The 130,979-nt window shown below is 37.9% G+C and overlaps 7 protein-coding genes across 24 annotated transcripts; 4 read left to right on the top strand and 3 right to left on the bottom strand.

Moving 5' to 3' along the window:
• The first annotated feature begins 14,902 nt into the window (after positions 1-14,902).
• On the top strand, positions 14,903-20,917 carry LOC306992847 (uncharacterized protein). The gene is made up of 8 exons (XM_079602084.1): positions 14,903-14,942; positions 16,126-16,315; positions 16,853-17,143; positions 17,238-17,276; positions 17,368-17,619; positions 17,747-17,851; positions 18,095-18,331; positions 19,229-20,917. The coding sequence occupies exons 2-8, from the start codon at positions 16,282-16,284 to the stop codon at positions 20,575-20,577; spliced, it is 2,307 nt and encodes a 768-aa protein (XP_079458210.1). The 5' UTR covers positions 14,903-14,942; positions 16,126-16,281; the 3' UTR covers positions 20,578-20,917.
• A 723-nt stretch (positions 20,918-21,640) lies between these two features.
• On the bottom strand, positions 21,641-42,969 carry spice1 (spindle and centriole associated protein 1). Of its 3 annotated transcripts, XM_079602081.1 has the most exons (21): positions 42,794-42,969; positions 41,480-41,616; positions 40,862-40,899; positions 37,523-38,137; positions 29,215-29,328; positions 29,045-29,092; positions 28,817-28,963; positions 27,719-27,821; positions 27,520-27,638; positions 27,329-27,411; positions 27,120-27,223; positions 26,889-27,008; positions 25,963-26,231; positions 25,746-25,877; positions 25,539-25,662; positions 25,287-25,400; positions 24,346-24,692; positions 22,556-22,739; positions 22,392-22,473; positions 22,162-22,225; positions 21,641-22,040 (listed from the first exon to the last, which is right to left on the bottom strand). In XM_079602081.1, the coding sequence occupies exons 5-21, from the start codon at positions 29,305-29,307 to the stop codon at positions 21,987-21,989; spliced, it is 2,187 nt and encodes a 728-aa protein (XP_079458207.1). In that variant the 5' UTR covers positions 29,308-29,328; positions 37,523-38,137; positions 40,862-40,899; positions 41,480-41,616; positions 42,794-42,969; the 3' UTR covers positions 21,641-21,986. The 3 variants fall into 3 exon arrangements, with proteins under 3 accessions (XP_079458207.1, XP_079458208.1, XP_079458206.1); XM_079602082.1 differs by lacking the exons at positions 37,523-38,137; positions 40,862-40,899; positions 41,480-41,616; positions 42,794-42,969 and adding an exon at positions 31,058-32,158; XM_079602080.1 differs by lacking the exons at positions 37,523-38,137; positions 40,862-40,899; positions 41,480-41,616; positions 42,794-42,969 and adding an exon at positions 29,649-29,733.
• On the top strand, positions 31,062-39,276 carry shisa2b (shisa family member 2b). The gene is made up of 2 exons (XM_079602083.1): positions 31,062-31,816; positions 37,592-39,276. The coding sequence occupies exons 1-2, from the start codon at positions 31,513-31,515 to the stop codon at positions 38,170-38,172; spliced, it is 885 nt and encodes a 294-aa protein (XP_079458209.1). The 5' UTR covers positions 31,062-31,512; the 3' UTR covers positions 38,173-39,276.
• Positions 42,970-43,381: 412 nt separating the features above from the next.
• Positions 43,382-93,816, bottom strand: atp8a2 (ATPase phospholipid transporting 8A2). 10 transcript variants are annotated; one of them, XM_079602071.1, is made up of 38 exons: positions 93,542-93,747; positions 89,015-89,116; positions 82,670-82,814; positions 79,405-79,504; positions 78,632-78,730; positions 78,436-78,481; positions 77,918-77,958; positions 77,589-77,662; positions 77,331-77,400; positions 76,253-76,380; positions 76,051-76,162; positions 75,206-75,374; positions 74,927-75,054; positions 74,454-74,531; positions 74,277-74,365; positions 74,083-74,127; positions 73,885-73,960; positions 73,674-73,779; positions 73,124-73,206; positions 72,972-73,021; positions 72,807-72,876; positions 72,306-72,390; positions 72,079-72,218; positions 70,640-70,778; positions 69,575-69,639; positions 61,105-61,277; positions 58,154-58,337; positions 57,824-57,934; positions 55,795-55,869; positions 54,674-54,796; positions 54,070-54,148; positions 53,911-53,972; positions 52,212-52,268; positions 51,213-51,320; positions 48,823-48,911; positions 48,582-48,686; positions 46,022-46,113; positions 43,382-44,569 (listed from the first exon to the last, which is right to left on the bottom strand). In XM_079602071.1, exons 1-38 carry the CDS (start codon positions 93,582-93,584, stop codon positions 44,475-44,477), a joined length of 3,636 nt encoding a protein of 1,211 aa, XP_079458197.1. In that variant the 5' UTR covers positions 93,585-93,747; the 3' UTR covers positions 43,382-44,474. The 10 variants fall into 10 exon arrangements, with proteins under 10 accessions (XP_079458197.1, XP_079458195.1, XP_079458201.1 ...); XM_079602069.1 differs by having other exon boundaries at positions 82,670-82,847; positions 93,542-93,726; XM_079602075.1 differs by lacking the exon at positions 89,015-89,116 and having other exon boundaries at positions 93,542-93,816.
• A 570-nt stretch (positions 93,817-94,386) lies between these two features.
• On the bottom strand, positions 94,387-101,351 carry rnf6 (ring finger protein (C3H2C3 type) 6). Its single transcript, XM_079602575.1, has 4 exons — positions 101,260-101,351; positions 99,723-99,878; positions 99,351-99,464; positions 94,387-98,278 (listed from the first exon to the last, which is right to left on the bottom strand). Exons 2-4 carry the CDS (start codon positions 99,868-99,870, stop codon positions 96,450-96,452), a joined length of 2,091 nt encoding a protein of 696 aa, XP_079458701.1. The 5' UTR covers positions 99,871-99,878; positions 101,260-101,351; the 3' UTR covers positions 94,387-96,449.
• An 865-nt stretch (positions 101,352-102,216) lies between these two features.
• On the top strand, positions 102,217-114,603 carry cdk8 (cyclin dependent kinase 8). Of its 4 annotated transcripts, none has more exons than XM_079602504.1 (14): positions 102,232-102,374; positions 102,461-102,782; positions 105,667-105,742; positions 106,730-106,840; positions 106,940-107,080; positions 110,136-110,193; positions 110,282-110,413; positions 110,493-110,636; positions 111,913-111,982; positions 112,068-112,140; positions 112,377-112,474; positions 112,598-112,676; positions 112,825-112,986; positions 113,878-114,603. In XM_079602504.1, the coding sequence occupies exons 2-14, from the start codon at positions 102,655-102,657 to the stop codon at positions 114,001-114,003; spliced, it is 1,398 nt and encodes a 465-aa protein (XP_079458630.1). In that variant the 5' UTR covers positions 102,232-102,374; positions 102,461-102,654; the 3' UTR covers positions 114,004-114,603. The 4 variants fall into 4 exon arrangements, with proteins under 4 accessions (XP_079458627.1, XP_079458630.1, XP_079458629.1 ...); XM_079602502.1 differs by having other exon boundaries at positions 102,298-102,374; positions 112,598-112,685; XM_079602501.1 differs by having other exon boundaries at positions 102,217-102,782; positions 112,598-112,685.
• A 1,280-nt stretch (positions 114,604-115,883) lies between these two features.
• Positions 115,884-128,125, top strand: wasf3b (WASP family member 3b). 4 transcript variants are annotated; one of them, XM_079602066.1, is made up of 10 exons: positions 115,926-116,030; positions 116,716-116,908; positions 120,493-120,658; positions 123,067-123,201; positions 123,524-123,677; positions 124,973-125,090; positions 125,327-125,508; positions 125,584-125,838; positions 126,298-126,608; positions 127,556-128,125. In XM_079602066.1, exons 3-10 carry the CDS (start codon positions 120,526-120,528, stop codon positions 127,711-127,713), a joined length of 1,446 nt encoding a protein of 481 aa, XP_079458192.1. In that variant the 5' UTR covers positions 115,926-116,030; positions 116,716-116,908; positions 120,493-120,525; the 3' UTR covers positions 127,714-128,125. The 4 variants fall into 4 exon arrangements, with proteins under 4 accessions (XP_079458191.1, XP_079458193.1, XP_079458192.1 ...); XM_079602068.1 differs by having other exon boundaries at positions 115,936-115,994; XM_079602065.1 differs by lacking the exon at positions 116,716-116,908 and having other exon boundaries at positions 115,884-116,030.
• Positions 128,126-130,979: the final 2,854 nt, after the last annotated feature.

Genomic DNA, 130,979 nt, shown 5'->3' with positions numbered 1-130,979 from the left:
AAAAAACCCTCACAAAAATAATGTGCGGTCTCTGGAAAGCCAAAAGAGAACCACACACTCACATACACACTGACTCAAACTCTCTCTCTCTCCTTCCCTCATTCTCTCCCACTCTTTTTTTTGTGAACTCTCAAGCGCACACGCACACACACACACACACACACACACACACACACACACACACACACACACACACACACACACACACACACACACACACACACACACACACACACAACACACACACACACACACACACACACACACACACACACACACACACACACACACACACTCATTAATCTAGGCAGACTCAGGAAACTGCTCCACTGAGCTCAGTAGAGGCCCACAAATGGGGGGGTGGGGGGGATCAAAGCCAAGACAAGAGCAGCAGACTCACTGAAAAGAAACAGCACAAGGAGAAAATGAGAAGAAAAGAAGGTTTGGAAAAGGAAGAAAAGAGAAAAGAAAATGTTCCTTTGCTCCTCGAATCGAACACAAGGAGAGAGGATCTTAACCATCAAAACTTAATGAACTAACAGTATGTACGTGTGTGACAGAGGGAGCGAGTGTGTTTTTACATCCATAAGGTATGAATGAAACGGAGGCGGTGTGTGTGCTCTTGTGTCATCCTCTTGGAAATATGACTAAGCTCCATGTGTCCTCAATAAGGTTGGATTTGAACAAGACTGACTTTAGTTAAAAGCACACAGCAAAAAACATGTACATTGAATATAATAGGTGCTGTTAAATCGATTAATTGCGATTAATTGCATCTAACTTAACGTTTTTGTTAACATAATATATGTGTGTGTGTGTGTATGTATATTATTGTTTATATATTATATTTGTGTGTGTGTGCGTGTCTGTGTGTATAAACATACACACACACACATATACTGTATGTATATATACTGTATATATATGTGTATGTGTGTGTGTGTGTGTGTGTATATACACACATACACATACACACACACACACACACACAGACATACATGTATGTATAATATATAAATATATATATGCACGTATATTATGTAAACAAAAACTTTTGCGTTAGATGCGATTAATCGCAATTAATCAATTGGACAGCACTAATATATATAATATATATATATATGTGTGTGTGTGTGTGTGTGTGTCTCTCGCCTAAACACACACACACACACACACACACACACACACACACATATGTCGCATATACAGGCTAAATATATTATATAAATGTTTGTGTGTGAGCGCAAACACACAAGCACACGTTTGCATGTACATATTCATACACATCTCTTTTTCCCCTCTACTTCCACCAGACACACACTCACAGACACACACCCTCTCCTGGGAGCCCTTCAAGGAGGGTCGACAGTCCTTAAGAAAATATTCCCCAAAGCTCTAATTAGAAAAACGACGGTGCTCGTTAATAGTGCACACCCCCCCCCCCTTTCCCCCATCCAACCTGGAAAAAAAACACACGCACACACAAAACAAAACCCAGAGAAAATCCCGTGGAGCAGAAGGCCTGCTGTTCCAATGACTGGGCCTGGGTCAGAACTCTATTTACCTACCGCAGAACTACCCACCCGTTTCCCGCTCCCTCTCTCCTAATTTCTCTCGCTCTCTGCTTCTCACTTTTAACACACAAATACACACACATTCTTTCTTAATCTTTTTCGCTTGTCTCCCTCTGTATTACCCTGTCTCTCTCACTCGACGTTTTAGTGCCCCCCTAGTAACCTGAGCCCTCGGGCCCAGGAGCTGCATATGTTCCTGCTTAAGAGGCTTGGGCCCAAAAGTGAAACTCAACCCGTGCTGCTATGCCTCCCATTTCTCAAGACTTCATTAAAAATGAGAATAAAAAATGCTGGCGTCTTTTTTCCTACTCCCCTTTTCTTTCCCCCTTGCTCTCTCTGGGCCTAAAGAAGTTGTAGAGCAGAAAAAAGAAGAAGAAGAAGAAGAAGGAGAAAAAAAGGAGTCGAGAGACTAGCCAGGAGATTTTTGTGGCTTGTTTTATTTTCTTCCTGGTCCTGTGCCTGGATCCGTTGGAAAACAGAGAGTGAATGATCACAGCCAGACTGAATCAGACTGTGTCAGCTTATCTGTAGAGAGATATCTCAATGAATTAACATAGCGAGTCACTCCTTCCTTTCGTCGAAACCGATGCCTCCTTCTAGTGCTGTACCCCATAACCCAACCAACCATTACTTTGCCACAGAGGCTCTCATTAAATGTATATATAGTTATAGTACCAGTGCCGGAGATAGTTCAAGCTGTTTTTCACACACACAAAAAAACGTGTAATACTCCGATATGGAGTAAGAACAGCCTTCGTTTGCTGAGGTGGATGAACCGTGCCCAGCAGGGATGTTTCCGATTTCCCACGAGCGGATAAACATAGTTGACAGAACAGAGTCAGAAACATTGTGGCTCAAACATGTGTGTATATGTACAATATGTCCAGTCACAACTGGTCACTTTCAGCACAAAGATGCTTTAAACAGGTTACATACTAAATTAACACCAATAATTAGATCATGTGTTTGAGTTAGAGCTAAAACTTGGGCAATATCAGAGATGGTATAAGGACGTGACATGGCGTTTGTTGAAAAATGAAAGGAAGAAATCACAATTCTCAACAAAACTTAAAAGGAAATCCTGCCTTAAATTAAAAAAGAAAAAAAGAAAGAAAATCATCATGTTGGAAAAGGCATTTGCAACCCATATGGAATTTTGTTTTCTGGCCTAAATGTATTTCATATATGCTAAATATATGTTGTAAACAGTGTGCAAACTTGGGTTTTTAAACTAAAATCCATTTGGATTAAACCTTCAAATACCAATATATATATTACAACATTACTTGAAGGTGCAAGAAAATACATTTCCAATCAAGTGAATGCAAATTAAAAAAAATTCTTTAAATATATTTTGGACAATATAAATATACATTACTATTCAAAGGTTTGGGGTCAGATAGCTTTTTTATTATTATTTATTTATACTTTTATTTTATGCAAGTATTAAACTGATCAAAAGCGACAAAGGCATTTCTATGCTATAAATAGTTGTATGTTTCCACACACAAAAAAGCAGCACAACTGTTTTCAACTTTTATAATAATAAGAAATGTTTCTTGAGCAAATCAGCATATTCAAATGATTTCTGAAGGATCATGCGAAAATTCAGCATTGCAAAATAAATTACATTTTAAAATACAGAAAACAGTTATTTTAAATTGTAATAATATTCCACAATATTACAGTTTTTCTGTACATTTGTTCAAATAAATGCAGCCTTGCTGAGCAAAATATATATATAATTTTTTTTGAACGGGAGTATCTAGAATGAAAATATATAAAAATGGCAGAAAAATAACCAAGCACAAGTGCAAGTCATGTCGAAAACGTCAACTAGGGGACTGACTAGTCCTTTATCTATACCATGAATGAACCAAAATGGCCTTAATTTGGTGAGTGGATCTCCATGGTACTTCATGAAATCACACCTCAGTAGATCCAGAGCGGTCATCGTGGCTAACACTATCTGCATGTGTATCATTTTTTCTCACAGCCCCCTCCGCCTGCTTCTCTGTGGTGATGGCTCATTAGAATGTCTCACTTAGGCTGACAGTGTTATTTCTGTGTTTGTAGGCGCTCATGAGAGCCTCTTTCTGTGGTGTTCGTCTTGTCGGCTGCATGAGGGAGCAAGAGAGAGAGAGATGGAAAGGGGGAGAGGAGTAGAGTGACTTTCCAGATGTGCTTTTATGGGCCTGTTAAGGGTGGGGTAGGGGTTAGGGGTTGGGGGGTGTAGAGTCGGAGCCGATAAGGGAGTAGGAGCCAATTATGGTGCCATGTGTGTACATGTTTGTGTGTGTGTAAAGAAGTAGAACAGAAATTACTGGCATAACGCACTCCGTTTTATAGGTTCAGGTGTATGGAGCATCTGGAAGCAAAACTAGTAAAGAATGAGACATGCAAGCTCCTGCAAAGGTGTGCAATTGCCTTCATTAGTGGCACCTCAGATGCGTATGTGTGTATGGTTGATGGTTAATGTGACTATTGTGTTTTAACCTTAATTGAACAAACTTTGATGACCAGGGCCATAATCTGCACCCGGAGATTTCCGCACAATAGGAATCCCATTCCCAAAGTTCCACACATTCCATTGCATGTTTGCTTATTACATATTTTGTATTTCAGAAACCAATAAAAGTGTAGTAATCTCAGCTCCTTTTAAAGCTGGGGTGTTTTTTCATTGTTAGAAAACGTTCTCTTATCATGTTATAAGTAAGCCATTAGGCTGATTTCCCCAAAATGTGAGAACTGTCACTGTGGTGTTATTAAAACATTCCTCTGTTTGTTTAAGCATCCCAGACAGATAGTCCTTCCCCAAACTCACGTCATTGGTTGAGCCAGATGCCAGTCCGGCTGGCAGCAAGTTGTCAGGTGGACTGGGATCTGGCTCAGCCAATGACGTGAATTTGGGGAAGGACTATCTGTCTGGCCGACCAATGGCAGATAGAGGATTGTTAAGGAAAACCTTTTGGAAACAATCATTGTTTAAAAGTCCATTTGATGGTGCTAATGATACAGAAATTACACACATCAGCTAATTTTAAACATTTAAATAAGTTTTGCATAATTTACACAGCTTTACCCCCCAAATCAGCGAAGAAAATACGAATAAATGCAAGTTACTTTGTTTTCGGTAGACAGCTCTCCCGATGACAGATTTGTTAGAAATCAGGTGTTATGTGCGCTGTATGTAAATATGATGGTTATTGTAGTTGTAGACTAAATGTGAACAGGCATTTACTCATCTCACTTGCATAAAAATACATTCAGTATTCCTCAAAATTAATAAAAACTGTGAAATGCAACTCAGAATATTACGCAAACCGACAATAATTGAATATGTTAAATGAAACACTTTATTAAACTCACTTTATTAACAAATGTCTCTGCTTTTGACCATAAACATGTACTTTTTTTTGTTTTTATTGCTAAATTAAGATTGTGGAACTTTCATCTCCTGCGTTCTATTCTTCTGCAATCCAGCAGAAGGCTTATTCACTTCAATTTTGGTGTGAAAGAGCCTTTACATTTGCCCAAAATATAACTTTTCTTTATTTGTTATTAAAAATCAAACAAGCAAGCCCAGCTCAGGTGAGGAAAAAGTAACACAAATGTCACTTAATTAGTACGGAATTAGTTATTGTTTAGGGAGTAACGCAATATTGTAATGCATTACTAACTTTCCCCAACACTGACCATGAACGTGCATGAACACATAATCGCATGAATCAATCACATCGTGTGAATGCGTGTCTGATCTTTAACAAACCTGCATATGTTTACCGTATGTGTGCAGGTACATTAATGTTTGATCTTCAGATCTGTGAGGGGGTATGAAATAGTGCTTTGGTCTGTGAAGAATTAGCTTTAGGCATCCATGAAAGAGCACGCACACATGGCAATAGACAAGCATTAAACAACCATGAGAATGTGCATCAGCGAGGCCTGCAGCTTGTTAGTTACGATCGTTAATAGTTGCGCGTTTTACTGGCAATGCCTTCAAAGCCCTGCCACGTCGATTTATCCAGATCTCACCTGCTCTCAGCTCCGGCCGACGAGGAAGAGGAGAAAGATCAAGGAATCCCCCGCGAGCACATGCCACCTTCGGCCCTGACTTTGACACTGAGAAGTATGTGACCCTTTCCCTTTCTCCCCTAAACCCTGAGAGCCGGCTGAGTGTTGCATCAGAACCAGATGTGTCCGCATGAGTGTAAGTATGCATCTGTGGATTAGACCGTTGGGCCGACGGGGCCGGAGTGACCCCCCGTGACCCCCGAGCCCGCAGCCATGCCGACAGGAAGGGCTCGCAATTGGCTTCAGCTGTGACCCGCCTCCTCCGAGCTCATTAAGACAAACTGTTTTTAAAGTCTATATGGCTTACGCTATCATCGGCGCTAACACTCTGCAGCTGAGAGAGTCGGGGGTGGATGGGGAGGAAGAGAGAACTGAGGTAGTGAAAGGCGAGAAACAGCAGTGAAGAAAAAACTAAAAAAGTGTAAAGAAGGAAGAACTGGGCTAAAGTAAAGGGAGGAAAATCTGTGTCAGTTCTAAATATGCAACACTAGTCAATCTAAAACATTAGTACTGTGTCTGTCTAACCTTATCTAGATGGATATTAAAATAAATAATTTATTTATAGGGAGCAATATTACAATAATCGTTACCTGATCATCAAAAACTGTTTATTTTCCAGTGCGTTCTGGGTAACCACACATGCCACAGTACGGTATTTGTAGGCTGTAAATGCCTGGATTGTACAATGTTTATGGTGCATTTTCAAGTATGCATCTGTAAATGCTTATTATGCAAAAGAAGAGGAGGAACTTGTGACTGTTCAGCTTTTTAAAAATACAGTACATGAATAAAAATACATGAAAATGTGTAATATTGTGAAATATTGTTACAATTTAAAACTTTTTTCTATTTTAATGTTTTCAAAATGTAATTTATTCCTGTGATGACAATGATTTTCAGCATTATTACTCCAGTCTTCAGTCTCAGTGTCACATGATCCTTCAGAAATCCTTCTAATATACTGATTTGGTAATCATTTGACATATCAATGATGAAAACGGATGTCCTGATTAATATTTTTTGTGGAAACCTTAATAATTCTATTCAGGATTCTATGATGAATAGAAAGTTTAAAATAACTATTTTGTTACATTAGAAATGTCTTCATTGTCACTTGGTATCAATATGCATACTTGCTTTAACAATTCTTACTGATTTCAAACTTTTGAATGGTGGTATATGTGTGTGTATACATTTGTATACATATATAAACAGTGTTGGGGGAAAGTTACTTTTAAAAGTAATGCGTTACAATATTGCGTTACTTAGTTACTTTTGTGGAATGTAATGTTATGTTACTTTTGCATACATTTTTCTCACCTAGGCTGGGCTTGCTTGTTTGTTTGTTTTTAATCACATACACAAAAAAAGTTCTGTATTTGGCAAATTTGAAGGCCATTTTGCACCAAAAGTAAAATTAATAATGAGTAACTTCCGTTATTATTTGAAAAAGTAATGCAATACTTAGTTAGGCTACTTGAAAAAAGTAATCGGATTACATAACTCAAGTTACTTGTAATGAGGCACCCCAACATTGTGTGTGTGTGTGTGTGTGTGTGTGTGTGTGTGTGTGTGTGTGTGTGTGTGTGTGTGTGTGTGTGTGTGTGTGTGTGTGTGTGTGTGTGTGTGTGTTTGTGCGTGCGTGTAAAACAGCCACAGGACCCAGCGTTAACATTATCAAACATAAGTTACATATTTAAGAAAACAAGTTTTGGTTTTCATTGGAACATTTTCCAGAGTCTAGTTGTGAGGAATCAATGAGAGCGAGTATGTGTGTTTGAGTGCATACTCCTGCCATCACTCCTTTTCTGCTCTGCCATCGCTGGTTTTTGCCACAAGTTCTCTCTTTCATATGCCTGTCCGTTCATTTTTTCATCCTTTCCACTCGTCCTTCTCTTTCTCTTTCATCCAGGATGAGAAGCAGCTCCCCTCTGAGCTTATAGAGTGTGTTTTTGGCAGTTGTGTCCAATTCGTGTATGCGTGTTTGTGAACGCAAAAAAGAAAAGGAGAAAAAGAGAGAAAGACAGAGAGTTCTGAGGAGAAGAGCCTGCTGTGCTAGATTAATACTGGACGCTCGGAGGGGGGCTTCCCCCATTCATTACTGACTGATGCCCATACCAAATTGATTTATGGAAGCGGCCCTTAATCAATTATGTGTGGAGAGAGAGAAAAGAGAGAAGAATGCAGGGAGAGGGCAATAAGAGAGCACAGAGAGGTAAGATAAAATAAGAGAGGTGAGGAAAAACGGGGCAGGGAGGTGTTGATGTAGTTTGCCCCTGGAGTGCACCATGGTGGGTGAACTAAGCGGTGTGGTTTAGAGCTGGTTAGCTACATTGTGCGGTTGCGATGTGTTGCTGTTTGTGAGGGGATGTTATTTTTTAGAGGAGGTTTGGAGTGTTGTGTTGAGTTTGCTCTATATAGTGGTTTGCAGTAACTGGCTATATAAACAGAGTTGAGGATTACACGTTTCACTCCTGAAATATGTGTTTGTGCGTCAAGTGCTCAAGGAAGCCAGTGTTGGGATGTCACAGGAAGCACTTGAAGCTACAGGTTTGAATGGTGTATTTGATGAAGCTCTGTTTACAGTTCGACAATTTTACAATGTAAACTAAGTTTTTACATCTTTTGAAGGAAATGCGAGTGACTCACCTCACAAAATTCTGGGGCGTCGAGGGTGTGTTCTGTTGCTATGCTGTGTTGCTAGGGTGGTCTGTGAGGTTACTGGCCTGAGTCAAAAGAGCTGATGATCCGATAGGGCACACATATGTGCTCTGTAGAGGGGAAAAATTTTGAAATGAAAAAAAAAGTTCAATTTTGTACAACAAAAGTGTTTGCCTTACAAAAGTTGCAAAACTGTATTGCGATGAAGAGATATGAATGATTTGTAGCGCACAACTACCAGTGCTGGGTAGAAACTGATTACATGTAATCTGGATTATGTGATCAGATCCCTAAAATTAAGTAGGCCTACTTGTAATTAGATTGTTACGTTTTAAAATACTACAGACCACAGTTACCTTTTTATTGATTGATTACATATTCTTCTCAAAATGGCAGTACATTCTTAATAATGCATTGATTCACCCTACTACTTATACTACCCTACTACTTTCTTTTTTATAAAAGTCTCCTGCTTATATCTGTTGAGATGTTCTTCCAGGTTTGTGGAATTGTAGACCACCCACTAGTCATGTGACTATCACTGAAAACTGAGACGCACGTGGCATTTGATCACTGTTTACAGAAACTTTGTGTTTTCAAAAGTGTTTTCTCAACATTGCATCTAATCAGCTCCTGGTGAACACATTAATTATTATTTGAATTATCACCCATTGAACATTGTAACCATGTTTTACTCTCTATGGAAGTATTTTTGTCTTTCAAACACATTAAAATGTACACATTAATTTCATTATTTACATGAATTAAGTCATTTCATATTTACATACAATGCAGGCCTAACCTCTTTGACATAATATATTTACTTCAAGTAGCCCCAGAGACTTGAAGTGAATAAGTTCAGTCAATAATAAAATTAGGTCCATAATAATAAAAATAAGAATAAAGTGTTTTATTTTGATTGTTTATTTTTTAAATATTATTTTTAATTTTTAATTTTTATGATTTAATTAATAGCTTTTCATTAAACTTAATTAAAAAACCTGCAGGTCCATCACAAACCTCAGTTTGGGAACCCCTGACGTATTGTAATATTTAATGCACTTCACTTCACGCTTTGTATTTTTATATCAATATGGTACAAGATTATTCTCAAATAAATGTGATAGGCTAAACGTGTAAGGTTAAAAGTAATCAAAAAGTAGTGTAAAAATATAATGGATTACAACTACAATTTTTGTCATGTAATCTGGAATCAGTAACCAACTACAATTTGTAGTTGTGTTTTTTGTAGACATTTGTCTATGTGGTCACTAGCTGTGATTGCCTTTGCATCATGGGAATTTTCTGTGACATCAAACACCATATACAGAGATTTACTGTATTTTCTTTTTAAATTTATATTATTTCTATATTTACCATAATGGCCTCTTTGGAGCCAATGCATCGTTTTCTTCATTCTAATCACTTAGAAAAAGAATCGCACACCTCATGCACACCACAAGTTGCATGCTTTTAGTTGTCTTTCATCTCTGTAATGCATGCGCATGACAAGTTAAATGCTAAAGTTGAATACATAGAGTTATGCGTTTGTTAAAATCCCCCACCAAAGTATGTTTAATTGTAATAGTGATGCTCACAATCAGAAGACTTTACAAAGCTCTTGTCAAGCTAGCTGTGTTGTGCATAATATGATATAGTTATAGGGTGTGTGTGTCCACATTTGTGTGACAGACAGAAGAGTGGAGTGTATGGAGTGTTTTAAAAAGCTCTTGTCATGCTGCTTCTATTGTCTGCTGGAGAGGGCAAGGGTGTGTGTGAGGAGGGGGCCGTTCACGCTGTGAGCCCGTTTCTCCGGCCTGTCAGAACTCTATCCGAGACTCAGCCGGAACTAATCAACTCCAATGGGCCTCCCCACTACCCACAATGCACCGTGCCTCGCTGGGGGCCGGTCGGTGGGAACAGTAGGAACGAGCATAAAAACCCCTCCTTCCTCTCACACACTCCTGGTCTACACCCCCTTTTCGCTGGCCCGCACGGCACACAACACTCCCACTGTCTCTCAGTGCTGTAATAATAAACACTTGCAATAATATTTTCACAGCAAGCAAAAGCCGGCCTCAGATCACAGCTCCGCACAGCTGCGGCGGACACTTGCCTGGACACACACGCAAATTCATGCACTCCTCTCACACACACAATCAGATATGTGGGAGTAAACTGTACGACATATGCTTCTGGGTACAAACATTACACAATTCAAGCGTCTCTGTTTGGTTTATGATATCTATAACGCACAAGCTACACTACTGAACACAATTTGTTTGTTCATGCATTAAGATGGTTTACAAGACTTATTAATATAAAGAAATCATTACATACTAACTTTATACAACAGATTTTTACAAGGCCACAGTTCACTTGGTGGCTTCTGATTGGTCAATTCAGAGTATCTGAACTGCTAAAACTTTTGATGTTGTATACAAACACCTTCAGGACAGAACATTCAAGAGCATCTACACAGAACTTCACATGTAACAAACAAGAGGAAAAAGTACAATTATAAATAAACACAATTTAAAATATAATATCAAAATCAAATTCAGTACTACTGATAAACGCCAAAAATATAGCAACAAAACAATGACTTGAAACACCTGTTGACCAAGTTCTGTAACATCAAGAACTATCTTCAGACGGAAAGATATAGGCCTACTTCATTTGAATTTGATCAGAACTGTGAAATACTACTATTCAAAAGTTTGGGGTAAGTAATTTTCTAAAAGACATTAATGCTTTTTTTTTTCTCAGCAAGGGTGCATTCAATTTCTCAAAAGTAAAGACATTCATAGTATTAAAAAAATTCTATTTCCAATATTGACTGAAGACTACAGTAATGATGCTGAAAATTCAACTTTGCCATCACAGGAATAAATTACATAAACATTTTTTTTTCTTTTAAATTGTAATAATACTTAACAATATTAAACGCAGCCTTGCTAAACATAAGAAACATCTATCAATAACATTTAAAATCTTAATGATTACAAACTTTTGAACAGTAGTGTATAAAACAGTTAGCAAAATGATGTTTGAAATGGTAATAGATTAAATATACAGCAACTATCCGAAAGTATTATTTACATTTGGAACTGAAGACTGGAATTAAATGCAAACTCGTGACTTTGACGTTGTTAGCGCCATTCTCTACTGTTTGTGATAAAGTAATGCTTATATCATACCAACTACACAAATACAAACGATAAAGATAATAAGGGAACTATAAAACAAACTTAAGGTGAGAGCATGAAAAAACGGAGCAAAATTCCCCTTATAAATCACATGCACAACTATGATTTTCCAAAAAGCACAACAGAGTTTCTACCGCCCTCTTCTGGCGACTGACATTAACTTAATATTCAGACTGTCGCCATCATGATGGGAATAAGAGTATTGACAGAAAGACAGAGGGAAGTGAGAGTCGAAGAGATCAACTAAAATAAAATAAAATAAAATCTCGATTAATTCTCACAAACTATACATTATAGCCAAGTCCGTAAATGTTTCCTTGTACACATTAGCATTACCATGAAATATGCTAATATTGACAAATCAGGCAAATGTCAAAGACATCTGCTCCTCCAAGCTCGTATGAGTGACCAAACCTTCCATCAGAGTTTCCTGTGTGTCACTCTTGCCACAGAGGATATTGCGTCAAGTGCTGCTGATGAAAGAGAAAATGTGAGGGAAGTGAGAGGGTGTTGTGGCTCTTCATGAAGGTGAAGTGGGTGTAGATTTAAATGTGTTAAAGAAGAACCAGTCAGCCCCATCCCCCCCTACTCATTATAAGAGCTCCTCATTGTTTTAAACAAGTGTGCCGATGAATACGTGGGTATGTGAACATGAATGAATGTGTATTTAACCCTGCGTGGTTTTGAGTGTTTGAAAATGGGAGGTGAAGGGTGTTACTGAGGCCCCAAGTTTAGGAATTCATGCGTTTTCAAGAGTGAGAAAGTATAAAGACTAAAATGTGTTGACTTTACCATTTCATTAGGAGCTCACTTGTTTTTTAGGATGAATAAAAATGATTTAATATTGCTAATAATAATTAATCAGTTATTATAATGAATTGTAAACACACTTATGTGTGCATATGTTCATTTATATGGACTGCAATGTTTTTTCAGTGTTCATAAGTGTATGTGTGTGAGTGGAGGTTGGGGGTGAAGCAGACCTATTGACTCCTGAATGGATGAAATAAAGACCAGCACATGGGAATGAGCTCTTGGCTCTTGGTGGGAACGGAGCATTGAGATGCACTGGTGTGGGATTAATCCTCCATTCAGCCTCTCCTCCACTCGACCGTTCTTGCCACAATGGGCCCCACCCTGTGTATGAAGGGTTTCCGTGACGACCCCTAACCTGCCATTTTGCACTGCTATTCCCAACCACTTTATGAGAGCACACAGTTACTTTGTTCAATATTTACTCCTCCTCATATCCCTCAGATACCCCCTCCCTTCCAAAAACCACTTGGACATATTACATTGGGTAGTGATCAGTGAAGTGCCCCCCTGGTATAAGGCGCAGTGGAAGCTGTGGGATATTGATATTAAGTTGGAAGCGGAAATGGATTCGTTCCTAAAGCACAACATGTATTCAATCAAAATTCTGCAATCATTACCTGACATTTCCATTCAAACTGATTAAAAGAGAGTAGAGAACTCCTCTCAATCACCACAAGGAGCCTAATGTCACATCCCATGGACGCCGCCTTTTTTTTCCACATGTAAAAAGTGTTTCGCCATAATTTACAACACTGGGGCAGGAACCCCATAGACCACATGGGAAGCGCCCCCTGCTGGCCTCATCTCTTCCTGCAGTCTTCTTCACTGCTGGCATGCTTAGCTTCGGTAACCAATCGAGAGCTGCAAGGAAGTGTGGTTTTAGTATTATTTAGCTATATTATTATAGAATTTATTAACATTTTGAATTAGCATTTATATGTTATTTTCAGCTGAAATTTTTGTAAGCTTATTTTGGGGGGGTTAAAAATTGGGGTTTTAGGCTATTAAGTTATTTTTATTTCAGTTTTAGTAATTCTAGCACTTCAACTTATTATTTTCATTTAGTTGCCAAGGCAACATTTCTTGTTTATTTATATTTTATTTCAGCTTCATTTTCTATATTACTGAATCTTTTTTTAAATAGGTTTAGTTAACAATACCTAACATAACTTGTTGATCACCTAATGCTGTAAGGTGATAGTTGCTGATTAAAAAGCAAAATAGTTATATTAAATATAAAAATATACACAAATATTTTTGTATTGGTAAATTGCTTCATGTGTTTTAAACGTTATAGCCTACATTTATACAATGTATTCATTGCAATATTATTTGGCCAATATTATTTGTTTGTAGGCTTATATTTTTGCAGATGAATGAATTTTGTTTCATAAATAATGTTTTACAGTTTACATAGAATAGGCGATAACATCTTATTCCATTGTTTCAACTTACAGTGTTACAATGCCCCGGCTGCAACAAATGTGTTTATAGTGAACTGTATTTTATTCCTAGGCAATAACAGATTATATAAACTAAAGTTATAAATTAAAGTTAAAGAGTCACATATAATTAAAGGTCCCATGACATGAAATTTTCACTTTCTGAGGTTTTTTAACATTAATATGAGTTCCCCTAGCCTGTATATGGTCCCCCAGTGGCTAGAAATTCCAATCGGTGTAAACCGAGCTTTGGCTATCTTTCTCTGCCTTTGAGAAAATGAAATCTCAGACGGGCTGATCTTGAATCTTCCCCGTATGACGTCATACAGGGGAAAGGTTACCTCCCCTTTCTCTGCTTTGCCCGCCCAGAGAATTTGGCCCGCCCATGAGAAAATGAGCTACGCGAGCGCGATATTGGTTTTTCCTCAGAGACATCATGGTTTGCAAACGAGCGAAGCATGGCAGTTGCTCAGTGTTTGGATGTACAAATGAACATAAAAGTATTTTTTAGTTCCTTCATCCGAGCCTCTGAAGACACAATGGGTTAATTTAATTTTCTCTGGAAATGCGCCGACACAACTTCCCAAAGTTTTGTATGGTCAAAACATTTCAAGACAACTGTTTCCTCAGCTTGGGCCAAAACAGAGCTGGCCTCGATGAACGTGCATTTTCTGATGCCACGCCCCCTCCACTCACTCGGACTAACAGTCAGCATTCGGTGACAGGCGCTATGGCAGCTGTCACAGTAGGAGACATTTCACAGGAGGCAATGGACTTGCACGTGGCCGCCATGTTTGATTTTCGAACAGCGAGTGTGCGGTTAGACACTTCCGGTTTCGCATTACACCCGATGCAGGGAGCCGGAGAAAGCCGAAAATGACCTCTTATCGTTGTTTATAGAATCAATATTATAATTTAAGAAAACTAAATGACCTTCCACCAGTAGACAACCGGAAACAAGGGATGGACAATAAACCAAGTTCAGCTAATCTAGGGGACAGGGCAGGGCAGTAAGAGTAAAGTAGATCAGACAGATATGGGGGTGCAAGACCATTTAATGCCTTAAACGTGAGAAGCAATATACCTTAAAGTGAATTCGTGAGGCCACGGGTAGCCAGTGAAAATCATGAAGCAGAGGAGTAATGTGAGCAGAACGCCTGGTGGAGGTGAGAACTCTTGAAGTTTTGAACATACCGTAATCTTGCAATACGTTTTTTGCAGACCAAGAAATAGAGCATTGCAAAAATCCAGACGTTATGTGATTAATGCATGAATTAAGGTTTCAGCATCAGCTAAAGTGAGAGAAGATCATAGACGTGCATTATTATGAAGATGGAAAAAAAGAGTTTTTAACAAGAGAAGAATATGAGAGCCAAAATATAGAGTTGAGTCGATCAAGACACCAAGGTTACGAATAGATGACGAAGGCTTAACATGAACTCCATCAATATCAAAGGACAGGTAAGATAAGATATAAGATGAGCTCTCCGTGAAGAAGCAGACACAAAAATTGTTCTTCAGTGAATGGAAAACCAATCCTCAAGCATTGGTTGCTGCAGATGTCCTTGTACTGCTTCTGGCCCATTTTCCTAAGATGCCCTGTTCAAAGATGTGGATGAAGGCAGCTACAAAAAGGAAATATATCCCAATTCACTCTCATCTGCTCAATGCTCATCACGGCAACATCGTATGTGATGGGAATAGATCTAAATACTTTAAAAAACTTCTCACGAATAGTTAATCTCGATAGCTGTAATAGTAAAAACGTATAATAGCTGTAGTAAAAGTATTCGAGAGAGTTTCACATGTAATACGTAGCTATTTCATATGCAAGCAGGTCAGCCAATCACAGCAGTGGCCGGTTGAATCTCACAACAGACACGCCCCTTCACACAGAGCCTTCAAATCAGAGGCTAAAATCAGACTAGGAAAAATGCCTTTTATTTGACTATTTTTTATCTAAAAAAAAAAAACATACTAACATTATAAGGCCAACTCAGGAAACATTATAAAACAATAAAATAACTCCATGTCATGGGACCTTTAAATTCAACGTTTCAGTCCTGAGACTGTAATCTTAAAATCAGACTCTCCACTCAAAACCCCCACGTTCATTAAGGATTCATTTTCAAATTAATCTTTAATGAACGTGGGAGCTGAGATTTTAACTGTTGATTGTGAATATAAAACTTTGTTGACTGACTTGATTCAAACTTGAAGCTGTCACTGGCTCACCACTTCCAGGAAGTGGTACACTGAGGAACTCTTCGATGCACTTCATGAAAACCGTTGGCGTTTAGCCGATGTATTGATTAAACTATAAGTAAACCATTTTTTTTTTTTACATAGCGAGTGCGTTTGTCATCGTCGATTCTTCTGTCTCAGCGCGTCAGGATTCTATCAACTCAACTGACATGGATACATCGCGTGGAATATGAAAGTGAAACATTTGAATGAACTTCTTAGTTTGAAGATGAGTTTTAACTATGCCCATAAAATATTGTGATGTCTTCCTCGCCTGAGAGACCCCACAGTTCGGGTAAGTTACATGTTGATATTATCTATCTATCTATCTATCTATCTATCTATCTATCTATCTATCTATCTATCTATCTATCTATCTATCTATCTATTTATCTATCTATCTCTGTCCCTACTCCGAACATTTTATATAAATTGTATTTAAACTGTATTTTAATCTTATTTAATTATTTTCGGAGAGTGATTATAAAATTATTATTCATTAAATTATCATATAAAGTTATTTCAAATAGTCATTTATTTCATAAATCATCATTATTTGATCGATCCCCTGCTGATTTAGTTAAGTTTGCCCACTTACAAAGAAATGAAGGGTCTATCATATTTATGGTAGGTTAGTTTTAACGGATAGAGACAGAATATTAACCAAAAATCCAGAAAAACACATTATATTTAAGGTTGTAAATTGATTAGGATTTGATCAAATGAAATAAGTAGCCTATTTGATGATCCCCAAGCAAAACATGCCGTAGTATTTCCCCCACTATATATACTGTATATATAAATGGCTCATCTTACCCCCCTCTCCCTACAGGACCAGAGGAGAAGCCAGCTATGAAGGCAAGGCTCCTGTCTTCACAGATGCTTCTGGTGGATGCCCTGTATCACCTGGGTCCTCTGCTAGACTGTGTTATATCTGTAGGGCTGCTCTCTAGAGAAAACTGTTATGAAATTGATGCTGAGCGAACGCCGCCCAACAAAGCCCGAAAACTTCTAGAGATTGTTGACGCTCAGATGGACGAAAACGGTGCCTCTAGATTCATGGAGTGTCTGAGGAAATGCAAGAGACATTACCCGCGTCTACGAACCTGGTTGACAGAAGAAGGTATGCTATATCATGCATAAAGTTGCACTCTGTCTTAAAGCGCAAATGCAGTAGCGTGATGTAAATACTGAAACGTTTTGTGCTCTCATATTAGATCAGTCCCAAACAACAGTTGTTCAGCAAAGTCCAACAGGTAGGCCGTTACATATTCTGAGCATTTTCTCTTTTACTAAATGTTCATGTAAATGTCTCCCAGCCCTCACCATTGTCACGTCTCCACGCAGAACGTCATCTACAGGCTCTGCTTAGTGTTCTGAGCTCACGCTTGGGCTGCTCTGTTCTTCCGGTCTCCTACGATCTCTTCTCCAAAGGCATTCTGACTCAGTTGGAGTTGGAGAATATCGAAGCCATACCTATCCCAACCCAGCAAGCAAAAACCCTGCTGTCCATCTGCCTGAAGAAAGGAGAAAAAGCATGCAAGAGCTTTTACACAGCGCTACAAAATGAGGACAAACAGCTAGCCGAGGAACTTAATGGTCAGTATTAAAATTATTATTATTATTGTGCCACATAAAAAGTAATAAGCATCTGTTAGAATTCTTAATGTTATTTCATCTAGAAAAATCAGTCACCTGTTTTAAAATTTTCTTTTGCATTTTTCAGTGAATAGTTTGGTGGAAGACCTTGATAAAGAGTCTGAAGGCAACAGTGTGCAAATAGCAGTGGAGGAAACCAGAGGTCAATTGAGGGCAGCTTTACCTCTGTCAGGTGATTCATATTTCAACATTACTCATTTTATTGAAAAATATGAGAGATTGACTTGTGGTAAGAAATATACTGAATATGGCGTGTAAATTTGCTCAGAGGTAACCAAAATTTGGTTTGGTTTCCAAAATCAATGGCGTACACAGCTGGGGTGAAATTGGACGGAGGTCCCCCCACACCCCTATCGCATTCCAGTGTAACGAATGCCGAACTGACGTTGTCCATGTCTGGTCTTGTTTCCATCAGGAGGCCTGCAGCAGGTCATGGCTCAGCTGGGCTTGACTGTGGGGGATGAGATTAGGTTTAATGTCTGTGAGGTTGGTGTGGCGGTGGGTTTGCCTCGTCGGACGGTCAGAGAATACCTTCTCGAAGGCGTCGCAATAGAAGACTCAGCCCAGCTTGAAGCTCTAGTGTCCCTGTACATGGAGAAGACGCAGGACGCGGGCAGATTACTGAGCAGAGTGGCGGAACTCAGCCCTCAGTGTAAGTCATGGCCAATCCAATCCAGAGATCCATCTTGGGCTCGAACTCAGATTCTGTTTGATCCATAATTCTTTGGTGTTAATCTTATTTTAAAGGCATAATTCACCTAAAATTTAAATTCTATCATTTATTCACCCTCATGTCGTTCCAAACCTGTATGACTTTCTTTCTTCTGTGGATTATAAAAGAAGATATTTGGAGAAATGTGTTTATACAAGGGAAGTCAATGGTCACCAAAACTGTTTGGTTACCAACATTCTTCAAAATATGTTCTTTTGTGTTCCACAGAAGAAAGTACTTAAATTCTGTCATCATTGTCTCATCCTCATGTGGTTCCAAACCTGTGTGACTTTTAGAGTGCATCTTTTACCAAACCAGATACAAAGTATTTTCTTCTTCTTCCTTTACTGTTTCCAACAGACAAGTCTTTCTCTAAATTAAAAAAAGATTTTATCTTTAGAAAGGTCTAGTGATTATGGGTCAATGACATGACACATTTTTTTTTTGTCTGGATCATTTACATGCAATACATATGATTTGAATATGCCTCTTATGATTAATTTCTAATAAATAAATAAAAAGGGTATAGTCACAAATGTCAACTGTCCTGATATGAGGTCTCATTAAAGAAACCTTGAGAAGAAACCTTAAGTAGGTTGGCATAATCTTTTATAATTTTTTCAGAAAATATAATAATTACATACTATAATAAAATATATACATATAAACCTTGAGAAATATATTTAATTTTTTTTAAAATAATGATTAACATGTGCATGTATTGTTACTTTTTTTTATTTGATAGTTACACCACACGACAATACATTTAATCTTTTATTGAAAATGGCTTAAAAGTTTTTCATAACTACATGAAACCAACATAAATGTCATCTGTAGGGGTCCAGCTCTCTGAGAGGGGGTGTCTGCTGTTAAGGCTGCTGCAAAAGGCTGAGACTCTCCTCCGCAGTGGGATCCACAGTCACCTGCACAGCTGGGACCACCTGCACGATCAGGACCACTTACGCAGCTGGGACCATTTGTGTCCTGGTGACTGCACGGATCAGCGCACGGTGTGGGCCATATTCAGTTTTCTGGTGTGGGACTGCATGGCAGAGGTTCTTGAGGAGCCCGAGGCGAAGCCTAGCGGAGGCATAATAGGCATGATCGAGCAGCTGAGCGCCAGCGGCAGAGTGGAGGCTGCTTTGCTGCAGGAAGTGGAGCAGTGCTGGACTGAAGGAGACGCTGAGAGTCTGCTGCAAAGCGTGAGAGTCCTCGCTCAGGTGCTACGAGACCTGCATCCCCTCCAGGAAGGCCTCCAGCTGTCCTCTTCCGTCGAGGGGCTGTTTTCCTGCAGGCCCAGCCGGCTTCACCGGGTCACTTCCTTCCAGGGCGTCTCTGCACGGGTCATCCGTAAAGCTCTTAGCAGCATGGTTCCATCCATCTCAGACCAGGATGCAACCCCTCTAGGTAGACAGTATATGGAGGCTTGTGTTCGTATCGCACGTGTCCTAGAAGTGGTGCAGCCCACACGAACCACCATTGACTTTTCAAACGCCTCCATTGCTACAGTCACTCAACACGTGCGTTTTGTCTTGTCAAATCCTGCTTTTAACTCCGAAGCCTTTGACGCTGGAGTCCGACATCGCTTGCTTTCTGTGCTGGAGTTTAATCCTGCGCAGCTGGGCCTGGGCTCTCTCATGCAGCTGCACCAGGAGACCCTATCCGAATTGCAAAGCTACTTACAACTCGGAGAGCAACACAACTTCCAGTTCATTCTGGAATCGGTACGGATAATCGGCCCCGCAAAGCTGTTTTCTGTTAACAGGGTTCACGGGCCTGTCGCCATCGATAATGGGATGGAGGAGGTCTTGCGTTTTATCACATCAGAACCCACTTCCTTCCTGGTACGGCTGCATTGCCTCTGCTATGAAGAGGAGAGAGGACGTTTTAAGGTGTGCACGCCACGCTGCGCATGCATGTATCTGCTCAAGGCAGAGGGGCTGCGCGACATGCAGTGGTGCGGTGGCAACGTTCTGGTCGAGGTAGGTGGGAAAGTGTGGGTCAGAGAGGGAGAGAGTGGCAGCTGGGATGAGCTACAGGCGCTGGCTCAGAGACACTCCGCTCAGCTCAGGGATGAAGGCTGCTGCTTTAAAGTCAAGACCGACGGTTTAGAGTGCGAGGTCAAATTCATATATAGAAGTGGAAGGCTGTGGGCTGTGCCACAAAGGGACTGTGATGTAGACTAAAAATACGGGTAGCTGACATGTTTGACATGCTAAACTTCATTTAGTATTTGAAAGAATATTTCTCAACATTTATACTCATTTTATGACCTTGTATTAAAGATTACATGGAATATTTGTACTTTAAAAAATTATATATATTTTTAAAGGTGGTTAAAAGCTGTGAAAAACACTTTCTATCTTACATACAGTATAAAAAGAATAGGTAAATGGCTTGTAAATTTGAAACTAAAATCATATTGTTTAAAGCATATTAAAGGAGAACTCTGGTCAATTTTAACATTGAGCTCAATTAATAAAAATTATGTTATATCAGCCAGCGCACATACCTGTATTTAATTCCTGTGTTTATCCTGTCAAAGTAGTCGATTGTCGAGTTCACGCGCGTGATCTAAATAACTAAACCTATGCGCGTGAACTCGACAATCGACTACTTTGGACTTCGACCGAAAACAGGAATTAAATACAGGTATTTGCGCTGGCTGAAATAACATAATTTTTATTCATATCTTTCACATCTACTGCAGTCAGATTCACTCGTGTTCACTCTGAAGGAATCACTCAACATGGCTGGGCACTTGTATGACACATCAAGGATGATAAGAGAAATAAAAGCAGGTTTAAAATTAGACCCCATTCAAGTCAATAGGGTGCAAATTTTAAAAAGAGGATAACACGGTGTAGGCAACACCGATTTTTGTCGTTGTTCTATGTATTGACAGCACTCCAAATTTACTAAAAATTGAGCTCAATGTTAAAATTGACCGGAGTTCTCCTTTAAGGTATTTCTAACTGCATATAAAATCAACTCTTCCCATTGTAAGGTGGTTTATATGGTGCTATGCTACTGAAAATCAATCAATAATCAGGTAAGAAAAAATTATAGAAAACTTTAGTTTTGTTTCCATACCAGTGTTACAAACTAAAAGTTGCTTGAATATTCAATGAAATTCTGAAATGTCGATTCCTATTGGTTTTGTTACATTTTTGACCGCTTTGCTTTTTGTAATGTCCTCAAAATCAGAAAAATAATGCCTATAAAATGTGAAATACAAAACCAACAATAAAGCATTTAATTATCTAAAATTTATTGTGGCATTGTGCACTTATTTAAAAACAATAAAAACAAAGCATTAAATAAAGTTAAAAAGTCAGTCAAGATTGTCTACATGCATACTGATATTGAAAATACTTCATATAAAAAAAGACTGAAGTCATCTAGTGTTTATTTATCTATCTGATGACACAAACACCTGTTACCTTGTGCAAGTTCCTATGCATAGGCAGGCCCACAATGCATCACAGAATCTTAACGCGAGCATTACACGGGTGCAGCCAGGATGTGATTAAAACCAAACTAGGGATGTCAAATTTATTTGGAATGCTATTATGCATAGACGATATTCCTCAAGTCACTTGATATGAGATGACAAAGCAAACCACCCCTCTCTTTTAAGCTTTTCCACCTGTCAGAAATAAAAGACAAGTTTCCAAGCATGAATATATAAAATGAATAACTTGTTATTGATAGAAAACAACTACATATAGATGGTTATATGTGCATAAAAAAATATATCTCATACATACTTGATTCTCAATGCTCTGGATTTCCACACTATCTAAACTTTGTGGTGAGCCTCTTCCCGCTGACCTAAGAAACGAGCATTAGATATGTCACTTAGCTTGGTGTAAAAAGCAACACACCAATTTGGAATTTGCCTTGTAATTATACAGGTACAGTTAAACCGCTTTTCAGAGTCCAAGTTGAATACATCAAATCTTACAATCAAATCTGCTCTTTGCTTTTCATAACTCACCTTCGACTGCTTGCACTGGGTTGTGGTGAATGGCTTCTGTCAGGAAGTGTTACAAATTGCTCTGGAGTAAACCCCCTAAGAACTGTAAGACATCAATAGCCATCATATATATCTCATTTTGAAGGTTGAGGGATGATGTAAGCATAATTTAAAGACACACACACCTGTATGAGTGCTGCTGGAGTGAGGAGGTACTGGGGAAATGGCAGGGGAAACTCTGAGGGAGGTGCTCTGCTTCTGTTGTTCAATGAGTTCTAGTAGTCTAGCTCTTGCTTCGGCACTTTGACGGTTCAGCTCCTGCAGTTTTTGTTCTATCTCCATTGTTGAGGCTCTCTCTACACAAACAGACTGAACAAAAAAAGATGTCAATGTAAGAAACTACCACTTTCAAACTCACTTTGTACTATGGAAGCTCTATCCACCTCAAGAGTAATTGTGAAAAGGTTTAGAATAAAGCAATAAGCCCCAAGAAGTATTGCTTTTATAAAATGGTTACTACATATTCCTAGCAAGATTTCCTAAAATAAACACACAGCAACAACAACAACAAAAATTCTTCCAAGCAACATGGTTCTTCAGTAATGTTTTAGAATGAGGTCATATATATATATATATATATTAGTATAAATATGCAATTGTGGACATTGCGACTATTGCTCTTAATTGTGCCTTCATATCTCCACAATTATGAAAAGTAAATTGAGATAAAATGGTACAATTATGAGAAATCTTGGCAAATGTGTTTTGGTAAATTATTCAAAAGTGACAGTAAAAGGCATTTATAATGTTAAAAAAAAGATTTCAATTTCAAATAAATGCTGTTTAAACTTTAAATTCAAAGAATCCTTGATGAATTAATGCATCACTGTTTCCACAAAAATATTAAGAAGCACAAATGTTTAAAATAATAGTAACAAAGCACTTTCTGGAGCTAAATCAGCAAGTTAGAATAATTTCTAAAGGATCATGTGACACTGAAAACTGGATTCATAATGCTGGAAACAGGGCAACATTTTTTAATTCTTTAAATTGTTATACTATTTTTCAATATTACTGTCTTTACTGTATTTTTGATCAAATAAATGCACCCTTGGTGAGCATTAAGCCGCGTTTCCACCGTGGGAACTTTCCCCAGGAACTAGGAACTTTGGGCTGGTACTCGGTGTGTTTACACCGCAGGAACCAGGGTCTAAATGAAGTTCCAGGTAAATATTTCCCCCTCAGAAAGTCCCTGCTGGCGAGGTAGTACTTTTTCAAAGTTCAGGAACTTTCGGGGGTGGGACTTGTGCGCTGAACGTGCTGATTGGTTGTGTTCACGCCGCATATTGACTGGAGGACTCCACGCAGCATTCTATTTTAACCGGCATTTTTAAAAATCTATTGCGGTTCGTGGCTTCATGCATTAAGAGTTGTCTGTCTGCAAATATGGAATTTAATTATAAAAAAACACTGGACCGACGACGAGGTACAGGCTTTATTACGCGTATTTGTGTAACAGGAAATTTTCTGCGCGTTCGTCCCAGCCATCTCACGGTCAATGTCCGCAATACATCACAAACAACTGCAGCACAGTTTGAATCTCCTCCATACTTGTTATAAATGTGGCGCTCAAAACTGATTAATGTGCGTCGCAGACTGGGAGGAGCCGTCGCGCGCAGTTTATAATCTTCCCGGTACTTTAGACCGCGGTGTAAACGCAGAAAGCAACCGGTCTGGGGCAAAAAAAGTTCCTGGGAAAAAAGTTCCTGGGACAAATTGTTCCGGGTAATTTCGGTGGAAACGCGGCTTTAGAGACTTCTTTCAAAAACATTTGTAAAAATCTTATTGACCACAAACTTTTGAACAGTTGTGTCACAATTGTGAGATGTAAAGGCACAATTATGAGAAACAAAATTGAGAGATAATTAACATGAAAAAAAGACACCTTACACCAATTCCACAATATGCAACTAACCTGCTGTGTGTGCTGTGGCTCAGTAGAGGGCGACACTTGTCTAACCACAGAATTTGTTGAGGACAGCCGGTCTGCGCTGTGCTCCCTTGATACTGAAGCTCCAGTAGGAGACGGACGGTGCTGCCCCAACTGGGCCCGGATCGCTGCGTTCTGACGGGTCAGTTCGGCGATCTCCCCTAGCATGGCGTCCTGTGAGAGATCGTCCAGCAGAGTAGTGGGCCGTGGTAGGCTGGCAAAGGAGGAAGGAGAGATGGAGATGTCGAAGTCCTCAAGTGAACCCTGGCTTCCTGTAGCTGAATAGGAGCCACTGTAGGGAAGTGAGGTTGCGTGTGAATGTGGACGACACACTGGGAGAAGTAAGAAAAAATACTGGTGAGTCATACTCACATTCATGAGTCGTTAAACTTAAACTTTCAAAAAAGAGAAAAAGTGAGTGACTTCCTAAGACCCAAATACATATGGTTTTAACCTTAAAACTCTTGCTGCTTAATCATTAAAATGTCATAGTTGATAAAGTTATAGAAAGCACACCTGCACAACACGCCTGTCTTTTTCCCCCTGAAAAAAATAGTTATTTTGCTCATGCAAACCCACCACCATCATGCTAAGGTGATTGAGTGGTTTCTCAAGTCATTTTTCTTTTTCTGATTTTTTTTTTAACCTAGTAGCAAATTCATCACTAAGGAGTATTTTTCAAGGGGGTTGCTAGGGGATTCAGAATGGTTGCTAGGTGGGCACTGCTGAAATTGTTCAAATTCTTATGTATGGAACCTCTTTTCAAAGTCAAAATGGGGATTTTTGTGGGGATTCCATAATGTTAAGTTTGAACTGTAAGAATAAGTATGAACAAAAGAATAGTGATGTTTTCGTTGGTTTTAAGCCCTAAACACTAGTTGGTGTAAATTGACAGAAAGAGGGATCTTTGTGCACTTCAGACTGACCAGCGGGAGGCAGACCATCTCTTTGGCGAGGAGGAGAGAGCAGAACAGCTGCGGAGACAAAGTCCTGTTGTTGTAGATCCTTTTCAGTACAGCCAGACTCCAGATTGCTGCTTTCTATAGAACACAACATACTCCTCATAAATCACTGTTCAGATACATACTCAAGATAACCAATCCGGATCAAATAATAATCGATGGTAAGATACTTCAAAACAGTGCCTGATAGGTTGATCTACAGTTTGTGATACTTACTTTGAGCTGTGTTGTCTGTGATTTGAACTGTTGTGTGTGGTTCAGCAGAATCTGGTCTTCCCACCACCAGGACTACAGCATCTAGACGCTGCTCTAGTTCAGATATCTGCTGTTGCAGCCTCGTCTGTATGGAAGCAACAAGAAGCAATGGCATCTGAACGGACAAACCAGCAAATAATATCTGGATAATAAAGACAAATAGTTCACCTGCAGGGTGGCGCTCTCTTCCCTCAGTGTTAGTGACTCCACAGTCAGGGCGTCAATAAGAGCCCTCTGCTCCTTCACCTCTTCCTCTAGCTGCCTTCTCTCCTCTGCCTCTCTCAGAGCCTCCTCTTCTCTCTGTGTGCAAGTGATGTCAATGAGGAATTGACTCGACTGAACGATTTCAAAACAACTTTTGGATTTCTCTTGTGTGTGGCCTCACTTTTCTGATATGTCTGGCTAGACGTCCAAGTGTTGCCACTAGAGCCACAGAGAAGCCGGTGAGGCCCTGTCTCTCTTGCTGCGGTCTGGCTTCCGAGCTCATGGGCCTCTGGTGGTCTAGAGAGTCCAGCTCAGTCTCCACTTGCTCAAGCATACTCTGCAGAAGCTCCATACTGGACTGGTTTCCTGACAGAGAGCTCAACCCTGAACCATTCAGGACAGAAGTATGCCCTGAGCGCCCCCTATTGGCTTGAACTGACTTTCTCTTCACTGAAAAAACAAACAAACAAATAAACGAGGTTTATCTGGATGAAATGCAGTTATTGCCATTTAATCTAGAATGTTTAACTGTAGAATTGTATATATAATAATAACAATAATATTTAATATACCGTACATTAATATAAAACAGTTAACATAAAAGTTCATATTTAAATTAGAATATTCAAATTACGTGAATGTGTATATAGCCTATGTGTATGTTTACACACACACACACACACACACACACACACACACACACACATACACACACACAAAAGTTTGGGGTCTTTAAACATTTTTTTTTTAAGTTTCTTTCAGTGATATTGTTAATTATTACAAATCTTTAAAAAAAATTAAAATATTTTATACATTTCTATTTTGCTGATAAAATACAGAATTCATGCTCAAGAAACTTTTTTATTATAACCAATATTAAAAACAGCTGTGCTGCTTAATATTAATATTATGCAAACACTGATACATTTTTCAGAGATATATGAAATCTTTTGTATCATAAAAGTCTTTACTGTGACTTTTGAGCAATATGATGCATCCTTTCTGAATAAAATGATTAAAAACACCCCCAAACCGTTGAATGGTAGTATAGTACCGTTCAAATGATCTTATATACTTAAAAAATAGTGTCTGATAACAGTGTCCTACCTGGTTGAGAGGAAACAGGCTCTGGGTTCAGAACCTGGTTGACTAGTGAGGTAGACTGGTTTACATCAGGATGAGTCTGTCTGGCTTTTACACGCTGTACAGCCACTGTGGCATTGAGGGCTGGGCAAAAGGAGCATAGATGTTTAAAATAAAACAACAAAGATCAACATGACATCAAGGTGACATCACATCTAACCTGAAATTATATAAAGTGGCTCATGTCTTCATTACCTGCCTGATCTTCTCGGACTCCAGTATTACATGGTGTCTGGGGTAGGTCTTGCTCCGGGTGGTCTGAACCCCATGGAAAGGACTTTGATTTCTGATTTCTCTTCCTGAAAACAAGCATCAAAAGAAAAAAGAAAAAAAAAGGCACGTTAAAGACAATCAAAACAGCATTAGAAGTTGTTTATCGAGGAGATATGAACAGTCCTTCACACCTGTGCATCATAGAGCTGAGGTGCACCGAGGAATCATGGACTTCATCATGATCCTCTTCACACTCCTCCAAATCATTCAGGGCCTAGAAAATATTTTTTTAAATCAAGTACTCTAATTTTAATCGAGGAATCATAACAGCCCTAGTTTGATTACAGAGTAAAAGCTGTAGGCGGTGCTTGTGCGGCAGTACCTGCTGATCCATCATAGACTGGCTGAGTAATGACAGCTGGGTTGGAGGATCAGGTCTTCGATGAACAGGAAGCTCAGAGTCAGACTCACAGTCAGGTGCCACGGTAATGGTGGGGAAGCCTAGAACAAAAATGTATGAGCTTGTATATGTACATAATACTTGTTTGATCAGATAATGGCACATCACAAGAATGGACTACCTGTACGTCGACGGGGTGCATCACCAAACAGGTCTTTCACCACAGCCAAAGCTCTGTCTGATCGTGCAATGACATCCTGCAACTGACACTGATCTGAAAACACCTAAACAAATAGATTTTCGTAATCTTTTTGTGATCTGATATGTAAAATGGTGGAAACAAAATGTTAGTATGAGCTTTGTTTTAACCCTGACATATGAAATAATGGACAGAATTTTTTTTTTTTTAATGGATATATATAGATTTTTATAAGTTTGCATGTGTGTTTTTGTTGGGTATCATATCTGATACATCAGGCTTTTATGTGGAGTTCATACTAGAGTATGAAAAAATTTTTGTTTTATTCAGAGGCCAAACTAGAAAAAAAGTTTGGTGCAGTTGCTGATATTTACAGTATATGCCCAAAAAGTAAAATTTTATTTAACTCCATATCTCCCAATAATATGTCTTAAATGATGATAATTAAATTATTTGTTTTATGATCAAAGCTCTGTATGTTGTATTGTGGGGGAAAAACATATAATGCAATGCAACGATGATTGAGAGATTAATACAATAAACTGAGAGTAGAAATAAACATTCATCAAAAAAGCCTGATGAATAATTTTTGATACTCATGTTTTAACATGATTTTTTTGTATGGATGGATGGATAATTAAGTAAACCGAAGTTGCTTCAGTCCAGTAAGTGTTCATCTTGAATTATTACGAACAACGAACATAGGCTACAAGTTATTCTTACATTTAGTTTATAAAAATCACTAAAGATTTCCCATCAAAAAGACAACAACTTGAAGGTGGACGTTTTTACAATTATAATAAAAAGGCCTTTTAGTTTTAAACCAAAAACTGTCAATAAGACTTAGAGAAGGCATGTAGTAGATAGATTGTGTCCATGAGTTTTTTCAGTCATGTTTTCATCATTCCATCGATAACTTATAGAAATAAAAATTCAATAAGTATAGAATAGAAATCTAATAGGAATCTGCATGTAAAATATGATACAGTATATAGGGCTAAAACATGTTACATTTCTTTCCTGCTGTTGTTAGTGTAGTTATAAGATTAATTCTGCGAGCGGTCAGTGACCCATACGCACCTCTCTGATGATGTTGAGTCGGGCTCTATCAAGTCCTGGAGGGCTGGAGGGATGGTTTTTCCTCCGTCTGCGAGCGAGAGCTTTTTCTCTTAATTCCCACTGTGCCACAACTTTATTCTGAGATCTGTGCATCTCATGACGTCGGGCCTGAGAGGAGATCAATGTAAGGATAAAAGATATATTAATAAATGCATAAGAAAAACATACATGCTTTAACAGTAAACTTACCAGTTCCTCCGGTGTGGCTTTATGCAATGAAAGATCATTGACTGTGTCCTAAAAGAAAAGGAAAAGAGAGAAATTAAAAGGCACCACTTCCAAAAAAAAAGAAAGAAGAAGAAGAAGAAGAAGAAGAAGGAGGGTTTAAACGTGTAACTGGTTGCATGAAGTTTTCTCACCACCCATTCTTTCTTTGGTGCAGACACCTTCTTGGTTCGCACTGGTCTTTTACCCACACCATATAAAGGACGGTTCATTCGCACTAAAGACATCTCACAGTAACAGACAGTCACCTATTGAAACAAAACATATTATACGCCGTGTTTACCTAATGATAAAGTCTGCACTTGAACAGGAATAGTTTTCTGTATGTGCAGAACAGTGAGCGTTATGGAAATTATTGTTATTATTTAAAAAAAACCCAGTATCTTTACGAATTATGAAGCTTATCTATTCATTATTTGCCACATACATGCTAAAAATTCAAACACATCCTGGCTAACTGCTAACGTTAGCTAATCGTGCTATAATGAATTACCGACACAGGTTGGCTTGGTACTGATATACTTATTTTAACTAAAACTGACAGAAATTTAACGGACAAAGATTTTACCGTTTGTTTTCGTTGGTGTTGTAGTAACAGGATAGAGGAAGCGGGAAATCGGGACACATTTAAAAGCACCGCTACAACACAGTTTAAAATAAAAGTCCCCGTGCTCTATGGCTATAAAATAACATAGGTTAATTTTGTTTCTTAAAGACTAGAATATTTATAAATAAATAAATAAAATAAAGGTAAGGAAATACCATAAGAAGCTAAATATAGATAGGTTAAATGTTGTCTTTGTTTGATCCGTTTTAATATTTTATTACTTTCCTGAAATACTTCATATTTGTCCACCAGAGTGCGCTGTCGCCTTAAAATTCCCATTGTTTCAAATGACATATTTAGCTCTGCAAGCTTGCCACTTGTGTAGAAGTTTCGAAGAACACGGTCTTCTTGTGTTTTAATAGAAATTAAAATAAATGTTTTTTATCAGTCACATATTCTTCAAAATATATTATTTTGTGTTCAGCAGAAAAAATAAATTCATACAGGTTTGGAGCAACTTGAGGGGCAGTAAACCTATGAGAGAATTTTCATATTTGGGTGAACTACCCCGCTTTGTTCAAATGTAAAGAACATGTAATGAGCTATTAGGCTATAAATAAATATATGAATGTGCCATCCTTATTTCTCTTTATTTATGATAAAAAAGATTGCATTAGCCTACTGTTGATAATTTATCTGAGTATTATTTGTGTTAATATATTAATAAATATATTTTATTATTTCTTATATTTATTTTTCCTGTCCGTTTGCTGTATATAGCCTATACATTTTTCATTATGTCGGTTTATGCAACATGTTCGTTGTACATTACTTATTATTTGTTTTAATATATTATTATTTTCTCCCCCGTCTGCTGTTGATAGTATCCTTTTATTCACAGAAAGCGATCTTTTAGTTCTAATTGCGGGCCCTAATGGATGTGAGCCACCGGCGAGCTAAATGCATTACAATACGGCGTTTCCGTCTCTTTTGTGCTGAGGGAGATCCCCACGGGCACCGCTAAACACCCATCGCACAGAAGCCGCTCCTCAAACGCCCAGGGGCCCCCGCCAACATACAATGACACTTGTTTGCACTGTGCAACTGGCGGAGAAGCAAAAAGTCAGAGTTCTAATCTAAGGCACGGCTCTGCGCATGCGCCGGTTGACGGGTAGCAGCAGCTACCCTCTGGATGAAGGAGAGTTGTCAGTGGGTCACTCTCAGTCTATCAATTCCTCACTATGCTGTCCTGCTTGAGATATTGACAGCTGACTACGAGCAGTTGAGTGCACTCTTAAATATTATTGAGCTGGACCTCCCCAAACTTAACTGAAAACAGCATGATATGGATTAATATGGAAAAACTTCCTTGACTGGGAAGAAAAAAAGATTTCGTGAGAACACATTGAAGAATCGAGCGTATGGATTACAAGTGAAGTCAGTGCTGGTTGCTCCGTCTCTCAGGGGAAGACATTTGAGAAGTGGCGACAGGAAGATCCGTCCAGAGCGGGATTGATGCAAAGTTTGTCTGAAGTCCTGGAGGTTTCTTACAGGAATATGGGATATTCTGAATTTATGGTTTATGTGCACAAAACCCCATTGGTTATGGCTGTTATGCGTTTTCATATGTGTCGTCTCTACATTCAATCCGAAACAAAGCTACTGGAAGTCTTGTGACGGTAACAGTGGATACTTGTGTGGAGCAATTCTGCTGGATCTATTGAATTAAACTCGGAATTTCTCTGCCCAATGACATTTCCAAAGTTGTTAGTTGGGTTCCTTTTCACAGCGTCTCCTCGTTTTATTAGTTTTATTTGCCGAGTCATTAACTTAACTGGTCCTGACCAAAACCTGAAGTGTTTTCGTTGCACGGGTTTGTGACAGGATGCGGGGATGCACGGGATTCCCGATGGCCGTCACGGTGGTATTGACACTTTTGACCATCATTAACGTGAAGGCGAGTGGAGAGTACTGTCACGGCTGGCATGACTCCCAGAGCGCGTGGCGAGACGGCTTTCAGTGCCCGGAGCGCTTCGACAGCGCCGAGGCCATCATCTGCTGCGGGAAGTGCGAGCTCAGGTACTGCTGCTCCAGCACTGAAGCTCGGCTGGACCAGGGCTCGTGTGATAATGATAAACAGGCACAAGACTCCAACACTGGGAACAAGGACGACAAAAACTCTGGTGCAGGTAAGCTGAGACGACATCTGTATTGTTTTCTGGTAGAGTAACTTCCTCTGTCTGAAACAAATTAGGCAATTACTGTGTAATCGAATTGTACTCCAGCTCAGTTTAAATGGTTTAATTCAATAGCATTCAGAGCAGCAGCAGTGTGTATATCGACCCACTCGTTGTGTCCCTCAGGCGTTTTGTGAGTTAATGCTCCACTATGAGAAAGTTAGTTGGGTTGAGTTTCGTGTTCAAATGAGGTTAAAAACGCTCTGTTTGGCTGTTTATCTCCAAGAATCAATCTAAGCAGAACTGCGGTTGCACGAAGCGCTTCTTATTTAACGAGCTCCATTATTCACGAGCGAATGACTCTTATGAACAAGCCATTTTAATGAATCACTTTTGAATCAGTTGGAGCCGTTACTGAATTAATCGGACTCGACATTTCCGACTCGAAATCCCCCCCCCCCCCCCCCCATCTATATATATATATATATATATATATATATATATATAGCTATATATGTATATATATATTTTGTATATATTATTTTATATATTTATATATATATTTATTTATATATATATTTTTTTTTTAAATAGACATGAAAATGCACATTCTGAACTTAAATGGTTGTAATTTATGGCAAAAAAAGTATTGTTTTAAAGAAGACATTTGGCAGATTTTTGTAGAAGTGAAATAAATTAAGAAAGTTAAACAGAATAAAGTTATAGAAGTTTGAGTTTATGAAAATGTACAATGTTAAACATTTAATTATTAATATTTTATATAAAATACATATTTTCAAAACCTAGTGCACTCTAAAAATGCAAAAAATCAAAGCCAAAAATCTGAACAAAGTGTTTCAAATTTTAGGTTGATATCTCAAAAAATAAGCTTTCAGTAAGATTTTGTTTGGGCACAGTACCAAACTTTTTCACTAGTTGACAATACTGCCCATATAAGGGTGCCTCCATTTCCATATGTTGTTTGAGTGATCTGAACCATTATTTTTACAATTTCCATAATTTATTAAGACATCCTATTAAGTAGTATTGGAAGATTGGCGGATTTTGAAATGAATTCAACCTTTAAGAAACACAAAAAGAACACGTATGTGCATTATAGCTCGCTGCCACATCACAAATGGTGAATCTATAATTTTTTTCTTTATATTCAAAACATTTTCAGACCTTTTTTTCTAAAAGAATTGAATGGATGCTATCTTTCGAACTGAAAAACTGAGGTTTCTACCATTCTTTCATGATTTTTTATGTTCATCACTTCAAAATAAAGGTCTGAACATGCCTTAGGAGTATGAAAATATGTAAACCAAATATGTAAACTAGAGATTGTAAGCTTTCAAATGATATATAGTTTGTCAAGATTAGAATAGAATAGAATAGAATAGAATAGAATAGAATATACTTTTATTGTCCCCTGGGGGAAATTTGTTGTGGACTCAAAAGTGCTAAGTGCCATCGCTGCCGTTACAGACAATAAATACACATAGAAATAGAATAAATACACAACTACACATACACAAATATAATAGCTAAAAATGATAAAATACAGCACACAGCGTTATTGCACATACCTCAGGCCTATCTCATACAAATCATCACACAACTTAATTTAGATTTTGATTTAAAATTTTGGTGGAAACTGGTACGAAGGAGTATTTATACCGATTCAATCTAGTTTTAGGTATTCTGTACCTTCTACCAGAAGGCAGGAGCTCATCAACCTAGTTTAGGTTTAGTATAGGATATTACGGTTTTAAATATGTAATGGCTGTGGGTCCGCCGGCGGCATATATAAGGGGTTAAGATACACATTATACGTTTTATAAGTGTCCAATAAGTAGCATTATATAAAAATAAATAAAAAATGCATCGTTGAAGTCAAATCAAGAATGTTATTAGTGGATCCAGCCAAATTTATCAGTGAAGTTCACATACATGACAACAGCAAGGCCCCCTCATGTCCTGAAAAGGTTTGGGCCCCCTCAACTTGAATTCACACCTGTTGCATTATTGTCCAAATGGAGCCATACCAAATATTGGATTATTTAGAAATCATTGTTTTATTTATTTCTAATAATTTATAGCCGTTTTGTTGAAATCTGAAATTATATCATTTAGTTGATAATATTAATATACTGTTGAGGACTGTAAATGCATTTTTTGTTCCTCCTTAAAAGTAGCCTACTGAAAGAATCATTATCCGGAAGTGGATGAATAAGGAATCGGAACCAGAATCATTAACGACTCTCGCCCCTAAATATAGGGTTAAATTCCATTGCTATCCAGGTTTTGACAGCTGCAGTTAAATTGGCATCCAAATTGGCACCTAACCGTCCACTCACTCACAAATGGTAAATTGTACTGCGCGAAGTTATAAATAGGCCTAGCTAGAGTTAGCACAGTAACGCGCGCGCGATCTCCAGTCGTCCGGTTCCCCACGAGGATCAAGTTCAGACTTGACCGGATCCCCAGTGTGATGTGGTGACAGCCTCGTTCATAAAGCCAAGCCAGTGCATCATTTCCTCTGCCTTTGTGCGAGCTAAAAAACTTTGAATTCAAATGGAGTCCCTGAATTTCCCCTCAGCTGAACTAAAAATAAGTGCACACTCATTGGGGACACCGGGGCTAGTTGTCACACTATTTAGTCCAGTGAATATTTCTTAGAGTAGCTCCATTTTTATATAGGTTCGGATAATTCCATCGTTACTGACCCTAAAAATGCAACAGTTTATTGAACAAAATAACAAGGCTTGTTGTCACACTATGGGGTAAATTGTCACAATGATGAAACCTGCAACTAATGCACATTATAGATTTTCCAGATGAATTAAAACCGTAAAACAATAATAAAACAACAAAAACATTAAAACGTACAAAAATACCAAAACGTTATTTTGGCAAAAAAATATTTTAACTAATAAATTGTTCGAATTTATAACATTTAAAACAAAACACGTGACAGCTTGCGCTGAGTTGGAACATTGTCTTTGTCCTGAGAAAACTGTTCACACATAATACATAGGCCTAAATTGACAAACCCAACAGACAAAAAGAGCAGTGAAATAAAGACTTTACATTAGAAACAGGGTTTTTAGACACTTCTAATGATGCATATCTGAAAAGCAAGAGGAAATGGTGGTCTGCTATGAAGTTTGACAGAGCTTGTCTGGCAGTTGAAGGCCTGGCTCCATTTGGACAATAATGCAACAGGTGTGAATTCAAGTTAAGGGGGCCCAAACCTTTTCAGGACATGAGGGGGCCTTGCTGTTGTCCTGTGTGTGAACTTCACTGATACATTGGCTGGATCCACTAATAACATTCTTGATTTGACTTCAACGATCCTACATAGTTTTATCTTTCTCTTTTTGATTTAATGTTACTTTGAATGGATGTGCTTATCTAAATGATACAAAGAATGAAAAAAAAATTTTTTTTACATGCTTTAACAAAACTATTGAAAAAAGTCCTGGCTTGACTGTGTCACCGTCCATCTCATTAGACACCTTTTGTTACCACTAACACACTTTGGATTATAACAGGAAAAAGCGTAATGTCACTCAGGAACAATAAATCTATGGAAATAACCTGTAGTAACAGATTCTCTATTGTTTTTCCACACACATTTTATGTGTAACTGTGAATACTGAGTAAAAAAAAAAAAAGGGGGGGGGGTGTGTGTGTTCATGTTTCAACTGCCAAAAAAGCAGTGATTTTCAAAACATGCACGCAAACTCAAAGCTTGCCAAAATTCAGGTCATTTACTGAAAAATTCCACTGTTATAGTAATAACTACCAAAGCACAAAAGAGCTCCTGTAAAAATGACTCCCCTGTCATTTTTTGCTCAGCAATCATGTTTGATTTAATAATGTAGTAATAAATTGTTAAACAATGGCTGTTTTTTTAAGTTATTGCTGAAGTTGAGTAAAATCAAAAGGCAGTTTGCATGGCTATTATATATGATTCGATTCAACTCAATTTCAGAGGGTGAGAGATCCTGAGCAGATGCAATTTTGTTGTCCATTAACAAACGCTGAAAGCTTCCCCCAGGTGATCAGTTGTCTTAAGCTATAAAGCAGAGGTACCTGTTGGAAAAAGCATGCACATGGTCGGGCAGTGAGGGCAGAGAGGTCACCGCTGGTTGCAGGAGATTAGAGCAGATCAAACTGTCTTAATAAGTGTTAATGAGGGGCCCCGGACCCCTGGGGACAAATCACTGGTGCAACATCTCGTCTTTCATTTTTGCTTCTCTCTCCAAATCCCTTCATCTCACATGGGCCGGGTGAGCGGGGTGGAAACATGCGAGCGCTCTGTTCTGTGATTTAAAGATACACATGTGTGGAATATTGTGACACATCAACAAGGTTCAGCAATACTTTAGGCTTCAAACTTGCTTATTGTTATTTTTAAAGGTGTAAAAGTTACATGGAGCTCAGTCACACTACTGATATCCTAGTCTTCCCTTATGGCTGTGGAAGGACAATTGCTTTGGATGCGTAGTGGAATTCAAAACGGATATGGGCTTTCTAAAGTGACGGAAAAACGTTGCTCAAGGGCTATGCACAAACAAAACTCCCCAAAGTCCTCCAGTGTGCTACCACATCCAGCACTTTTCTCGATTTTTGTCATTTGGGAAGCCTGATACTATAACATTACATTTTCTAGTATCAATTGCAGTGAATACAGCTGGATGACCTAAATACATTATAAAAGGTTGTATTACAAGCACACATTTAAAAAAAACTTTATGAACAGTACCTCAAATCTTGGGCGGCTTGTTTTCTTTCAGATTTTTGACTGATGGATGGCAAAAAAGGGCAAACAAATTCCCAAAGAATAACACTAAGGCAGGGAGCTGAGCCATATTTGGCTTGGTTCTTTTTGGTTGGATCATTAAACATCCTCCTAGGCACTCCAGATTGCAAATGCGATAGAAATAGAAACAGCGACAATAATTTAAAATCTATACAAGCTTTGTGTGCGAGTATACATGGTTTAATCTGATATCGTCTATTTCCTTTACACTGCGATGAATATGCACGAGCCATGATGTTCGAATTACGAACAAATGTCTCTTATAAACACAAACAGGTTATGTTTTAATAAGTCAGTCATAAAAATTCCCAAGTGGTGCTCAGTGCAGAGCCAAATGACGTCTAGCACTCTATTTAGTGGAGTCCCTCACTGAACTGCGAGTCTTTTTTCACTCATGTTCTATTTGAAATGAACCGTTATGGTGAGGTGTACTTTAGTTTTGTGACACCTGAATCTGTGAGTTTACAGCAGGGGTGCCCAATCCTGCTCCTGCCGATTGACTGTCCTGCACAGTTCATCTCCAACCCTAATCAAACACCTGATTCAACCAAATAAGGTTCTCAGGATCACTTGAAAATGAAAGGCAGGTGTGTTTGATTAGGGTTGGAGATGAACTGTGCCGGACAGTCGAGCAGGATTGGGCACCCCTGTTTTACAGTATGTGACTTACCCCCGGTTCCACAAATATGATTTAAGATAGTCCCAGGCTAAAATGCATGTTTGAGATGTTTAAACTGAAAGCAACTTGCACTGACACTAAAATATGTCAGTGCCATTATTTTGTCTCAAGATGCACAACAGTAATGTTTTTTTAAAGGCACATTTATAAAAGCTACCTAAAGGGTTGGTTCTCCCCAAAAAAGAAAATTCTGTCATTAATCACTCACCCTGTCGTTCCAAACCCATTAAGTCCTTCTTTCATCTTCAGAACTAATTTTCTTGCTTCTGCCTTACAGTACCCATCTACGTGCCCTTCCTGATCGTTGGCTCGGTCTTCGTGGCTTTCGTGCTGGTGGGCTCCGTCGTTGCCGTGTGCTGTTGCCGCTGTCTACGTCCCAAACAGGAGCTTACATCAGGTGGCGGCTCAGGAGGAGGGTCCAGCAGCGCCCGTGTCCTCGAGACGATTCCCATGATGGCCAGCACGGGTACGTCGCGAGGCTCGTCCTCCCGTCAATCGAGCACGGCCACCTCCTCCAGCTCTTCGGCGCCTCCCGCCGCTCCCCGTCCTGCACCCGTCCCCATGCTACGCGCCCAGGCCTCGTGCTGCCTGCCACCAGACGCCAGCGTGTACGTGAACATGCCCACCAACTTCTCAGTGCTAAACTGCCAGCAGGCCACTCAAATTCTTCCTCACCAAGGCCAGTTCCTGCATCCTCAGTACATCGGTTTCGCCCACCCTGTTTCTCCGGGTCCAGCTTTCCTAGACCCTACTCAAGCGGGATACCGCCCATTGCAGTCTCCATACCCTCCGCCAACCAGCGTGGCTAGTGTGGCCAGTATGTCTGGGGATCAGAAATACCCTCCAATTACCATGTGAATGCCAATGGGACCATCGTAGGACATCAATTTGAATTGAAGTCACAAGAAGAACACAATGAATCAATTCAGAGCACAAAATGCCTGTTCGTTGGCATGAATACACACTTGCGCCGAGACTCTCAAACTGGTTCTGTGATATAAAGGACACAGTGCTTAATAAAAATGGCTGGAAGTGTGTGTAACGTGCCTTAAGTTACTAACGGTGCCGTTGTAAATGAAGCGTGTGTGTGTGTACATATGCAATGTATATTTGTGTTGTATAACCGTGCTAAGCCACTCTGTACGTGACTGTAGGTGTGTTGGTTTATGGGATGCAGTATGTGAATATGTGTGTGTGTAGTGCACTATATGTTGTGTGTAATGGAAATCACAGGTGCTGTAATGTGAAAAACAGTCCTGGCTCCCTATTGGATGCTTAAAATCTAATGAAGTGAACACAGGACACAGACTGTGACGCTCCACCCACTGCAACACAGACACACTCACTTACATTTTCACATATACACACTCACATTCTGCAGAACCAAAGTTTGCGTTTTCGCATTGCCAAGGAACAGAATAGAAAATATACAAAAATATAGGCCTGTGTTTGGAAAGCAATGTGCGAAGGTCAATTACGCAGTAAAAACTGTCTGCCAACTGTTCCCCTTCACTAAGTCTCTGCCTTGTGAAAGGACTGTGTATGTGTGCCACTTTTCCTCCCCTCTTTTAGCATAAGGTACACTCGAGGAGCACCAAAAGTGTTCCAGGGCATTTCATTTGAAGTGGGTCTCTTTCAGCACGCTCAATGGCAGCAGTTTAGCGCAGAAAGAAAAGTCCCAGACTCCTTCAGCAGAAGGCCATCACCCGTCTGAACTTGAAAACGCCAGCATTAGATCTCAAACTGGCAGAAAAATCATAATGAAATGAAACGCTGCGATTGAAAAAAATCACCATTTTAAGTTAGCTGGCTTGAAAAGTTGAAAGTTAAAACAATAGTTGACTCAAAAAATGCATGACTTTCTTCTGCGGAACACAAAAGAAGATGTTTAAAAGGTCTTTTTTGTTGTTTTTTGTCCGATACAATGAAAGTCCGAGTTGTTATAGTTAATAAAAAAATCTGAAATAAATTAAAATATAAATATTAAATAAAAAATTTAACTTAATAAACTTAAATGAAAATTAGATCTAGCTGAAATATAACTGATGAAATGTGGTTGTTTTGGACCCCATTGACTTTCATTATATGGACAAAAACAGTTCTTTAGAAAATCTCGTGTTCCACAGATGAAAGAAATTCATTCAGGTTTGGATTTTCTTTTTTTTGGGTGAACTATCCATTTCAATTTTGACAAGATGGTTTCTCCATGTACCTTTATAAGAAAAGTAATAAGTCTTGACAGGGAGCATGTCCTTTTTCCCCCGACTGTATATGTATCTGTGGGCAACTTGACATGCACATCAGATCTATTTTTGTGTACGATACATGTGGGTTTGTGGAACTGAATGAGTATTTGAGTGAATGTGCCTCTCTCTCTAAAAGCAGGGTGCGATGTGTCTTTTACATAAAATATATTAATAATAATAATAAATATTTTTAGAGACTGTGAAGTGTCACTGGGTTGTTTGTTAGAGATGCTGAGTGCTGCTGTCAGCGGTATGTGTGGCGTCTCAAATGAAGACGTGCAGGACCTGTTTGCAAGACTGCCATAGCTAAATTAAACCAGAGTGCTCCTGTTACACATGGACTTTAAGTGCTCAGACTTTCATCACTCTCAACACTCATGATGAAACCGAGACCAGGGGCTGCGTGCATAAATCTTTGCATAGTTTCCATGCTAAGTGTTTGCAATTACAGAAAGACAGTTAGTCAAAACCTTATGCCCATGCACTCATATTTCTTTTAAATCATTAGGATAGATATAGATACTGGAACACATGCTGAATCACCCTGGTGTGACGTCATGATTGAACAGCTATAAATTATATACTGTTCAAAAGTTTGGGGTCGCAATTATTTTTTTAATGTTGTTGAAAGAAGTCTCTTATGCTCACCAAGGCTGCATTAATTTGATCAAAAATGCAGTAAAAACTAATATTGTGAACTATTATTACAATTTAAAATGTTCAATATTTATTTAAATTATGTATTCCTGTGATGTCAAAGCTGAATTTTCAGCAATGTTACTCCAGTCTTCAGTGTCACATGATCCTTCAGAAATCAGTCTAATATGCTGATTAATTTCCTTCCAAAGTAATTGTAGTCTTGCAGTCAAAGTAAAAGTCGTTTTTGCTTGTCTCTCTGAAGGAGATACTGATAAAATAGAAAATGATGAATGACAGTAAGTTCCGCCGGCTGTCAACATACAATTAATATGAATCAAATTGGTCAGATTCTTCCAGTTGTTGAAAGATGAAGTGCTGCCAGTTCAAAAAGACATTTATAGGCTGTTAACATGTCTAACAGAGAGATGTTAACAGGCTGTGCGTTACATTTTCTACAATGATAGAAATCATCAACTTACTAGTGAAAACGGTTGTTAAAATGACAAATATTATATGTATGATGTGAGATTTTATAATAAATATCCGACCACTTATTTTACCTTTATTAAAAAAAACTTGTTTTAAACACCTTGAACAAAACTAAAAATATAGCTGCAACGTTTAAAAATGTTGTATCAAATGACAGTTGAATCAGAACTCACCCTATGTCATTGAATTGATGACATCAGACATCACAGATCTGAAAACGTAAATTGTGCCTTTATTAGTTTAATTGTGTGCATGCAAAAGTTTTAAACATAAGGCCCCAGCAGTGTAAAAACTCATCAGTTGAATTAACTTAAAAAAGTGAGAAAACCCATTGTCTTAAAATTATTAAGTAAATAATCGTAATTGAAAAAATTAAGTTGTGTGTAATTGTCACCTTCAAGTTTATTTGCTTAATAATTTAAAGGCTAACAGGTTTCCTCACTTTGTTAAGATAAGTCGATCACTTTTTAAAGTGAGGACAGTTGTGTTTAGTTAGTAATATTTGATTACATTCAACAGTACACAAATGAGAATTTGAGAGTTGAATTTAAAGAAATATTACTTGAAACTGCTAAACACAAATAGATCTTCATAGTTTAGTTGATCTTGTTAGAAAGCACAGGTGTCTTTAAACACATTTAACAGCACAACACTAGTCAAACTTTCCACCCAGAAAATGGCTGCTTACAATTATAATATACAAACAAACAAAAAACTCAATAATTGCTGTTGTTAGTAAAGTCTGTCTGTGTTATTGGCATGTTAAATGGAAACTTTAAGGTCAGACTAACGTTCGGGGAGTCCTTGGACGGAGTTGAAATGGATCCATGTGGTTCTTGCTGAGGTGGAACAGGAATGGATTCCCCATATTGGAGGCAGTGGAGCTGGACAGAGCTGGCTCTTATTCAGAGACATGGGTGTGGACTTACTAGCAATGAGGGATCATTGAACTGATTGAGGTTACAGGGGTCACACACACCCTTACAGTTTTATTAAGACTTAAACAAACTCATATTATTCTCAATAATATCTAGTCATCACTCCCATAATTAATTTTAAACATCTATTTAAGTCAGGAAGTGCCTTGCAAAAAAATTCACAGGATTTATCCTGCTAAAGCTTGCTTTGGAAATATTTAAGTTTAATATTTCAGATGTGTGCACAAAAAAAAAAGAAACTAGAAATGTGTGTATTTGATGTGCTTTTTTATACTCATAATGACAATTTGGAATGTAAAGAACAACATATTACACAAATATAGTTATTTATTTTGTTAGGAAAATACCATATACATAAAAAGAAGTGGGCTCAATGCAAACCCAATTTTTCACATTTTAAAAATGACTTTCAATTATATGTAAATCCCCCCTGTATTTTATTTATTTATTTTCTTTCATTTCCTGGCAGCTATCTAATGTGAATATGTAATAGCTGCTACCTCTAGTTCTCATGGCATTGAAAAAAAATGTTTTAGATTTATAACTTTTTTTGTTAAATCAACTTAGATAATTTATGTGGTTCAGATTGCATAGTATTTTGAGTTTATGTTGATTAAACAATTTCCTTCATTGAATTAACTCAAATTTTTAATTAAATTTTTGTTACAGAAGTTCAAATTCAATCCTCACATATATTTTCTTTCACATACACTAAATGCACTCATGTGTTTTCTTCTTCTTCAGGGGTTTAAATAAGGCAAGACTTACACATGTTGTTAAATGTGTGACTCCTCTCCTTTCTTTCCTGTCTTTAATCTTACGACAACACTCCACCTCAGCTCATTTCCTAACCTGTAACTCTGACTCAGCTCCGAAGCTCACTTCAAACAAACCCGGCCGGAGAAAGCACAAATCAAACTCCACTTATAAGCCTGTAGTGAATGTTGGCTTTCACCCTTTAAACCAGCATATAAGTGAATCAAATCACGCTAAGCTAATCTTTTAGCTCTGCGATTTTAAAACGAACCCTCTTCCTGAGCCACGTGAGCCCTTTTGACACTTTCTCACATATACTGCTATTCATGAAGTTTGGTAATCACTTAAAAACCTGAAGAATGTAGTAAATTCGATTCGAGTTAAATTATGTTATTATTAACTCAAACTCACCACTATCATTCTAAAATGTCTAGTCCAGAAAATCTTTTCCAGGCATATGCGACGTTGCGGCAGCGCGACCTATTCGATCTTCGAATCGCGTACTGACTCTTATGAATCGGTTCTTTTAGATAAGTAGATTCACAAACCAGACTCGAACTGATGAGTTAGCTAATTGAATCAGACTCAATCAGTCGACACTCACTGAATCGTGCTGTTCACTTCTCACTGAACTGAGAGTCATTTAATTTATTTAAAAGGGTTAGTTCACCCAAAAATTAAAGTTCTGTAATTTACTCACCCTCAAGTTGTTCTAAACCTGTATATAGTAGGAAACAGAATAACTATGCAAAGTCAATGTTGAACCAGAAACCAAAATTCTTCAAAATATCCTCTTTTGGGTTGAACAGAACAAAGAAACTCATACAGGTTTAAAACAACATGAGGGTGAGTAAAAGATGACAAAATTTTCATTACCGTAACTAAAACTAAAACAAAAATAAATAAACATTTATAAAAAAAAAACGATCCTGATAAGACTGAGTCATATTGGAGGATGACAAAACAGGACTAAAAACAATCCTTAAAAAGAGAAGGACACAGAGTCACAAGTCCAGTTTATTTAACAAAATAGTCCAGAAACCCGACAGGTTGAGTGAAAGCGGACAAAGCAAAGCCACAGCTGTGATCCACAGCAGCCACTTAATGGAACAGAGAGGGAATGAACGGATAACTAGACCAAGAGAACAACGAGACATGGAGATTGCTGATCTGGAGAAAGAGAGAGGTAGACAGAAGGCGAGAACATGAGCTCAAAGATACAGAGGCCACCATTAAGTAGAAGATTAGGTGAGACGGAGAGTGAGAGAAGGTGTATTTGTGTGTGTGTGGTAAGCTGGGAAGCTCCATGCTGCAGGGTGGGGGGTTTCGCCTCAGAGGAATCGCTGTGTGTTTTGGCAGCCTCGCTGGATGGGAAGGAGGGGTAACGGTGCATGCGTGTGTCTGCTGCATCTGTAAGCCACACCTCCCCCATCTCAGGTCTGCAATGGGCATTTCTCCAAAGTGTGTATGCATGTGGGTGGGTATTTTGTGTTTGTTTTTTCAGTGGCCTCCCCTCTTGCATCGCGGTGGTGATGACGGATACGCCAAACTCCGATCTCTGGAGACGCAGACGCTAGGACTCAACAAAAACACACATGCAGACACACCAAGAAGCACACCAGCCACCCTAACTTACACACAAACAAGCGCGAATGCAACAGACAAGCCATACGCACATCCTTCCCGATATATATATACGCTCACATAAACGAACGTGCAGATGCATACACGCACCCACATGACATAGAACCAAATGAAGCAGTCTTGTGACTCATGATAGTGATATAGGCACCATTGTCTCTGGCTTCAGCTTCTGGATGCTACTCGGCTCCTTTCACCTGTCCGTTCATGTGTAGTGCATTTCGACTGGCCATTTCGGTGTGAGAATATGCCCGCCCACCCCAACCCTCTGTCTCTGTAACTGTAAATCCACTCCCTCCGGCCTCATTGGGAGGTGGTGTGTTATGTAGCTCGGCCGATTGTTGCGCTAGCTGTGCCCAGTTCAGTTTAGTTCAGCTTAAAGGCCACAGCAGGATCACCCAGCACAGGTGTGTGTCGTTAAAGTCTTTACCAGCTGTTGCTGTGGTGACAGCTACATACTGGGCCGCTGAACGGTGGTGTCATAGGACCGTACAACCTGGGATTGAGACACCACGCCATCCTCCTCCTGCGAGAATGCATATCCATCTATTGGGAGAAAGAAAAATCAATTGTTAGCTTTATTATAGGGAGATTTACATGAATGCTAATGAAAGCACAAAACTGTATAGCTGCGCTGATTTAATGATATATTGATATAATCACAATTATTTTTCTCACAATTAGTGCTGTCAGATTGATTAATCGCGATTAATGTAACATAAAAGTTTTGTTTATATAATATGTGCAAGTAATATATATATATATGTATATACATACACACACACAGACATATATTACAATAACTTTTATGTTAGATGCGATTAATCGATTTGACAGCCCTATTTACAATATTTTATTGATTCTTAATTTTAGGGTGGCAGTGACTAATAGATAAAGCTGATCATGAAAAGAGTCAAATTAAATTCTCAATTGGGTCTATGAGTTCTCAGTGGAAAATCTTTGTCAGTGACGTCAATAAAAAACACATTTAAAAATGGCGGAGGTCAAAAAAGCTGCGAAAAGAAAATTGGGAGGACAAACATGTATAATGTAATGTTTATATTTGAAACATTTTCTGTGTTTATATGTATAGCATAGTTCAAATGTATACATTTATATTTTTTGTCATTCATTTAAAATACCGTTCAGAAGTTTGGGGTCAGTAACTTTTAAAAATGTATTCTTTTATTCAGCAAGGATGCATTCAATTAATAAGAAGTGCTGTCTTTTGAACTTTCTATTCATCAGATAATCCTGAATATTAAGCAGCACAAGTGCTTTCAACAGTGATAATAATAATAAATGTTTCTTGAGCAGCAAATCAGTGTATAGAATGATTTCTGAAGGATCATGTGACACTGAAGACTGCAGTAATGAAGCTGAAATGATGCCCAGGAATAAATTATATTTTAAAATACATCAAAATAGAAAATGGTTACTTCAAATTGTAATCATTTCACAATAGTACTGTTTTTACTGTATTTTTGATCACATAAGTACATCCTTGGTGAGCATTAGAGACTTTCCGACCCAAAACTTTTGGACAGTTGTTTATTTGTGTTTTCTATAGGTTTCAATTTGCACATTGAAGGAGAATAATGGTATGTGGATTTTTTTTTCCCAATGAAATATAGAAAATCAACTTGTAATAAAACCTTTTTATATCTGATTAATCTAATAAATTGACAGATGTTTTTCCAGATAGGATAGTGTAAAGTTTGGACAATAAATCCATAAGATATCATGGTTATTTTAACCTGTCAGTTGTCAGAAAACAATCAACTGCAGTCCTACTCCGACTAGAATCTATATTTTTGATTTCTTTCCACAGTTCAATGAACAATAAACTTGTTAGGATGCTGGTGTGGGTTTTGCTGGAAAACAGCATGGCTGAGACGGTTCGCCTGCTAGACAAGCACTAACTAGCCTAGTCAAGGCTCTTGCAGCTGCCAGTGGATGTGAAGTGTTAACAAGGGCGCATGAGGAACATGCACTTACGTGACACTGTCTGCTGCACAGAGTTTGAGCGTCCCACGCTGGAAGGCGTTTTCCTGAAGACCCGTGTCAGCAGGTGGGCACGCTCGTTCAGACTGGACAGAAAGAGACAGGCGGGTTAAGCCACCAATCACAGCGCAGTTACTAGCTGATATGCTACAGACATGACAGCTAGAGGTCAAATCACATGCATTTCTACAAAACAGTGCTCTACTCTGCCACGTGGCCACCTTGGCGAATGCCAGATACTCTTAATGATGTTCACTCGAGCAGAACATACATTTACACACATACTCGCACGATTCTAAGAAACGGCTTCCCAAAGCACTCATAAACAACATTAAACTTAGCTCTGCGATCCAAAAACATCTCTTTCAATATTTCCACCGCACTAAATCCTCAAGCTTTCCAATCCTTCAAACAAAAACGATAAATATGAGAAGTATTCAACAGCTCTTTATTCTGAAATTAATGTAGCCAATAAAGTCGTCTCTGGTTGCTAAATTTTGGAAACTGAATCTGATGGCATTTTGCGGCCAGTTTTGAAATGAAGAGGAATCGAATAATCCTGACCCCATCTTTGATAAACACGTTCAATGTAAAACAAATCAGTCTATGATGTTTCCCTGTAAATCAGATGAAAGCGGTCTTTCCCCTCGTCCAAAAAAGAAAGTGATCCAAAAACCAGTTGTCATGGATGAGGGCCAAACTTCTCAAGGTTACAGCTCAAACTCATATTGTGCAACGAAGGGGACCGTTTGCACTGTTATCGTTGGGAAGGACGTGGCATTCATTTGGCTGCTTAGTAAAAAAATTCGACAACAGTATATGGGATATGGCAGAACATCAGCCAATGAAAACTATGTCTGCAAAACAGATGACCGGTTGAAAGACGGGGATGATGAATGGATAAATAAAGAAATAAAAGGATGGAATGACGCATAGGCTCACTGGTAACCGGAGCTCTTTCTTCCTCTGTCGTTTCTCTGGAACGTGGACAAACCTTGGAATATCAGACAGTTGTTTTGATTAATCAAATTTTCAATAACTTTTTTTCCTCAGATCGTCCCTTAAGTACGAGTCCAGGCTTGGCTTATACTTCGGAAAATACCTCGCTTTTGTCCGGCAGGGCTAGCTGGGGTCTTCTTGGGTAAACAGATCTGCAAATCTAAATGCCTAGGATGTACTCTTGAATTGTTTCAGCCTCCGCCCAACGAAGCTGAATTCAAGCTGATGATTAATCATTCAGCAGATTTCTACACTCGTTCAGGATGACTTACAACCATTATGCTTTTTACAGCTGGATATTTACTGAAACAAATGAGGTTAAGTGTTCTGCTCTGGGGGAATGAGGGGGTAAACCCAAACAGGGCTTACGTCCAACATCCCTCTGATTAGAAGTCCATTCTGTTAACTCCCTGGCCATAAATTAGTGGCCTAAAGACCACGAAACAAAACTGCATTAGACTACACGTCCGTCTGCCAAGTTCCTGTCTCATATAGGGCTGTACACCAAATGCAATATGTTGAGTAATATCTCTGGGCTAAAACTGTTAAATCCATGCAAACGCTCAACTCAGTCAGCCTCAAGTCCACAAACACACAGCATGAAAACAAACACATGCACAGAGCTACGATCTTAAGGAAGCTACACACACCCAGTGCTTATAGCTATGCAAACCTGACCAGCTCATGGCCGCCTGACATGGCAGGATGTAAAATGGAAAGAGAAAAATGAAAGAAAAGTCATGAGATGAAGATGACGCTGAAAAGGAAGGTTCAGGGAAGAAGGAAACAGAGGTCACTGCACATCTCTATAGAGGGTCACATTCAGGCTGGCTGGTTCTACCTGCGTACATGCCTGCCTTTGACTCTACGAGTCTATGAATCCTCAGCATTGGGCCTGTGGGTGTTCAGGCAGGGGTTAGAGGATCACAAGGAACACAAATGCAGTCTCTTTCCCAAACACACATCCACAAACTAATTCAAAAAACAATATGAAGGGATAAATAATAAACACAATAAACCAGCTTTAAAACCTAGTGAGCTTCCTCCAGAGGCATTTTAAGGCATCGCTGGCCTGACGTGAAGGCTGTTTAAAAAAGATCTCTTCGTTTGACAAAATTGTAGTAGCGTTGCATTGCATTGCATGCACCCTCAGAGAAAGCAACCCCACAATGCACTGCAACAAGCAAAACAAATAAAACAAAAATCTAAAATTAAGGTATAACTATATATATATATATATATATAGTATATAGTAGTTACAAAGCAAAATAATTGTTGTTATATATTGTAAATAAATTAATACTATATCGTTTTAAAATTTAACTTGATATTTATATGAGTTACTGCCTATGTAGTCACTTAAGAGGTGCCATTGCTGTTGGTGTGCTGCCTACGTAGGGAGCGAGTCAGCTCAATAGGTTTTGAAGCAGATTATGATTTATGTAACAATTATGCATTTGCCCACATTTACATTAAAACATCTTGAAAATCTATCTAAGCTATTTTATCTGAGTCAATGTGTTCATTTATTTCAAAGCATATTTGAGGGATATACCTGCGGCCGCTGGCATCTCTGAGGACAGCTGCCCTAGGGTCCACAGCTCGAGCTTCCAGCTCCTGCACTTCCTCTAGCAGAGTCTTCCTCACTGTGCGTCGTCCTCTGAGCGGTGACATAACAGTTTCTTACGGTCTCGCTTTTGTGTTTAAGTCTGTTTTTGTCAGTGGCTAATATATATTGCCAAATTACACTGTGTTTACTCTATAAATACACTGATGTGTGCATGTGTGTTACTTACGCGTTCCATGCCACATCTTTGAGTAAACATGCTGTTGGCACCAGTATCAGGCCCAGCCAGAAGCTCCAGCACTGCATTACCCTGCCAGCCTAAAACAGAGATAAACAGATCATCAGTTTGAAATCAATGCTCAGCAAATGTCGCAACACCCAATCATGCTGGATTTCTCTCTCCTTGCAACAGCTGTTGACTGACTGTCACCTTTGACCTGTTTGAGAGTTTAATTACCTATTTATCTACCAGTACCATTGCCGTCTGCTGTTTGCTCTTCTTCTCTGCTGTCTGTTTAACGGCCCAAATGAGTTTTTTTCCACTCTAATGAGTTCCTTTTTACAACCATTTATAATGACTAATACTAGTTAAACTTATTGCTCAAAAATGTCTGAAAAAAAACCTTTTAGTAATAAAATTATATATATACAGCCAAATATCCGCTAGTTTTGTTGAGTAATTGAATTGTTTTAGTAACACGGATAGTTTTAAAAGTCTTCTGCTTAATCGTATTCTCCTAAAGTAACCTTTAATGTTAATCCAACAGGCTTGAGAAACTTCACGGTGTGCAATCAAGTGATCCCACTTTTAAGGATCCTCCACAGCTGATATCACAGACGGAATCTACTAGACTCCGAAAACCATTAGACGGCATCTCTTCGCGACAGCTGCGCATACACTCCCAGACCCAGGCCAACCCTACCGAATTCTCAGACGAGCAGACGCACAAAAATACACACTGATATACAGAGCTGGAAAAACATGCATAATGTGTGCTCCCAGCTTGGCCTACATGGAGAGATGGAGAGATTATGAAATGAACGGCTGGACAGGGAGGGGAAAGAAAAGTCAACGCTGCAGGGTAAAGTGCGAGGGATGTCCCTTCTTTTTCTCTCCCTCCGAGAGCAGCTGCTGTGATACTTGAGCACATTCCTGATTTCTGACACAAATCGAATTAATGGGCTGGAGGGCTTCAGAGAGCTCCATCCCACCCCTGACTGCTCCACACTCCCACAGCACGCACACACTAGCTTTGTTCCAAAATCCAGCGATCCGCCTCCGAAGGTTGCATTTCAGGGCACCGTAGACATGCTTCCAATTATGCTGCCAGAAAGAATCGCAAAACTCTTGGAGTAAATTGTTAAAATTATATAGTATATAATATATTTTAAACATTTTATGAATATATAACAAATACGGTACTTGTAAAAAAAAAAATGCAATTTATTTAATTAAAAAATATGTGATTATTATTATTTATATTTTTTTATACATGGAATTTGTTGAAAATTTTGGAAGAGAAATACTGGTATAAATAAATAATAATACAATCCTAAAATGTGTTGATACAAATTTTCATTTAATTGTAATATTTGAATTGTATTTTTAAAAAATACATGTTAATTATAAATATAATTAATACAAAAATGAAACTTTTTTTGTTGAATGATAATTGTAAATATAATTTGATGTTTGGGGTGGGGGTATCGATACAGCTTAATATCGCAATATTTTGCATGAGGATATTGTATCCCCATTGTATAAGCATTGTGCATAATTTTATACAAAATTATTTGCGCTTATAATGCAGGAAATAATGCTGCAAAATATTTCTTTCAGACTGTAATTTTACAAACAAAGCGTTCTCGCATATTTCTGTATGCATATTTCTCATGTTCATGTGTTTTCCTATAACAACAATATAAATATGATTCAGCACATAATTACATTTCATAACTGAATACCGTCACCTAAGGGTGTTAGTAATGTTGTTCTTAGTAAAACTGCTTAAAACAATTTATTGCAAAAACAAATACATTTCATTGAGTGTGAAAACATTGAAATGTGCAAACAATTTTATTTGATAACTGTAATTTATAGAGAAATGTTGATTATAAATGTGCGGACACAAATTTAATGATAAACCAAAAAAAAACAAAAAAACATTTTACTCATATTTTACTTTCACATATTTGTGAGTGCTAAATAAGTATATGCTTATTTGAGAGTTTTGTTAGCTAAAGTTTCATTTAATTTAGGATGCAGCCTATGTAGGCAGAAAACAGTGAGGCGGCTCACTTGGTTATGGAACAGAGCCACTTTGTGTATATATCCCTGGGAAGACACGAGAGAAACTTTTCAAGAGTATTCCTCACACACACACACACAGATGTCTGTAGCACTGCACAAACCAGCCCACTCGCTTAAGTCAACACTTCCAGGGTAGGCCGTAAAAGCCTGGGGCTCGGGTGACTGCGTGGCAGGTGTAGGGAGACTGCGAAATGGGACGGCGGGCCATAAATCTGACACGGAACACCCAGAGAGCAAATCATCCAGGCGCCAGGCTGCAGTCAGTGAGTAAAGCACAAATATGAGCAGGTGTGTGTATTTGCACTCACCTGGCCCAACATATCCGGTGCTATAGGAATGGACGGCCAGATTGCAGAATAGACGGCAAAAAACAACATCCAGAGCACCATGCTGCCCCATACAGCCAGATGAGAAAACTAGAACAAGAGAAAAACAGGTCATGGTCAGTTTCATACTGAATTTAGACTTCTTCAACTGTAATGGACACGGTGTGAATACCAAGGCCGCTCTACTTTATCACAAGATCTGGTGTGTGGACAGCTGAACGGACGGGGAGTGTCGACGTCCCCTCAACACACACGGCGGCAGGACAGAGAAATGTCCTGACATAGCAGCGATACATGTTCCCCATCTATCTAAAGCACTTCCCAGAATATATATGACCTTCCTACAGAATCAGACACATAATATCAAGAGCAAAAGTGTTCTTTAATGTGATCTCCTTGCAATTCAGATATAACAAATGCTTTGTAATACATTTGATTTGTATTTTTTGTGTTCATTACAAATATCAAACAAATTCTCAAATCAAGATACATACTTGAAAAGAAAAATGACTTCTTGAGTTTATGTTTCAAACAAGAAAAAATAATGGTCAAAGGGTTAAGAAAAATAATCTTGTTCTTCCTTTGAGTTAAGATCAATTTTCTTACACAATTAACAGATTTTTTTTCAAATTTTTAGCATAAACACTGTATATTAAAAGTTATTTTGCTTAAGTAAATGTATCTTGATTTAAGAAAGTTTACATTTTTTTACTGGGAAACAAAACAAAATATATATTTTTTTGAAGTATGATTATAGAATCAGACACATGATATCAAGTGCTAAGTGTTCTATAATGTGATCTCCTTTTACTCCAGATAGAACAAATCCTTTGTAATAAATTTGATGCATTAGACAGCACTTTCATAAGCGCTGCCAGAGACGCTCATTGCTCCGAGCTGTGACGGCAGGCGGTGAAGAGTGTGTGTGTGTGTGTGTGTGTGTGAGTGTTTGTTTGTGTTGGAGGATGGGGACTGACGTACCTTTGTCCATGCTGTGGTCTCCATACCGGCTTTCAGACATACAGTTACCACCACATACTGCACCAGGAAGAGAGGGAGAGAAAGAAAGAGAGAGTCAGTCATAAATAACAGTAATGATATGCACTCATCATCCTGGTAAAACGTTCTGTACAGCTTCAACACAAAACCAGATGAGGGCTTTCACACAGGCATCGACTTACTATCGCCTCTAGCGACCACTGCTTTAAAACACACAATTACACATTTATCCCTTAAAGTAACACTCGTACACACATACAGGGACACAGAAGCCTGTGAGGAACAGAAAAGAAATACCACCACACAAAGACTTCACTCCCCATGGGACTCATTCATTACTCTGTTAATGGCTTGAGTCTAGTATCGCCTCCAATGTACTGTATTTAATAGTCTGGGTCACACACATGGCCTCATTTTTATAATGCTTGGCGAAATATTGTTCACTGGAGTGAAATACTGTTTACTGATTGGCTAATGGGGAGGGAACACTGTGACATTGCATATTTACTGTACAGACCAGTGTTGTTTCCTATTTAGAGGCTGAAAAGTGGCATGAAAAGATGTTTTTTTTTTACAGATTTACAGTCTGTATTGAATGTGAAATAATACAACACATCTAACTTCTGCAGGCTGCATGCAAATCAAACATACAGCCCGATCAGTGTAGTGTGATTCATGAACAAGTGATTCTTTTGAGCTGGTTCTTTTGATGAATTGATTTCAATTCGTTCAAAAGATGCACAAACTCGAGAGTTAGGATTTGTGTTATGAATTATTTGCCTAAACAAATACAAAATTGACCATTTAACTTGCTTACTGACTGGATTTTGACATGCAATTAAAGTGAAGATTAGTGTGAAGAGTTTTGGTGTAATTTAGGGAATTTCCTAAATGAATGTTATGAATCCTATTGTGAACAATTAATTTGTTCACTTTTCACAATTCTTTATCAAAACTTGAATGCAGGACTATATATATATATATTTTTTCTTTCTTTTTTTAAAAACATTTTTATGATTTAATTCATTGCTGGCTTTTCATTGACTCATAACCCCCAGTTTGGGGTTTTTAAAATATATACTTTCATATTAAATTAACCATTTCAAGCATTTTAGGGAATTTCCTAAATGAATGTTATTAATCCTATTGTGAACAATTCATCTATTCATTTTTCCACATTTCATAATTCTTTATCAAAACTTGTATGCAGGACTAATATATATATATATATATATATTATTATTTTTATATTATTTTTTACATTTGTATGATTTAATTCATTGCTGGCTTTTCATTGACTCATAACCCCCAGTTTGGGGTTTTGAAAATATATACTTTTTCGTATTAAATTGACCATTTCAAGCATTTTAAGTAATAAATTAGTTAAAAGACAGTCATAAATTCTAGAGCTGAAATGCAGAATTTAAGTCATAAATTGCCCACAAAAACCACTGGTGAGTGGCCTTGTTTCCTCACAGAGTTCCTGTCGTTCTTGCTTTGAGTTGTGGGATCATTTCACAAGGACTTTTTTCAAAAATATCCAGCGAAAAGAGACATTAACAAGTTTACAGTGTAAACACTGGCGGCCAGCGAACGGAATAACAGCTCTAGCAAGGAAATGGTGTGTGACCTCTCATTGGCAGGGAGCTATGGAGAAGCAAATGCCACGCTGACAACTCACCGTGTAGACGATGTTCCCCACGAACAGGTAGTCGACACTGTTGCCGTTGTCAAAAGGAGTGTCTGAAGGAACAAAAGGGGCGATGAAAGATACTTAGCAATTGACACACTCGAGCCGGAGTGGTCTACATGTGTGCTAGTGAGTGCTTGAGATAGTTACCGTGCTCCAGGACTTTGAGTGGAAACCAGAAGAGAATAATGGAGTGAATGAGAGCATTTATACAGTGACCCCAAAAGACCTGGAAAAAGAGAAAGAGGCAATGAAAGAGAGAGGAAGGGAGGGACAGAAAGCAGGAACGGGAGAGGGGGAGAGTCAGTCAAGACAAACTAATGCCAAGATACACAAAGCCCACACAAACAGCTTCTCTGCAATTGCACAGCTAGTGTAATGTCCCCCAGATCACCCCGAAAACACACAAACACACACATACAAACACTGATCCTGAGCTATAAATGAATGACTGTCTTATTTCAGCCTCATGAATCTCATTATTATCTGGATGGCAGCAGAGCTTCTTCTTGCACTGCTGTTTATCCGCGGGGAAATCACAAGTCAAACAACACGCTGACGTTGTGAACCACATCAGACCGTGATAATCAATTATAGCACAGGATGTAGACAAGCGTGGTGATCATAATCACACATAATCAAACAGTCACTGCAGACAGATTTATATGTCTCATAGTATTTGTTGAGTCAGTATGAGTAATATGTGACTGAAATTGTGCATTAGTATTGACTATGAACTCTTGGTGTACGGTACCTTAGTGTTAAAACCTTCTGCGTTCTGTGTGATGCGGTACAGCTGAGGGAATCGTAGCATGTTCTGCTGACTGCATGGCCGGTCAACTATCCCCAGCGTGAAAGGAGGGAGAGCAGTAAAGATCTGAAACATACATGAACTTTCATGAAAGTGTTGTAGTTTATACATGTATCTGATATATGATATATACTGTATATATGATAAATTGGAACTACAGCTTAGTTCCAAAAACAACATTGACTTGGAATGGTCTGATTGCAATTAATTCCATTAGCATGTTGCTAAGCTAATAACTATGCCATACAATAATATGAAGCATAAAAATACAAAGCATACAAAACACCTTGAAAAGGCGAAGGCCCTATTGTTTTCCTTAGGATTATTCTTTATTTAAATTGTGGCCTTTGGTGTATTTGTAAAATATTTTGGTCGAAAATAGGCATTTTTCAATGGCTGATGCTGATCAGAGGAGGTATATGTACACTACTGTTCACAAGTTTGGGGTCAGTAAGTAAAAATAATAATAATAATAATACTTTTATTTAGCAACAACGATGCATTAAATTGGTCAAAAGTGACAGTAAAGACTTATAAATGTTACAAAAGAATTATATTTCAAAAACATGCTGTTCTTTTAAACGGTCTATACATATTCTATTAATTTCTATTGAAGAATCCTGAAAAAAGTATTGTTTCCACAAAAATATTAAGCAACTGTTTTTACTGTATATTTGTCAAATAAATGCAGCTTTGATGAGCATAAGAGACTTGTTTCAAAAACATAAATGTATTTAAATGTATTTATATACATAAAATGTATTTAATATATTTTAATGACACTCAGCAAATTAAATACTTATTACATATTATAGTTACAAAGTGGACCCTCAAAGATAGGCTGATATTGGCCTACCACTATTACTGACAATTATCTTGACCATGTTGGAACTTTTTCCACAAAATTTGCTGCAGTGCATTCTGGGATTGTCTTTTTTTTATGAATGATACATTTGATGCTGCCAAATCCTTGTCAGGAGTGCACCTACGATGCCTTAAAATTATGTATTGGTAGACATCTCACAGGATTTTTTTGAAACGTATACAGAGACACACACACGTACCACATTGTACAGGCCAATGCACCACCGCTCAAACAGGATCTGTCCAGAGAAACCATTTACAAATGCAAACCAAAGCTGCGGGAAGAAGAGGAGAAAGATTGTTAGAAAAACAGAAATGAAGATAACCAATAATGTGATAAACAGAAGACAAGAATAAGATGAGTAACATGGAAACCCTCTAGCAAAGTGCTTCGGACAACATCAAACTCAAGGCAGAGGTCAGTTCATACAAACAAAAGGCTACACACATGTACACTTGCTGTCCATCCCCCATAATGTCTCTGCTATGAAGACAAAGACATTCTGTGAACTTTGACCTTTAAAGCTCTTCTTAGCTGGAAGCTAATCCTCAGTAAGATCCCCAAAACACCCCTCTCCCCCAAATACACTGACAGATGTGCACAGACAATCGCATTCCAAAATATAGAGACATCGAAACATTTAACCTTTACCCAGATCTTCCCGTAACACACACACCCACCCACATCAGCACAGAGGCCAGGTCCTCAGGGGGGATGAGGGGGCATGTTTCTGCACCTGCTGCCATTTTAGGGGGTGGCACAGCTGACAAATGCTCCACCGGACAGCATGGTGACCCTGTCAGTAAAGCTCACACTCTACCTAGCGCACACACACACTTACACAGCTCTCGGATGACAGTGTATCTGGTATGCAGTTTTGAACTGGAAGGACCCAGCCACTATAGATAGGGGTCAGCGGCTCTTTGTCTGTGCCTGCGAGTGTGTGTGTGTGTGTGTGATGGAAAGCAGAGACTAGTGAGGGGGCATCTCATTTATCACTGTCAAACACTTCCATAAACAGCTGCAAGCAGTCTACTTAATGTACGCAAGGGTGTCTGTGTGAAAAAAAAAAGCAAGCAAAAGGATCGGAGAAAAAGAAAAGAAAAAAAAGAGTAAGCAAGCATGTTTGTGTGTGGATAATGGCTCATTAGATGACTCTCTTTAAAAAGTTATCTGATCTCATACCATGCAAGTACAACACATTCCAAAGAAAAAACTATGTTGTTTAAAGGAACAGTTTGCCCAAAAAGATAAATTAACAATTCATGTCATTCCAAACCGTATGACTTTCTTTTTAAAAATGCATAATGCAAAAATGATTTATGTGTTTATAACATGTTTATCTACCGGTACATAAAAGGTATCCACACATTTTGACCAATTATTTTCAGATGTTTTGATGATATTTGTAGCTGTTTGTGATTACGGGATAAGGAACAAACCATTAAAAAAAACTGCATGCCCAAAAAGCTATTTCTATATATTTAAAAAAAATTGTTTACAAGCACTACTTTTTGGGTTTTCAAGGTTTACAATCAGAGATCTCACTTATCAAAACAATATCTTTATTATCTAACAAATTCTAAACAAGGTAAATTGATAAATAAAAGTATACTAATAAAACAAAATGGTACAAGTATAAAGTGCAGCACGTGCAAAACATGACGAAGCCCTAAAACTTTCAGTGCATAGAAGAGCATGTCCCAGTCGTGGGAAATTCCCTTGACCATTGAAATGCTTTCTTCATTCAAACTGATTTTTTCCATTAATATGATTGTCCTGAAGAATGAAAGCTTTATCATACTTGGAAATATATGAAAAATGTCACACTCATAGCCATGAGAAATCACTCTATATTTATATAAATGGACTGCAGCGCTAATTTGCATAAAATTATTGTATTAGTCAAATAAAAAAATTAAACTCTAATTTTATAAATATTGTCTTTCAATAATTAAAGCACTTAAGTACCTCTTCATAAATATGACTGTTTTCAAGGGTTTAAGGACTTTAAGTACAAACCCATCTAGAGAGTTCTGTTCATACGTTACACAAAGCATGAAACGCATTGTATTGAAAAGAGCAGCATGAATCTTTCACGTGATCTTTTGTGTTTCAAAAAATAAATACGGGTTGGGAACATGATGACATAAGGACAGAATTTTTATGTTTGAGTGAACTACCCCTTGAAAAGTCCCACACACGCTTGGTTGATATTATGTACGCACCTCTATGATGTACAGAACCACATTCTTATAGAAACAGTACAGGATACATTTGGTGACCCGGTTGTAACTCCAAGCCCCGTGAACCAATAAAAGCTTCTCCAGGTATGAGAACTAAAGAGAAAGAGTTTGAGAGAAGAATTAGTTTGCCCGCAGGAACACATGTGAACCATTACTGCAGGATCAGCTACCCGGATACAACAGCGCTGTGGGCAGAAGACTGCTGTGTGTTTTGTGTTGTGGTAGTGTAATTACAGTTTTAAGGATCAGATGTGTGTGCGTGACCGAGTCACAGAATAATGAATTACATGAGTGAGTGTGTGTGTGTCAGACCTGAGCTATAGAGTAGTCAGAGGAGTTGGTGGCCTGCATGCCCTCATTCCCGCTTATGCCAACTCCCACATGTGCCGTCTGTATCATGCCTACGTCGTTGGCTCCGTCTCCGATAGCCAGTGTGATGGCCTTCACATGCTTCTTCACCATGTCCACAATCTCTGACTTCTGCAGTGGAGACACCCTGAAAGAAAAAGTTAGTCATTCAAGTTACATATCAGCAAACAAGCACTAAACAAATTCACATTTGTTCTTAAAAACGTTTTATAATGTGCATCAATGGGCAATGTGATGATATAGATGATGTCATCAGACAGCAACATAGAAGTGTAAAGTGACCAAGAGATTCGGTTTCATGAACTATTTAGACCCCAAAGTGATTCCATTGTCTAAAAGAACTTTTACTGGAACATAATTCACTTTTAACGGAACAAAGCATTCAAGCACTTTATTGTTGGAAAAAACAGGAATCATGGAGGACACCAGGTTTATTCTTGCTTATCTACTGGGAAAATCTTATTAAAACCATAATTATATTTAGCGTCCCTTACAACCATTTAAACAATTACCGCGTTATCTAGATAGCTTGCTGACAGTTCTGGAATTTCAGTCAAACACAAATAATGTTTTTCGGCGCAAACAATTTCGGCGCATAAAACATACAATACACTTCAAATGATTATTCATATATGTAAATATGCACTACTTGTGGAGATGCAGCTGTTGTGGAAAACCCGGGAACTTGGATATCAAAATCCCCGAGCTTCCCAGTGGTAAATCCGACTTCAGAGGGCGTTCATAACCAGTTTTTAACTAGGAAACTCGTATTTATGATAATTCCGTGAAGGCAGCATTAGCATACTGTACCACTAACCAATTAAGTCTTCATTTTTATACAAATATACATTTTCGCTTGATCCGGCACTACAAAAGGCTTCCTAGGCGGATGGTTCCTAATTAGTTAGTTACCGCCATAACCATACACTCTGGAACCATAAAAAGCATCTTTCCTTATTGACAGCAATTTAACATTAGCTGTATATTCTGATTAAATATTTATGCCAAAATTTTACTACTAACATGTTTTTTTCCAAAGTTATTGTTTTGTTTTTTGGGCCATTTACCAACGTATTTTGAGGTAAATAGGCTATGGAACACAGTACCAAAACATAAAAAAACATAGTATCAGTGTAGTACTTTTAGTGAGGCCTGGAGACATGTAATCAGGAAACTATCATTAAACTATATTTTCTTTACCCCAATGGAAGGTGTTGGATGAGATTTGTATTTTAAAGAAATTAATGATCATTGACACACATTTACATTTATTCATTTTGCAGCTGTTCCACTCAAAAATTGAGAAATGCTACAGCACAAATACTTAACCAAAAGGAGACCGTAATATTAGAAGTGCTGCAATAATAAGTTTCAAAGTTGGCCAGAAAAGTATGAGCTAGTACAGACACGTATGATCTCCCTAATATCATGAGCATGGTATACTCATAAAAATCGAAAATCGAAAAGACAAATTCTCCTCAAAGCACTTTCTCTTGTCATTGTGTTGATCAATTCCACCCTTTTTCCACTATAACTCTATAGCTCACAGTGAGCTGGGGGGGAGATCGGAGGCCGGAGGCAGATGAAAGGCGGGCTAATGTTCTCCGTGGTGGAATTGAGCAGAAAATAAGAAGGTTAAAGCAGCTCTTTAAACAAACAGAGTGTGAACTCAGGAAACCGTGCGTGTAACACACACACATAGATGCAAACTTTCTCTCCAACACACACACATTTGTGCTCCTCTCTGCTGGTTGTCTGTGAATATGTGCAGTTCGGGACAGTGTGGGGGGTGCTGGAAGGGCTGGTTCAGTCGGTTTGTAGGGCCTTGGAGACCACAGTCCGGATATGGGCTTCATGCAACAGCAAGTCAATTACTCCCTCTCACAGATGGAAACACACTTTATTATCGAATCAGAACTGTCTGAAGCTTACAGCGCACTTATTTATATTCAGATTATGTTCAGATAAACATTTACAGTACTCAACAATGTGATGTGAATGACTGCATTGTCTACCTGTGTGTGAGAGTGTGTGTGAGTGTATAATGACAGTAAGTGAGTCATTAGTTTGACATTTGCACGGAGCTCAGTATATTACATTACCTCTGCACAGCCTCTCTGTTCTGGGAGCCAAGCGCTTATTTTCACCAGTTATTTAGTCACCCAGGGCAAGACACAACCTTTTACTTAAAGACGCACACACATGCACTGCCACACGCAGTACACACACAAGCACGGCTGTTCAGTGCTAATGCCTGAATGAATACCCATAACAAATACAAACCCCAGAGAAGATCTCTTTAAAATCTTAAATGTCTCTCCTAGAAAACAATGAGATTATATGGAGAGCAAACTGAGACTCATGTTTATGACATTCTTATGTTTCCCTGATAAAAAAAACTAGTGATCTTACATGCGTCTCCTCTAGAGTTTCAAAAAAGATGGATATCTCAAACTGCTCAGATTAGCCAAGATAATATAGTCTGCATTTAAAGTCTTTGACTCAAATATGTAGCATCAAATTATTCCATATTATTTGATCTATATATACAAATATTGTTCACTGTGTATAATACATACTGTAAAAATAAGTAAAAAAAAAAAAACAATTACACTAAAAATTGTATATAATATAAAGATTATTAAATAATCACATTTAATGATTATTTATCAACATAAAATTGTATTGCTTGTATTGTCATACTGCTAATCAAGGCTGATTCAGTTGTCAATAATTTGTTCCTATTTTTATTTCTCTTAAAAACCTGCATTAATTCGTCAAAGCTGAAGTGCAACATCTGAGCAATGACTTCTGGGATTATTATTAGCTTGTTCATTAAGGCAGCAATGTTTATATATTTGTGGGGATGTTTAAGTGTGTTTTTGTCAATATACCTGCAACATATGACAGCCTTGCAAGACAGCGCAAGGTCGAGGAAGGACTGTCGCACTTCGAAAGAGAGGGCGTATTTGAGCGTCTGTCCGTCTATGATGAGCGCCAACTCGTTCTCCTTCCTCAGAGAGTCACCCAGCGAGGAGCAATGAGCTGTTAGTGTGGCCCTGGTAGCCTGGGGGACAAGAAAGGGAGAACATTTAGAACCACGCATACTAAAAACCCATAAATTACACTACGTTCATATTTGTCATTTTTACAGTTTAATTTCTATACCATGTCCATAGCTATATAAAAGTACTTCAATCCCTTCCTGAGAAACATGCCAGCACACATTTATTTCTCTAACACTACACTTCTCACGCACACACATGGATCACACACACATATCAGAGCAAGAGTGTAATGCCAAAGGAAGTTGAAGGGGATGTTTTAAGTGGTGTCATTGGGGCTGTTAGCGCCACAATCTCTCTCTCTCACACACACACACACACACACACACACACACACACACACACACACACACACACACACACACACACACACACACCTGTTACACATCATCCTGTCACCCGAGACACTCTAAGCCCTTAAAGGACTCGAAAGCATGAACTGTTGGCCACCAACAACTTTATATGGGGAGAGAGAGTTAGAAATATGATAAAGGGTGGAGGAAGGGAAGAAAGAAAAGGAAAGTTTGTCAAGAACTTTGATGTTAGCTAGTTCACATTTTATAAAAACAACAGATGTCTATTGGTATGTCCGCATTTAGATATGTAGGCAATGTGTGAGATGAAAAGAGATGGAGAGATAAAAAGAGAAGATGGAATATAATGCATGCGCGTTTATTGAATTGTGGTTGCAGGCGGTTTTTGATTGAGATCTTGATAATGGGGACAGAATCACTAATAGAGAAAACAAACATCCTTCATTCTGTAACGAGAACCATGTGGACGACGCAGCACGCAACAAGGCACGGCGCTGGCGGCCACACACGCATACACACACAAACATACATGAACGCAGCTGCTGAAGTCTCTGTCAGCGCTACGACAGCCTTTGTGTAACACAGAGAATGAATTCACTCCATACTGCCAGCTCTAATCAATATCTTGCCGAAACGATTGACTTGCTCCAAAACTTAGTGAGCTGCCTACAAAAGTAGGCATTATATCTGTGCTTTAGATGCAAAGACTGTTCTAAAAGGTAGGAAACCTAATTATGTTCTCTTCTAAGAGCCACTGTAGCAATAAAGGCAATCCCAGAATGCACCGTGCTGCCCTTGTGAAAAAGTGCGCTTAAAAGTATATTTTAAAAACTGTACTTTCAGATAATACAATATTAATGTATTAAAGGAAACTTAAGAGAGTACATTTTCATGACTGTTTCTTAACACTGCAATACAGTTTTTAAAAAGTGCACTTTGTAAATGTAAAATTTACAATTTTACCTTAAAACACAACAAAAGATTATTAAAAACATATTGATTTTCATTTAAAGTTTAAAGATGTAGTTTAAAGTACTTATTTTTACGTGTTGACTCAAAACTAAAGCACATGTAAAGCACTGGATTATAATTGTAAAATGTAGTGTGTTATTCGATATTACATTTTAAAGTTAATATATTTTAAACAAATTAAAAAGTTTAAATATAATTTAATTTAAATACATGGCATACACATTTCGATAGTAATGACATTAAAGTTGATTTAATTACCATGAATGCTTGACAGTACATTTGACAATAAACTTAAACCATATTTCAAAGACAAAGTAATTATGAAATTGCATATTAAAGTCCTAAAGTCCTATTTAAGTGGGTAATAATAATAATAATTGCATTTATTCTAAATTTAAACAATAAAATATATTAATTTAACTGTAAATAACATGCATTTAAGTGTTAAAAAACTGCATTTATTTGGCTTACTGCATCTTATACTTGTATAAAGATAAGTATATCTATGCAAGTACATCATTTCCATATGTACTATTTTTTAAAGTATGCCAAAGTGTACATCTTTTCACAAGAGTGAGCTCAGTGGAAAAAAATATATTCAGGGATGATTTAATTTGATACTATTTTTTTTATATATTTGTCTGTATTTGTATGCTTATGATGATTATTGAATCGTTAGCTTAGCAACATGCTAACATCAATCTCTATTTAAACTAAGCGCAAGTTGAATCTCATGTGTGGTACACAGTTTGTGTTTGTGCCTATGTAGAGCAATCCAAGACGGTTAGGATGTTCCCTCAGAAGGCAGCTGTCTATGTAGGCAGTGGGAAGAGAAGCAGCTCGATAGGTTTCGGAACACTGTTTATAGCGGAGCTGAGATCACCCATCAAAATTCCTGAGTAACTAGAGCTCATCTCCTCTCCTCAGCTCAACCCGAACATGTTTTGCCTGTGTGTGTTTATCTTTTCATTCAGGAATTCCTGTTTGCTTTCACCTTTCCCAGGAAAACATGAGGGGGAAAAACTGAAACGTAATGAAAGAATTAAAACTGATTATGGATCAACTGAGTGCTGAAAGTCAAAGCATTTGTGCGTGTGTCTCAGTGTGTAAACAGTGGCCTAAGAAAACTGCTACTGGTAATTCATTACCGACAAAATTTCCCAGCTAACTCAGTTTATTATTAAAGACAGCTCTCTCTTTTCCACTCTCTCCATTAGACACTCACGGCTGCTTCGATTTAGTATTAACTTCAGAAAGGATGTGTCAATGTGTCTCTCACCAGGGTGTGAGTTTAGAAGTCTTTATCTGGGGCTAACAGGACTGTTTGCACATCTTGTTTATTTAACAATTAAATGACCACATTAATGACCTTCTAAATCTTTGTGTATGAGTGGGTGCGTGGGTTTGTGTGTGTGTGAGCAATTAGCTTTGCGTTGCAGTAAACATCCTAATACTCCAACACAGAGGTGCTAATAAGCCTGAAGAACGTGCCAGTCAAACCTCTAGCTATCACGGCTGCCAGCGCCGTGTCCATGGGAACCGCCAACAGTCACTAAATCTTAATCCCTGGGCAAACCCGAAACCACACACTGAACACAGAATTCACCCTGCATTCATGCAAACTCAAGCCATACAGTTTCACATACCATAACCATGCCAATTTGACTTTAGGGAAGGGGTTCCTAACCAGTGGGGCAGGGCCTACTAGGCTTCCTGAGCAAACTTCCAAAGTGTCCTCAAGATGAAAAAACATAAATAAAAAACATATGAATCTCCAATGCACATTCACGCAATAAAGTCTGCTCTTGCATCAACAAAACACGCATGCGTCTTAACGCTCTTGTGAACGCGAGTTGGAGATTAATATTTTGTTAATAAAGTGGTGCTTTTTTGCGTGTGCAAAAAAAGCACTCGCGTCGCGAATTAAACCACTGGAGTCACATGAAATACTTTAATGATGTCTTTTACCTTTACTAGCCCTTTAACTCTTTCCCCGCAATGGCCGGAATTTTCCAGCTTTCCATGTTTTCACTGTTATACAGTAGGTGGCGCTATGACTTCTTCTGAAAGATTACTGAATCCCCTGATTAAAACACATGCGAACAAACATATATGTAAGCAGATGCATATGTAAAATGCAATCAACAACATTAAACAGCATATAAATCAAAACTGCCTAATGTTACTGAATAAAATGTGGAGTCGACTATAAGACTGTGCAAGCATTAGGGGTGTTGATGGACGATCTACTCCAACTGTGCTTTGATCATTGTTCTGAATCCGATCAGGAAATAGTTTTTGACAAAAACATGCTTTTCTCCGTTTATCAATGTTTTTTTTATTTACAATAAAATAGAAAATGTTGTTAAGGTTAATTTATAATACTACTGTTCAATATTCATTCATAATGCATTCATGTTAATAAAAAAAGGCCTAATTGTTATTCAGCATATCTATTGAAAGATTAGAAAATTACTTAAAATAAATGGTAAATAAATAAATAATATGAAAGACTAGTACTAGTGTCTCCCAAAAGATGTGGGACTCAGCCATGTGTTGAGTGAGTTCAGGTGGTGAAATCTGCTTGACAGGATGGAATGAGTGGACAGACGCTATTGGACAGCTGCTGGTGATGCAGTTTCATTGTTATTCTATAATTTCTATCAAGACCTTTTGCAAGGAACTCTTGAGACACTCTAGAGAAAACTAGTGTTTTACCCATTAAGGACTCATTTAGACTCCAGACTTCCCCTATTTTTGATGTGCTGTACATTTTTCTATGTCATTCCCTGACAGAAATCAAAAGTGAATGTATTTCATGATCCAAGGTAAATGTTATTTTCTGTATATCTTTGTGCTGGGAACTGAATAGAGTACATGTTCTCACAAACACACATACATTTATAGAACACACTACTGTACAAGCGCACACACACACACACACACACACACACTGGGGCTTTGTTGTGTTCTCAGGTTCCTGCGAAAGGGATCTTATCACATTTATATTTAGAATAGAGAGAAAGGCCCCTTTGGTGTTACATATCACAGATCACATTCTCCATTCATAGAGAAATCTCCCAAACACACACACACACATACACACACAAGTGAGTGAGACATTAAGGCCAACTGCTGTGACATATGACAGGTCACCTTATCTGTTCAATGGCAGTGTAGCATGGCAGTTGTGTCATAAAAAGCATAAGGCAGCGAGGCCACACACACACACACACACACACACACACACACACACACACACACACACACACACACACACACACACACACCACAGCTTATATATTTATATAAAAAAAATCCTAACCGAACACAAACTTTTGAACGGTATGATATATAAAATGAAAGCCTGTGCACATTATACTTTTACATAGAAACTTTTTATAAAAGCAATAATATACAAGAGGCTTTGTAATAATCTGAATTAATCATGACTAAAGATTGCTGTTGTTGTAAAGGCCTTTTTTCAATTTAAAATACTCTCAGAACTTGCAAGTAATGTTCTATCCTTTCAATAAATGAGGTATAATAAATAATCAAGATTACATTCACAATACAACAATTTGAATGATTACTGAAACACTAAAAAAGTTTGTCTCTTGCCATACAAGTTCAAAGTGAAGCTCTAAAAAGGACAAAAAAAAAAATCCCATCACAAGGTTTCGACTTAAATTTAGCAAATATAGTTAAGTCATATGAACCACTTTTATGGTACTTTTTGTAGGCGCTATGATCTGTCATTGTATAGCAATAGCTGCATGAACCTTCAAAAATGTCTACTTTTGTGTTTGACAGACAAAATAATCTCATAAAGGGCATAATTGGTATAATAAATGGAAATTTCTTAAACGGTAAGAATTTTAATTTTAGGGTGAACTATCCCTTTAAATGCCAGAAACACCACATACCTATAAAACATAAACAAAGTGGATGCCTGTAATGTTCTGGCCCTTAAATAATGTGCGCGACAGAGATTTCGATTACATGTCAGCCATCTTGTGCACGTGCTGACCTCTTAGCTCGGTGTATAATATTCATATTACACATAGGGATGAGGAAACAGGAGCACAACCTGTGTGTGTATGATTAATGACGACTACAGTGAGCATGTTTGTGTAAGTCATGTAATGCAGGCTGTGTGACAGCAAACGTGGAATGCAGCCTATCAGAAAGATCAGACAGACAGTGTGTGTGTGTGTGTGTGTGTGTGTCTGGGAAAGTAAGAGCGAATATGTGTGGGCCACGGAAAGAATATGCACGACAAAGGAAGGAGGCAAAGAAAATGTTTGGATAAGAATAACTCCATGTGTGTTACAAGGACACCAGCTGTCTGAATGGGACCGTGTGTGTGTGTCACAGCAGAGTGACAGATGGAACTTGTCACAGAGTCTGAGTCAAAAGCCATCATGTTTACCCAGGAGGCTTTGCTGGCAGAATTTGTTTTGACGAGATGGAGCGCCAAAAGGAGATCGCGTTACTCCTCACTAGACACACACACTTATGCTCGAACACACTCTAATGCACACCCTGTTCCTGTAAATTTGGGAGCCGCTGACAGACGGAGGAGAAGTTGTGTGACAGGAGAGACTGAGAAAATTGACCAATCACACCATCAACAATGACGAACAAACTTATTTGTGCATTATATAGATGACAGACAGAAAGAAAGAAAGGAGGAAGACATGAAGGACCGTGATGTGTTGGCCCAACTGTGCGTTACATGAAACGGCAGCTGACACGCACACAAACACAATACACTCTTCATACCCTCCACACAAAAACACACAGCTGTGACATTAGGCTCACCCCAGCAGTGTCTGAGGTATTGTGGGTTATTTTAAGTGCTCGATAAGATAAGAAAGAATTCTTTAGGAGATTTTAACCAAGACGAGAACCGCCCATCTCCTTAAAATGTCAATATTTTACTGTGCTTTTTACTAGTGGCATAAAATGTCCAAATAAAAAGCCATTAAACACTCATTCAATAAATCCTATAATGTAGTTGGATATTTTTCAAAAGTACAATATTGACTACCGCAAATGGCGGCCCATAAGAGAGCAGAACAAAAACAACAGTATCATTTATTAATCACCACCCATTACAACCACAAAATCTTGTTGCTGGGCCATAGGCTTTAGATTGAGCCTAATGGGACTATTTCACAGTGAGCCTGAATTTTCATCACATGTTTTTGACATCAACAAACAAGTCAAATGAAAAGACTTGGCGAGTAATACTGATAAAATGGGAATGGTTAATATGCCCTTATAAAATAGATAAAGTTCTGGATGCTGATTGGAAAATTCATCCTGCGCTGAAACATGCAGAGTACATAAAATGCGCCTAAAAAACATTCCATGCTATATTTATCAGTTTGATCAGGATCAATATTTTTTTCCTTCTAATATTTTGACTGACATTCGGCACTTGTGCAAACTCATGCTTCTCATCTGAAGTGGATATGCGAGTTTAAAATAAGCAATTTGATGCTAGGGGTAACAATACCCTTCAGCCATAATTATATTTGCAATTATAGCATGGCCTCTTAAAGCCTCAATCCAAAAACAACTAAACCGACTCATCTGAACATACTGTTTTCATTTTACAAACAAAATTACTGGAAACAATAAGAGCCAAAAATCTGCCAACTGTATTTTTACAAACCGTTATCAGTGTTTCTAAACAAGGGGAAAAAAATTAAACACAACAGTCATCCTGTTTCTTCCTGGTGGCTTTTGTTTCCAGATCTCTGCTCAGTCTGTGTGTGTATGTGTGCTTATATGCATGTATGTGTGTGTGAGTGAGTGATGCTCTGCTGTCTGGCCGACTGTTCTCAGAGATCTGAGACTTTACAAGCGCCCTAGTATGACTATCTTTGCCTGGAAGTAATTAACCTTGTGTGTGAGAAAAAATAGAGGAGCGGACTAGTTGTCTTACAACAGAGTAGAGGAAAAATAAGGAAAACATTATCAGAGAGATTGATAGCTAAAATTGATAGCTATTATAATTCACCTTTTAAAACTAGAATCATAAGCGTTCGTTAAAGCATTCTTCCTTTAAAATCAACCTAGGGGACAGAAATGTTCTTATAATTAAAGATACACCCGTGTGTGTTATTCAGCTTTTTCTCATGTGCTTAATGAGTGTGTGTCCATTGCTGCGTCCCAATTCGCATACTATCCGTCCCAAATAGTATTAAAAATTAGAATGAGTGTGTCCCAAATCGTAGTACGTTGAAATGAGTATTCCAACGATATCCGGATGGTCTACTTTTTCCGGTTTGAATCCGAAGTGCAGATCCCTGCACACTCTAACGGTTAATATTCCCCACAACCCGTTGCGCATTAGACGAGGATTCGATTAGAACTACAAACAAGAATAAAAAGTGTTAAAAAGCTACAAATATGACGGATGTGCGAGTCCGGCGGTGAAGTACAGAGGTTTAGATAAAGGGGAGTGATTAATTATCAGTAGCTAACCTGACGAAAATATTTTTATTCAATGTTATCCACATTATATTTAATCTGGAACAGCATTGCGAACTTTTGTAATAATACCTTTGGTCATTAACTTTTAAATGCATCATTATGCAAAGTGCAAACACACAAGGAGAGTTCTCCGCATGAGAACTACTACATTTCTCTCCGAAACGGTAGGAAAATAAATTATATTTTAACTGTGACAAGATGATTGACAGGGCAGTTTAAACGGTGACAGCATCCACATAACGATGTCCCAAAGCTTGCCTACTCTTCTGCTACACACTCAAAAGTACGTAATTTTTCCTTCACAAAAACAGCACATGCTTGTGGGTGAATTGGGACGCAGCACATATGATCCATCATGGCTTTCATCATGTACAGGTGAAGGTAATTAAAGTGTCTGGTGTCATCATTGAGAACAAGAACAAAAGACACACACTTTCTTCACCCGTCCACACCCAGCGTCCTCCAGAGAAAACACACACACATATACATACACAATATGTACTTACATCCAGGGAATCTTCATTGACGATGATGAGGGACATGCCATGTGACACCAGCTTACAGGAGTAACCTGAGGCACAGAGGAGAGTTACAGTAGAGGTGTTACACAAAGCCACACGTACACACCCCAACAACAACTTAACCTCTTTGTCTATCTGTCATTACCCACTAATGCCTGTCTGCTGTCCAGTGCTTTATCTCCATTCTCACCCAATTTATTTTGAGCGGTCTGTCTGCAGCGCCCGCCTGACTGCCTATCTGACCTTCCTTCCACGTCTCCATTAATCTGGGAGTGGGTTTTCAATCAGTGTCTGTTTGATAATGTATTCTGTCATATGTGTGTATTTATATATATATAATATGTAAATTATACAAAAAGTCTCCAAACAAACCAGTAATGAAACATGTTATATTATTAAAAAGAAAAGCTTATTTTCCAGTTTTATTTTCAAGTCATCCATGCTGAGCTTAAACCAGCCTAAGGTGGTTTGCTTGTCTGATTTAAGTGGTTTAACTAGTCTTCCTGTCCAGCTGACAAGTACGCATATCTCTTATAAAACCAGCGAAACAGACCCAGAACTTTAATCCACTGATGTATTTTTGTTTTACATAGGACTAAATGTTTAATATTAACCTGGGAGCTGCCATGATTGTCAAACACCCACAACTGCAAAACCATGTTATAATCAGTCATAGATTTCCAACTCCGTGTCTGTGACCAGTGTTTACTGAGCTTGATGACTGATGATCCGAAAATAAGTTGACTATTAAAAAGAACAGCTGAACACCAGTTCACAAATAAAATTTGTTTAAATTGTTGCTGCCTTTATGCCTTTAGTTATATTTTTTGTATAAATGTAAAAACACTAAAGTTAATGTTATGTATACTTAGTTTTAATAAATAGAACAGGAATTACATTCTTAGTGTAAAAATACAAACTAGAACTGTATTTGGTTTCTTTTTTCTCTCTCGTTTTTTGATGTTTATTTCATTAGGAAAATGTGACAACATTACTTGTAACTGGGACATGAATTTACATTTGATTTTTATATGCATGTATGACACTAACCAATATTGATGGCCGTCTCCTGCTTGTCTCCAGTCAGAACCCAGATCTTGATGTCGGCCTTCATGAGTGTTGCTATGGTTTCCGGGACTCCCGCTTGCAGCCGGTCTTCTATCGCAGTGGCACCCAACAACAGCAAGTTCTGCGTTACAAAGAGATGAAAGAAAACAATTGAAAGAGGAAGATGGAAGAAGAAAAGAGAAAAAAAATTATGAATTAAAAATCTATAATTTAAACTTTAAAAATCTAAATTGTAACTTCCCCACATAAATATGAATTGGACTTTGAATTTAATTGGGACAGTATTCATTTGATTAGATCACATTTATTGGTCTAATTATTAATATAGTCTTGTTTCTGGAAAATATACCACATTGTGTGTATGATAAAATGTTTATGGATAATTTATAGTGTGAAATATGTATTTAAATTCAAACTAAAATTACAGCAGATAAATGCAATTTATTAAATTATTTTAATTAATTCTTTGTTAAATTTCAAATTGTAATTTTGAATTTAGATTGTTCACTAACTTCAGAAAATAAACTGGATTGTGATGCTAGGGTGATGCTGATCCTGAAGTCTTTATTATATCCTGGTTTCTAGATATTGCTCGAGTTCTATGGGATTTTTGAATTCTAATTTATTCTCCACAGGCAAAAATCCTGAGTCTGATTTCTTAGAAAAGTAATAGCACTCCTAAATAAAGCCAGGTAACACAACACCTCAACATCTTTCACACCTTCTCACTCCATCTGCTCTCATTTACGCCGCTTCATCTTTTACCATTTCTTATCCAATTATTTCTATTTTCTCTCTCCCTCCATGTATGCGTATGTAAGGGAATATTTAGTGTATTTATATGTGTGTGCAGAGGTAACACAGCAGTGTTGTTGACTCTGGTTTTATGGGGCTTTTGGCAGACCGGTGCAGGTAATTATCCTCACTGTGGTATACCAACCCCTCCTCAGACTACTAATCTGGGCCAGAGCCCTGAAAAGCTAAAAAAACCCCAACAAACTGGATTTTCACTGCTCTATATAACAGCGTCTGTGTCCTGGGGCTTAGATCTCTGATCGGTAAGTTCTAAGTTTTGCAATACTGTGTAATCCGGCCTGATGGGGAGTCAGTGAGTTAATAGCTTGTAGCGGTTAATGAGAAAACAACAGAGTACCACATTCTGCACAATATGAGTTCAGAGCTGTGAAAATGTAATGTTACAGTGCCACCTGTTGACCAATAAAAGGACTGCAGCTGAAGCACACCCATATACAATCTATCACCATTTCAATTGTATCTGACTCTATGGCCATCTCTTGCCATATGCGAGAGACAGTTCATGCATTTTCTTGCCAATTATTAGAGAAAACACACTATCAAACAATCCCTTGATCAAATATAATAGCTGTTCTCCAGTGATACGCATGGGATATATTATGCACCTTCTCTATGAGTTCGTAGCATTCCTCCAGTTTCTCTGCCCTGTCCTTTAGCACAGTGCTGATACGATTGTACTCCTTCAGCCATTCCTGATACGCTCCCTCCTCAAGGTCCACATATGCAAAACAAAGTGTCCGCAGCCCTGCGCATGCAAACAAACACAAACCAAAGTTAATCCAAAGAAAAGATAAACTGTGACAAACAATGACAGGCTTGAGAAACTCTTCACCTTCTGTGGCAAACTGCTCCAGATGGGCCAAAGTTAGTTCCTTATATTGTGACGTCTCATTCAGACGCTCAAAAATCACATTGTCCTGTAATACATGCATAGCATCATTACATTGCTATGGCTTGTGCCATATAATCCTATCCACATTGAGTATAAGCTTTAACATCATAAGGAATGATTAATTATGAGAAACTAACAAAATATAAATGTATATGTACTGTAAACACTACCATTCAAAAGTTTGGGGTCAGTAATATTGTTTTTAAAGAAATCAATACTTTTATTCTATAAGGATGCATTAAAAAAATGACAGTAAAGACATTTATAATGACAAGAATGTTTGATATATTACTGTTTTTACTGTATTTTTTATCATATAAAAGGCAGCCTTGATGAGCTTAAAAGACAAAAAAAAATGTTTTAATCTAACCAACCCCAAACTTTTGAACATTACTGTACATTCTGTCTCCACGCTAATTATGTGGTTTATGAAACACTCACCGCTCCCTTGCAATAAAGTCGAAGTTTGCCCGTAGGTGTTCTGACAATCACTGACATCCGTTTGCGATTGCTGAAAAAAAAAAAAGACACATGTATTGAAACACGACAATGTGTGTTTGTGATGTGGTATGTGTGATGGTGTGAGAGTTCACAGCTGTCTCCTACCTGGAAAATTCTAATACATTAAGAAGCTCATATGTCTGCTCTTTTTCTCTCTGAGAAACAAACACAATAAAAAAAGCACAAATTTAACACAAAAACATACAAACAGTATGTTTTGAGTTCTTATTATTAATGGCAAGAAAACACACACTAACCGCCTCTATGATGACTGAATGTGGTGTTCGTGCAGTAAAAACAAAGCCCAGACCCTTGGCACCTTTAACCAGCGCTCCTTCATCTGAAAACACAAGATTATGGAAACATCAGTCAAAAGTCACCAAGGCTTCATTTATTTAATGACAAAAGCACAGTAAAGACAGTAATATTGTCAAATACCAATTCAAAATAACTGATTTCTATTGTATTTTAAAATGTAATTTATTTCTGTGAAAGCAACACTGATTTTCCAGCATCATTACTCCAGTCTTCAGTGTCACATGATCCTTCAGAAATCATTCTAATAGGCTGATTTGCTGCTAAAGAAACATTAAAATTATTATCAATGTTGCAAACAGTTTCTTCAGGATATTCAACTCATGTTGAATGATTAGTGAAATTTTGTTTTGTGACAATGTTCTGTGTCAATCATTTTGTCCAATTATATGAAAACGATTTTAAGCGTGACAATTAAGTGGTTAACTATTAAATCAAACTGAAGGAGAAGCTTTAAATTTCAATCAGAAACCAATAAGAATATTGTGGTACCTGGTGAGGAAGCCTGGTAGATAAGTTGGTCTTCTTCTTTCTCAGGTACAACAGTGTGACAAACAGCCATCATGGTCAAAAACTCACAAATCTGGGGGCATGTGGGCTATAGAAAAGGAGAAAAGGACAGATAACTATTAACAAACAAGATACACAAGAACCTGTGTTTTAATATCCCGGGTATAACAGAGGACAGCTAAAAAGCTCTTACGTGGTTCTTCTCAATGTTCTGGATAAGAGCAGGATCATCAAACTCAGTAGAATTATGACTTGTAGAGGGAAGGTGACTGCAAAAAGACAGACAGAAATAAGATGTAATGGACAACATAATTTCATAATGCACATTACCCTCTTAGACCTGCGTAATATTTGCCAGGGTACAGGACAGATAGAATCAGCGGCATCTGACCTGAAGTCCTCCATGGATCGATCGCATTCCAGGTCTGGGAAGTGCCTGGAGACAGCGTTATAGATCAGTGGCCACTCACACAAATATAAACAAAAAGTAACAGATCAATGCACCCTAATAGAGCCAGAACGACGCAAAGCACAAGGATAATGTGAGTGTATTGATGTACGAAAGCAAAAGAACACCACAATTACCCGTATGTAATTCCAGCTATGGTGCACTTCTTAAAGTGCATGATGTTGCAGGTGAGAGTGCCAGTCTTATCTGAAAATAGATATTTTACCTGAAAAAGAAAAAGACAGTGAATGAGGCGTATTGGAGTCAAGGTAGATTAACATTTGTAAAAGTTAACAAGAAGAGCTTCTCCTCACTTGGCCTAGTTCTTCATTCAGATTGGATGTTCGGGCCATAGCGGGAGTGTCCGTCTCGGCATAATACATCTCAACATCCTGTAAATACGCATGAAGAACAAAGCATGCATTCATAACGGTTGAAATTCTTAGGTTTCAGTTTGAATCACAGTTCTCTGGTCATGGTTTGGGTACCGTTTGGAAAAATTTGTATTTTAACATTGAGTGATGCAAAAAATAACTGTAGAGAGGAGCATTTTGATAAATATATGCATTGTATTACATATTCATTATATTTTGTACTTAACCTATTAGTGATGTATACATTATTTAGTGTACGTTTTAATAAATCTGTGATGAAATCGAGTTATTACAGTTTATTAACGTTTAAATGTTTATATTTCACAAATTTTAGAAATTCGAATTTTCATTTGGGTGCATCACTAGTGATCAGTTGATCCCAATGTAATTGGTAATATATAGTCTTATTTTACCCAGTTAATGAAGAGAGCCTGTGTGAATCTGACCACTTCTAGAGTAACCAGTAGGCTGATTGGAATCAAGTTGTTATAGAGGATGATGAAGGTCAGCAGATTGTACCAGAAGTTCAGGGAGATGTCACCTGGATAGACAATGACATAAGCTTATTTCATAAACAATAACATATGCAAAATTATCAAAACCATTTATTTAGGGCTAGTATGTGGCAATAAGTGAAAAGGACACACATCCACATCTAAAAGGGCAAAGCAGGTTTCACTGTGTATATTTACCTGCACGGGAAAGGTACCAGCAAGCCTTATCCGTGTGCTGTTCGTTCCATATGGCGGCCCCGATGGAGCTGACCAGCGCCATGACCAGGAGAATCCCGAACAGAACCAGGATCTGCATGTTTGTCACACGCTCCACATTAGAGCGTTTCAGTGGAGCTTTAGTGGAATTCTGCAAGTGGAAACATTATATTAATGCTCTATACATAGTAAAAATTATCTTTAATGAATTTTAATAATAATAAATGCAGCCTTGGTGAGCATTAGAGACTTTACATCTATACTAACTTCATGTTTTAACCTATAAAAGTAATTAAAATAGCCTAGACTCTATCAAAGATCTGATTATGATTAATCTTTACAAAAAAAAGTACTGTGTCATTGTAAATGACTGCAAAACCATAACACTCTGATCATTTACATAGCATTTCCTTCAAATAATTGATTTTTCCCCTGTTACAAATTTATTAAAAGAAAACTCCATTACTCATTTGTTATATTCCCAAAATAATATTTTTGTATTATTTATATACTATTGTTGTATTTATTAACATTTTAGAAATAATTATTGAAATAATAAATTAGTAATTTTTATGTGCTTTTGTCATTTTTATTTGTTTTTTAAATATTTCTGTTTAGCTTTTATATTTGTTTCAGTTTTAATTTTATTACTTTAACTTATTTTATTTCAGTTAGTTGCCAAGGCAATTTTTTTTTTTTTTGTTCGTTTTTCATCTGATTTATATTTTATTTCATTTGAGTTTTATTTCAATTAACGAAAATTATTTACATTTTTAGCTGTTTTAGTTAACAGTAACAACACATCCAACTTTTTTGAGCTTACTTACCTGCATGAGTTTAGAGTCATGTCCAGTGTAGACTATAATTCCCACAACCCACTGCGTGTTCCTGAGCTGGGCGCCTCGTAACAGCACCTGGTCCGGCCCAAGTGGAACTGGGCTGTAATTCAAGCACATGGTCACTGAATAAAGTGTGTGTATGTGTGTTATATTTTAAATTCACACTATTTCAAATAGTGAATTGGCGTACTTGAGGTTGTCTAAGCGCAATGTTCCAGTGAAGTCGTACAAGTGTCTGTTTGGCCCCTCACATTCAAGACGACCAGTCAAAGCTATCAGTTCCTCCAGAGACTGAAAACTAGCTGTGAGTGAGAGGCCCTGGAACACAAGGAACAAAAACAAAGTAAGTTCAGAGCTCCAGATTGACATTTGAGACCATTAACACCGGTGCCACAAAGTTTGTGACTTTTCCTAAGTAATACTTTAGTACAAAAAAGTCAAACTTTGACAAAAAATTATTTCTTGATGATTTGGTATTTTATAATAGTAATTTCATAATATCTAAATATAAACTCAAAAGCAAAACATGTGGGGGAAAAAAAATATTAGAAAGTGGTAACCTTTTTTAATAAGTGTTTTTTGCCACCAAGTGATAGAATTCCTACATCTTGAAACTTTTAGTTTTACAAAAGGGGACAATCTTTGAAAGATGAAAAAAAAAAATGTTTTGGATAATATTTAGAGCTTCAAAGTGCTGGAAAAAGTGTGAAGCACTTCAAAGTCCTTTAAAAGTGCTTGAATTTTACTCTCAAAAGGTTGTGCAAACCCTGAAATGAATAATGTAAAAACAGCCGACTGTTTCTGCCCCAATACCCTGGTTACAGTTAGTGTGCTACATTAAATCCATGGGGAATGCTGGTGATTTGTGGAGTGAAAAGCCTTCTATCTCTTGTCCGTTCATCTAGTTGTGCTTCATCGTCGTGTAGTAACGATATCACATAATCGAGATTGCCCCGTGAGTAAACCTGTTCTGAGCTCGCGCTGCGATGTCAATTCTTCATCCGAGCTGATAAACAGCCTGTGCATCTCAAACAAGCAGAGAGGTTTCGTTCTGCTTTTGTTTCGTTTGGAGTTCCTCATATGCAACAGAAATGGCAGCTCTTATTAATTGAGAAACGTGGTGGTGGCACCAGTGTGACCTTAACTAAATTTAATCGGACCAACGGGAAAAAAGGTTGCAAAATGCGACCATTTAGTCGCAGTATGGAGCCCTGATGTTACACTTTTAGAACACATTATACAAAACACACGACTCTTATAATATGTACCTGTCGGATCTTTAGGTTGGTCTCGCCATCTAAGTTGGATGTTTCAGTATAGCACATCGCTTGAGGCTCACTGTGAGATAAACAGTCGCAGATTTTGAACTCAAAACAGCACAACACAAATATAACCACAACACACAAAAATATTTCACCGAAACATATTCCCAAAATCACAATTTCAACTTATTTTTCACAGTTATAAATCACACTACAGCACAACAAAGTCCACGGATAGACACACAAATACACTGCGGTGCTGACCTGGAGGACACTATGACCATGTCAGCCGGGAGATGCTGCCCATTGGTCACCTTGACTATGTCTCCCACTGCCACCTAGTGGGCAGGTGCAGCATTGCAACAGCATGAGGAGGGAGAAAATGAGATTAAGAAATAGATTGCAGTGCTTGGAAATAAAGAAAAGAGGAGCAACAAACAGCAGGATGTAAAAAAAAACAGCAGTTAGAGGTGAACTGAAAAACGAAGGTGTTACCAAAACATAAATGAAAGCATCATTGACCGAAAAGAGGGAGATGCAAAAGGAGTAGAATAAGAAAAAAAAGATGCAGAAAGAGACAAAGACAGGGTTACCTGCTTCCATATGATGGTCTGCCATGCTCCGTTACGCAGTACTAGAAAACAAGGACATCAACAGAAAAATTATCCTCATGAATATATAAATCTCTCCTCATGATTATATAAACCCTATATAAAATTAAAATGTAATAAAATTATTAAATCTGTGATCTTAAAGAGCAAAGGTAAGCTAGATGTAAAAATATTTTAAGTATTAATAATGATTAATATTGTATATATTAATGGTGTTTTCAGAACTTTAATTAAAAAAACACTTCAAATTAGCTGCAAGTGAATATAGATATTTTGATAAATATCTATTAACTACCAGTCACTACCGTCATGGTACCGTCATGCAATGATTAGCACTAAACCCATAACTTGAGAGGCCAAATCAAGTATTTCAAAATATATAAAATGTTACGTAACAAAGCACTTCTAGCCCTGAAATTTTTGGGGCCATTTTTGCATTTTTTCAAGTTGCCTTAGTTAATTTTTAACCCAGTTACACAGATATGATTGTAACACTCAACCTGTTGTCTTCTTCTTGTTCACAGTATTGTCTGCTTTATGTCTTTTCTGTGAGAACACAACACGTGACATATCATCAGCATTGTTCATAAAAAAAATTCAACTGAATTTCAAAGACAATGCACTTATCCAGTGTTGTCAAAACAAGGTCTGGACAGTTAAACAGCAATGCAGTGCTCCATTCAGCAGAATACTCACATAATCCTCAATGATCTCCTTGATCCCAGCCACTGTCAGAATAAAGATAAGGGGCACCAGCGTTGTGTAGCGACCCGTTGGGGAAACATCAGGGATTTGCTGCATTTGAAAATGTATACAAATACACATAAAATGAGATACTTTACTCTGCTGTTACAACAACATGCTTTGGGAAAGTCCCATTTAAAATGAAAAAGATAAGGTAGCAAAAACAGAATCTTAATCTGTATGGCTTCACAAGATCTGGAATATAGTGTACAAGTTGTATGGACTACTCTTATGATAGTTATGGTCCTTTCATAAGTTTCAAAAGCTCTAGTCATCTCCCATTGTTACGAGTACATTATCAAAATATCGTCATTTGCGTTCCACAGAAAAAGAAAAAATGTCATACAGATTTGGAATGACATGAGCCTTGGAAAGCACCGTATTGAGTAAACAACATGACACAAAGAAGAAACCTTTTAGCTATTTAGCCTATTTGCTCAGTCTTTTTCATGCAACACTGGCCTATCTAGTTGGATCACGTGGCAGCGGTTATTGAGAGTGGATGAGAGTGAAATAGTGGACCACTTCCAAAAATGGATATAATACACAAATGGACATGTTGGCAAATGAACGAAAAGTCATATGGTCAGCATAAGCAGTATGGTTCCACAGATGGATATCCCTTTAGAAAGAGACCAACATGAGCAACACATTTTGTACTTTGAGGTCCTCAAAACAAAGAAAACGCAGTTCATACAGTTGTCTGAGCATCCCAAGTGTCATACCTGCATAAGAGCGATGAAGAGGAAGAAGGCATTAGCCGCTCGCCTGATCTGTTCGTACAAGAACCGTGGCAGGAAGGTAAGGATCCCGTATTTAGCCGTGCTAGAGGGAGAAAAGGGAAAATGTATGTGTTTAAAAGCAATATATCAGCTTTAAACTATTTTAAAACATCTATATATATACAATCAGGGCCATAAGAGCACAAATTTAGGATTAGCTCTACTCAGGCTTCTATTTAAAAAAAAAAAAAGCACTCGTAAGTGTTTTGATACAAGCCAGGATCCATATGCTTTCACAAACACCTGACAGTTCATTGCTCACTGCATTAAATTTAGATAAACAATCCCAAAATAAGTGTTTGCGCTGTTAGGATGGATGTTTCTCGGCATGTCTGTCAATTATCTGTATTGATCAAACCCCTAAGTAGCTCTTGAATAGCTGATTGCGGCAGTAAATGTTTTACAGTCATTAAAATAGCTGTTAAAAATCCCTAAAAATAACCTCCGGGACTACAAATGTGCCTCCGTCCCAAGGCTGCCCATCTAAATCTAAACAGGAGTCAGAATTAGTTTGTGTGGGTGTTTTATATCCGCAATCTGGAGGCACTTATTGTGTAAATCAAACCGTAAGCATGTTTCTAAAATACAGCATGTGCTAGCGTGGTCCTCTTTGTAAACATGACACCCTTCTGGGCTCATCGGCAATAAGTTCACAGCCTAACACACCCAGTGTAACCCACACTAGGCATCAAACAGCGGCTCTGTAGCTGACCTGGAAGTACGACAGGCTATCGTTGACATCAAAGAGTGGCTGAAACCATTCATACGATCCCCTTCATTAACATTCAGCGGTCCAATCACACACACAGAAACCCAAAGCGGCGTCGCCATAATGTGTAGTACCTGGGGTTACCCTAAGACTGATATGGATGATTGCTCTGCTGGATTTGTTGATCTGGTTACTTTGTGATTGACAGGTGACCAATTGATGCCAATGCAATGGGAAGCAGAGACCAGTTGGTAAATAAAACATGAAGATTAAGGCATAAGATAATTCTTATTAAAAATTTCCACTGCTCCAGTCAGAGATGCATTATGCTGAGAAACTGATGAGCAGAAAAGGTCAGAGCTCCATCTGACCTGAAATTAGCCAATGACAAAAGGGCTACGGATTTCTAGGCCCGCCTTAATGTTGTTGCAGGAACCAAAATAGAGCCTTTTAGAGCAGAATCGAATCTTTAGAATATACTGGTGGATCGATGAAGTGTGTGTGGGTGAGTGTTTTCGGGACTGAGAGGTTGATTTTGTATGAGCTTCCATATTATAGCACTAATATGAAAGTGATCTGGGATCCAAATCTATAAGGCTTTTGTTACAAGTATTGACCTATAATTTTCAGAACACAATCATATACATAAAGCCATTTTGTCATCAGCAGAATTTCAAATATCAAACTGATATAATCGCCATCCAACAGATGAAGAAACACTCAAGTCTTTAGAGGACTTGGGCACTTTGGAGACCAAAAGACTTTTTGTTCAGGAACTGCAGATGAACTCTAGCCAAGCACGGCCCGGAACATGACCTTGGTGTACTCACAGGAAATCTCTGATGGAGTACTTCACTTAATGGAAGCTATTCAGATGTCGCGTTCAATGCGTACTTGCATACATTTAGCATGGAATTTCCCTGAGGGAAAACCTTAACTTGATTAAAGCGGTTTTTGTAATCAATCTCATAGCATTAGAGGTTAATAAGATGATCTTTATGTTGGACCATAAAGTGTTGGAACAGCGGTGTTGGTGGTGAGGCATTAAATGCAATGCGCTTAATTTTAATAATTAATTCAAGAATAACAGGTAAAAACAAAAAGTTGAGAGTTACTGCGAAATACAGGAAAAATGGGAGGAGTGACTGGCTGATCACACTGTCAATGGGATATTGCCCCTCTTTGAAGTGCGCAAATCTGAAAAACTGGTGAAAATGGACAGGCTAATTATTAAGTAAACAACTTAATCACTCTGAAACCATCACTTCAGGTCATGTCCAAATCAAAATGAACTTGAAATTACTTGAAACCACTAAATGAACTGTGAACGAGCTGCTTTTTGAAGGGAAAAAATTAAGGAGCATTTCAAACCAACATCAACACACTGTTGTTTACTGAGAATCTGACATCTTTAATTTTGTATAGCCTAGCTTTAATTTATTTGATAAAACAAAATCTTAGTGTATTATTTTAGTTCTTTTTGAAGCAACGCAAATTATCGCATTTTATCATTTATTTATTAATTTTGTGTAAAAACACAAAATCGATGAGACTTTTAAGCAACTTGATAAAAATGTTCAGCAGTATATACACTACCGTTCAAAAGTTTGGGGTCAGTACAATTTTTTTTGTTGTTGAATTTTTTTTACCGGTAATACTTTTATTCAGCAATGACGCATCAAACTTATCTAAAGTGACAGTAAAGACTTAAAAATTCTTTACAGTAACATCAGTAAAGATTTCGATTTCAAATAAATGCTGTTCTTTTGAACTTTTTATCCATCAAGGAATCTTTAAAAACAAATATGCATCACGGTTTCCACAAACCTATTAAGCAGCACAACCTTTTTCAACCTTGATAATAATAAGAAATGTTTCTGAAGCACCAAATCAGCATATTAGAGTGATTTCTGAAGGATTGTGTGACACTGAAAAATGACGCTGAAAATTCAGCTTTGCCATCACAGGAATAAACATTTTAAAACATATACAAATTAGTTATTTATTAATTGTAATAATACTTCACAATATTGCTGTTTTACTATTTTTTTGTTTTGCTTTGTTTTTCAAATAAAGGGAGCCTTGGTGAGCATAAGATACTTCTTTCAAAAACATTACTGACCCTAAACGTTTTAGCATTAGTGCAAATAAACAAAAAACAAATCAAGCAAAAATATTATAGTATTGTTTTCTTGTTGATAGTGCAAGTTAAATGCTGATCCTTTGCATTTATTAGACTAAACAACAAAGAGGAGAGTCTTTTCCATCTCTTTTAAAAAGACAACCTTGGAGAACTAGAACAAAGATACAATTGTTTGCAGCATCTTTAACATTCTTTTAAACCCGCAAAATTACAGTCACAAAAACACCACAATAACAACGGATACTTGATCATGTTCACTTTAAACAAATAATACACTAAGCGCACAATAAAACAAGCTAGAATAAATTCAAACTGCAATGTAACATTTTCCTGTTCGCTACAATAAATGAACTCACCTGACATGGTTGTCACAAAATTTGGTGGTTTGGGCTCGGTTGAGCAGCACGATCCGCGCTGTGGCATCTATCGGGTCCGCCTGTGATGTGGTTCCGGACATCTCATCCTCTGCCTTGCGGTAGCCGGCGGCCGAGCACGCGGGTCCTGCACCGTTCGAGTGATGGGAGAGAGGCGAGGCTAGCGTGAGTGTGCGTGGAAGAAGACAGGAGGAAGAACAGACATAGAAATATAGTTTACAGTTCAGTGCGCTGGCCACTAAACACTACTACTGTGTGCTGATGCAAGCCGCCCCTGGTGTCAATGACGTTTCCCTCTGTGCAACGCCCTCCCCGTCTCTTTCATTTCCCCCCATCCTCCTCCTCATCATCGTCCTCATCATCATCCGCGAGCAAAAGCTCCGTCACCAATACAGCAATACGCGCGACGCCCACGGGACCCCCTGTATAGAATGTGCTGATGGGAGCACAATGGCGCAGCAAACACCTTTGTAGGAAACCTTGTGCGTTTGTTTATCTTTATAAAAGCCTCTTTATTCCGTGGAAACACCTGTTTATTCACGATGCGCTGAAACGAAAAGCAATGATACAATGGCTGTGTCTCAAAACCTAGCAAGCTCCCTACCAAGACAGCATTTTAGTCACCATACGCGCCTGATTCGAACATTTATAATACTATGTCGGAGAGTCATAACGCGTACATCTTCCCATTAAAGCGTTGCGTAGCCGTTTTTGTTTTGTTCTTGACGCTCTGCAGAGCAACTCTAACAACTTCATTCATTTTCGCCGTCCGAATGAAATAAAATGATTTTACAAGTAAAATATAATTAAACGTACGTTACATCACAGTCATAATATTTTAATATAGCCTAATAATTATATTTATAATAATAATAATAATAATTTATATCAAATAATATTTAATTTCTAACCATGTGCATATTAAATAATATTTCATTTTAAAATGAATGAAATAAAATGAAAAAATAGTATTAAATTAATCGATCAAAATAATGTCATTTATTCAGGAGCAGCCTCGAGCTTACAACTGATTGGTCCGTGAGGTAAACGTTATGCGATGACGTACGGCTTCTATGCGTCCAGTGTAGAAGCGATTGCGGCGCGTCGCGTGGGTTCTTGTATGAGACGCAGACACTCGTACGCTGAACGCAGCGATTCCCTCTCAAATGTTGCAGCATCACAGACCACTGCCAAATTATTATTTCCTGCACATAATAAATAATGTACGCTCGGTAAATAACAGCTCTGGATGTGACAGGAGAGTTTACCCAGCTGCTGCATGATCGAAAGCGGGCGTGGAGAGATGGACTACACGCGTCACTTCTCCCATTCCAGTCAGCCTCTCTAACAGACAAGCCCCAAACCCTCTCCCGCCGTGTCATTTGGGTCAATCTGTGGACGTTTTTATAAGGCTCCACTCCGTTGTGTCTTTGCAGTGACAGAAGATGGTTTCCCTCCAGACAACGCGCTTTCTCTGTCCCCTTCTAACTACAGCACTACCCGCAGTCAGACAACACAAAAACCTTACATTTAAAGGCGCAGGCACTGCTCGGGAGTCACACGCTGGTGTCCACGATATGGATCGAAACTACTAAACCTGCTTACTTACTTCCTGTTCATTTGCTCCTCCTTGTTATGATGGAAATGTTACCTGAAGGCACATATGCTATGTTGTTTCTCAAAGGGTTCGTGTTTGAAGGTCAAATTGTTAATATTCATAGCAAATGCGAATAGGAGCGGGCTTCACTCAGTGATTAAACGTAAACTTTAAGAGTGCTGGCCTGAATAATTAGAATATTTAGAACAGGAGAGAGGCCGCACTATGCATAAATAGTCTTTTTATTTGCACAAACGCGTTTCGGCGCGTGCCTTCTTCAGTGTGCACAGGGGGTTTTAGGTAGAGGTTCCCATCATAAGATAATTTTATGGATTTTGTTTTAATTAATTAATTTAGTTGTAATTATTTATTTATTTTGATTCGATTTTAAGAATTAAACAGCTCATAAACGCTTTATCACTAGAATAAAATGAAAGTAGGCCTATTATGCAGTCATTTAAGACATTTCTCCTTATAGAACATTTTTGGCTTTTAAAATTGGTTCTTTAAAATTGAGTCAAGAACCATAGAACCCCAGTGAACCTTTTTTTCTAAGAGTGTTATTTTATTGCATTTAGCATTATATTTTCCCTTCTATGACCCACCAGTTGAGAACCACAGCTTTAAACATTTACAGATAAAGATATCAAAGCAACCCATAGACGTTCATGAGGATGTACTCTGAATAGGGCCAAAGAATCAGGATTGACACACTTTTCATCATACATCACATCTCCCGCTCTGAATGATCTCTCTCTTCCTCTCACGCTTTCATTTTCTCTTTCCTCTATACTTATTCTTCCAATCCCCAACTCAGCCATTCAATCTTAATGATCGATACAAGGCCCATGAGATGTGGCTTAAAAGTTTATTCAGCGACAGATAAAAGCTTCAGTTACTCACTAATGGCCAGACCGCCAGACACTTTGTACCTGATAAACATCACAGAACCATTGAATCAGCAACACACTGGTAAATGATGTGCAGTAGCACATAGACTGGACACCTACCAGTTTCATAAAGGACACACAGGCCCTGGTTAAGATTATCAACAAGTACTCAATTCACAAGTTTCCCAACATGTGCTGATAAAACTGAGAAGCTAAGAGCTGCACTGACTTTTGCCCTCAGATAAAGACCAAGAAAGAAACAATATTGTTCCGTTTTTGTGCGACTAAATCACACCCAAACACTGTCAACAATCGATGAAGAAAAGTGTGCCACAACATTTCAGCTCAAAACATGATTGAACACTTGATTTCCATATATTAAAAAAAAAAAATACTTACAAAAACGTAAGCATATTTTCATTTCTTTCTGCATCTGCAAGACGCAATATTCATTTAATTTACTTATATACATATATATATATATATCACTGAGTTTGACCCTAGGCCCAGCGTGGGGTGAGTGTGGAGATTTGGCCATCCGCCAGATTTTCACCACTAAAAAGCAGCATGCTTTTAAATTATGAATAGCCCTTGGTTGCATTATTCATCCCTATGCCTTTGTAACCGTGCTCACTTTACCCACCACATTCTCTTATACCTGCATGCATTCATTCAGCGGGCCTCTCTTATTCCATGCAATATCACTGCACATCTCTCCGTCTGTATTATACTACTCTGATTAGTCAGACTTTGGTCGTGCTGTTCAAATGGGTGTCAAATTCCTCTATTGTCTAGAATTTTCTGCTACGGCAACACAATGGCACTGGAATGGGTTCAAGAGGACAGTGAACCAGGAAATCTTTATAGCAGTACAGAGGTCATACAGACAACCAAACAAAATCCAAAGAAAGCAAATATGACATGCTCAAACGAGGCTCTTCATTTGCAAACTGCATAAAGCTACAGTCTCCCACTAGGGATGGCCGAGTTATGTATTCAATCCTATGGCAAGTATTTAAACATATCAATGCTGATATCTCTAAGAAATGTAAAGTTTTTGTGATTTCTGAGGGTAAACTACAAATTAATAAATGTGATTTTTGACTGAATATTAACAAAGGCACCCTCATGTCGTTCCTACAACAAAATTGTCTTTCTTTCATGGAACACTAAACGTGAATAGCAAGCATTGCTGTCTGTGTTTGTCCTCGGTCATTATCAAATTATGGTGAAAAATCTTGCCCTTGACTTTTCAATTATGAAAAAGATTTCATAGAGACTTTATATATATATAAAAGGCATAATGTTATGTTTATTAAATACTAATATTAAGTGTCTGTATGTATGGATCATTTTGTTTAAAGCTTAAAATACGTAATTAATAATATAACTTAAAATGCTTGTCCCTTGATTTTTTTTAATGTTCTGTTAATGTTAAATCTTAAAAAGTTGTAAAACTCCAAGGTCAATGTTCACAGTAAGAAGAGGCTGCTCAAATCAGTTCATTAAAATGTTATTGGTTTACATTGTTTAATGTTTGTGTGAAAGATTTTCATAGAAAAATAATATTTTTATATAATAAACAATACATTTATTATAGTCTGATTAGAAGTATTTTGAGGTGACTGACACCATCTTAGAATTATTATTTTTTTAATTACATTTACTTAATGTGTGAAATAAAATTAATACAATTCAGGTTGTCCTTATTAACAGCAATAATGCCAATGTTAATAAATACTTACCATCAACTTTTATGGGAGAAAAAATTAACTGAACTGAATTCAAAATCAGTATTTTGTTGGAAAATCAACAAAAGTTGAATTTTTGTTTTTGAGAATGACCCTGCTGGGATGACTTGTGCTTTTCAGCGTTCTGCTCATGTGGAGATACACTATCTGCTATAAGTTCTCTTTCCCTTTAAACCTAATGATGCATATTAAATGTCATGCTAATTAAATAATTTAAGGATTCTAATAAACCACCGAGGATCGTTCCTAAATGTGGCATCAGTGTCAGAAGTATGAATATTTCAGGACCGATCTGCCCATCCCTTGTTCCCACATGCTCACGTGTGGCCGCTCCACCAGAAGTCCAGAAACCCTTTACCTACAGAGCCAATCCTAGACCTGTTGCGCCCTCGGCGTGGCATGTTGGTCCCGTAGCCAAGGTGACCCACAGGTCCTGGTGGCCCCCAGGGGAACGGGGGATGTGCTCGTAGCCTGGGTCGCTATGCCGATGGAAAAGGGTGAATGAGGAATAAAAGCCTCTTACAGGCACAGTGACCAGGGAAGGTAATCCTCTTTCTGTCAGCTCTGCAACTTCACCTGTATCTAATCCTGACCGGGGTTTATCCCGGAGCGCAGGTGAGATTGTTCACTTACACCATCAGGCACGTCAGCACCCGCAACCTCATGCACAAGCCATGCAAGCGTCACATCTGACCCATGGCTTACTAACTAGCATCAACACCAAAAGGACTGTTGTAATGCATTGCATGCATTTTGGTGCATCCCTTTACGCATACCATGTCTATGTGGGGTCATTCATACAGTTTGGTGGATTGAAATAAAGATTACATGTATATTTTTTAAACTAGCAATTTTTTCGCATTAATTCAACATAATTGTTGTGATACATATATTTTAAAGGTGTAAAAGGTGTAGCACTATAACATCCGAATTCATAGTAGCCTACTCATAAAAGAGCATAGGCAAAAAGTACCCTGATAACCTTTTCTTCTTTTGAGATTCTAAACTGCGCATATGATGGACACTTTACTATCCCATGAGGCCATGGGAGAGGATTTGGACGGGAGCCGCCATTAAAAGAAAAAAAGAAAAATCACGGCTAGGGAAACGTTTTGTACTCTCAGCTATAAGAGCATTGAATGCCTAATTTATTTACTGTAAATGTTTTTGTTGTTGTTGTTGCAATATGTCATTATTTGTACAAAATTCTGTGGTATGTGCATGTTATGCGTGTTAAATGTTGCTCCTGGTACAGTCTATGAAAACAAATTTCCTCTATCGAGGACAATAAAGAATGAATCTGAATCTGATTTGTCAATGGCAGTGAAGCGACATAACTGATGCTGTTAGGTCACATGAGAATGACAACATGGCGAATGTAGTACGTCCATAATACATTCATACTACACCCATTCATAGAACATACTTATGAAGTAATTACTTATTCAAAATAAGTACAGAGAATATGCGATTTCGGATGCAGCCAAAGTATTAGCAAAGACTTCATACAAAGACGGTGCTCTCATATTACTATGAATAAGCCCTGCCTTCTAAATAAAATAATTAGTAAACTCTTTGCCTCACTGCAGCTGCCTTTAGAAGCTCCAGATGTGCTTATGAATGCACATGCGCATTGGCTGGTCCAGCCTGAGAAAATGTGTTGTTCAAATTGATTTTATGTGTCTATTAAAATTCTTCCTAAATATTAATCTTCTGCTTGCATATCTTTCGTAGCTAGTAATGGGCTTCATTATAGCTTAAATGTTCACAAATTTACGGGACCACATATGAAATATTTGGTCAGAATTTTATAGCCTGGGCTTGACACAGTGTGTTTTTCTGATAGACAGACGTTTTCTCCTATCTGATTAAACTAATAAAAAAATAATTGAATTATGAAAACGTTTTCAACAAACCTGCTCAGTCCAAAATTCACCAAACTGTAGGAATGACCCTGTGCATGAAAGAGTGCAGAGAACGTTAGCTTTATTAGTCCATCCATGCAGTGTGGGCTGAAGGGTGGCTTCATGCACCTGTGCGGCTCCAAGCAGTAGCGGGAGGCAGCGGCCCGCTTGGGCAGGGCACTCACTTTTCTCAAACCTGTCTGCCAGATGGGAGCACATGTTGGATCCCACGGGCTGGTCCTGCCGGAGGGGAGAGTCCTGGCTAAGAGGGGTCAACACTAAATGTTCTGGAGGAGCCCAACAAGAGTTGCCATAAGAAAGAAACAACACAAGATATAAAGTCAGTAAGACCATAGAGCAAAACACTCTTAAAAACGAGCTTTTGGGGATCAGAAATGGTGTTCGATACAAGCATTACTGAATAGAAATAGAAATAGCTTTTTTTGTAGTCTAAAGGGCCTCTCGGCATGTCAAAAAAATGTCTTGTAATCTTGTTGGATATATACAAAAAGGCTGTTGGATAAAATATATTATCTTTACCATGCTGGCTTACATTTGCCTCCTTTAAGATACCAATAATATTCCTCATTCATTAGACAACACAAAAGAAGTACATTTTCTCTCTCTCTCTAACGGTCACTCTTTCATTGTGTTTGGTTCTCATTTTAGGACTTATTTACTTCCTGATTCTTTTTTGCTTCCTGCTATCATTGGTTTCCATGGTTATTCATTTATTAGCTCACCTGTTTGTATTCAGATTGTTATCGTGTCGTGTGTGTGTGTATTTATACTCTTCAGTTCCTTTTGTTCATTGGTCTGGTGTTGACTGAGTTGTAATACTCACTGTTACGTTGCTTTATCGTGCCGGGATATCTGCTTTTTGTTTTTTTTATGAAAGTATTAACTTATTTGTACTTTCATCGTCTCCTCATCTTCCTCTTTGGACTCTACATGTTACACTAACATGATAAAGAGCTGACTTCCCTTTTCAGTTCAAAATAGAATTTAAAAATAAAATTCATAAGTAAATGTACGTTTATTTTGGCATACAGTATTTGTTTACTCTAATGTAATTCTCAATTTTTCTTGCTCTAACATGATAAACCAACGGATACACGAAATAAAAGGGCACAGCTTTATTAAATATGTGCCGACTTCCCCTTTCAGTTCAATTTGTTGGACATAATATTATAAAAATAGACTAAATATGTATGGCTACTGTGGCGCCTAATGCAACAAAGTATTATTCAAACTGGATTTATTATTATGTGGGTGAGCAGACTTTCTAAGGTTAATTAAACAATTAGAAAATGTAAGGTTAAATGGTAAGTTGACTAAATATTTGTAATTTTTCTGCTGAATCATGACGTAGCTCACAAGCTATACTATCAAAAATAAATCTAAAGGAATGTTATACTAATGGAATGCAAAATGTTTAGTACTTAAAGCAATGAATGATACGAGCAAAACATTTTCTAAGCTCTATCTAATCGTTTCATGTATTGCATATGCAATCATATTTCAATGTAATTCTATACCTTTAATTCTTTTAAAACAAGAAGAATCGTTTGACAAAGCATTCTTGTGTATAGAGTCCCGATCTGAATTCTAATTCTGACTTGTGATGCAGCCTGAATCATAATGACACCATGTTTGTTCGTTGGCCAGAGAAGAACTGGCCCCCCGACTGAGCCTGGTTTCTCCCGGGGGGGTTTTCTCCATTCTGTCACCTGATGGAGTTTGGGGTCCTTGCCACTATCGCCTCTGGCTTGCTTAGCGGAGGACACTCAATATTCAACAATATTATTGATCTGACCGTACTGACGCTGTTGTGTGAAAAATGAACTGAGTGGACAATGACATAATTTCTTTTGCAGAACTACGTAGATGAAATGAACTAATTTAATACCGGTAATTGATGATCTTTACAACGGAACTGAAACGACACTGAACTTGACAGCTGAAATGCTGCTTTGAAACAGTCTGTATTGTATAAAGCACTATATAAATAAAGGTGACTTGATAGTGTTCTTAGTTAATAACTTCTATTGGCCTATACTGACAAGAAAAAACATACACACCTATATTATACAGTATGTTAAATGGCTTATAAATGGTTATTGTTACTCATAACAGTTATTAGTAACAATAACCGATGAATGTCAACACTATAGAGTAACAAATGCCAAAATTTACCTACATTTACATATTAACTTTTTTACTTTATTTTTTATAAATTGTATAAATGATATATTTTTTTACTTGCATCATGAAGAAAGCTGTGTGTTTATTTCATATAAAGTTTCATAATTTGATGTAAATGGTGTAAATAAAAACGCTGTCATCTGCATTCACTCTGTTTAATATTACATATTATATATGTATTTAATGTTAAAATATATAAAGAAATCATCTTACTTTTTACTAAATTTATTTCCGCCCTATAATTTAAGGATTCAATTAAAGTAAGCGAGCAATCAGTCTCCTACAGCTCTTCCATGGACCATGAGCGGCACGTTTACAGATGCTGCCCTCGTGTGGCCTTTAAACTGATGCACAGAAACGTTTTTAAAACAACATCACACTCCAATGACACTTATGAAGTATTGATGAAGAGACTTATGAAGACTTCAGATGTAAAGAGACGGCACCAACTCCTGCGAGGACTTCAGATGACGCAAACTCTGAATCAACATGCACCAATGCTACAATTTTCTATATGTCATGATCATTTGTTAACAAAACAAGTATTCATTACTTCAATGAGCTCATTGTTTCTGCCTTAAATCATTACATTGTTTAAATTAGTACATTTTTAGCTAATTGTGATGTGTATATGTACATTTCTGAAATACATAACTTGGACAGTTACCTCTGATAACAGATCACTCTAAATTGTACTGTGGACTCATGCAGTTTCTGTAAAGCTGCTTTGAAACCACGTGCATTGTGAAAAGCGCTATACAAATAAATGTGAATTGAATTGAAATGTGAACTGAATTGAAATGTGAACACTATGCACTTGATTGGACATGCATGTTTTTTTGCTGATATAGTTTTCAATTGTCCCATTTCCCAACTCACACACAAACTGAGCATGTGGAGAGCAAAGTCAACAGAAAACAGCTGTCAGAGTGAGGCATCTGTTGAGATGAGCAGAACTAAGTGGATTACTGACCTTTCTACTTACAATTACAGCAAACGGCTTTCTTGTATGAATGGCGTCTGAAAGATAATTCTTCAAGGCATATAATAAATAAGACAGATTAAAGATTTCCAGAAAAGGCCCAAATGCAACTTTAAACTCAATCTAACTGATACGACAACTCAAGAGTCACACGTACGTTTCACAGAATTACGTCTCCGGCCCTGCATGTTAATACTGGAACGTGCTGGGTTAGAACAGGCCAGGCCAAACAAACGCTCTGAACAAACGTTCAGTGTATTCCACAATGCATATGTGTCAGTCAGTCAAAAAGACAGCGTCATCATCACCCCACAAAGCTCTGCCGAATAATAGCCTGGGTGTTCTCCACATGCTGGAAAAGACCTCCTGCCAAAACACCCTGCAATCTCTCAAGTCTGCCACCAACATTCAAATCTCAAGAGCAATGGACTTGCGATGTACTCTTGGCCACTGTTCGGTGCATTTAGTACTTTGGTGCAGTAAATTGACGTCTGGAGAATGATATACAAGCTTTTACTTAGATTTGTAATAATACGAATTGTCTCAATGGCTCATTTTCATTCAGAACAGACTGCAATGTTGCAGTAGTCTTTTGATTTTAACCTTGCACTGCACGTATTTAGAAAGCAATGCTTTATTGCATAACATTTTCTTGCTACAATAAAAAACAATATTTATTTAAACTATATTGCAATTATTTTTAAAGCAATGCACTCTTGCATCAAAAGGACCTCATTGCTAAAATCAAAAACATTATTTTACAAATAATAATCAGGATGTATATTTTTTAAGTATATTGCTTGGAAAAAAGTTTACATTATTATATTATATTATAACTTCTTAGTAATTGTGCATTTTTTATACTAATTAACTCAATATTTATTTATATAGATTCAAAGGGATTTTTTTGCAGTGCATAATTAAAAGAAATGTTAAAAATGCTTTTATTTATTTTGAAGATTTGTAATGAAATTGAGGGACTAAAAATTGCTAGTGTCAGAGTACCTCAAATAATAGATATAATATCGTTAGACCTGTCTATGAGCTTACAAAGTTAGAGCGCTTTAAACAGTCACGTGATGAGCTAAATAACCACTAACACGGGACTTTCTCTCTCAAAGGTCTATGCAGATCGGGATAAGATTAATTGTAACCGCATCACGGTTTATCTCAGAAGAACAGTTGACCCTAGTCATCACCTCCGCCAACTGGTAGGAAACGGAACATCACCCTGACCCTGGTAACACATCTCTGTTTACACAGCGAAAATGACAGGTCACCTGCAAGAGAGCGTCACCCACCGGGACAGGTGGATGATAACTGATGCTGGACGATCACAGCATGACCTTCCTTTTCTAATATATAGCCTAATTAATATAGTGTATATAAAGTCTATAATAACGAATAATTTACACATAAAGTAACATCCGAATATCCAATGGTGGGCTACAACAACATAGCACCGAAAAAACACACGCGTAAACAGTTCCAATATACGTCGCCCATGTCGGCAGATTATGCTTACCTCCCTCGCAGTGGATCTTCTTCGACCGTCTGTTGAAATACATTCTGCACGCATGTGTGGAGCTTCCAGCAGCGGGAGCGAGATGATGGCATACGCATACTCACGCCTCAGCGGGGGAGTGCGGGACAGAGGCGCAGGGATGCGGTGTTTGATGGAAGTAACATAGTTCCTGTCCTGATGATGGGTCACCCTCAGCCGCGCGCACTGTGCCGGGCACGCGCTTCTGCCATCCTGCTGATCCGTCGCAAATGCACAGGCGAATCCGCGCGCGCTCCGTCATCAGATCCCGCCTGGACACTTTAAGCTGTCCAATGGGCACTTATATGTTCTGGTCTTCAACAGTCTCATTGAACTACTAATGTATGTCAATTATCGTTTATATTAATATTCAACTTTAGAGTAGCCTAGGCTATTTTATTTGGTTCACTTTACCCTGACTTAATAATTGGTCATTTTTACCTTTGGCACCGCATTGCTTACAGGTGGCCTTATGGATTCATATTTAATCTAAATTTGGATATTAATATAAATGTAAACATTTTATTTTAACAAGACGATTTAAATATATTAGTAATTGAATGAGACACTGTTGCAGACCAGGTGCTGATTAATATTTTTGTGGAAACAGTGACATATTTCAGGATTTTTTTTTTTTTGATGATGATGATGATGAGTAGAAAGTTCAAAAGAACAGCATTAATTTTGAAAGAAACATTATGAAAGTGGTTGCTGTCACTTTTGATCAATTGAACGCATCTTTGCTGAATAAAAATATTACTTTTGAACTATACTGTTTAAAACAAAGCATGTCTATCATTCCATTGTTAGGGAGCAGAGAAGAAAAAAATCAATGTGTTTTATTTTATTACATAGTAACAGAATACATATTCTTCTGTTTCAGCATCACATTATAACATAATACATAGTCATAGCGCAATGATGTCCATTTTTCATCATTAAATATCTAAACTTCATGGCCAAAGATCCCCCACTCGCAGCTACACATCAGCTCAAAAACCATTCTGTTCCATTCAGCAATATACACACACATTTGCTACACACATACTTACAATTCACTCTTCTTATATAACACACATCCTCACAACATACAGACAAAATAAAGGGATATTTTAGTATACAAGAAAACAATAACATCGAGGACAGGTGTCGAACAACAGATTCTGTCATTGTTTTAATCGAGATCCTGAAACATAAGCAGACATCTATTGTACATTGAGGAAAAGTGTACCTTGGAAAGACGCAAGATACCACTACATTCATGATCTTTCATTCAGAAGTCCTACTTCACGCTCTGCCTCACATGGGGAACGAGCAACACTGCATGAAGGGTACAAAATGGTGACTCAGAGCAAACAGGGCTTTCAGACAAGGCCATAAGTGAAACCATTGTATGCTTAAATACTGAGGGAAGGTAAACAGGGCACAACGTGTCTGCGATACGGAGCATGTGATGATAAGAACTATAGAAATAGCTAAACGTGAGGGTAAAAGTCGGAAAACAACAAAAACACAGGTATGTTATAATATTGAACCACCATTCAATATCTTTCATTGCCTCCTTGTACCATTGAATCACCCTGGAAGAAGTCTGGCCTATGACCGGCTTGAATGTACTGCCTTATAGTGCAGCGGCTGACAAGTGCTTTCAAGTGATAATCAATTTCAGCTTTTTATTTAAACATTGTGAACTATGTGCAGGGTGTTGACAGGGTTTATACTCAGGTACAAATCAAGCATGCACTTACTAGCTCATACAATATCATATAATCTGATCGCCTCTCCAAAACTGTTGTTCAAATGCAAATGGCTTGTTCTCATTAGAAATGTAATGACACTCAAAGCATATTCAGTCCATTGGGAAAATAATGACCACGCTTAAAAAAAATTGTGTTCTGTAGTGTGTATGGAGATGCTCATTGCCATTTCCCGTAATATAAAGATGCAGATGCAGCTATTGGAATTTTAGTGACAAATTCATCTATGACCAAATGCATCATTCATATCCCATGACTATTCTTCTCAACCCCATCAAAAAAAAAAAAAAAAAAAAAAAAAAAAAAAAAATCACTTTAAAAACCTGCTTTGATTGAAAACGCATTTAAAAGTACACTGCCCAACATTAGGGAGCATTTACATGGAGGACTCATAGAGCTTCAAAACCGGTGGATTTCTCAGCAAGCGCTTAAAAGTAAAGGTTCCTTTTGAAAATGCAAATGAAACAGCATATGGTTCTTTCTACAATATGTCTTACTGTTAAAACCGAAAACACAGACATTCATATATTTACATGTCCTTAAAGAGTTTTAGGAGGTTTATCCATTTTTTGAAGCCGCCAAACTTAAAATTTGTGAGACAGAATTATAGTGCAGTCACATGTAGCGAAATTTCATGGGCAAAAAAAATATCCATTGTAAATAGTGTAGAGATGTATGAAGCACCACTCACACAGAAGTCACTTTCAAACCAAGCAGCTTTCTGTTGGTCAACGTAGTAAATGCGTGACCAAGTTGAATCGGTTGAGACATCCGATAAGCAATCTTTTAAGTTTCACCCTCACGAAATTGGATTTCGCCCATGAAAATTTGCTGAACATTGGTAAACATGAATGCACCTGTAGCTGAAGCTAATATTTAAAACTCCGTTTGAGTTAGTCACGCCGTCTGTTAATATGCCCACAAAGCAAATGGAGAATGGAAGAAGAGGAAGAAATGAAAACAAAAGGAGTCTAAAAAAATAAAGCTTTGTTAAATCTCTGCATTATAGTCTTTTTCTGCTTTTGGTTCTACCTTTAGCTTGAATAAAATGGATCTCAGAGAATGAAAACATTGAAGCACTATGTACAGGTTCCAGCGAAGGTGGAAGAAAAGTCACTCGTTACAGCCTAACATCATTCCTGATGGCTGGACAGAATAGGCTGCCTGCAGATGGGACAGGTGTTGTTTTCGGATAGCCAGCGATCGATGCAGTGGATGTGGAACTCGTGGGCACAGGGCAAGCGGCGCAGCTTGTTGCCCTGAGCGTACTCGTTGATGCAGACGCTGCAAGCGCGACCCTGCTCGCCCTCCATGTTGACCTGACCGTAAGTGCGTGTGACTAAATTGTCGATCTGTTCTTTGGTGAGACCCCGTGGGTGCTCCTCGTCTTCGTCTTCATTGAGAAGGAAAAAGTGCGCCAGCCTTAGGATGGGCAATGTGCCGTTTTCCACCAGGTTGTTAGTGTCCCTGCTGCTAGGTCGTCCCTCCGGCCCAGTCCTGCTCACCCGCACTTGTCCTTCCTCCTCACCCTCCACTAAACCTTCTTGTGCCGATTCCACTCCGCCGTGGGCCGCACCGCCCTCTGCGCTACCGACACGGTATGCCTGGGCTCCGGCAGCTGGAGCGGAGTCCTGGTTGGGTGCCACAGTTTCTGAGTCCGCTTCCGTCTCCATGAGGGAGCTAAGCTCACCGAAGCCGGTCATGATCTGACGAAGGATAGAACGCAGCGCCATGGAGCTGGGCTCACCGAGGCCCGTTTCGGATATGCGGCGCAGCGGGATGCGTATAGTGCTGACATAAGTGCGGATTCCCGCGCGCTCCGAGCGCGAGATTGTACGGCGGAAGCCGCCGCTGTCGCTCTCGAAGGTGACCGTGTTCTCAGCGGCCCGAGCACGAGAGCGAGTGCGGCTGGCGATGCTGTCTCTGTCCCGGTTCTCACCTGGCCTGATGCGCCGAACCTGGAGGTCCAGCATGATTGTGGGGTGGCGACGCACACCTCCAGCGCCTGAAACAGGAGTCTCCCCCTCTTCCTCACCTGCCTCCGGAGGATCCGTAGGAGCAGCCGGCTCTGTAGCGGCCTCGCCCATCTCCATTGCAACAGCCGTACTTCCAGTAGACTCCACTGGGGCAGCGGTGCTGCTATGGGTAGGGCTAACGCTGGAGGCTGGGTTTCTGTCCAAGGGGGACCGGCTACGTCTCGAGGAGCGAGACAAAGCCCCACCAGCTCCCGCCGCCCGGCGCATGCGGCCACGTGAACGAGTCCTGCTGTTTCGTGTTTCACGGGGAGCTGGCGCCATCTGGGGGCCGGTCTGAGGCAGAGCGGTGGGGCAGTCCGGGCCTTCATTTCCATTCTGCCCCTCCTCTGTGTTAATCGAGGAGTTTGTGACCTGTATTTGACCCCTTACGGCACTACCATCCTGCTCTTGTGACTGAAAAGCGAGTGGGGCCTGTGGAGGAGGAGAGCTTGGCAAAGAAGGCAAGTTCCTCCTCAAAACTGTGGGAGGAGCCTGTGAGGTCAGAGGAGGCGTTACAGGCGGAGCCGTGCTACTGCGAGTGCGGCGCACCGCGCCCCTCCTTCCCAGGGTGGGCCTGGCCGAAGAGTACGGCGTGGGGTGTTGAAGTGAGTAAGGTGCAGACCTTGAGGGGTTGTAAGGGGTCGTGGGTGCAGAGGCAGATGACACTGGGGGGGGAGGGGGAGGAGGAGGGGGAGGGGGCGGCGGCATTGGGAGTTCAGTCGGGTCAGGGGTGTCGCTGTGTTCTCCAGGCTCGGGTTGCTCGTGGTTGATGTTGATCTCAAGACTGAAGCGGAACTCGCCGCTGTTGGGGTTGGTGCGGCTGACGGCGCGCCAAGTTTGGTTTCCACTCTGCCCGCTACGTGTGGCATTTCCTGTCCGCCGAAACGTGTTCAACCACTCTAGAAGAGAGTCTCCATTAGACGTCTCAGCACCTGGCTCGACTGGACCTGGAAAAGAAAGATTATATTATAAATGTCATAACAATATTGATGAATATAAGGGTAATTAATAAAACATTTCACATTAATTTGTTGTTTTTACTTGATTCCTTGATATTTTAAAATTCACAGATGTATCACAATTCTGAATAAATTTTAAAAAATCTACATTTTAATTCTGATTAATTATAATTATTAAAAAGCATTCAGAGGACAAAACATTACAAATAAGTATTGCAAAAATTGTACAGCCAAGGACAAAAAAAAAAAAACTAAATAAGTTTTTTAAATAAATTGATATGTTTGTGTTTGGCAAGGATGCATGAAATTGTTTAAAAGTGACAGTAAAGACATTTATAATGTTACAGATATTTTTTACTTCAAATAAATATTGTTCTTTTGAACTTTCTATTCATTAAAGAATCCTGAAAAAAATCAGTTTCCATAAAAATATTAAGCAGTAAAACTTAATAATAAAAAAATATTTCTTGAGCATCAAATCAGCATGCTAGAATGATTTCTGAATGATCATGTGACACTGAAGAATGATGTAATGGCCGATTCAGCATTGCCATCAGGAATAAAATACATTGTAAAATAGAAAACAGTTCTTGTCAATTGTAATAATATTTTACAATATAACTGTTTAAACTGTATTTTGATCAAAACAAATGCAGCCTTGGTAAGCAAAAAAATAAAAGAAAGAAAGGAACTATGAAGAAAAATTCTGTTCTGAAACGGTAATGTATATTTACACAAAAATCACAATTGTGGACTGACAACGAAAGTTTATGTTAACTCTGTCTGACATTACATTTATGCCAGCTTCATTCTATTTCTATTGGTGGGTTAGATTAGATGTTTTAGTATGGCTGCATAATGCTATATATCTTCACAACCCAAAGATTTGTGCCCCAACACTGTTGCTAAAAATGCAGATGCATCCTGAATGGTTTTGTAATTGCATTGTGACTCTGCCTGTGAGGCATGTATTTCATGCAAAACAAGCTGATTATTCAAATTAAAATGATAAGTGCAGCTGAGCAACAGAATTCAAAAGCATTCCTCCGCGCGTCCTCACCGCTACTGCCCTCGGCCTCACTGCTCTGTGGGCGGGGTTCAGGGCGTGGCTGAGATGACACTCGCTCCTTCGCACCATCCAGACGCTGCCTCAGCTCCTCTGCTGTAACTTCACCTGTATTCAAAGACACACCTTATGTAAGTTCCATACCTATTGTTCATTTGAGTAAAATACTAAGTTTAGGAATTTCCGCATGCTTTGAATTCTATTTTTCAGTGTAAGAAACTTTGATAAGAAACATACATAAAAATTAATAATCTAAATATAACAATGCAACAAAGACAATTTACTGAATGTAAGATATGTTTATTGGACTATGTGCCATAAACGAGGTGTGCATCTTTCATATGGAAGGATTTGGTGTGTTCTTACCAGGTGTTCCCAGAAGATTGCTGTCTCTCATTAGTCTGTACTCCTCCTCACTCAGTTCATTAATGAAGTGATAGTATGCCTCCTCCCGCCGAAGCCGCTCCGCTTGACGATGACGTTCGTCTCGGCCGCCGGGAGGGTCCATCACCATAGAAACCGCTGCTCACAGATATGGCAAAGACACAAAAAAAAGGAATCACAATTACTCTTAAAAAGATACTTATGCTGCCTGGTTATGGCTTTATCTCTGTTCAGTTCCATGGTGTAGTTTACATTTGCAATTTTTTTTTATAAATGTCAACCTAATATGAAGTAGATTATTTATGCATAACCTGTTCATGGACTTTATTAGTAACATTAACATATATGTTTATAAGGGAAAGTGTAAAATATTTGGTCCTTTAACTGGTCATCATTAATGTAAGCGTTTCCATTTTAATCATATTTGATTAATTACATTTTTAAGAGTACAATGCCATGTAGTGTCTCAATATAAATCCATTAAAGATCCATGCATAATAATTCTAAACAAATAAGCAAATGAGCAAAATGCTGATTTCAATAGAGAATATTATGAATATATATACACATATTAATTTAAAAGTGTCTCATGTCAACTACTCTTCTTCCATAAAAACACAAAGACAGCAATATAAATGCATCATTATAGACCCTGCTAATTATCAGTTTACCCTAATGAAATCATGGTCAATAATAATGCAGAAGCTAGCTCCATATACAAATCCATGATACTGAAAAAGCAAGAAAATGTACTTTCAAAATATCGCTAGATTTATATAAAGAGAACCTGAGACATAAACTTCTCTGTCTAAAACAGCCACCATTAAGAGACAGCACGACAAAATGAACGCCTCAGAAAGGCAATCCGTAAATCCTTCATGTGGAAGCAAAACAGCTTTGACACATGTTGAAAACACACCAAGGCCCACGTGACGTTGACAATAGTGTCAAATCAGTTCATATAAAAAACATCCCAGTGATTACAAACAATCTTGCTGCTCTGTAATAATACAGTAGGCCACAGACAACACCGCAGAACAAGCCAAGCACCAAAACTGACGCTGTCAGCCTCACAACCAATCAGCGTCCGAGAAGCGATGACTGACAGCCAGACTGCCCTCTCAGCATCGCTTAGAGGAGGGACATGACAAAGAAAAAGTCGGGGCTCCATGTCAGCTAGCAACCTATCCCAGAGACAATAAAAAGCCTAGGCTAGCACTCTATACAGGGTGAAATTCATATCTGAAATTTGTCATTAAACTGTCACCATCGTCTGTCATCGGGCAAACGCAAGTCATGCGGCAGAGCGAGCTGCCTTTTAAATGCGCAACACCTTTGATGGTGTCGACAGATTGCTGACAGGCTAACTGTGGGCCAATGAAAGGTTTAGATCATTATTTTGACAACATAAGGCAAAATGTCAATGACGCAAGAATGTAACAAAATATGTCATATAGTGACCCTGTCCAGAATGAGAACAAAATAAAAAAAACGAAGCTAGTAATAGATGTGTAAGTACCTGAAACAGCAGCTGTAATATGGACGAGTTCTCTTTCCTCTCCGCTCTGATTACAATGTAGCCAAGATGGGACCAACGGAGCCACACAAACAACTGCCCGGACAACTACCATGTGCGTAAAACCAGTTCCCACAGTAATACAGCAATAACACTATAATAATAACTATATTATTAATAATTATAACTATAATAATAACTATATAATAACAAACTACATTTGTTTAGCACATTTTTTAGTTGACATTTTTTAAAATATTATCTACAATTATATTCAATGCCAATATACAGTATATATTGATGAACCCCCTGTAAAGTTTGTATTATACATATACAATACACATATATGTGTGTGTGTATATAATACATATATGTGTGTGTATATATTATTATATTTATATATATATATATATATATTATATGTGTGTGTATTCTGTATACACACATACAGTATATATATATATAGATAGATAGATAGATAGATAGATAGATAGATAGATAGATAGATAGATAGATAGATAGATAGATAGATAGATAGATAGATAGATAGATAGAATAATACACACACACACACACATATTATGTAAACAATATATGTATATAATATATATTTAAGATAATATAATATATGATAATGCCCGTTTATTATTAAAGGTTTAAAAAAATCACAATAATAGTGGGTGAATGGTTTACATTTTTTACATATTTATCTATCTGAAGAACATAAAATATACCATACAAAATAAATTAATAGTGTAGTGTTTTGTATGAATGTAAATGCAAAATGTCATTCAATACTATTGTTAATAAATATTCATATTGATAGTTAAAATAATATTTGTGTTATTTTGTTTTATTATACTCTAATATATTAATATTTAACCAGATATGCTTTGTATAAGTGTTGTTAATTATATATTGTTAATTAACATTCATCTATGTATTTTATCTTCATTCTAAAGTGCACATACGCATGAAAAATAGAAAAACAAAGGCGCTCTTCAGCAAAGAGTTAAAATCCACGTGGTGCGCCACAAAGCCCTCGTCGTCTGTGTGGTTGGTAGCGACATTCACGACGTTTTGCGACATTGCCGTTCGTGGACGCTCAACTCTCCCGGGTGAGATACCGGCTGAGCGGCGCAGTTGCACAGAAATATCAAAGAAAGCGACTGGTAGTCCAATAACACTCTGCACTTTTTCTCAGATCAAAAGCACAAGTGGTTCATACATCGTTTCAGCTCCAAGTAATCGCGTGAGGTAGATGTGGACTCTTTAGTTGAGCTGAAAGCGACGCGAGGGAAGGCAACTAATTGTCTAAACGGGGCTTGAAGTAAGTTGCCTCCCCAAGCGGCGCTTTAAAGGGAAGCCACAGCCCGGATCCCCGGAATAACGGTGAAAATGGACTATGACTTCAAAGTGAAGCTCACCGGGGAGAGAGAACGAGTCGAGGATCTCTTTGAGTACGAGGGATGTAAAGTTGGACGGGGGACATATGGCCATGTGTACAAAGCAAAGAGGAAAGATGGGTGAGTTTGCAGGATGGACTTGTGCAGCGATATGAGGCCTGCGCTCCCGTCGCGTTCTGCTCTCAGAAACCTAAACAGACCGTGTTATCCGCACTCGGCCCCGTGTTTTGGAGAGACAGCTCTCTTGTCTTCAAATAGAGTTTGATATTCACAGCTCACAGTTTCAGCGGAGGCTTATTTCGAGGGGATTGTGAATGTACGTCAGCAGGCAGGAGTGTTGTTGTGATTGACGAGCTTATGCAGTTATGATGGGCACAGGTGCATTTGATGCAGATTTCGATTTGCAATAGCATGTGTTGCTTTTTTCTGCGCGATGAGAAATTATATTTACCTCCAATAAAAACTACACTTTGCTAAAGGTTTACACAGCTGATCCAAAAGACACAATGTTGCATAAAAGCAACACTAAACCATTCAGCTCTGGCTCTAGTATCAAAAGAGCCTCAGATTTTGCTTTACATTCTATGTGAATAAAATGCAGCATCATAGCTTGTTTCCTTTGTCATGGCAGAGCAATTTCATAATTCATAACACCCATAACATCTTTTTTTTCTGCCATCGTTCCTTTGCGGAAGTATGTGATCGCATATAGAGTGAGCATCCAGCCTTCCTCATACTTGTGATGTAATTTGTCACCTCAGCTGTGTAAATATGTATTTCACGTCGACACCTGAATCCATTGCTGATGTGATTGGCGTCACTTTTGAGATATTATTATGGTGATGATCAGGGTTCACTGAACATTTTTCTTAGCACTTTCAGGTGTCTGCAGGGTTTCTACTTCTCTTTTGCTGCTCTATTGAATTATTTCTGCATTTGCAGTGGTTGCGTCAGTGTCTTTGGTGTCTTTAACAGTTTAATACAGCAGATGTCGAAGATTATGAAAGGTTGTTACAGCCTTGACAAGCCTTTCTTCATATTGGTTTGTGTCAACAAAGCCCTTCCAAGGGAAAAAGGCCAGTGTATATAACAAAGCACCTCTTATTCTGTAAAATAAGACTTGAGTAGTAGTGATGTATAAATTAATTGCATTTATTCATGCTTACAGAAGAGATAGGCATAGAATATAGGCGGAGATAGGAGGTCTGTTTCGGGGTGAAAAGGGTGTTTAAATTCTTTTGCTCTCAATGTTTTTGCTAACTTGCTGATAGGAATAGATTCTGCAAAACTTGCTCACACCTGGGACAAAAACACAGGGAGTTTTCTGTGCTCTTCATCCAAAGCAAGACAAATGATTCTCTTCAAAGAGCTGAAAATAACAGTATGACAAGTAACCTTTCTAAGATTAGATCTATTATATTAGTTTTGTTTTCATAAATTTGTCAAGTAACTTATTATGCTTTCTAATAGACTGCACCACATCCACGCTAGTCTTTATTTCGATCCTATAATTTTCATGATGCAAAAAATGCCAGTAATAATAATTTAATTTTACTGCATAACGTGTAGTGTCACATAATTTCGATGAATAAATCAGTGATGTGAACTTAATCAAATCGAGGTATGGATTAGTCTCTGTGGATATTTCATTTGATATACTACAGATACTCAAAAGTCCACACTATAACTGGCCAAAATAAGAATTTGGTTTAACTTGTCTTGAAGAAACTATGACAATATGAGAAATACATTATTGTTGTACAGTAGAATGTACGTCTCAAAGTAATACAGTTTATATAAACATTTGTTTTAAAGAATATCACACAATATTTTGCCCAGTAGGCTAAACCTCTGATGTGCTTTGTTTGCCAAAAAAATGAAAAAATGAAAGGAATTGTTCAAATTTAATGATTACATTTTAAAATATGAATAAAATTTGTATAATTGTATGCATTTATTTGATTACCACTGTTTTTGTAATAAATTTGTATTAAATCATTAAACAGAATCTAGACAACTTAAAACAGACAACATAGTCTCTAAAAAAACAAATTACATATAGCATAAAAATGATTAAATTGGTAAAATCTTATGAATTCAGTTGATTCGATATCCTTTTATTACAACATAATCTAGAAAAATTCCAACAGAAAACAATTTGGAAAAATAAAAAGTATAACTAGCCTATTTCATATGGAACTACATTTCTAATTCTAGTTGAACTGAAACCATGGTTTACTCTTGGCACAAAATAATAAATCCATGTTTTCAATAGTTTTGCATTTACTGATTAGAAATTAGAGCTGCAACGTCAGGGAATGAAAATAAAAAAGACTGAAAAAGCCTATTCTACATTTACTTTTAATGGTGTTTTTTGCTGGGAAAACTTAACTGAGAATAACACGATGTCTGAAGGATATCGCTGGTGATATTGAGGCATATGAAATGGCATTCCTCCCAATTTTCCTAACATTTTTATTGCATTTAGTGCTATCACAAGATATTTGATTAAGTGCTAAGCACCACAATAGTTAGCCTAGTTCACACCAGTTGCAAACTATCTTGGCGGAGGAAGAATGGATCTGCTGATGAGTTGGTTCTGAAGTGCCGGTGTTTAAATGAAACGCGTCAGACACCCAAAGCTGGGCTATTAAAGTCCAGACTGCCTGGCGGCCAGTCTCACTTGAGGGTCCAAAGTGTTTAAAACATTTTTGTTAACCATAGAAGCTGCTTGTTTATGGCTGGTTTACAGCTAATCTGTTCTCCAGAAACTGGACAGGGCATTGTGAGATTTTTTTTATAGGCTGTTTTTTTTTTTTTTTTAGCATTTAGCCACCAGGAGACTTTTGACTTTGCAAGGGTGTGCTAATATTGAAAGAGTTAAAATCTTTCCCAGTGGATTCTTTTTTCTCTAAATGGGGGTTTAATATGATCTGTAGGTAAAGATTTAGGGAAATGAAATGCACTGAAGAGTAATTGCGGTTGCTGATATGTCTGTTTGCAGGAAGGATGATAAAGATTATGCTCTGAAGCAGATTGAAGGCACAGGGATCTCTATGTCCGCCTGCAGAGAGATAGCAGTAAGTACATCAAGCTTTAAATGTGTTCCTGTCAAGAGGATCTTCAAGTAGCTATATGGCACATGCCGTCTAGGTGGAATAAGTTCCTACAAATACATTTGCACTGCAGCATGTGAATATTTTAGGGTGTTAAACTGTGAATAGCTCTATGAATTTGTAAGTGCAATATAAGTGCTCTTTAGAGATATGTGTATTTTTTTCGATGTTAGAATGCATCCTCATGTACTCATAATGCAGTAAAGGACAATTCACTCAGAAATTAAAACTGTCATTATTGATAAACTCTCATGTTGTTTTAAACCCGACGGTGAAAGTGAATGGTAACAAAGGGCTGTCAAGTTCTAAAATAATAATATCTTGTAAGTGGTTCATACAAATTAGCATATGCTAAAATCATGTGACAACTTTGTGTGAGAAACAGGCTGAAAATGAATCTCTCCTCGACGTGCTGTAACTAACTAGTTTTGTCAGATTAATGAACGAATCATTCTTTTGTGTCTGCACTTATCAGAGAATCAGGTGATCCAGTTCACAAAACTGAATAATTTGTTTGGAACTGATCCATTTCTTGAGTTCAGCTATTAAATGTCCACTGAAGGTGAAGATTATTTGTAGCTTTTATAAAAAATTATGTTTTGCACATAGGTTGTTGTCATGTTTTCAAAAGATTTTAAATATTGTACATGGGTCGTATGGACCACTTTTGTGCTGCTTTAAGCCCCCATTCACTGCAATTGCCTGGAAAAGATCGACCAGCACTTTATTCAAAGTTTCTCATTTTGCGTTCCTTGGTCATAGGTTTGGAACAACATGAGGGTGAATAAACTGACAGCATTTTCATTTTTAACCAAACTATGGTTTTAACAAGCATACTTCAGGCTGAAGTGTTTTTGTGTACTTTGGGTTACTTTCTGTGGGGCGTCTGTAGATGTCTGTCTCAGCATGTGCGCCTGACTGTGTGTGTTCGTTCTTGTTTGCTCCCTGCAGCTGCTGCGTGAACTGAAGCACCCCAATGTGATCTCACTGCAGAAGGTTTTCCTGTCACATGCAGACCGCAAAGTGTGGCTTCTCTTTGACTACGCTGAACATGACCTCTGGGTAACACACCGTCAGGCACTCATATGCATTATGCACACACACACAGAGAAATGTTTATACACAGTACATATCTTGTTGATGGTCTATGTGTCTTTGTAGCACATCATCAAGTTCCACAGAGCCTCCAAGGCCAATAAGAAGCCTCTTCAGCTGCCCCGTGGGATGGTAAAGTCGTTGCTCTACCAGATCCTGGACGGCATCCACTATTTGCACGCCAACTGGGTCCTGCACAGAGACCTGGTGAGGTTCAGTTGAATAGTTAATGTTCATACAGAAGTAGCTTATTTGCCATGTTTATCATTCTTTTTGTGGTCATCTTGGTTAAAAGCAGTGGTGGAATGTAACGAAGTATTTGTACTTCGTTACTGTACTTAAGTAAATTTTTACGTATCTATACTTTACTTAAGTAAAAAAAATAATGCATACTTTTACTTTTACTCAAGTAGATTTTTCAGCAATTATCTGTACTTTGTACTCCACTACATTATTAAAATGCGTACCGTTACATCCTTCCGAATCTCTTGCATAAAATGTTTTTGGTCGACTGACGTTTTGGCGTTGCTGGCCAATGCACGTTGAAACAGATCGGAGATCTGATTGGTCAAAGAACTCACGCGCTCAGCGCGCGTTTTGAAACAACACAACACATTGCTTGCATGTTTTAAGAGAAGCACTCACCTCACCCTTGTCAAATTTAGTTTGGTGCTTATTTTTGTCTCATTCTAATGTGAATACATTAGGGGTGTAACGGTACATGTATTCGTACCGGACCGTTTCGGTATAGGACTTTCGGTGCGGTGCACATGAATGCAATCTTTCACGTGAATTAGGCTAGTTGTGTGCGGAACATATTCCGAGTTTCCACACGAACATTAAGTGTCGGAAGTCTCCGCGTTGCACTTGAGCGCGCACTGTACAACTGTACGGGCCGGGTTCGGACAAATATTTAGATATCAGCTTCGGCTCGGGCTCGGTCACATCAGCGCGATAAGGCATTGAACATTTTACACTTAAAACAGCTTATTATGTTGGTAGCCAATATGTGCCTGATGCTTTCACTTGATGCAAACGTTCGTTTTTGTGATTAAAATACATGCAAAATATGACCATAACATCTGTCTTCCTGTGTGCGGAAATTTGTTTATGTTGCTGTGACAACGAAACGCGTGCATGCGCGCCTGTGTTAAGAGCGCTTGTTGCTCCGTGCGCGCTGATGCGATCATCTGTTGACATTTCCAAATGCCTTTCAGTTGCTTAATAAATGCAGGCTTTCCACACAAACAAACGTACGCGTGTCATTAGTATGAGGAACAAAAATAGGATTTTAACTGTCGGTTTCGGGTCGGGCTCGGACATATATCTTTATGCCTGTCGGGCATTTTTTTCTCTCTCTTCTCTCGCTAGCTAGTGTCATGGCCAATATTGGTTTGAGAGTATTTTATTTAGTGGAGAACTTTGCAGCAGTATTTTATTTATTATTCTTTTTTATTTATTATATTTAATTAAAAAGTGCGTTTAAAAAAATGTAAACAAATTGTTAAAAAAGTTTATAGTAAACAACCAGCAGTTTAATGTTTTGCATTTCTTTCCCTTACTGTACCGAAAATGAACCGAACTGTGACTTTAAAACCGAGGTACGTACCGAACCGGGATTTTTGCATACCGTTACACCCCTATTATACATTATTAGCCTAATGCTTTTGGATTTTCTGTAATCAATGGAGTATAAGCCTCAAATGCAGTTTTAGCTACATTTTCCCCATGCAGGCCAAGGTACAGGACTAAAGCAACTGTTGTTGAGCAGAATAAACTGGTCATACAAATTTGATTAAAGTGTTCAGAATAACTCACCTGTGTGCTTTTGAGGTTTTTTTTTTTACTGCTCTTAATAGTATAGTAAAAATAAAATAAATTGTATGTCATAATTGGCTTAGCTTAATTAATATTTAATGAGTAATAAGTAAATAACCAGATTTTTACAGTGTGTCAGTATTGCAGATAGCTTGCACAACAACCCTTTCCAGTACACAATAGAAATTGTTTGTGATTATTACAATTGAACAGCCCAGACATCGAGACAACTGATTGTACTTTTACTTTAAAAAAATACTTTAAAGTAAATTTAAAAGTATGTACTTATGACTTTTACTTAAGTAAGATGTTGATGTAGTAATTCTACTTTTACTTAAGTATATATTTTGCAGGGTAATTGTACTTTTACTTAAGTACTAAACTTGAGTACTTCCTCCACCACTGGTTAAAAGTAGTAGTTGTGTGTGAGTTGAATGTTCTGACACTAGGCTGATTGATTATTAGAAATCCCATGAAAGATTTTCCAGTAGGTGGCAGCATTTATGTAAGATTTTATTTTACAATTATTTCCTTGTCACATCAAATGCAAGGATGGAATTCAACAAAATTAACAAAGTAAAACAATAAAAAAATTGCCAATTTAAATAAAACTGAAATAAAATAGAAATATGAAATGAAAAGCTTAAAACACTTTGGCAATAAATAAGTTTAAAATGTACTAAAACAAAACTAAAGAATAAATTTAAACTAAATAGAAATCGTTTTTTTTTAAATGACAAAAGCACATAGTAAAATTACTATAACTTAAGATAATGAAAATAAAGACTGAAATAAAAAAAACTTTGCTTTGGCAATAAATAAGTTTAAGATGTACTAAAATTACTAAAACTAAATAGAAATATTACACTTTTTTTTATAGCCCAACTGAAATACCAAAATTTCCCTTGGAAAAAATTAAATAAAAAATGACAAAAGCAAATAACAATCTTACCTTAATAATGATTTAAAAACTAAAAGATAAAATGAAAACTGAAAATAAAAAAATACTTATAACAATGTGTGAATAATACTAAAATAACTCTGTTGCCATATTAATGAATGATGAATTCTAAATAAATGTAAAGCAATTATTGCAAAAGGTGTGTTAATGAAACCAAACTTCATTTAGTTGTAGTATTTTTCTTTTTTTAAATAGATCATGTTCTGAATAAGAACCAGTTTTTGGTTCCAAACCTAATCACATCTGCTTTAATATCACAACCCAAACTTGGTATGGTTGTCACAAAAACGCAGGCAAACATTTTGAACCTAATAAAAATGTTGCAAAATATCATTTCATGGCCATAAAGAATGATTCATGCATGGGAAGTTTTCAAAAATCCCAAAATTTGCAAACAAGTTAATTTTGGACCCTGGTTACACTTACCACACTGAAATGAGAGAGGAAGTGTTACAGCTCTGACCTTTGACTCTTTCACCACAGAAACCTGCAAACATATTGGTAATGGGAGAAGGTCCTGAAAGAGGACGTGTGAAGATAGGTATGACATCAGCTCTTTTGACAAAAAGGAGAGATGTGTTTGTCTGAATGCGTTGATGCATTTTTAAACTTCCTTCCCTTATGTGCAGCTGATATGGGTTTTGCACGGCTCTTCAACTCACCACTGAAGCCTTTAGCAGATCTGGACCCTGTAGTTGTTACGTTCTGGTACAGAGCACCAGAGCTGCTGCTGGGAGCCAGACATTACACCAAAGCCATCGGTGAGATGCTAGTTCATGAGCATCTTGCAAATGCTTGTTTTGAAAAATGTGTTTTAGAAGCTTTCTCTCTACTTTACAGATATATGGGCGATTGGCTGCATCTTCGCTGAGCTTTTGACCTCAGAGCCGATCTTCCACTGTCGACAGGAGGACATCAAGACCAGTAATCCCTACCATCACGATCAGCTGGACCGGATCTTTAATGTCATGGGCTTTCCTGCAGGTATTCAACATCCACTTTTCATTCAAATCTAGATGATTCAGGGGTCATAACAGGTCTTTTTAATGAGTCAAAGGTCATTTTCTCTTGCAGAAACAATCCATAGAAGTAAAAAAGTCTTTTTGTTATTAAAGGGGTCATGACATGAGAAACCAAATTTGCCTTGATCTTTTGGTATATAAGAGGTCTTTGTACCATTAAAACGTCCTGCAAGTTTCATAGCTTAAGACGTCCTCCCCATTATAAACGAATCATTTATTTAATCAAGCTCTAAATACAGCTCGTTCTGGATCCATGGTAAGAAGTGACGTCATGGATGCACTTTATTTTTTGCGGACGTCCCAGTCACGGCAGTGTTCTATACATTTAAGGATGACTGTTTTGAGGAAAAAATCCCAATATGATGCTTGGCTTTGCCAGAAAACTGTTGCTCAAAGATAAGTCCGTGCCGAATATTCTGGGCTCAACAACGACGACGCAAACTTACTTTTTACCATGGCTAATATAAACACATTTGTATAAGAGAATCTTGAAAATATGTCGCCTTTCTAGTAGGCCTACATGTGATAGAAAATTAAAAATGTTGCCTTTATCAATGCTGCATCTTCAAATATGGCCTGTGCATGCATTTTTGTCCGTGGTACACCCTATCATTTCATTGGAATTAGTTAAATAATGTTAAACTGTTAGCAAATTAAGCTATAGGAAAATTATGTAACAATAATCCGTTTTCAAGTGTCTCGGGTTAATTTTTTTTTATTAATTCAAAATAGTTTCACTTTCCATGTGGACACGGGCTGATCCAGTCTTCGTTGTTGTGGTGATCGTTCATTTTCCTCTGATTCCTCATCTGATTCCGGCTCAAACATAATAAGGTTTTATCATTGCAAGAGCCATCGCTTCGCATGCATCACCTGCTATTAAACAGTTGCGCCGAATCCGCACAGGTTCTGGCTGGGGGCGTTAATAATTGATGCATAGGCACTGACGTTAGCCAATCATAACAGTGGGCGTTAACACTGAACTCTTAAAGGGGAAACACCCCCAAAACAGACTGTTTGAATCAGAGGATGAGAAACAGGGTGGGAAAAGGTCATAAATCACTACATTTTAAAAGTTTTTTGTAAAAAAAAACTATAGTAATACTATATTTGCACCTAAGGGAAAATAATAATAAAATAAAAAAAACCATGTCATGACCCCTTTAAAATATTTATACTTGCAGTTACAGTTAAAGTTGATGCTTAATGCTTCAGTCAGTAATTAATTTTCTTCTCAGACAAAGACTGGGAGGACATTAAGAAGATGCCGGAACACTCCACGTTGATGAAAGACTTCAGGAGGAATACGTTAGTTTGATTTCAAACTATGTTATTAATAAGGCGTTTCATTTACTAGTGTTTGATTTTATGGTGTTTCTCCCTCTTGCTGTAGATACACTAACTGCAGCCTTATAAAGTATATGGAGAAACATAAAGTCAAACCTGACAGCAAAGCATTCCACTTGGTAAGTGGGTGAAAAGAATTGCAGGTCTCATACTGTATGTTCATTTTATATAATTTAATTAGGGGCCGTTTATATGACATAGGTTTCAACAACAAAAAAACGGATAACTTTTTATGAGTTTTGACAATGTTGTTGTCTGTACTTGAAAAACATTTTAGTTCATCGTTGTCATGTAAACATACCCTTATTTGATTCGTTTTAATTTGTTTAAATGTTCAACATCTGCACTCCCTCAGCTGCAAAAGCTGCTTACTATGGACCCAATCCGCCGAATCACATCTGAGCAGGCAATGCAAGACCCGTACTTCCTGGAGGAGCCATTACCCACGTCTGAGTGAGTGATGCGAAGCATCTATGACATGAGCAATTTTGATTAGGATTTCTGTTTAATGTATGTACACTGAAATTAGGTCAACCACAGAGCTCTACTAACACAACTTCAAATCTTTTTGTTTAGTGTCTTTGCTGGATGCCAGATTCCTTATCCCAAACGGGAATTCCTGACGGAAGAGGAGCCGGAGGACAAGGCAGATAAAGTACGAAATGTGTGTTTTCCATTTTTTTCTACTCTTTGTGTGTGTCTGTGTTCATTTTAATATTTATTACAGCTATTTAAAAATATATATGCATTTGAATTTGATCATGTCCCCTGACTCTCTCTTTCTCTTTGTCTCCCACATGCAGAAAAACCAGCAGCAGCAACAGCAAGGGAACAACCACACCAATGGGGCGGGGCACACAGGTAACCCTGACAACAGCCACGCACAAGGCCCGCCTCTGAAGAAGGTGAGAGTGGTTCCGCCCACTACTACCTCAAGTGGCCTGATCATGACCTCAGATTACCAGGTAACACGTGATAACAAAAACCTTTATCTTTTAACACACACACACACCTCCCAACTAATGCTGTGTAAACTATACAGGGACCCTCTTATTTGGTACATTACATTTATATTAGAGGTTAAAAGGAACAACAGAGCTCAGAATATTATATTCAGCTACTATTTATTTTCAACTATAATTATTACTCAAATGAAAACTTAAATGTTTGTATAAAACTTAAAAAGGTTTTCATAAACGCTTGTCTTCATTACAAACTATTTAAAAAATATATATAATGAACAGTAAATAAGCTATAGCTAACTAACAAACTATGGACACTGGATAATTTTGTTTTATTGACATCTAATGTTAATCTTCTTCAGCAGCAAATCAGCATATTAGAATGATTTCTGAAGGATCATGTGACACTGAAGACTGGAGTAATGATGCTGAAAATTCAGCTTTGCATCACAGGAATAAATTACATTTTAAAATATATATTTTTTAAATTGTAATTACATTTCACAATATTAGTGTGTTTTTTTTTACTGTATTTTTGATCAAATAAATGCAGCCTCGGAGAGCATAAGAGACAAAAATGTGCAGCTGATATCTGTAATTTAGGCATATTTCCATTTAGATTTATTAATTTGGCACATTTTATCCAGAGCAACATATAAGTGATGAAGAACTCGGTTGTTTGTATTCACAATGCATTTGTCTAGCATCTAATTTTGTTCCTCTTACGTTGCGATAGCCTCTCAGTCCATTTTCCTCCACACCGCAGACACGCAGAGAGACCCTGAGTTTCCATTTTGAACACTAGAACCATTAGCCTGCGAGCATTCGTGTCTTGAGTGCTTGTTGCTGCATATATTTGAAAACAAAGACTGTCGCTTTTCTTCTGTGTTCCAGCGCTCCAATCCACATGCTGCCTACCAGAACCCAGGACCAAGCACATCATTGCCCCAAAGCAGCATGGGATACTCCTCTACCTCCCAGCAGCCTCCACAGTACTCACACCAGACCCACCGCTACTGAGTCAGACCATGCCCCCTCCCCACCCCCCTTCACAGTGCCCAATAGGGAGAATGTACTTAGGGAGGTGGGTGTGGACCTGAGGTGAACCGCCCTTGTACCCCACTGGGCGCTTTGCTGTGCAGCATTTCCATAGAGACACCACAGGAACAGTAACTGTATACGTAACATAACAACTATCACCGTATCATACAGCCAACATTATACTCCGCTTACAAAAGGAGAAAGAAAAAAAAATTAAATGCATAAACTTTAAGTGAAAACATGAAAAAAGCTGATGAAAAACGGATATTTGTTCCATTGGTGATAGTCTTCGCTGCAAGTCTGTGATACTTCACATGAAATACGAAAAAAAGCAACAAACATTCTCAATATGTGGTACTGAACAGCTGCACTATGTAGTGAGACTGGTTTGGAGTGAGGTGGGGATCCACCATACCATCCAATCTCTTTAGCCCTCACGTTGAAATTCGTTGGCCTCTCCAAGACTTAAAGCTGCTATGTGACTGCCAGCAAAGACAGAATGACGTTTGTCAGTCTGTCTGTCTCTCCGTCTGCCCTTACACACACACACACACACACACACACACACACACACACACACACACACATACATAACGAATACTTAAGCACTCACTCTTAGCCCATTGCTGGGGACCGAATTCTCTGTGCTGGAGCTGCTGACTGAAGCATAATGAGAACCTCTAGTGCCCCCTGCTGGATCATACTGGTAGAAGGCGATATAAAAGAGACAACAATCTTGATTTTAGTAGTTAATAATTTAATGTTTTGGTTTTATGTTAGGAGAGGTCAGCAACTTCCATTTTGCTGTCACACTGTCACGGCTGTTATGCGTGAAAGATCGGCCTTAGAACTTAATGACAAAAGTGTGTGGACAGCAGATTGAACATGCATTGTACTGTATTGTAATGAAATATTTTACATGAAACAAATATCCTGACAATAAAAGTGGAAGCATTTAAAAAAAAAATGAAAGAAGTGTAAAAGCTGTTGTGTGAGTGTTTGTGTACATTTCCAGTGGCAATAAAACACAGGCAATGCTTTCATTTTTGCTTCTTTTAATGTTGAGCATTTTAGTTAGGAATTATGGCTGGGTTATTTTTTTATTTATAATCTATTTTAAAAACGTACATCTAATGCCTGCGTTTTGGCTTCCTGCCTATTGGTATTTTATATTACTAAGTTTTTAACAGAGGGCTATTATATTGCGGTGTTAAACTGTTTATAACAATGATTACATAAGAATCTAGACTTAGGTCATTAAAATTAGCTCATGGCTCAGATCGCTTGATGTAATTGCCACATTCCCATGACTTCATTCATAGGAGTCTCACTTTTTTTGTTTATCTATTTTGGCACGTCCCACTTTCGATGTCTAGTTCGTGCATAACATTTTTGTCTATTTAATTGAATTGAATTGATGTTTAATTCGTTATTTTAATTGCTGGCAAATTATTTTAACTATTTTTTAAATAACCAGTAACCCCCGCTGAATGACTGCTTAAATTATACCTGTTAGGTTTATTTAATGTGTATTAGCCTATTATTATTATTTAATGTTTATTATGTGGTCAATATTTGCTGTTTCATGTCCTGGCTATTTTATACCCTATTTGTGGATAGTGCCAGTTCCAAACGTTTGTTAAAATGCTATTCAGTCTTCAATTTTAGCTGTTCCTTTGTAATAAGTAGCCTAAGTTTTATGAAGCATTTTTCTGTGGCGTGTAAAGCTCGCCCAATATCCCCAGATAAAGCCCGCCTTCAATGACCGGGGATTTCTGTCAATCATCCTCAGCCTCGCATGTGATAGGCTGAGTGTGACAAATGGTGGCGCGTTAAATTCTTATTCTAAAATGCTGATTGGTGCGAAGAACCCAACATGCCCCGCCCCAAGCGGATTGTTTGGAATGGTCAGATGGATGGACCCGATGGAGACACAGGATGGCAACCCGAACCGCTGAAAGCCTGGACATGTGAGCGAATATAATTTCCCTCAAAATTCACTTTTGGTAAGCATCAAACATTTACTTATCTTCGCTAATGTAGTTATTTTGTCATATTGCACTTCTTATCTTTACTGTTTATCGAGCTTTATGTAATAAGTGGAACATGAGGTTTTGGATTCTTTAGTGTTGAGTTAATTTTGATTCTTCTTTATTTACTTTTAACTAATAGCGGGAATATGTTCTATAATTATTGTTGTTTTATATTTAGTGTTTATTCTGCTGCATTAATAATAATAATAATGAGGTAGCGATGTTGTTATAATAACAATAACAAGCGTTGCGTGCCGTAGGCTACACTAGATTAGGTCCTCCTAAGAAAAATAAATAAAAAAGTTGACATTTTCAATCAGATCAACCTAATCACTGTAAAGACTGAAAGTGCTCTGTTAGTCAACTCTTATCAAAGAATATAATATACATAACAGAAATTCGCAACTTTCAAGTGTTTAGTTATTAACAAAACCGGAAACTTAATTCATTTAACGCGAAAGTGTAAAAAAATTGAATAATAATAGCTTCTGATGCTTTTTGAGATAAACCCAAGCGTTATGCACGGGTTTGCAGAAATCTGACAGAGCCTTCATCATGTGTGACGTGATCCGTACTGAAATATTAATGTAGTCTTACGCGCAGAGATGCGCTTTACTTCAGTTATGAATAGCTAATGCATTGCCGTCCTGTCGTTTAGGGAGTGGATTCGTGTCTCCCTCATAGTTCGGACAGGATGTGGCCTCCTGTGGTCACGGGATGGGTCTGATGGACTTCAAAGCCTGTCAGCAGCACTAATGGGGCTGTAAACAGCTGTGATGCACACTATTCATTTTCTATCCGTGCTTGTTGTTCCAGCATCCCAAAGTGTGCATTGCATTATTTGAAAGAAGGTATCTTGGATTTTGTCTGTCTGAAGTGCTCTATATGTGTGTGGTTTTTGGAGCAGGCACAGACTTATGGAAATAGAAGGCCGCTGAAAGGAGAGAGAGAGAGAGAGAGAGAGAGAGAGAGGGGCAGGAGTGCATCTTTTATTTGAAGAAGACTGAGAGGGTGGGCTGGCGGGGGTAACGGGGTTGGGGGAGGGAACGGAACATGCATGGGAGAGCTCCTCTGTTGCCGTGTGAACGGAGGGCTATTGTCCCGGGAACCTTTCAGAGTGGCTTCCCTGAGGTCCCCTGCCACTCTCCCTCCCCCATCATCTCTCTCTCTCTCTCTCTCTCTCTCTCTCTCTCTCTCTCTCTCTCTCTCTCTCTCTCTTACTTTTTCACTCATTCACTCTTTGCCCGTCCTTTCTCTCTGGATCTGTTCTTCCCAACTGAAACAGTTTCCTGTATAACTATCTCACAAACTGCTTTTCATGCCACTCAGACTCACATTCTGGTCTCTTTGTCTCCTGTGCCTCTGGCCCCCCTCCCAGCTCAGTCTTAATTCAATGCCCTATGTAATTAGTGTGGGTTGTGTCCATACTGCCGTGCGCTGCAGAATTACAATGCCGTAGAGAGATAGTGCGCTTACTCAATGAACACATTACAACACATGTACCTTATTAGACGACTACAACAACAGCTGTGTCTGAGTGCATGTGTGAGGCGTGATAGCATATTTGGAGTGAAGTTCGTGTCTCTTTAAGTCAAAGCGTGGGGGCTGTTTGTTTATTTTTCACTTTTAAAGGGAAAGTGAACATGTTTGGAAGGCAATGTGTAAGACCAATAGACTTTGTGGCCACTTGTACACAGTTACTACACACTACAGCTTATGAATGTAATACACAGTCATTGTTCAGGTTCAGTTTCTGAGTGTGTTATATGCAGGTCCACATGAAATAAAACTTTAAATAAGATTTAAATTCACGTCATTCACAACATTGGACATTTATTATTATTATTTTTTTAGCTGCCTTCTCCGTTTTACCATACAAATCCATTTGACGGAATTCCACAGATTTGACCATATACTGTATAATAATTTTGTCATACTTGATGTTGAGTTGACATTATGTTTTGGATAGTTTGTTAACGCTTTTAGCTTTTACCATTTATAAATCCAAGTAGTTTTTCCAGATTTTACCGTAAATCAATTTTAAGGAATTCTGTCATTCGCAATGTTGTATTTACATTTAATAAATGTTTTTGCAGTTTAAAAATGTGTTCATGCGTTTATCTGCCTTTCAGCTACATTTAATACAAATGCAGTTTATTGGCTATTTATGACAGAATTCTGCAAAATGTACGAATATGGGTCTGATGGACATCGTATAGCCTATGTATATATATATATTTATACATTTTGCAGAATTCGGTCATTCATAATGTTGCATGTATATTTATTTAATGTTTTGGCAAATTTAATAATACTTTTAGCTCCCTTTCAGCTCCATTTAATATATTTCACAAAATATAAATCTATATATTATAGAATTCCGCATATTTTCCTACAAAATCAGTGTAGAAAAGGCAAAAAAAGTCAATGGATTCGATCTGGGCCTGGTTTCAGGGAGTAGTCACAAGTTGTATTCATAGTTGTGTTTATTTTGTACAATCGGGATACGGGAGGAAGTTAGCGGTTACATAGCGGTTATTTAAGTGTTGTGATTGTGTGTGTGAGTGAAACTTTCTTCACACCCCAAATGCATCATTGTTCTGGCTGTTTGGGACGACAGGAAGTCAGAGATGTGACACAGAGAGGAACAGGAAATGGAGAGCTGGGTGTGGAGCTGGAAAACAGGAAGCAGGGAAGCAGATAAAATGACCTCTGAGATGCTGTCCCACCATCCCTTTTGTTCTTGTCCCTAATCTTTGACTTTCAACCCCCCTTAGCCAATCACACAGCAGATGGCCTCGCAGATGGCCAATCAATGTGGGGGTTATTCTTCCAGAAATGGGAGCATTTTGTCAATGCGTTCAGTTGAAACGGATGAAATGGCTCAGTTAGGCTACTTATGTGAAGCGAGGAGAAACTTTGCACGTGAAAATGCAACAAAAAATATTGTGTCATACATAGACATAAAATAGTAAACTATCTTTAGTGTTGTGCATAAAAAAATATGAAATCATATAAGTTTTCTGTTTTGCATGCCAAGCAATATTTTGCATCAGTCAAACCATATAGTATATAGACTGTATTTAACACGAATAACTAGATAAAATATAATATTTACATTTTTTTGCTAACTTTATATTCAGTAAGTCAAACATTATATTTTTTATTATGGTTCTGTTTTTGCAATAAAAAAACTATATATATATATTATTATTATTATTTTATTTTATTTTTACATATTTTGTATGATGTAAAGATGTCCAGTGCAGAGACAATATGGGAAAAAATAACAAATAATATGAATAAATAATAAATACATCTATAGGGAAGCAATTAAACTCAAACTATAAATATTATATATTTATGTTTTTGAAAGAAGTCTATAATGCTCACCATTGCTGCATTTGTTTGATTAAGAATACAGTAAAAACAATAATATTGTTAAAAAAACATATATATATATATTATTACATACGTTATTGCTTTCTATTTTAATGTTTTAAAATGTAATTTATTCCTGTGATGGCAAAGCTTAATTTTCAGCATCATTACCCACATGATCCTTCAGAAATCATTCTAATATGCTGATTTGGTGCTCAAGAAACATTTATGTTATTATTATCAATATTGGAAACTGTGATTATTATTTCGTCCAGGATTCTTCAAAAGAACCCCATTTATTTTAAACAAATCTTTTGTAACATTATAAATGTATTTACTGTCGCTTTTGATCAATTGAATGTGTCCTTGCTGGAAAAAAAGTTAGAATTCCTTTAAAACAAATAATATCAAAATAATATTTTTTTAATATAGATTGTGTAAAATGTAAGGGTATAGAAATAATATTGACGTGTTTCCTGATTTTCACACATCAACACACAAACCACGAGGTAATATACCTTGAAGACGAATGATTAGAAGTGAGAATGTCACTGTTTCCTTGGGAAACAAATGATCAGTTTGCATCTCTTGTCTTTTGATCTACAGCTGGGCCGCTCGGATGATGAACAGGATTACTTTGACTGTAGGCCTGTCTTCTTTTCTTAATGCTTTGTAATCCTGCCGTACTAGGCCGCTTGTGGAGGGAGTTATAGTCTGTGTTTCTGTTTGTGCCGGGATGGATTGAGCTTCATTTGTGGTGAACGTCAGGAGTGTGATTTCAGAGTCAGAGGTCAGTGTAGGTTTTGATAGTGTAAGAGGGTTAACCAAAATCTGAGTAACTCGGTTCCCTTTTCTTGATCTCCAACTGTCCCAGTTTCATTTGAACATTCACTCTCTCTCAATGTGTGGGTGTCTGTTATATAATTTGAGCTTCATCCAAATACAGTTGAAAACTGAGTAAACATGATAGATGGACCTTGCCTGCACGCTTCAGCTGTAGTTTGTGCACATGTGTGTGATTTTTAAAGCCAGTGTTTGTGTTTTGTCTGGGCAGGTAGAGCGCGCTGCGGCTGTGTAAGGTTCAGTCATGCCGCTGGTGAAGAGAAACATTGAGCCCAGGCACCTGTGCCGCGGGGTGTTACCGGAGGGCATCGGCAGCGAGCTGGAGTGTGTGATGAACAACACGCTCTCTGCCATCATACGTCAACTCAGCAGTCTCAGTAAGTTACCTTGCTCCTTTCTTTCTTTAACACACACGTTTAACTGGCTAATTAGGGATTTAGCTTCAGCTTCTTTTGTTGTTGAATTAAGCTAATTAGAATTAAGGACCAGGGGCGTTGCCATCATTTCAGAAGTGAGGGGGACAGAAATGTCAAATGTGTAATACCAAATTTGTTCTGACCTTTGACAGGTTTTATTTTTTCTTATCTCTTGCTTTTAATTAGCTAAGAAATAAAATACACACTGTAAAAAAAAGTTGCTGCCTTCAATTTTTAAGTACAAGTTAAGAACGAGTTGAATCTTGTATAACTTAGAAAATTGATTTTTGATGAGTTAAAGCAAAGTAAAAACCTATGTTGTCATAATTTATTGATTATATAATGTTTTACAGTGTTGGTGAATAATAACCAATACTTTGATTCTATATATTTTTTCCTATATTTTCCTAATACAATTTTATGATTGGTTTATGCACTATAAACACTTTTGCATTGTCATCATTGATTTTTTACAATGTAATAAATAAATAAAAAGATTTTGTAGCACAGAATAAGGCAGAACATATATTTTATAGTTTGATCAATTGTATGTGTCCTTGCTGAATACAATTATTAATAAAAAAATTCTTACTGACCCTCTTTTTGAACTGTTATATATTTTAGAAGAGCATAAAGATGCCATTTAATGTCTTTATGAAACATTTTATGAACCTATTTTTCAGATTTAGCAACATTTGGGGGCAATTCTCAGTTATTTTTCTCAGCTAGGTGGTATCTGGGCCCCCTTGACCATTTCTGGGTCACTGTCGCGATCGCATTATTGGGGGTGTTCCCTATCTTTTCAGGGCCCCTGGAATCGTTAACTGTCCCAAACCCCAGTTATGTTTTGAGTTGGGCCAGTATATACCGTAACTAACAATAAAGACACTAGCCTCAAAACCACATGACAACACCCCGGTAACCACCCACCAAAATAACGACGAGTTTCGCACTCACATTTTTTACTTGCTTTTACTATACATGTCATTACATTACTCTAAAAGTTCAATATCTTATTCGTTTTAGACATTTGGTTTGCATTTCCATTCTATGTGGTCTATAATTTAGTGGTCCAGTGGTATCTTCAGCTTACGATGCCAGAGAGAAGCTTCTTAATAATAATTCCTCTTGACTCACGGGACTCTCAGACTGTATTACGTAAGACTATTATCTTGAAAACATGTCCTCTGAATTCGGCAAGTCTCTCTGCATATCCAGCTACTGATTTGCCCATCCATCCATCCTCTGTTCTTTTTTTCTGTCCACCTGTTCCATAACTGCCCAGCTGACCCCTGAAATCCCCTCAAGTGTCTTTACCGTGCCTCTGCTAGTGTTGTTCAGTGGATGCCTGTAGAAGGAGACGGCCTTTCAGCAGCAGCTGTGTGGATTAAATATAAATGACAGCCCACTGGACTTGAAGGGAAAGCTTTAGACGATGTGTGCGTGCCGTGTGACAAAAATAGTATGTGCATGTCTGGAAACATGCTTTTCATGTGTTGGTGGGTGTAGTACTGTAGTAGGGAGTGTAAGTGTGTGATCTGTGCGGTATATATAATGTGTGTGTGCACTGGGTCATAGGCCAGGATTTTGTAAGGAACAGACACTCTTCCTTCCTGTAAATATTTTCCTGTGTGCTTTTGTTTAACACGGCAGTTATTAATAGCCTTAGTTGATGTGTTAAAAATTAAGTGTATTCTTTGGTTTTCTTTTTTAAAAAATTCTCCACTTTGTTTTATCGAAAAGCTGCAGAATGTAATTTTTTTGTCCTTAATGTTCTGTATTCGCTGTGTTATGCATGTGAAAATTCATATTTTAAATACAGAAAAATCATAATTTATTAATTATATATATATATAATATATATTGTTTTATATATATATATATAGGCATATATATTTAATATATTATAATAATATTATGATTAGTTATTAAAATTATGAGCACATACATTTTTTTTTAAAATGCCTTAAACTTATTACCATGATTCATTTTTGTTTCAATGTATAGGTTATTTTGTCTCGAACCTAGACTAAAATATGATAAAACATTATAAATATATTAATTGTTAATTTTTTTCAAACTGATCATATCAAAATATATTGTGTGGAAATTATTTATATAATTCTTTTCACTAATTGCAACTTGTGATGTAATTTAAACCACAGCAAACTATTTTGCCCCTAATAAAGTTTTGTTGAAAGATAGTGTACTGTACTTGTTTACCAAGTAGACAAAAGTGTCAGTGAAGAGTTTGATATATGAAATATGAAATATATTCATATTCATATTATATAATATATATTCTCTTTTTATCTTTATCTGTTTTCCTCACAAATGAAACTTCTTCTTGTTCTCCTCTTATCTCAAAGGTAAACATGCAGAAGACATATTCGGAGAGCTCTTCAACGAGGCAAACCTGTTCTATTTGCGGGCGAACTCTCTGCAGGATCGGATTGACCGTCTTGCCGTCAAGGTCACCCAGCTGGACTCCACAGTCGAGGAAGGTGAGTCTGCTTCTGGGTATTCCCTCAATACACGGCGGCCATTGGCATCTCAATTTGTCCTAAAACAAATCTCTGAGGTTACATGGCTCCAGTGTAAGATCAATACCACTGTATTCCTCTAAACCGAAAATCAACTAAATAAATAATGCAAAAAAAAATTGCGCACCCCACATCTCTTTTACCCAGACTAAAGCCTGTCCTCACATCTCTTTTTTTCAATTAAAAGATCAATACTGGAGTTTACTTTACACACTCTGGAGTGCAGGTGTAATCAATCTCTCTCTCTCTCTTTCTCTCTCTTTCTCTCCTTCACCCTGTGCAGTGTCTCTTCAGGACATAAACATGAGGAAGGCTTTTAAAAGCTCTACCGTACAAGACCAGAAGGTGGTGTCCAAGAGCAGCGTACCGATCCCGGTGATCGAGATGTACAATCTGAGTGATAAACCACCTCCTCTTAATATTCTCTCACCCTACAGGTATGTGTCTATGAAATTATATGAAATATACTTTATTGTCCCCAGTAGGGAAATTTGGAACCTCAATTTATATACATATATAACTGCTTTAATTTTTTTATTCAAATATAGTATTAAAATCAATAAAAGCAGTCAAGCATGAGCTTCATGGTCCTCAAGATGTTTTAAAATCAAGTGAATCAAACTATTAATAGCATCACCTGTACCTCTGCCTTGTCGATAAGCAAACTGAAATGGATCTATGCATGTTTGGGTCAGAGTTTGAGGACCAAATGTCCCCACAAGGATAGCAAAAACTGAAATCACAGTCCCAGTGAGGAAAACTTAATAAACATATACTAAATACTAAAAAAAGTAAACTCTGGTCATACTTTGTTTTGTAAATAATGCCTGTCTTTGATGTTCATTCATTTTGTCTTATAAATCTATTGATGCATTGATATAATTTTTTTATTTTCATTTAATTTCATTGATACTTGTTAACAATGACATTGATTGGTCTGACATTGAATGTTAACAATTTTAACCATTTTTATTTGATTAATTTATTTTTGAATTATTTTTAATATTAATACTAATATTACTAATAATAATACTTTTATAATATATTTGATCATTCATTTACTGTACCTAAAACCTGTATTTGCATAAAATGTATACATTGTTATTTTACTGCCTCGACAAATTCGAAAAATACCATTAAAAATGGTCAGAAAATACCATTCAATATACTAGCAATAAATAATACATTAATTATTTCTCAAAACATTAATACGTATTAAAAGTGGTACTTATAAAACAATGTGACCAAAGTTAAATGAAGACGATGAATGTATCTTTTAATCTGTCTTCAGAAGTCTGATTAAGGAATATAGAGCAGTCATGAATACTTAAAGCTGGCAGATGTAGTTCATGTGAACGCTAGCTCTCAAGGTGGAGAATATGGGCCACTCATGAATACTTAATCAGATCTAATGCAGAATGTTTCAAGGGACAGTGGCTGCGCTCTTTTTCTGTCCGTTCGGCTGAATGCGGTTAACAAAGTTTTCGGCATTTTTACATAAATGATTAATGGCCAATTAATAGCACTTTTGGAAAAGCAGCCAGTCAGAAAAAAATGCATCAAGATGCTTTTAAAATCCTTTTCCTTTCTGAAGAGGTCCATAAAAGCAATCTAGCAACTGGTGGGAATGGTTACATGAATGTATTCAGAGCCAAATTTACCACTCTCATTGTTTTATTGAGAGAAAACCAAAATCATGAAAATGAAATGTTTTTCATTCATGTTGCCGTAGAGATGACGATAAAGAAGGACTGAAGTTCTACACTGACCCATCCTACTTCTTCGACCTGTGGAAGGAGAAGATGCTACAGGACACAGAAGACAAGAGGAAAGAGAAGAGACGACAGAAGGTTAGACACCCTTTTCTTCCTCTCTCTTGAGTTTTTGTCCCACCTTAAATGAAATGGTAGTGTACAGTGAAATATCAGTTGTCAAACTTCCCACTCCACATAAATGTATATTAAACATCAAATATGTTCTGACTTGCTGTGTGCGTATCCCATTAGGCAGAATTTAGCTGGAAACCTATAGTGTTTGTTCATGCTGATATGTGATAATTAAACATCTCTTTGTCTTTTAATACTAGGAGCAGAGACGGTGTGTGGACGGCACGCTGCAGAGGGAGGTAAAAAAGGTGCGAAAAGCTCGAAACCGCAGGCAGGAATGGAACATGATGGCATTCGATAAGGAACTGAGACCTGACCATCGACATTCCCACACTGTGCACAGAGGAGGCTCCTCGGAGGGCATCATGTCCCCAGAGCACAGGTAACATGGGCTACATGCACTTAAGTGCACATATATAAACTCAGTTTGATCTAATCTCATTCATAATTCATGCAGGTCTCATGGAGATCATGCAGATCACGGTTATCTCTCCATGGCCAACCACGCTGGCCATGCCCACACTTACTCTGGGCCTCCGCCCAGCATGGCGGCCCTGTCAGCTCATACCCAAATGACCATGGACCAGGATTACCGGGGTGGGCCTATGGCATACCGCTCTGGCACACTGGGTCGTCCGCACCAGGCTCCGCCCCCTCCACCAGCATCGAACACTATAAATGGCTCTATGAACCTTCCACCTGTCGACTACAGGTTTGTCATTTATATTTGGATTAATCAATTAGTTATTAACGAACTTGAAAAATGTATTCTAAAAGAAAGTTCTGTAATATCTGTAAGATTTTTATTGTCCAGATTACATTCATACTACACACACTCATACTGAATAGAAAGTTATTTTTTAGCGTTCGTGGAGTAATTACGTATTCAAAATAAGTACCTACTCAAGAGAGTATGCGATTTCGGAACACAGATATGTTAGGAAAGGAATCTTTCTGCAAGGAGATCGGTAGATTTGGTCGACCTTGACGTCAGAAAGTTTGGAAACCCCTGGTCTATATTGTAAATGCCACAGTGGGTATTTACAAATACTACCACCTAATGATTAACAAATTTGTGACATTTTTACTTTTGAATTTATATACATCAATTTATGTTGAATGAGGTGAAAACGCATGATTTAGTTTTCTTTCCCTCTTCCTCTCTTGACAGTGTGGATTACATGAATTCTGGGCCGCCGCCTCCACCGCCTGCTGTTATCCCATCAGCACAAACTGCTTTTGCTATGCCACCCATGGGACAGGTCCCGCCTCCAGGACATCTAGGACCAATGGGAGCAGTCGCTGGTTATGGCTCACCCATTCCACCTACCTCTGTACCAATGGCTGCCCCTCCTCCACCTTTAGCCCCACCCCCTCCAGCCAGTGCAGCCCAATCCATCACTCCCAAACGGCCCTCTGTGCCTAATGAGACCCAACCCACCAACGATGCCCGCAGCGACCTGCTCGCAGCTATAAGAATGGGTATGAAGTGTTTTTAGGTTCTGAATATAAGCATTTTACACTTATTACACATAAACATCTTGTTTTTAGATTTTTATAATCTTTACCGTTATAAAACTCACCAAGGCTGCATTTATTTAATCAAAAATACAGTAATATTGTCAAATATTATTAGAATTTAAAATAACAGTTTTCTATTTTAATGTTTTAAAATGTCATTTATTCCTTTGGTGGCAAAGCTTAATTTTCAGCATCATTACACCAGTCTTCGGTGTCACATAATCCTTCATAAATCAGTCTAATATACTGATTTGCTGCTCAAGTGACATTTATGCTGCTTAATATTTTTATGGTAATTGTGCTAATTTTTTCAGGATTAGTTGATTAATAGAGGTAGAAAGAACAGAATTTAATTAAAAAATAATATTTTGTAATATTATTAATGTCTTTACTGTGACTTTTGATTCTTTTATTGCGTCCTCCTTACTGAGTGAAAGTATTAATTTCTTTTCCTTTTTTTTAAATATCGTACTGACCCCAACTGACTGAACTTGTTAACAAAAAATGAATGTAAATAGTTTTTTATATAAATGGAAGCAGTTCATAATACATCATATCATGAACAGGTTGAACAGTCAAAGCATGAATCAAACGCCTTGCAATTTCTGTTTTCCACGCATCCTTTTCTTATTTTATCCCGGCGTGTGGGCAGAAACAAACCTTATTGAATAGTGATATTGCTCCCTGCAACATTAACTTCTCCGTCTCGCCTACACTGGACTACAGTATCTCACAGGAGATGGATCATGTGAGCTCCACTGACTTCACTTCTTCGCTCATTTGCAGAAAGTTAAACTTCTGTAAAGTTGCCGGACACACCCACATCGCATCACAAACTCTTGTTTATCTCTCATTGAAAATGAATGAGTCGAGTTGCTGATGTTTGTGTGTTTTTGTTTGTACTGCAGGTATCCAGCTGAAAAAAGTCCAAGAGCAGCAGGAACAGCAGGCAAAACGAGAACCGGTGGGCAATGATGTCGCCACGATCTTGTCTCGCCGCATCGCTGTGGAATACAGTGACTCTGAGGACGAGTCTGAGCTGGAGGACAATGATTGGTCTGACTAAAACGACACTAATGCACAAAATTCACAGACACTTGGTTATTTACCTGCGAATAATAACATTGCATTTCCCATACACAAAATTATCTTGTACTGTATGCATTTTAATAAAGGCGTGATAGGCCGTCTGTATTATGGAATAATAAGATAGTCAGTCTTTTCCCTGAATTGCCACGTATGATGCTTTTTTTCCATTTTTTCTAATGCTTTTTAATGCAACACTTGTTAATACATGATATGGATTTACTGTATGTAGTAAATAGTAACTGGAACTAAAGAAAAAAAAAAGCATGTTGAGGTCATCAAAAACAGACTTTTCTGCATGAAAGTTTCAATGTATGTTGAGAAACATTGAGGTCAGTAATTATATTTGTGTGAACTGGCCTGAGGTGTTCGATTAAACTACCTGAAATGTGTTTTTTTAGTAATGTCTGGTGTCTTCGTGCATGTGTCGGCAGTTTCGCGACAATAGAAATCTGGCGAATCACGTTAAATCGCTCTCCGTTCCTGCGCCTCAGTGCCTTTGTCATGGAAACAGGACAGTTTTGATTCCGAGCCTCATGTCTCTATGGAAACAGTACAGCTGAGACTGGGATCGCCATGGCAACAGTGGATTTGAGGCACCCGGCCAATTGATGCGCGAGTGTGAATAAACCCAGGCGAGGATATTTTTAATGCACAGCACATTCTTTTAATACAAAATTAACAAGATCTCTCAGTTCATTAAACTAACCAAAGCAATAAAAGTATACAACCAACACCTTGGAAAAATATACAACACATTAACACAATGTTTTACAATGTTAATTAGTGCATGTTGATTATAATTCTTATAATATTGTTTTGCAGATAAGTAATTTGTTGTGCCTTTTCTCATCAAAAAAATAAAGTGCATTTCACAGTTAAAACTACGCATACATGTACACAAGATGCGGAAACCGATGCACCCGACTGCTCCTCGGATTGTTCCAAGATTTCGATTCTAGTATCTAAATAAAGTACAGAACGAGTCTGAATCCTACTGTAAATGTAGAAAGTTTCCTCACAAGACACCAAACCAGAGGTGATTTCCTCTTCTATGCTCTTCAAATAAACCAGAACAGGAGACAGACTCCCATCCGAGCCCTTTTTCACCCTTCGCTTTGACATTTTCAAGCTTTTACATTGGATTACAAAGCACAATCATCTACAGTTGGATACAAGACTATTTAAATCATGGATTCAATAGGCAAACGTCCATCTGCATGTGGGAAATCCATCAGAGACCAGGCACAAAGCATGATAACATCATTTTACAAAGCTCTTCAAAAACAGACGGAGATATGATGTTTTAGTCGAAGAACTAACCCTCAAAAGCCACTGCGATAATCTCCCAGTCATGTGCATCGGGCATTAACCCTCTCAATCCGCTGTAGACAAGCATGCCGAGGCAACAGGAGACACTGGAATGCGGTCTAAGGTTAACCTGCGCACAATAGAGTGATGGATGTATTTTGGTGGGCCCGGAAACAAGTTAGCATATTGGCACCTCCGCTTACATCATCCTGAAATCAATGGGTTTTTGGTTAAATGCCTGAAATGAGGTCTATAACAACAAGCTCTAGATATTTTCACGTCAGTAATACCTCCTTGTGATTTTTTGGGGTGAGGGGGTGTAACAGAGGCCGGCTAGTAAGGCCCTGTCCCAAATGGCACCCTAAACACTCGTGGTCTTCCTACGAGTCTGCACTTTCGTAATGTAACACCACTTTGACAGTCGGGAAGAAGTCTGCTGCGGAGATCGCTTCAGTGCGGGCTCTGCAAAAGTAACGTAACACCACTTTGACTGTCGGGAAGACAAATGGGACAACCTACGGTGTCATGAACTTAGCAGACACTCGCACACGGCAGCCATTGTGCATATGAAGTGGGCCATTTGGGAGTGGGACAGGGCCTAAGAGCTGTGCGAGTAAATGTCACTCCCATGGTCTGAACACCTCCTAGTAGAACGTCACGTGTTGTAATCGCAAAATTATTGTCACTACGACATGGCGTGAACGCAGTATTAGCGAGGGTGGCGCTGATATTCGTTTACACGTCTAACATTTAGCTATTTTTCTGCCGATTGTATTCAGGTTTCAAAAGTCATAAAAGTTTTGTTCATTACTAAAGACTAGCATTATGAACAAAATGTGAAAGAATCATAAACTTTTGTTGGTCACAGAGCTCATTTTCTGCAATAATCCAAAAGCCAATGGAAAAATCCTATTGGGTTTTTGTCGAGGTAACCAAGTTGATGCTAACTTCCGGGTTGGCCTACAAATATACGCATCACTCCAGCGCTCCATGACAACAGGTGAGAAATGCCATCATGCCTTCTTAAAGTCACATGCCTTATTTACAGGATCAAGACGATCGGTAGAATGCGTCTATGTCGATACATTCAGGCAGGGGCGGACTGGCCATCTGTGTGATCTGGAGAATCACAGAACGGCCGGTACTTCAGGACGGCCGGCGGGCCGGCCCACCACCCGCCACACACGCAGTCATCACCTGTTTTTTTCCGTTAACGCGGCCGCGGGTAAAAAACGGAAAGAAAAGGGCGGGGCTGAGAAGGCGAGATACATTTTTTTTGCGGAATTTAGATACTGAAGCCGCTAAATGTCGCAAACTAACTGAAATATTTAGCAGCACAGCCAGCAGCAGCACCTCACAGTTAAATATTAGCAGCAGTGAAGAAGTGAGCCAGACAGCTATGCAGCAACATGCCACCAGTGATGATGAGGACAGAAAGATGAGCTGTTCCACAGGTAGATCCAGGGCAAGTAAGTATGGAACATGAGAGGAGAAAGAGAGTTACTTGCTAGGGATGATGTTAGGAAGTGATATTCAGGTTGCTAAATTTTTAATGATTACAGTAGGCTAGTTAAAACAGCAAAACTTCAACATTTTAGCTGTAAAATGCCACATGCAGTAGCTAATATTAAGAAATATGTTGTGCTTTTACTTTTAAAAATGTTGGTAACGTTACAGTTAATGCTTACAAACTTTGAAGATTTTGAATACAGAAGTTACATTTGTAATGGTGTATTTTCATTTAGATGTGGTATTATTATTTGTGCAGTAAGATTAATTACTGCATAAATTAATTAAGATTATTAAGTAATAAATTATTTTTAAGACAGCATGGAATAGATTGTATAATATGCTGTTATAACAGCATATTATATAATCTATTCCATGCTATCTTGGAATAAAACCTGTTTTTTTGTTTTTTTTATCCATTCCATC

Source organism: Phoxinus phoxinus, assembly GCF_949152265.1.
Source record: "Phoxinus phoxinus genome assembly, chromosome: 24".
Lineage (NCBI taxonomy): Eukaryota > Metazoa > Chordata > Actinopteri > Cypriniformes > Leuciscidae > Phoxinus > Phoxinus phoxinus.
This window is presented reverse-complemented; position numbering and strand designations above follow the sequence as displayed.

Excerpts from the sequence above, each read along its gene's own strand:
- LOC306992847 (XM_079602084.1), top strand. The coding sequence starts at position 16,282 with ATGTCTTCCTCGCCTGAGAGACCCCACAGTTCGG. Across the intron at positions 17,852-18,094 it reads GGCAGCTTTACCTCTGTCAG|GAGGCCTGCAGCAGGTCATG; the intron begins GTGATTCATATT and ends TGTTTCCATCAG. Across the intron at positions 18,332-19,228 it reads GGCGGAACTCAGCCCTCAGT|GGGTCCAGCTCTCTGAGAGG; the intron begins GTAAGTCATGGC and ends TGTCATCTGTAG.
- spice1 (XM_079602081.1), bottom strand. The coding sequence starts at position 29,307 with ATGTCTTTAGTGCGAATGAACCGTCCTTTATATGGTGTGGGTAAAAGA. Across the intron at positions 27,412-27,519 it reads AGTCTATGATGGATCAGCAG|GCCCTGAATGATTTGGAGGA; the intron begins GTACTGCCGCAC and ends AATATTTTCTAG. Across the intron at positions 24,693-25,286 it reads AGATGGTCTGCCTCCCGCTG|TGTGTCGTCCACATTCACAC; the intron begins GTCAGTCTGAAG and ends TACTTCTCCCAG.
- shisa2b (XM_079602083.1), top strand. The coding sequence starts at position 31,513 with ATGCGGGGATGCACGGGATTCCCGATGGCCGTCACGGTGGTATTGACA. Across the intron at positions 31,817-37,591 it reads CGACAAAAACTCTGGTGCAG|TACCCATCTACGTGCCCTTC; the intron begins GTAAGCTGAGAC and ends TCTGCCTTACAG.
- atp8a2 (XM_079602069.1), bottom strand. The coding sequence starts at position 93,584 with ATGTATTTCAACAGACGGTCGAAGAAGATCCACTGCGAGGGAG. Across the intron at positions 72,391-72,806 it reads GACTTTATTGCAAGGGAGCG|GACAATGTGATTTTTGAGCG; the intron begins GTGAGTGTTTCA and ends CATGTATTACAG. Across the intron at positions 54,149-54,673 it reads CAGAAGGTTTTAACACTAAG|GTCTTTTGGGGTCACTGTAT; the intron begins GTACCGTACACC and ends CTCTTTTTCCAG.
- rnf6 (XM_079602575.1), bottom strand. The coding sequence starts at position 99,870 with ATGGTGATGGACCCTCCCGGCGGCCGAGACGAACGTCATCGTCAAGCG. Across the intron at positions 99,465-99,722 it reads CAATCTTCTGGGAACACCTG|GTGAAGTTACAGCAGAGGAG; the intron begins GTAAGAACACAC and ends CTTTGAATACAG. Across the intron at positions 98,279-99,350 it reads TGAGGCCGAGGGCAGTAGCG|GTCCAGTCGAGCCAGGTGCT; the intron begins GTGAGGACGCGC and ends TTTCTTTTCCAG.
- cdk8 (XM_079602501.1), top strand. The coding sequence starts at position 102,655 with ATGGACTATGACTTCAAAGTGAAGCTCACCGGGGAGAGAGAACGAGTC. Across the intron at positions 106,841-106,939 it reads ACGCTGAACATGACCTCTGG|CACATCATCAAGTTCCACAG; the intron begins GTAACACACCGT and ends GTGTCTTTGTAG. Across the intron at positions 112,987-113,877 it reads TCATGACCTCAGATTACCAG|CGCTCCAATCCACATGCTGC; the intron begins GTAACACGTGAT and ends TCTGTGTTCCAG.
- wasf3b (XM_079602065.1), top strand. The coding sequence starts at position 120,526 with ATGCCGCTGGTGAAGAGAAACATTGAGCCCAGGCACCTGTGCCGCGGG. Across the intron at positions 120,659-123,066 it reads ACGTCAACTCAGCAGTCTCA|GTAAACATGCAGAAGACATA; the intron begins GTAAGTTACCTT and ends CTTATCTCAAAG. Across the intron at positions 125,509-125,583 it reads ATCATGTCCCCAGAGCACAG|GTCTCATGGAGATCATGCAG; the intron begins GTAACATGGGCT and ends TAATTCATGCAG.